Raw genomic sequence first — 142,493 nt, 5'->3', positions numbered from 1 at the left:
TGTGCATGAGCTAATAGAAAACCCACGAAACAATTTCAAACCAGGACATAAATACATGCTCAACTTAAATTTACTTCATAAAGTATTAAAATTATTACTGCGGGCCTTACCAACAAGCCAAACGGTTCCCAGATAACATAAGAAATTTACACAACTGCTGCACGACAAACACAGAAGAAAGAAACATTAGACTTTCTAAATTATGGCAATTGGTCTCCTGCAACTGGTCCGCTACTGGTGCAATTGGTGTTAAAAGAAAAGATGATTCAACACAGGGACTGTGTTCAGTCATCTTTTCTGTCCTTGTGAACTTCTCTGTGCTGCTTTGATCAAATTCAAATTAGGGTTAAATGCTCATTTCATTCTGTTTTGTTTTGGGGTTTTTTTTTTCTCTATTTAGGGTTACTTTTTCACAACTTTTTTAGAAACATTTCCAACACTATCCAAAGTTGAATCAGTTTATTTACATGGACACCCTTCAATACAAAAATGATGTACACTCAGGTCTGTGCCGCTAAACTGCCTCTCTGTTAGAGTTAAACTAGCTGTTGCTACCATACAGCTTTTACTATAGCCCAATGCAATGCTAATACAAAATAAATACAAATTAAAAATAAAATATTCGGAGTGCAATCTGTAATTCATAAATAATAAACACAAGCTGTAATCATTTATATTGTGATTGTTAAATGTTTAAACTGATAAAAATGTTAAAACTGTGGTTTTGTCTCATCTTTATTTGACGCATTTTCCTCTCAAATGTTAAAAATTACACCAGATTTGGTAATCACAAGCAAACATAACACATTTTTCAAACAAAGCCTCAAACTCTCAAGGACTCTGCATTTCCCAAAGCTTGCATCATATCACCCAACCCACTGGAGTTTTACCCAAGGACAATTGTTCACATGTTGACATCTGTCAAGGCAGCTGAGAACAGGGCAGGCAGTCAGATCTCGTGGGCTTTTCCAGCATTTATACCTCCTCAGACAACACCATTTCACACAAGCAAAGGTGTCCATGAGTAATAATGATGCGGTGGTTTATACCTTTCCCTGTGAATATTTCACAACATAACTTTTTCTAATGAGCATTTATAGTTCCTTTGATCATGACCCAGGGTTTTCTGTTCATTACTTGCCAGCCATACAACACCTAATTAAAATGTTTCCATGGCGGCTTCAGCACATCGTGGGAGCTCTGCGGGGTGCCAGGTGGTTCTTGGGCAACTGTGGTCCCGTCATTGGTTCGTGCTGGGGTGGCCAGCCCCTGGCAGGGTTGGCTGTCCGTTGCCTCTGGTTCTCTGGGGCTCTTGCTCTTTGGCTGTGGCCGTTCTGCCTAGGACTTCCCTCTTCTTTCTGTGGCGGTGGGCACAAGGTTGTCGTTGGAATGAGTGACCTCAGGTCTTCAGTGCTCCTGAGAAGCTGCTGACAGCTTAATTTCAGTTAGTCAGTCACCTCTGGGTCTTTCTCTGCCTGCCGATGGCTTCCGGGGGGCGTTGTTGCAGCTTCTCACCCTCATTATCAAGTATGTTTCATGACAAACATATATACAGGCAGTCCTGCTCTCACACACACATACACACACACAAAACACACCTTTGTGCATCTGCTTCTGGTTTTTTTTCTTTCGGGTTTGTTTTCTGAGTGTGTGTTTTGTTACAGATGCAGCAGCTGATGATCCAGTGTGTTTTACTTGTGCTCTTTCTTCTACTTTTATCTTTTCCCCCATTTTTGCTTTTTTTCCTCTCTTTCTGTCCCTTTTTTCTTTTCTCCTCCTTCTTCTCATTTTCTCTTTTTTTTTGCTAAACTGCTCCTCACGCCTGTCAGCTCCAGCATTGTGTAACCACACAGATGCTACTGCAAATAATAAAAGAAATAAAAGAAAAAGACTAACAAGAGGGGCCTATAGAGAGTCTATTGAGCTCTTCTTGGCAAAGCAAATGTGTTTGGCACAACAGAGAATTCAGACCATGATTCTGTTTGCTAAGGCTGCAGGACATGACAGGTAACCTTCTTTCATGGGTTTAAATCACCAGCTTAGAGGGTTACTACAGTGTGGAACAGCAGGATGAAGTTCATGAAGTTGGAAAAATTATTAATTATTATTAATGGTTGAGACCTAGTATTTTGTGATTAATTTTTGCTAATACATCTACACATATGTAATATTGTCACTATTTACATACAAAATCAATGATTGTTCAAGATGCAATACTGTATGTTAAAACAGGGCTTTTGTTTAATAGTTATTTTATCTTTATTCATTTGAATACAGATATTAAAGGAAATCCTTCAAAGGCACAATCAGTGAACTTCATGCGAGCAAATCACCTAAGCACAAACATTAAAATCTAAGCAATCAATGATCTGTTTACTACAGACTCTATATAAACCTCCTCTGCAGGAGCACATTGGCATTTGCTTCTTTTCACCCACAAAACCCCACCAAGTCTGAGCTGTATAAGCTGTGATCCATATTTCTCAGCTGAAAAAGTAACAACTAATATGACTTACCTGGAGTCAAGGATGACCTTGTCTTCCACCCACAGCCTTGACTGGCGTAGTTGGGATCTGCCTTCAGCACTGATGTCCCTCCAACGTGTTGTACTAATGAACACGTCCCTCAGTCTGGCAGGAATCTCAGTGATAGAATGAATGTGTAGATCACTGATGAACATAGAGTGCTTATTTCAGTCTTTTCCATCCTTGCTCCCCCGAAGAAGTCTGTGAAATGTGAGCATAATTGGGTACGCTTGCTTCCTTCAACAAGCCTTAAACATCTTGCTTGTCTTAGCCCTTAGGATCATTGGGCATATTTTGCTAAGTCTAGCTTTGTTTATTGAACTGTTTGCTGCAGTGTTTACCAGTAGCCTTGGGTAAATCTTATGAATTCCATCAGTTTTGCAAAAGTGTTTTAATTACACTACTGCACTACACAGACAGTTGAATCAAAGATAAGAGGGGGCACTCGTGTAGTCATCAAAATTTCAATCCATGTTAGCACAGATTAATGTTAAGTGGTTATGTCAGTCATCGCTTACATGAAATGCTAATGGATTCATTGATATTTCTTACTGTCAGCTATACATTTCAGACTCTTTCAGACTCTTCAGAATATATTCTGATGTTTGACATCTATACAGGCAAACCCTATTCTTCTGCCCTTATTCTTCTAGTACCATCATCTCTCATTACAGAATGGCTGATTGTATCAACTAAGTAATAAGCTATTAGCTGATGACTGTGTTCTCAACACTCCTTTTGTTACAGTAAGTGTATTAATTATTGCAGATGTAATTATCAGAATATTATTCCCCTGTAATTAGGCCGTCAGTAATGAATTTTAAGAACTTTGCCCCATCCGAACCTAATTGATTCCTCTGTCTCTCACTAACCTCTTTAACTGAAAACTTTGCAATTGCCACGGCAACAAACTCTGTCTCTGTATCCCATCTGCTCAGCGACAACAGCCATTTGGTTATGAGCTCAGCTCTCACATTCAGTGACCCAGAAATCTTGCCAGGCAGCAACAGCCTGATAGAGCGCTTTGTTTAAGCTGGCCTTGCAGCTTATCGTCTTCACCTAGGAAGTTAATGAAGGATGTTCATGCTCATTCAAAGCACGCATAAACAGCAATGTCAGGAACATCACTCTATTTAAGATTATGAAGGGTTCCTTTAAGTAATTATCACTGGTTTGCACTAATCTGCCATGTAATTTCTCTAAAAGATTCTCACTTGGATTCTATGACTTTATAAATGGAGGTGAGCGGTGATGCAGATTTTACAGTCTGCTACATACTCAAGTTCTTTAACTGGCTGTTTCCGCGTTTCTATGAGGGCTTAAGCTTCAGTGGAGTCTCTCTGGATGAGCATAGTTCTTGTTAATGAGTCTGGCTGTGGCCAGTTAGGGAAATGAAGCAGATGCTTAATTTTCTCTTTCTCCTCTCCTCTGTGAATTGGCTGACTTTGGGATATTACACCCAAATTAGCACTGTGAAGTGACAGTTTTTTTTTCTCTCTCTCTCTTTAGCACAGTATCAAGTGTGAATCGAAGCCTCTGCAAAACCCCCTCTGATTCAGAAATACCCTATTACACACACACATGACTTTAGGCTTGTGGTGTAATTTATTTTCTGGAGTCATTTTATGCACAAACCACTGTGTGCATAGAGTGAGTGTGAGGCAACAGTGTTCCTAAAGGGCCATGGCTCAAATATCCTTGTCATGTAACACCTAAAGACAGTCAAAGGTCAGGTAGGGAAGGAACAGAAGGGCCACAGATGGAGCTGCACCGTCTGGCCCTGCTCTGCCCCAGCGCTGTCATATCACCCCGCACCTAGCCCAAACCATCCCACAAGCTCACTCCCTGGGGGGCAAGATGAGTGTATTCACCCACATGCAAGGACACACAGGACCGTGCATGCGCTCACATGTAAATGCACACACACTCTGAGTGGATTATTTGACTCTGATTCCAAGGAGTTTAAGTACAGGTCTTCTAAGTGTGTCCATAGTGACCCCCCAGGCAGGATGTGAGAGAGCAGGTGCTTAGGAGTCTTGATAGCCTGGCATCTCCCTCCTTCATACTGTCAAGCCCCTGGCTTTCTGCCAGTGTTAAATGCATGGTCCATTTCTACACCTGTCCTAGGTACATTTTACTGTGACCAAGAGAAGAATTATATTGAAAATGATTTGACCAACAACTTACAGAGCTATGCCATCAACTGGACAAGTGCAATGTATTCAGAATAAATATTTCAGGTTTATCAAACAGCAACAGATGTGAAAGATTACATTTTCTGCTGTTTGAATATTTGTCAGTGAGTGATTTGTCAGCTGTTGAATTGGTGACCACTCCAAGCAGCTCTGAGAACATGCCTCTCGTGCACACAAGGTCCAGGATGTAAAAATACGACACATTAGTGACGGCTGACTAACTGAAACGGGGCATGTCCCACACTGGCTTTTTCATGTGGAGTCTGAACTTACATACGTCAAGTGCATTTATCATTAGCAGAGGGCTTAAGCTGTAAACATCATTACCAAGTCTAATTACATCTGGGTCCAAGGTCTCACTGCAGACAGACACGGGCACTTGGCACAAGGGCACACTAACAAACACATACACAGAGTTATCCGGTGCAAGAAATGGGGAGGGAAAAGAAAGTACAAGAGTTGACTACACAAGAATAATGGCTAAAAAGTAAAGGCCATTTTAAAAAGGTTTTAAACAGCCTTAGCAGTGACAGTGCGGCTGCAAAAAAAATGCCTTTTGCTTGGACTACTCAATCTTATAGTAAGCAAGTAGAGGTGTATCAAGTTAGGCACGGGAGTGCAGCAATATGAAGTCAGTCAGTGTAACTGCTGAACACCTCAGCGTGATGCGCCCAGTGGCAGTGCTGAATCTCTCGGCAGTAGCTATGATCTACAGTTCAAGCAGGTAACTCCAACACGACTGCCGGCGGGGTTGACAGGACTTCACTGTATTATACCTCGGACTTCATCAGCATGGAAGGTCTTAATAATGATCTGATGTACTATGATCATCAGCACACTGCGCTGATTAGCTTTGACAGCTTGATGAAAAGGGTGCGGTGACAGAAAAAGATGTGTTGAGAGATGTGTGAAAGGAAGACGGGAAAAGTGTGTAGAATACACTAAGAGTGATGAAAAAAGGAGAAAAGGAGGGGGGAAATTAATGTAACGAGTAATAAGCGTTGGACAAAAGTCAAACAAGGGAGAATCTTAGTCAGTAGGAAAAAGTGTGGGTTAGAGTGACTGGGAGAGAAGTTTAAATAGCCTACAAACATCCGTTAAAGCAGAAAATATAATCAATGTGCCCTTTTAAAGAGCCAGCTAGCAAACGTGGAGACATTCCTCGGTATTTGATAATGCCACCAAAATTATTTTCCCCTTCCATCTCCTTCTTTTTTTTTAGCCCCACTCCTCCTTTTCCCATCTTATACGCCCTTGCAATGACAATATGTCATGCAATGGATATAATTGCAATAATGCAATTTGGTTTGGAGGCGGATTGAGAGAATAATTGGACTCAACCCCAACGAAGTGACAGGCTAATGATTTAGCATGGCCACTGGCTATTGTGAGAAGCGAGCGCTTTCAACGCTACTGAGCTAATTTCCTCTGATGATGGTCTTAGCGCGTTGTCTTTGTTTCAGCACTGAGGAGTGCATGGCCATGAGGCGGACAGTTAGATGATGTAACCCACCCACCCAATGCCAAACAAACACATGTCTCTTGTCTCGGAGAAGCCACCCACTGTTCTCAGTTACTTCATGCATAAAACGGGCTTTATTAGAACTAAAGATAAAGCAAATCCTGGAGCAAGACAAAGTCCAAAAAGTCCTCATTTCTACAACCTTTCCCATGACATATGGGCTTCAGAGGAAAGCTAAGACAATTGCCAAGAGGAGGGAAAGCATTAGCATAGCTATAATAGCTAATTGCATAGACTTTCGGTAAGACTTCAAGACCAAGGACTTGAAATTACCACAGCAACTGCAGTCATCTCAGTATAAAGGAAAATGTGAATGTGTTGGACTTTGAAGTATGAATTATTCCGATGCTGTAGTGTGCAATATTCTGATGGATTCTGATAAAAGTAAGCAATATGGAGTCAAAGCAGCTGATGGTACAGCTGTGCAACTTTGTTCAAAGACAAATTTGCATTTGAAGAGTGAGTGCCCATCACTTACACAACAATAACAAAGCAGAAGCTTTTTTTTTTTTTTTTTTTCAAGCAGTGACCGGTGTTATGAAATGCCACATCTTGATACCTATCCTGTTTGATGAGACAAGAATAAGACTTCAAGACATTTTCTCTTGCTTCTGCAAAGTAGAGCTCGTGTGAAACAACCACAGATAAGCTTGTTTCTCAGTCTGTGGACATGATGTGAATGTGAAGCGTGTAAAGTCAAAAGAGGCTGTGTGTGGCTTGTGTGTGCTTCTGTCTGTGTTCGTATCTGCACATTTTGCGTTGTGCATCCCTGCGTGTTTGTGGTTGCTGGCACGCTAAGAGCAGAGCTTGAAACCAAGCTGGTGAATTTATTTATATCAGTTCTTTTTATTAGCCCTGCAGCTGGTGAGATGAAGGGGTTACCTCAGTATGTGGTGCATGTTGGTGTGTAAAATCTAATTATTAAGGATTTTCATCCAGGTTAAATCTCCCACACTTATAGTTTTTACCATTTTGTACATTCCCTCTACCTCTTTGCCGGCTCTCTCATTTTTGCTCCTCTCTCCTTCTCCATCTTCCTCCTGTTCTCTCCATTTGTTTCCCTCTCACTTTTGTAATTCCTCCTGCATCCCTCTTATTCTATCATTTCTTTCTATTCGTTCATTCTCACTCTTGCTCTCTGCAGCCATCTGCTCTTTTGTTTGTTTCTGGCTATGCTGTTGTCGGGCACTGGCATGAGGGCCTACCCACTATTTCATACAGAAAAGCTTTACAAAGAGACAGAAGCAGACAAGAAAAACTATACCTGGCAAGCACAGAGGTGGGGTCTAAGGCAAAGAGAGAAGCATTTATAAAGGTTGGCACCAGGAAAGCCTTTCACTTTCTCCCCTGCTCTCTCCCTCTCAGCTAGAATCAATGCTCCAAAATCCCCCAAAGCCAGATCCTCTTACGTGCTATCAATTATTCAACCTGCCTCTTTTGTACAACCACTCCTGTTTACAAGGACTGCCTGGCCAATTGTAAATGTTTGTGTGCCCGCTGAGCCCCCATCACCTCCCAGCCACACACGTTGATTACACAGTGATTTAGCTCTATTCTGCCATCCTCCACCACTTCCACACCACTCACATCTGCTCTGACGGGGCATCTGTCAGGCTGGCACAGAGGCAGCCGTAGCGGCGGAAAGCCCTGAGCTATGAGGGTGAACAGGGTAGAACGCGATGAGAGACGCCAATCACTGCTTGTGGAGCTTGTCATCTGGGCTGAGGTCTGGCTGAGGGCACAGCATCTGGCTGCCAGTCCCAGCAGATGTGCAGCCACGCTCAGAGGGCTCTGAAAATATGTGTCTAAAAATCATGCCGCTGTACAGCAGCAGAACACCAGGATAGCTGGTGGACAGAAAACACAAGCATTGTTTCTCAGTGCAATTTATTATATGAAGAGACAAAAAAAAAAAAACCTCCTCTAGCAAGCCTACAGCTCCTATATGTCAGTGAATTGTCTTAAAGTGGATTTTTTCATCTGTCTTTGTGAAGGTTTTCTCTGTATAGTCTTTACATGATGAAGTAGCATCTACTGCTATACTGCAGTGTAAAATTAGAGCACTTGTTGCTTTCAAAGCTCACCTATTTTTCGCCTGTGCACTAAAGCCAACTTTATATTAAAGAGTTACAAATTCCAAAGCAGATTGCACTTGATATTAAATTAGCAATGACATCATATGTTTTTTATTGTTTTTATCTACCACTCTTATCTGGGCAAATTAAGAGAAAATAGTAATGAAGGTATATTTTTATTTAGATCATTCCATTGTTTAGGTGGCGAAGTGATTAGCACTGTTGCCTCACAGCAAGAAGGTCCTGGGTTTGAATCCACCTTGGCCGGGACCTGTGTGGAGTTTGAATGTTCTCTCTGTGTTTGTGTGGGTTTTCCTCGGGTACTCTGGTTTCCTCCCACAGTCCAAAGACATGCTCTTGGTTGGGGGTTAGGTTAATTGGTGATTCTAAATTGCCCATAGGTGTAAATGGCAGTCTGTCTCTGTGTTAGCTGTGGAACAGACTGCGACCAGCAGATCCTGCAGCTTCGAGTGATATTCCTGCTTAGATAAGGTGAGCGCAACACCAGCCTCACTTTAACATGCTGTTGGAGCTGTAGTTTCTAAAAGCTGACAATGGCTACATGACAAGTATTGGTTCAAGCCTGGTCTAAAATGACAGGAGAAGACATCCATTTAATTTAAAATTTGGGCACAAAATCACTGTTACATAATTCAGTGATGCATAAAGATGAATGAAGGAAAAATGTACTGAGTTACAAATGGTTGCAGAACAAAAACTAGCTAGCAGATGGGGAATGAGCTTGACTCCATATTATGTTACAAGTACCACAGCATGGTAGAACTTGCAAGGTCTCTGCATGGAATGACTTAACAGTTGTAAAAATCAGCACCAAGTCAGTGGAACTAATGGTTTTCTTTGTATTTGATCCTCCCTTGTTCTGTCTCATCACTCTCTCCATACCCCACCTGCCAGGGAAATTTATGAGGATGCTGTTTCTCCACCCAAAGTACCAGACAGGAGACATTTCTCAAGAAAACAAACCATTAATTTGGTAAATAAGGAAGGAGTAGCACACTTGGATAATTAATTATGAATAATGCTTGCATATTTTGCTTTTGTTGTCATTGGTGCAAACGCTCCAGCAGTAGCAGTCCATTTCTCTACTTAACAGAAATGCTGGCTGTTTATCAGAGAGTAAAATGCATATTTATGTGCTGTCTAAATGTGGACTGTGTTGTTATATGGTCGGGAGCTCATTGCATGGCTGGCAGTCATACAGTGTGACAGTAAAGTAAATGCAATATTTACAAAATAGAAGTGGCCTTTAAATAGCATTGTTACCATACCATATTCCCCAACTAAGTGCATCGTCTCTATTGTTATATGCTCATCCAAGAGAGCAAGAAATGCTTTAACTCAGCAGGCACTGCATCTTATCATATTGTCAGGTGCATATCTGTGGAATTTTAGAGTGTCAGTAAGCAGAATTAAATCTGTCACTTCTGCTGCATGTATGCGCCTCACGCCACCAAATACAATGGAGATATTGTGTATCAGAAAGTATATTGTTGGAGTTTGATATCTGCTGTGTACATTACCAGTGTCACTGTGCTTTCAGCTTTTCAATATTTGTGAATGCATCATAGCATTTGTGTAGAGAAAATTATATTTACTCAGATATGAGATGCTTACTTTGACTGTTCTCCCCCTCCTTATGTAAACAGGACTAAAGCACATGTGTATATAGCATATACACATTTAGTATATATATATGGTAGGTATTCAGTACAAGTGCCACAATTGTTAATGGCCAGTTAATATGTTAATAATAGCTCCTTAATTCTCCCAAGCGTGTGCACATACACACACACATACACTAATGCACACTGCAGGGCCCCTCTTTATCAGTGCTGCTCACACTGGCAACGACACATGCGTTGCCAAGACTGCCAGGCTACGGCCATGCTAATGTAACCCGTTAGTCTAACAAAGACTCAGGTCAATGGAGCCTCCAGTGGCTAATTGCTTCAGAGAGATAAGTGAGTTTGACGACGCAGCAAGAGACGGCTCAGGAAAAGGAAGCAGTGAGGGAGAAGATGTTAATGTATCCCCCGTTCACTCCACCGTCAATATCGGCCGGTCGCAGGCCTGCCACAAAATGAATATTAAAGACGCTTTTGATTGTTTGTCCTCTTTTTTCTTGCTTTCACAGAATTTTAATGGGCTATGTTAGGGTGTTTTGTCACATTTTCTATGCTGGGTAAGAGACTGGAGCTAATGCAATTAATCCCCATACCATTACCTGACAGCCAACCAGCTGCGATAGCCAATGAAACCACGTGACCGTGTTGCTGTTGTACTATTCTAACATCCTGCCCCATAATTCAAAATGAAGGGAAATTACTACATTGTGTCCTGAAGTGAGCTAAGTGATAATAAAAAGGCCTGAAGTAATTAGATGTGGTGTGAATAATATGGTTTTGGGCTAAAATGATTTGCTCTCTTGAAGGAAACATTTTGGCCTGAGTTGATTTGTTCCCTCTGAAGTGACAGTGACGAGACCAGTGAGTGCCATCCGGCAACAATAAAACCAATCAGATATTCTTCATCAGCTAATCTGCCTCTGACTTATATTAAATCAGTGTCACTTTCAGACAGCAAGGGTTCTAGCCTCTCCCATCTGCAACAGCGACCTTCTCTTTTCCAGGAAGCTGACACACATCCCTCTGCCTCTGACAGACTCACTTCATCTGAAGATTACCATTCTCACATAAAATGAATCCTGAACCCACATTTGTCAGATATGGCTGGAGGCTAGTACAAATTGGACTTGACAAAATATGATAAATAAGACAAAAGCTTTTTATCCCTTTATTTCTCCCACTCTAGATAATGAGTGTGTGAATTGCCAACAAGTGTGATGATGGACTCTTGGAGGCGTTTGGTTTGAAGATGCAAGTGTCCTCAAGGGAGCCAACCAGGCTTAGTACATAAACAAAAACATACTTAAAACACTCCTCGCACTCTCCTCTACTCTAAAACACTACACCTCTTTATCTCTTCTAGGTATCCTGTCATTTTTCTGTTTTCCATTTTTACTCCAGCCATCTATCCTCTCATTAGTAATGATGTTCTGCAGTCTTTTCTTCCATGCTGCTTGTTTGCTTCTGTGGATCCTACCCTCTGGGTCCCACCAGTTGCTAACCCATGGAGATGAAAGCTTCCAGTCTCAATGGGACGTTTGAGGTTAGACCCCCACTGACACACTAAGACACATCCCCTTCCAGTTAAAAACAAGATTATTTTTCACACTAGATAAGGTGACATAAGCACAGTTTATACATGGAATACACCTCTTTCATCATTTTTTAAAGCTAGCTAGCAACAAAGGGTTTGGAAGCAGGGCTTGAGCTTTTTTAATACACAGAATGGATAATGTATATAGCCTTGGATAGGCACTGATGTCTGCTAAATTTGCATTCAGTGTAACATCATTAAAGGTGAAAATGGTAATATAAATTCCTTCAAGATACCTCAAGGGTTCTTAGCAAGTTTTTTAGACTTTCTTCTTATAAACTAGCACAAGTGGAGTATTGTGTGGAGTGGTGTGTGACTTCTCTGCTGCAGAGCTGGCAGGCCAGCGCTGCAATAGTAAAAGTACATACGGCGCACTCTGCTGATTTTCTCGTTAAATACTGGTGACCTGGGACGAGGTGTGAATCTGTCCCTGGCAGGTCTTTTCTGTCTTTCTAAACACAGTTGAAACTGAAGGTGGAGCTGGAGCGTCAAACCCCATCCACCAGGGAGCAGCGTAAATAGTCCTCAAATATTGATTCTGCTGCAGAGGGCCATGTAGGACGGAGGGAGCAAGGCGCCAGGCTCATCTACAGAACATGAAATCTCTGAGGGAGAGAGAGTGGGAAGGAGGGGAGAATAGGAAACAGATCCTCCATATAGTTTGATGTTGCACAGATCTAGAGGCCTTTGCTTTGGCTTATGGTTGCTGTAATTAAGGCTCGTCACTTTCTCTGTGGATTCCAGTTCTCCCACGTCCATGTGTCCATGTGTGCATGTGTGTGTGTGTGTGTGAGATGGAACAAAGTTTAAAAGGATGAGCTCATGTAAACGTAGGTGTTTTTGCTTGTGTGCGAATGCGGTTGCAGAATGTCATCAGACTCCTCTCTCCAAATGGACTATTGTTGCTGATTCGCTGCTCAAGGAAAGAGGGCAGTTTGGTGTGACTGGCCTAACTGCAGTGCTGCACCGTAAGCCTAAAAATATTCCATGTCAGTGTTCCCGAGAGAAGCCCAGTGCTATCCAGGCCTCTCAGTAATGAGAGAGTGGAGCTGCCTGCCACTGGTAGCCCTGCTGTCCCCAAGCTCCCTCTGGCTCAGAGCTCGGCATTGGAGCCAGAGAGTTAGCTACTCAGCTCCCACAAATTTATCATAGCTCACAAGGCAGCATGTCTGAAAACAGAGGCTCTCATTCACAGAGGAACAGCCCCCACCAGGCTCACCCTTGGGCACACTAACCTAAGACGTTCACAACTCAGAGAGGCAGAATGATACAGTTTGAGAAATACTTTCTTTCGGATGTATGTCCACAAGAGAAAAAAAAAATGATTTGGAAAGCATGAGCACAAAAAGTGGCAAACTAGTTCAAACAGCTGAGAAATTAAGATACAGTGTCCGGGGTAGATTGTGTGAAAACTATTTTATCTGTGCCATCTTTTGTTTCAAAGACATGGTGGAGAAGAGAGGGAGAGGGCACAAGAAAGGGACAGAAAGATTCAAAGAAAAGGGGAGGGTAAGGGGGAGAATGGACAGAGATAATGGAGAGATTTATGATGTTTGCACAGGGCGCTACGCGATTGCATTCAGTGCAGTAATGAGCGAGCCCTGTAGGAAAAAAAACAACATGTTTGCAAAATGTTGAACTGCCATTATCTGTGGCAATTATTTCAGTACATCTCAATGAAGCATCGATATGGAGGGTAATTCTGGAGAAAATGAATAGGCAATGTGTGCACACAAACTTACATCTCTAATAAAAGAAGGTAAAAAGAATCCTTTTCATACAATAGTTTTGTATTTGCAGGGCTTTTAAAGATTAAGAATCTGAATATTTAGAGAATGTAAAGGGTAAAACATTTCCATCCATCCATCCATCATCCATTTTCTTCCGCTCATCCAACTGAAAACATTTCCAATAAAAAGAACTAACATTAGAGCAGGTCATCCTTCTTATTTGAACATTTATGGGCTCTTTTCAGCAGTCAAAACAAGAGATGTCGCAGTCTGAATAAAACAGATCAATGATATATAACTCTGAAGGCCGAGCTTGGAAATTTCCCTGGGCAAAAATGAGACGGATGAATCACACTTTAATAGTCCATATTGTACCAAGCCGTACGTAAGCGAAGCTCAACAGTCTGAGCCATTTTTAACAAATAACTACTCAGAATTAGTGGGGTGTAATATACATATTTATCTACTTCAAGTGTCAGACATTTTACAAAATGTTCACCTTCAGTTTCATGTGACATCCACAACAAAAAGATGGGCGATATCTAGAAAAACAAAACATTCCCAAACGGCTTCGACTAGTGCAAATATCTTACATGAATTTTTAATATGTTGTTATGATCCTACTGCAATTCCTAATTAGAACTGCAAAATGACTCCTGCAAAACAGTCTTCGCGGTAGTGACTTGACCCCAAAGAGATTTGATTCTAATTTGCTATTTGCTAGTTATAAGCTGCTATCACTTTCGATGACCTCCTCTGCTTGCAGTTCAAGAGGTCTGGATTCTGTCCAGCAACACTCACAGCATCACCTTTAGTTAACATCTTACACTCATCCCAGAAAGCTTTGTTGAAATATATACTTTGAAATGCTTAGTGTTTGAAATCCAGTGTTTTTGATTAATCCAAACAGTTCATTACTGAAAATAAGAGTCACTTTGTTGTCCACTGGTACCCTGATTGTAGTCCACTGGTCTCAACAACCAGCATATTATATATGCTGGACGAGTGGCTCCATATTGCCAAGTGAACACAGTTTGTGATGAGTACATTTTATCCCATTGTTTAGTGATGGACATCTTGACAGCAGTCCTTTTCTTGATATTGTCTCCATCTTACAGTAAATACAATATGTGTAAGTCATCCATCCTTTCCACATAGAAAGATTCATGTTTCCTCATGGCTCGGTGGCTCTCTTGCTATCGAGTGACCTAAAAAAAAAAAAAAAACAATAAGCGATAAGAGAAGAGAATCAGTGTCACAGAGACATCTAATTACACGAAGTGCTTCACAGTGACTGAACAAATGTTTCCATTTGAAAGAGACAATCGGATGTCAGAGGTGAATATTTAAAGTCAAACAATTTCCTCTCTATTTCTGCCTCTCTGTGTCCTTTTCATTGGATTGAAAGAGCTTGTTGGCAGTCTGGCCGGTCGACTGATTGCGAGAGCCAACAGTGTCTCAACTGGTTAAGCTGTATTTCACGTCTTGGAGCTGCAATGGTTTGTTTACACTTGGACAGTTGAGTTGAAGACATATAATTGTGGATGTAAAGAACTTGTTTTCTATCAGCAAACCCAGTCCTGTGTGCATTCACACTGACCAGATATGGTCATGCATAAAAAATGAATGTCTCCCATTCCACTTCTGCAAATAAAGTTATGGATAAGAAATGAACATTTGGATCCCATGGTGTGGTGTTTTTGCTGTTTCTTGTTAAATGATGTCTCAGTCAGGCAATCTATGCATCTTTCTACAACACACCTACACTGTGTGGGAGTGAAGAAAGATTGACACATACTGATCATCATGGTGAATAATATGCTGAGGTGGTGAAAGGAGGTCATAGGAAGAAAGAGAGACCGAGAATAAAGAACAGCGATGCAGAGAAAGTAAGTGAGCATGGCCATGTGAGCAGTTGCCAAGGAATCGATGTCTCATTGCAACTATCTACAGTGGCATCTGCCACCAAGTCTCCAAGTAACTGCTCGCCAGTCCCGAAGCACCTTGCAAATTCACAATTAACGTCCACTGATGCAGTTAGCTTAAAGGGCTCATCAGACAAGGTAGGAGGGACAAAACGGAGAGGAAGGGAGTGAAGAAGAGAGATGGCAACGTGCAACAAAATAGGGATAATTGCACCTATCAGTCCCAGAGTTGGTGTTAGGCCCAGGGTCATTAATTCCACTGCCTGTGACTGAGCTCAGCAGTGCCTCTGTTCCTCAGTCTACCCCACTCACCAATTTAATTATGACTCTTAATTGTGAAGCCTCTGTGGAAGGCCCCAGCCATAATGCATTCTAATGAATGCGACAGATGTTGTTCTGTTATGCCATCTCTTGAGCAATTACTCTTATGGTGCCTGCTCTGCTTTCCCGTCCAACTGTTTCTCTTTTTATATTTCACCTGTAAATAAACACCTGCTCTATCCCACGACATGCACTCTGGCACATATATACACACACACACCCCAGTCATCAGACCCACAAATTAACTTTCACACTTCAGCAGATTACAAAGGGCCATGAAGGACCCTCATTTAAATCAATTTATCTCATATGAATTAGCGTCAGTTTACTCGACATCACATGGTGGTTGTGTGGGGTAGAGTTTACAGAGGTCTTGTGTTTACTGTGACACTTGTTTGTTTTTTCATCTTACCTGAGGAGCTATAGTTACAGCAGCTTCACAAATAACGCTCACCTGGGGGCTTGCCTGTTGATTAGTGCTGTACCTTCTTTGTAATTTATAACAATCTCTGAAATAAGTGATTAAATTAGACTGCACTCTTTTGTGGGTATCTTGAAGATCCAAACAATCTCTGTTTACAAGATCATCTTTAATTTGCTTGGTAAGCCCTTCTGAGTTCTTTCTTTTCATATACAGTCATATACAATGTGAAAACTATCAAGAGTCATCAAGTTGAAAGTTTGTTTACCCAACACTAATTAAGGAGAGATGTTTTGCAGACAAAAAAATCAATTGAATTGAAGATCAAGGTCATTTCTATCTACATCAAATGTTAGTCAGGCTGGTAATACATTCCTTTATTTCTTTTGGACATCATATGTTTCTCATGGGACTTTTTGATGTGAACATTGATAAGTTTACATGCTTTGTTGTTGTACACAGATAAAAAAGATATGAAAGACCATGCTATCATTGCAATCACAGTGCACAAACACAGGTAATAAATCCATGAAAAAGAGAAATGTGTGAGGTGATGTATGCCTTGATCAAAAAGAGCATGCACATGCATGTGCAGACAAACACAGAAATGTATTCTTCTTACTTTGGTGGTTTTGACTTTGTTGCCAGTGCTGCAAGACCAACCAGTCAGGTCAGGCAGGACCTTACACTCCTCCCCGTCCATACATGGCTGCATGTGGCACCACCACTTCTGGGCTACAATGGATGCTGGAGCAGTGAGAAGATGTTCAAAGGAAAATTAAGACAGGTTAGTGAATGATTATATCACATGAAGAGCAAAAGGCTGGAATAAGGCAGTATTGGCAACAGCGACATGACTAGAACATCACAGAGCAACTAACACTGATTACTGGAAACCATCAGAACCATGGACAGCACTCTATCACCCACCCTGTGAATTCAAATAATTTTTTGTATATGTAGTATTACTTTTTAGATGAATGTAATCCCTCAGCAAGACATCTTAAAAACTGGAATGGGTATGGCTGGCATCTACAAATGAAAATAGAAAGAAAGAGGAACCATGGCACAAGATTTCACTGTCTAAGCCAAGTATCAAGGAAAAATGAGAGAAGTCCCTCCTGCAATGCTCCTGATGTTCACTTATGTGCAATTTTTCTCTTCTGCAGATGTGTGAATTTGCATGTGTAGCTGACAGTCACTTCCTGGAATTCAAATGAAATTCCTGCTTATCATTTAATTGCCTTTTGTTACATGCAAAATCAGCAAAACACAAAGCACATTAAGTGAATTGAACCAATGGGTATTATTCATACTGCATAATACCGAGGGAAAAACAGGATTATGATGAAGAAATGCTATCAATAAAGAAGGCTCGTCTCATTTATTTAAGACAGCGCACTGATGTTTGTGACCTACTGTATGATTATTGCAGGTACAAAAGAGCTCTTTGTAATAAAACAAAAAAATTAAAATGCTTCTTTAACTGATTGTGATAACTTTTCTTCAATTCAAATTAAGAAAAACTTGGACCCCAAGGTCCATTAAAAAAATAAAAACTCAAATCACTTGTGAAGATTTTGTATTTGTTATAATTTTATTTAACAAGCATCACCAAACTATTCAGGTTTTGTTTAATAGCAGCACGCATTCAAGGACATGTTTGTGCCAAATCTGATAACTCTTGTTATCCCAGAGTGATGAGACAATGTTCCAGAGAGCTGCTTGTCATGGCAAGGATGCTTGGCTTTCTCAGTCTTCAAGTGCACCCATAAAGCCTAAGCACTTGTTGGATTTTCTTTGGTTATCAAGTCATTCTTGCAAAGATTAATATCAACTTGGGCTTTTTATGCAGCCACAATAGAAATGATTCTCTATAATTAGAAAAGCACAGTGTAGTTACATGTACCCTTCTCTTAGGGCCACAAATCTCAGCTTCATAAGCAAATAGCAGAGAACCTACGAAAGCCTTTGGAGAGCACTGTTTGTCTTCTGAGAACACAACTAGACATTGCTGTTTTGACAGAACTTTTGTTGTTTGTAGCATTGGGTTCTTTGTTAGCAACTTCTAGATCAGTAACAAAGCTGACTTTCTATGTCTCAGTGAACAAACCTCAATGCACCCATCTTATAATAGTGTAATAAGCTGTGAAAACACTTTCCCACCTTCAACTTTAGCCATGATTTGACACTTTTTGTCTATAGTAATGATATGACATATGTTGCATACTAATGCAATGTTATCACAAGCAGGTGAACAATGGCTACACAAGGAATTAGAAGAGCAAGCCTGAAGAACACACCTGAGTGTAGAAAGGAGGTAACATGGTCAGTGCAACACATTTGTTTATATTTGACTGCACATTTACATACAGTGCAGAATCAGTGTTTTTGTGAATGTTATTAGTATTATTATTATTTTTACATATCCTCACACATATGTGGAACCTGGTCTGAGCTATAGTTTATCTGCTATTAAAAGCTAAAGTTTTCTTTGTTAAAGCAGCTGACACTCAAATCTCACAGATCATTTGGCCCACTGTCTAGACAAGAGACAGTTTGACAGCTGAGAATAACTCAGTCCCCACTCTTCATCAGCGCATCATCTGTCCATCCTTCTGTCTCAAAGGTGAGTGGAGAAAGGAAAAAAAAAAATCCCATCTCCCCAACTTCATTAAGTTGCTGGACTGATGGTGTTTAGAAAGAAATTTCTGATAGCTGTTGTTTCCAACAAAAGAATGAGATAAGGTGGTATTGTGAGGAAAATGGACTTTCAACTGCATAATGCAACATGGCCAAATTCTCTCAAGCATTCTGCGAGAAGAAAACAGTGCCACTAAGAGAAAGAGAGAGAAAGAGAGGGAGGGAAGGGAGACAAGACTAAATAATAGCTGTTCACCAAGGAAACATCTTTGTAGTGAGGAAATGAGCAGTGAGAGAAATGCAGGGAGGCAGAGAGAAGGGTGCAAAGGAAAGAGGCCTTTTGAGGGTGACTATCACTGAGTGGTGAAAGGAGCAGATTAAACAAAGAAAAAACAGAGAAAGCAGAGTAAAAAACTGAAGCAGGGTGGGAAAAGGCGAGAAACAGAAAGCTAACTTCAAGTTGCCCAGTCAACACATGAAAACCTCTCACTGCTATGATGAGGCATAATGTTGAACACACTGTTATGATACATGAGCTCAGTGGCAGGAAGCGGTTCTAAAAACCAATGGCTGTGTAATGATTGTTAATGTGGCCATTACAGTGTCAACGACAGTGCTTTGTACTGCTAGAGTGTTATATAGAGCTACTAGGCATGGCCTTTGAGTGCTATTATGGAGTTAGTGTTTATTGCACCTTATCTCATACTATTACTAGGAGGGTGGGGCGTGACACGTAAGAACCTGCCTGTCAAGTGAGAAAAAAGGACAGTACTTTGTACCTGGCCTGTGATGTCATGGATAATTCAAATACTGGATGGTGCTCAGAAAGAAGTCTCAACAGGTCAGTGGTAAAATGATTACAGAGATGCTGTGCACCGGTTAATTCTGAGATCACCTCCAACGGGGCCATATTTTTCCTTGCCCTACTGACGGAGGATGTGTACAGGCCAGCAGGAAGCTTTCAACGTGTGCAACAGTTTGAATGGCTGAGAAATTCAATATTTACATTTAGAGGATTTTGCTTCCTCACATGAGCCTCTTGAATTGTACTTGAATAGTAATCTTGAATAGTTCACTAATTTTCCTGTACTGACACTACTGACACTCTTGTGTCTGTACCATAAATATGAAACCACAGCCATCCACCAACTGGCTTAACTTAGCACAAAGACCAGAAACAGGCTGAAACACCGACCAGTCCAAAAGTAATCAATTCCACCCACCATCACCATCAAATCTCTTTAAGTGACATGTTGTATTTGTTACAGCCTTGTCTTATTTGTACAAGCATACAACCAACACATAATAGATTTATGGAAGACTGTGTTCTAGATTATGTATTAGGCCTCAGTCACACAGGCCTAAAGACCTGTCAGGAACCATTTGGTAACCACCCATTGCGAGGGGAAATTGCTAAAGCCTCATGCAGGCCTAGAGACTGATCAATGGCCCTCTGGTAACCACTGGTCACTAGAGAAAAGTGTGTATCCACGGCTGGTTGGCAAGTGGTTGTTGGAGGTTACTGACAGCTGCTAGTGTGGAATTGGTCACAAAGAGGTATATGGTGCTGTTCTGAAAAGATTGCTTTGGTCTCTAACAGTTTGCCACAGTCGCCAATAGTTTGCCTGGAAGACACTTGTCTGCAGACACAAACTACGCAATAAGCAATGAAGAAACTGTGAAAAGTGTCACACAAACTGGAAATGGAGAACATTTAAGATAAGATAAGATAAGATAGTGTTTATTTGTCACATGCACAGTTATACACAGTACAATGCACAGTGAAATGTATTTTGTACCTGCAACCTTTGCAACATTTGCCTTCAAAGTTAAAGTTACACCTTTTGATATGTGTTGGTTGCAGTGGACAAAGTTAAAATTGAACAGCTTTCACTTTGAAGACAAATGTTTTCAGTTTCTGTTGAACTTTTCCCACTTTCTACAGCTTGAAGAGTGAATGGCAAGAGTTTGCAGATAAGTCAGTGTCCTCCATGCAAACTACATGCGACTGCAGCAATTTGCTAGCGAACAAAGCAAATACGACAGGCTTTTCAGTGCAGCACCATATACCTTATACGCCATGCAAATTTCACACTAGCACCGACCAGCAACCTCCAGAGACTACATGCCAAATGGCCATGGAATACATACTTTTCCCTAGCAACCAGTGGTTACCAAGGGAGTCACTGGCAGGTCTATAGGCCTGCATGAGGCTTTAGCAATCAGTTTCCCAGCAACTACCAGAAACCTTCAGCAACTACACAACCAGTTGAGGAACATACATTTTTCCCTTGCAATCAGTGGTTGCCAAATGGTCGTCGACATTTCTCTTGGCCTGTGTGACTGAGGCCTAAGGCACAGGACACAGGACACACGACTCGTGCAAAAGTTGTTCTTTGGTCTTGGTTAACTGCTCTCTTACAAAACAAAACAAAGTTGAAAAACAAACATCAGCTCAGTTGCTTTTAAAATTATTAACCTAACGTGACGACTTTTCATTCCATCTCCACAGTCTTGCCTGTAATGTTTTCACAGTATCATTCAACAAGTAAATGTGAGAATGAATCACTGCCAAGTTCATCAAATAGAACGACTTTTTTCAGGAAAAATGTGTATAACACATGCGCTTCCCTTGGCCTACCTACTCTAATTGCATCAGTCTCATTAAGAGTCTACATTTATATTCACAAAAGGTGTCTATGCTAATTAAAAAGGTTTGCAGCTCAGGCATACATTTCATCACAGTTACTCGCAGTCGTTATAAAAGCTGCGCTCAAAATACCTTTTAAGTTCTCGTGCAAACTTTCAGCATGAGGGCAAACGTCTAGACAGAGCTTTGTTTAAGGTGCAGGTGATTAGGCAACAGAAGGGACTGGGGCTATGCTATTCCCCTGGCTCTCGCAGAGTCTCTTGGGTTGTCTAAATAAGGTCTGCGGAGGTTTCATGCTATGAGGGTGCCTACAGCTTTTGCTCACCTGCTACTCATCACAACATGTCAATCTAGCACACACCTGGTAAATGTCACTCAGTATTCTGCCAGCTGTAGCTTCAGTTTTTCATTTTTGTGTGTGCAAACAAACATATCTGCTGTATGAGCATTCATCCCAGTGCTGCCTCTGTTTGTCTTCCTCTACCACTGCTTGCATTGATATTGTAATGTTTGTGACATCAAGTGGACAAAGTTGAAATTGCAGGTCTCCTTATCTGCCGCATAAAAACAAAATCAATGATTTGTTCATATTCCTGTGGCCAAATATTGCTCAGTTATTGTATGCAATACCTTGATTTTTGCCAATTAACATTTAAAGAATACATGCTGTGCTCCAGCTTAACAGGTAAATTAACGAGTGCCGACTGACAAGCAGGCCGCCTGCACATCAGTTCACCTCCATGCCAAGAATACACCCCTGATTCATAGCACCACTTTAATTTCTGATTTTTACCAGGTCAACACAGTCAAACTCTCAAAAGACAATAAAAAGAAAAAACAAGCATACATAATCTAAATAATTTCTCTTTCTCTCCCCAGTCACCTCTTCCAGCTCTTCTGGCGGGAGACATAATCTCTCCAGCATATCCTGGGTCTACCCTGGAGCCTCCTCACAGTCCATGTCCAAAACCAAGAGGCACCCAGTAGGTTTTGCTGGTAAGATGTCCAAACCACCTCAACTGGCTCCTTTCATTGTGGAGAAGCAGCAGCTCTACTCATGGCCCCACCCAAATTACCGGTCTCCTGACCCTGTCTCTGAAGATGAGCCTTTAGAGATATGTTAAAGAATACAATCTACTGTATTGTACAGTCTAGCTATATTGTAGTATATTTATTCTATTTCACATTATTAATTATTCTCATGAAGTTTCTTTTTATGATACACCAAGGTAGAAAATGAACATTTCCATCCATCCAGTGTTCGCAGTGCAGGATTATGGGGAAACACCCGGGGTAGATCATCAGTCCTTCAGTGAATGAGAAAATGTGACATCTACAAAATCTATTTTATGTAATGAAAGTGAAAAAGTCAGCAAATTCAAAGGGACTGCCCTCACTTCTAACCTTTTTGTCTAAAGTAACCAATCAGCCTTTGAAATAACAAAACTAATTTAATGACTATCTATCCAATTGTGTAACTCCAGTGTAGCCTGTTTGATGCAGGGCATACTAATACAATGTGCACACTCGAGCATGTGTCTGTGCGAGTGTATCCCCATTAATACTTTACAAAGGCACTGCTTGAACTCACACAATGGAGCTGCTGAATATATGCACTACAGTGGGAAGTGTTTCTTTGTGTCTCTGTGTGGGTGCCCATGCATTTATATGTGCACACATGCCTGTTGAGCACTATAGATGTAATGTGGTTTTCATGTGTCTATGTATGCAGTCCCCAATGTGCAGTGAGGGTAAGGTATAATGCACAATTAGAAGGAGTCCCACACCCTTGCTCCGAGGTCATTACTATTTAAAGGGAATATGATGTACCTCCATGTACGCAAACACATACACACCCATAGAAAGCTTGGAGGTGGACCCAGACATATGAATGCCCTCAGGCTTTGTAACTGTTCCACTCAGTGATCCTAGAGTGCAGAAGCAGTTGGAGAGCGGCATCCATCTCTTTCTACAATGATTTAGTAACACACTTTATCTCCATTGCCCCAGCTCACACATCCATGCCAGCACACCCAGGTACGTAGACAAAAAAGAAAAAAAAAAAGAAGCAAAAAGGCAAAAAGTACATTGGTATAACCGTCATGATGTTAAGGGGCAGATATTATTGTAAACAACAGCTGGTTGATGTGAGCTGAAACACTTAACTAAATTTCTTGGCCCAGCAATGAAACACAGTGTCTGTCACCTCGGCACACACCGAGCAAAATTCACTCATCCACTGTTTTTATCAGGTCGCTGTACTCTCCTTCATTCTCCTCCGCCACTTTAATGACAGTGACTGTGAAAAGATTTAAAGTCACTTTGTCTGGTACCAAAAAAATAAATAAATAAAAAATCCCAGTAACAAACAGGCAGTTTACTTTCTGAGTCACTTTCTACTTTTACAGCAGTACCTTATTAACTAAATATCAGATGAATGCAGGTACTTTTACTCCGATGATACGAGTGCAGAGGTTCATTTATTGTGACATATTGTTAAAAAATGTATCAGCTGCAGCATTAAAATGCTGCTTACTTCAATAATTTCACATTCTGTGAGGGGTATTTTTTTCACAACTGGGATCTTTGCACCCAGTATGTTCTTCTCTCATTTTTAACAAAGTGTATGATATTTGTTGACATTTACATAAGAAGGCTATTAATTTAAATGCTACTGCACACATTTTCTCAACTTTGACCTTTTTCTTTTTTTCAGAGGTCGTCCCTAACTACGAAATGTATATAATTCAGACAGAAGTGGATCTGGGCCATTTCTCCTACAGAGTTTGCCCAAAATCAGCTTCACCGCTTGACTTCTGTTAACAATTCTACATCTGCAAACTCTTCACGCACAGATTTAGACGTTTCCAAATGACCTTACTATTTGCAGGACAAACCTTTATTCACAAACACCACCACCACTAACTCCAACAGAGAAGGAACAGAAAAGAAGAAAATACAGAATTGGGTTTCAGGGTTATTGTGATGAATAGAGTTCACTTGAAAAAGCGTATCCCACTATGCAGTGCAGCAACCCAGTAATGGGACCTCTCGCCATTAACTCCTCTTTCAGCCAGCATCAATAATGTAACTCCATTTACACTATGGCTTTTCTACAAAGGCTACCTACTGAGAGGGGTTTGTCTCTTTCCATCAGTGCTCAAGCCAAAAAAAGAGGAGAGAGTAGTATGTGTGGATGTGTGTGCACCGATGTGTGTGTGTGTTTGTGTGTGTAAGAAAACATTTGGATGAGGTGAGATCTTCTGTAACTGTGAACTCAGAGGTCAGGCCAGACTCTCGAGATAAGTGCTGCTGAGCACTGGATTTGGAAGTGAGAGGTGGTGAGACTCTGAGGTGAGATCTGAATAGAAAATTAGAAAGCCTCATGACCAGCGTGACTGCAGAACTGTGTCGTGTGTGTGTGTGTGTGTGTGTGTGTGTGTGTGTGTGTGTGTGTGTGTGTGTGTGTGTGTGTGTGTGTGTGTGTGTGTGTGTGTGTGTGTGTGTGTGTGTGAGAGAGAGAGAGAGAGAGAGAGAGTGTCTGGGGGGAGTAGTAAAAACCGATTAAGACCATCAAAAAGAATTCATCACTAACCCTCAATCACACGCTGAGTGTATTAGCTTCTCATTAGTGTCATTCTTCCTTTCAGCAAACTATTCCACATCTTTGAAGCAAACAAATACAAGCAAGGCATCAGCGCAGCGCTTGTTCTGAAGGGTTAGCAAAGTTTCACACGATTCCTTGTTTATCCTGGCTTTCATTACAAACCCAATCATCTTTGTTATGGTTGCCTGGTTTTATCATTATCAAGCGATAGTTCCCATCTTGGAACTCATCAAAGAGGTTAAAAAACAAATCTACTTTTTTATTGGGTGAAAATAGTGCTGAAATGAACCAGCAGGTATGTTTGTTGCTAAGTTATTTCAATGGGGAAAGCACCGTCTACTGGTCACATGTAGCAATAGCAACTCAGTGACTGAAGGTCAGTAAAGATTGGCACTATATGGACAGCTGTAATTAGTAAAGGTGGAAGGTGCTTGGGCATTTACAGTACATAATGCAGCACAGAATGTCAGAAATAACAAAGACTCAAATGAAAGTGGGAAACATAGATAAATATCAGTTATATTAAAGCTAACGTTATGTAGCAAAGTTGTCATTATTAAAGTAGACATAGTGGGAGGATCAGTCACGATCAGGAACTAAGTGTCAAAAATGATGTGTTAATAAGAAGCTGTTATTTACAGAGATAAATGAGTGTAAGTATCTCTCGTTAGTGTGCCACATTGTCTGTCAATAGACGTCAACAAACAGTGAGCCAGAGTGAATGAGATTTGTTTTGGCTCGTTTTTTACCCTTCTTGATAATTACCATATCATTCATTTGCTGCATTAGGGTGATAATGGGCTAATACACTATTTTTCATGGAAAATAAACCAAACACTGAAAATCTGATCTAGTTCCAAGTATGAGAAAAAAAAACATCACTTCAAGTTTGTCCACAGAACTCACATCAAAGGCTCTATTTGTGTGGATTTATTCCTTATTTGTGTGCGAGTGTGGAATCAGCTTCCACCCCTCAGCTGACCCTAACAGTTTGAATAACCCTCATGCTTTGGAGAGGCAGTGTCTCCACTCACGTATTAAACAACTGTGTATTTTCTTCTCGTAGGGGGCTAATACAGTGCGATTGGATCAGGTTGGCCGACACAGTGTGTGTGTTTGTGTGTGTGTGTGTGTGTGTGTGTGTGTGTGTGTGTGTGTGTGTGTGTGTGTGTGTGTGTGTGTGTGTGTGTGTGTGTGTGTGTGTGTGTGTCTGATCTCAGTGGAGCGTCTGCGGATGATAGGGGTCAGTGACACTGCTTGTTTCTCGCTGGGCAGCAGCTCTCGGAGCAGACAAACGGGTGTAACAAAGGTCTATGAAAACGACCCACGGCTTTCATCTGCCTATCATCTCTACACACACACACACAGCACGTATAACAAACACAGACAGATTTGTGCATGTGAGCAGAATTCTGCGGATAATTAATTAGCTTGATTTTTTCAAATACAACATTTTCATTTAACTGTTGACTCAAAATCATAACCAACATAAGGCTTTCATGTCATGGTTTTACTTTTTTTTTAAAGAAAAACTTTCCTCTTGCTAATCACCCAAATGTTCTATCTGAACCCAAAAAAACATCAGAAGAAAATCCTTTCTCTATCACCATCTGTCAAATACTCATGTGGCCTGACTGGATATGAAATGGTATGCTGTCCCATATAAAATCAGGCCTTTAAAAAAGCGCAGTTTAAATTTCCAATCTGGTGTCGTATTTTTTGCCTCTCCTTTCATATGGCATACAGGAATTAGGAAGGCAAGGAGAAACAGTGCCTGCATTAGTGGCTTTAACTTTTCATGCTGTATTATCTCCTTGGGAATCCCAAACCATTGGTGGAAGAAAGCAGAGATATAGCCAGCTTTGCTTTAGTACTATTATGCATTAAACAACCTATTATTTAAGACCCTTTTAAAGGTGCCTTACATCAATTTTCTAGTAAACATCCAATCACAGGTCAAAAAAATACAACGGTGAGAATTCATTCTCGGTCTCACTCCTTGTATTACAGGAAGAAAGACTGAAATACAAAATAGCTTTTCATGTTTTGCAGGTTTTTTTTAAAGCTCTGTTTGTGGAAGAAGAAAAAGAGCACTGTCTCAAAACAGCAGCAGTGTGCCATAAAAAAGTAATTTTCACACAGACTCCAACCTGGCAGCAAATTTAAACTCATTTATTTATGTTACTAATATCTCCATATGAATCTAGTAATGATTTGTTTTAGGTGAGAAGTTTCATGTAGCAACTTTAATGAAGCAAGATGATTAAAAACATTTTTAGCCTCTGTGACCCTACCGGATTCAGCAGTGCGTCAGTTATTACAAAAACATGTTGTGCAGCGAAGCACTGTCCAAACCTGCAAAATCTTCATTTTGAATTCCAGTCACGCTCCCAAGGTTTCCAACAGATACCAAAAAGATCCGGCAGAAATGGAGAGGCTCTACTGCAGTGTTGTGGGGTGATGTCTACAATATGATGCACAAAACTTAGAAACCCTGAAGAAGACTAGACTTGTTTTTATGTTTCATGAAGCAAAAATCCTCCATAAATTCAGGGCTGATTTTAGCCTAAACCCCCACTCAGGCTGTTGGTCAGTCTGCAGCTCCGCTAGACTCCCTAATTGATCCAATTCTTTTTAAGAAATTGTTACCTCAGGGTTTGTGTATATAAATGAGGAACCACTGGAAATTATGCTAGGTCTGATACACACTCAAAGAAGCACTCACACATATTTTGGGGGTTTTTACCTTCCACACAGGAGGGTCTGGCTCTGGTCGTGCCAGCGACCTGCCCTGGGAAACAGGAACACTTGACGGTTTGAGAGCGCTCCTCAATCTTATTCTTATTACAGCAGCGATGCACCGCCACCACCTCACATGTCCCCTGCTTCACTTGGTATGATGCTGTGAGAAAGAAAGAGAGGGAGAAAGAGAGAGAGCGAGAAGGAGAAGGAGGGGATTATTTGTTTGAAATTCATAGACTGTAAGGGATACTTTATTGGTGTTTTGACGTTTGCTGTTGAAAATAATCGAGTTGAAATTCAAATGCATTTGTGCTGCAAATAATAATCAAATACACACCAGCTTTTCTGAGGATTAAACATTTCTGCTGAATAATTTACTTTTGTTTAAACTACTCGATTTATTCTGGTCTCAGTCTTTGATTCATAAGTAAACACTTTTTAGTGATATTTTGCTTTTGTTCTCAGCCCAGCGCCCTCATTAACTTTGTCACAGAGGCGACTCTGTTCTCATGACTGTGTGCAGGGAGTGGGGGCAAAAAAATGAGAGCACAAAATGTTGAAAAAATAATCATTTCTTTTGACTCCTTTCAGGCAAAGCACTTGATCTAAGCAGAGACGTGCACATTTTATTTCGTTATGAGTTCAGGCCGGAGCCAATCACTGTCATGTTTGTATCTGCATTTTTGTTTTTTTGTGTATTGATTTATGTGCATTTGTGCTTATTTCTTAAATGCATGATATATACGAGTATAATTGTTTTTACCCGACTCCTCCAACAAACCAACAACTTCTAATGTCTCTTATTAGCTTCCCACTTCCCAGGAGACCTGGATCTGGTTAATTATAACATTCTCCTGACAGCAAGAGGACAGGAATGGATGCTGCACAACTTCAAGTAAAATTAAACCCAAAGCTTTTTGCACAGTGGCAAAATGTGTTATTACGGGCGCCCAGGTGGCTTAGTGGTGAAGCCGGCACCCACATAAATATGCCACGTTATGGGGCAGGCGGCACAGGCTCGAGTCCCGGCCTGTCGCCAGCTTGCCTGCGTGTCTTTCCATTTCCACTCTCTCCCCACTACAGATAAAAGCTGCTGTGGCCAAAAATGGAAAAAAAAAAGTGTTATTATGTGTGTCTTTTTTGTGTGTGTGTCTTTTCAGGCTAAAACATGAGAATATCTTTGAAAGAGCTCACAAGAGCGGCCATGCACGTATTACTCTTATACTTTATCTGCCACATGTACAAGGCAGGGAGGATGATTTGTAAATTATGTTGTGTGGTAATGCTTAGAAGTGTGTAATGCGTACTGTCTATGTTAATGTCACATTCCCCCTGAGCATTAAACCCATGAATCCCTTAGGAGAAGGGGGGGTTTTGTGCCTACCTAAAGGAAAATGCACCAAACTGCGACCAAAACTGTTGGGTACAATGTTTAGTGAATCTAAGCTTTGCTTATGGCTTGTGAATGGATTCCAGCTGCCTTATCTTCCCTCTCAAAGCTTGTTGTGCAGTGTTGAGAGTCTCTGGCACCATTTCCTGAGCACAGCAAACCCTGCTAGCGACATAACTACCTATAAGCCTCTTTACAGCCCTGGAAAAACCTTGGTTATACTGTACCATAAGCCCAGATTTCATTTATGTACGTGACTATACCTAGACTCCAAAACTTTTCATGGTAAGCTGAATGGGCTTTGCAGGGAGACACAAAAGTGTGCACAAACACACACTCATACAGCGCACACACTCAGTAGAGGGTTCCATTTCTGCAGGCCATGGCCCCTCTCATCCTTTCTGATTTAAAGTTTGTTTGTTCTCTTCTCCAGAGAGCCCCATCAATGATCCCTGGCTCTCTGAGGGCGCCCCTCCGCTATCATCCCTCCACTTTCATTTCCCTCACTCCTCTGTCTCGGGCTCTCCTGAGGCTGGAGCAGCTGCCGGATTACAGCCACGCACGGCACATGCACTCACACACACAAATGCATTCATAGGCTCTGTGTAATGATAAAAATCAAGGAAAAATTAAACACAACATAGCTCAACTGGACAAGAATTATTCATGAAGTCATAATTACAACAGTAAGAATCACAATTAAAGCACAAAGTAACTGTTAAAGAAGAAAATCGAATTCAAGAGCACTGAAATTTAGTTTTTTTTTTTAATCCCTTATTGCACAGCCTGTACAAAACATTAATTCCGCTGCTATTGCAGAGCTGTAACTGAGTAAGACTGCTCAATCTGTTGGCCCCATCTCAGAAAAAGGCAGCTTGTTAGCGCGAGAGAAAGAAAGAGAGTGAGAGAGTCAAGCAGGAGGAGGAAAAGCAGTGTCACAGGCAGCAGGGAGAACAAAGAGCAGCTCGCCTTCCGCTGGCATAATGAGGTCAGAAGGTGCACTGGTCTTCTCTCTTTATTGCCTATATCAGGTCTGGGCAGAGGATGTTTATGTTTGAAAACTTTAAAGCTTTGAGGGTGTGTTTGAGCAGTGGATGATAAACGCATCCGAGCTTCATTTATGCGCTTCGTGTGTCTGACCGTGGCGTGTACCCTAATTAAAATCTTTACAAAGTGTAAATTAATGCAAAGCAGGTAAATTCAGGCTGATGTGAGGTATGAGAACGGCCCACGTCGTTCTCTTAATGTGATTTCCGTTATTTAAAGAAGACAGGAGACAGAGCGCCTCTACTGGGTTTCCTTACAGTATACATATGCAGTTTAATGAAGGAAAAAAAGAGTCTAAGGTGCTCTTCAAGTAAATACTTGAAGAAAGAAATCAGCTCCACATCACCCACTCTTGTTGCCCAGAAACAGGAGGTGTAAAGGTTTTACTTGGCATCATAGCAAACACTCTCATTTTCACTCTCTCATAGTGTAATGCTAAACATACAGCATGCACATAGATTGTTTGCAGTAAGATAAACAAATGAGAACAGAGTATTTTGCTTTCAATGCCAGAAGATTGTTCATGAGTGTGTGCGTGCAGCATGCTGGTGTGTGTTTATGTGCTGATTTAGATTCATTTTGGTAGGATGTGGGTAAAAATGAATTATTGCTATTTATAGACATTAATGCAGTTTTCATGCAAAATGGGTCTAATCCAACCAATGGACAAAAATTTTCAGACAGCAGAAAGACATCAAAAGAAGCCAAATTCCACCAGAAAACCACAGGCCTGGTAACCCTGATGGCAGTTTATGAGTTTATGAGTCTACACATACGGTCTCTGGGTCTGAAAAGTGAAGCTAGTACTGGTGCTTAAATATTGGCTTATTTATGATGGTTCAGCGGGGGCTACTCCGACACTGGCAAACACTGACTGTATATAAATGATGGATGTAGCCCCCATCATGTCACCCCCCCCCCCCCCCCCCCCCCCCCCCCCGATTCAAGATTCTGCATTTTGAAGCCTCAATATTAGCGTTTTGTTTTAACCATATTTAGACCAGAGGGTGAAATGTGAAGTCAGCATGGTTCAGTTGTTATGTAGGGGGAAAATATCCATGGAAGCCAAAACAGATATTTGATTTTGTGCTTTTGAATTCTATAAGCTTTGGCCTTTTAACATGGAACTCTATGGGGATTAATTCGCTTTCAGAGCCACTCTCAGATGGCCAATTTAGGAACTGAAATTTTGGGAAATTCTGCATTGGTTTAATTTTTTTTTCCCTGAAGAATAGCACAGAATACTATTGAAAAATGAACCCACTGACAACGTGATGCTTGAGTTCCAGGACACATTTATGCTCTCAAATGCTGTTTGTCCCATTAAAAGTAAAATAGCTATCAAAGAATAGCATGCTTTAAGGCATGGGTAGCAATTCAGTTTCACATTAGGGGCGAGGCATATGTAATTTAATAACGTGCTTTAATTTGATTGGAAATGTATGTCACATTTGGCCATTTCATGTAGATTTTGGGCCACATAAAGCTCTCAACCAGTCACCAAAAAATCCTATTACTATATTTAGTTAAGAAATACTGCATTCTGATTGGACTTCAACAAGCAGCCAACCATACAGCCTGTTTTCACAAGACTGCATCTGACTGCCAGTCATTATGAAAAAATACTGTACATCCTGATGCAGAAGCAAAATAATTCATCTTTAATTGTTTAATTGTTCTGTTTCACAGGCCTGAAAATTGCAAAAGTTGTGTAGGAAGTTGTGTAGTTCACCTGCACCATGCAGCCGAGCCTTCTGCTATGAAACTAACTGCACAACGAAAAGTTATCTTACCTTTAAAGCTTCATCACTTTGAGACTGGGTTAAAAAACATACTGTGCTGATGCATGTTGCAAGCATCTGTTCCTTGTCTATTGTTCCATATCTTTGGTGGCATATGGATTCAAACATTAAAATGACAATGAAAACAAAATGGATATGTACGCAAATGGATCTTTGCACTCGCTAAACACATACTCAGTCTCCCACTTCACTTGAAATGATCTGCCTTCAGTATCAATAAACTTTTTTGGTGCTATCTTGTGTTGGCTAGCTTGTTAGCTTGGAAGTGCTTGTTCTGGGAGTTATGCCACTAAAAGGTAAATTTTCAGAGGATATCCATAATTTCAGAAGTAACAAAATAAAGTTAGACCAAAACCAATAAGTCTGAACATCGACTGTGATCCTTCATAGTTCCCCCTTTCAGCCTCTGTTCAGAGCTCTGCTGCTTCGTATCTGCTTAAGATTCATGTGGTGAACAGGCAGCTTCCAGCTATATACATATAATAACAGTGTATCTAATGTCTCAATGTTGCCTTTAAATCATTCTGTTATGGCCATCTTGGTTAAATAGAGCCCAACGCACGGTGAGATGAAAAGACTTGGCACGGCTAAATGCTTCTATTCCTGCGGCAGGCAAAGGGGACGTGGGTGATGGAGGGTGGCAACAAGAGCTGGGCGGCAGACAAACTGAGCTACCTTGAACTGACGGGTTAGCCAGGCGATTGATGTATTCTGACAGACACCAGCAAGCAGGAGCATTGTACAATTTATCAAAAAGCTGTGTCTTTCCCCTGTCAATACCTGACAAGCATGCCCATTGCTATAAAAGGCCGGGTATCTAGCAAATCTGTCAGAGGCAGCCACTCTAGTGTAGTGATGACATACCGTACAACTTGAAACTTAACACACTGGTTACATTTCAAGTTTCAACAGAGCAAGATTAGAATACAAGGTCTCAAAGATCCTCTCACACCCTCTCTTATATAAAATCTCATAACCTTTTATTTCCATCTCCTCCTCTTTTTCACTTTTGTTTGACCTCTTCAAGCCCACTCTTTACCCTTCGTTACCCATCTCCTCTTTCCCCTGGTCCTTCACCACCCATCAATCCTTCTGACATTATCAGTGTTTCACGAGTCCACATCAGGCCTCACCCAGATTTATGTTAATTATCACAACAGATGCTGTTGAGTGCTGCTGTGGAACAAAGTTATCTCCAATGAAACCTGCTCCCTTGTCCTTGCCTGCTATGCTTTTTGAGGCAGGAAACAGCCTAACAGGAAGGCAAACACAGGCAGTAATTTCAAATAGATGGACACACAGAAGTGGCACAAGCTTTGTCTAAGTGTAACAGAGACACTTTAAAGATAAAAGGTGGTTCCTCACATGAACAGGGTGGGCGCAGAAGCTCCATTAACACTCCATAAATTGATTTATGACGGGGAACCAGATTAGCAATTGTTCCAAGAGAACAAAATGTTTGGTTTGCCAACCACACACTAATCTCTGTAAACAGATCTCTGCATATCAGGCAATAGCTGATGGGTTCCCAGATTAAGCATGCTATAACAAGCTGTGATAAGAGTGTATGGAAATATATCCGTTCTGGAAGGCAGTGATTGAATTTAATCTCAAATAATCTAATTTCAAGCATTCAAAAAAGAACAAGAAAAGAAAAGAGAATTTCAGCTATTTCTGTAGGAGCACAGTCGATGACTTTGCCTCTGAGAAAGTGTGATATTTCAACAATACATGACACTGGTGTGTGTTAGATTACCTTTACAGCTCCTGAAATGCAGCTTATGAACTGCTCTGTGTGCCTGTTGTGAAAAAAAAGGTGTCTTACTAAAGGAGTAACATTCAAAAATGGAAACAAGTTGAAGTATGTGTTTCTACACAGCTTTGTTCTGCTCATGAGAGGGCAAGCTGTGAAATGAGCAGAAGCGGCAAGACTTACATTAGCTGAGATTTCTCACGTGCTCAGTGTTTCTTGCAGGTGTGGAAAGGAGACGGCTACTACCCGTGCCAAATTAATGATCTGAACTCTGTGCCGTTAACTTCAGGAAAGGAAATGAAGCTCTGGGGATTCATTTTGCTTGTCTCCAAAAACTGTTAGTCATGCTACGTCTGCTCAATTGGTTGCAATTCATGCCACTTCCTGCTAAGACTTACTTTCCAGGTGAGACTTTTTAAAAATACTGATTGCCTGAGAGCCAGCACTGAGTAAATGAGCTTCAGATTTTTGGACCTATAGAGCCACCATGTGGAAGCAAATGGTACATCGCCAACAACAGGGATCAAACAAACATCTTCAATGATCAGCCAGCAAAACAGCAGCAAAACTGCCTCTGAAGAATCCTCGGAAAATCTACACAGCCATCATAACAGGCATCCAATTATTTTTTCAGCCTCAGCATTATGTGTGCCATATTGTATTGACAACTGAAAAGTCCTAAACTTCCACCAATTAGAGTAAACCTTCAAATAAAAAGCACGAGTCAGTTTCAGAGCAAGACATCTTGTTTCACTGAGAGTGAAACTAAGAAGTGGGCAGGCACCGATGCTGACCTTCACAATACACAAGACCTGCAATTATTAGTGTCCCTGCCGTAAGCAGGCAGCCTCCTCTCTGTCAAAAGGAAACTAATGCCATCAGTCACTGAACAGACTGTATGCTGGTAGCATTTTCTGTGGCATATAAAGGTCACCTTGCAAAACACGAACAGTGATAGTGAAGAAACTGAGATAATTAAAGAAATTGTCATAATTAAGAGCGAGGAAGAGGTGACATGGGAGGCTGCCGCCAACAAGTTGTAGCACAAGATGCTGTGACTCAGCACAACTGTCCCTGTTGTCAGCCTCAATGAAATATTAATAAGACTGTGTTGGTCATTTTTTTGGCTGGGGGTGGCTTGTCTCCATGACTTATGGAAATTAAACCTAGAGTAGAGATGTAGCTCGCAGGCCTGAATTAAGTCGGTGCTTGCTATGGTTTCTATCTTTTTCTTCTGAGGAATAAGTTAAGCGGGGGCTGCAGAGCTGCGCATATTAATGTAAGCACTGACAATTATAAGCCTGAGGATTAGAAGTCATGAGCCGATGGGCCTCTTCTGCATGAGGCATACACCCTATTTTATGGCAATGTGAACACTAAACCACTAAGAGGCCTCTTGAGAACCACAACACTGGCCCCGAATTGCTGCATGTCTGCACTCTGAATAGATCAGATCTCACCCACACTGATCTATTTGTGTTGACAGCTCCTGACAGCTTAAGTGCCATTTGTATCTGTATGGGCTGGATCACTCAAACAGAGATGTATTTGCATCCAAGACTAAAAGGAGGTCTTGTCTAGATTACATTCTGTCATAGTGGGGAACGGAGCAAATTGTCCCCGCTCGGCGCCCTTCCCCCCAGGAAGTGGATGGCTCAGTCAGCAACAGGCTCAGGGAACATGTGTTACACCTCTGAAGTGACAGTGTAATTAACCTCTGGTGGTGTTGGAAGGGGAGCTTGGATCGAGACCTGGTGTACCTGTCGGTCCCCGATGGTTACGGTTGCCAGCAGACACTGGGTCAACGTAGAGCATCACCAAGGCAACAAGGAAGGCCACCTGCCAAGGCCAAGCTGACCTCCCCCTCAGTTTCATCCTGAGAGAGAGAAGGGCAAAAATAGGAGCAAATGGAAGAGAGGAGGAAGAAAAGGTCAATACGAGAGGATAGAAACCGTACCCCCCCACACACACCCCACCCCACCCCCAAAAAAACAGGAGGCAACAGCAGAGCACAGAAAAAATATTGGTTTTTCCAAGTAGCAGAAACAGTGTGAGAGGTAACTGCCAAAGGTCAAAGGAAGAGATGAGAAGCTTGAGAACAGACTAGACCTGCAGAAAACTTCTTTCCTACATACCATAGGAAGCCTTGGATATAGAAACTGCAGTATCTCTGTGCTACAAGCATCCTGTTAGTATTAGGATAAAGTTTCCACATTTTGTTCCTGCAGCTGCAAATTACAAAAAGGGCTGACTTTACAAGGCATAATGGGTTAGAGTAACAGAAGCACATCTCCACCCAGAAGCAGTAATACATGGTAAGAGATCATTTCACATTAATTTTTCTGCTGATTCTTTTCTTGATTAACCGGTTAATGCTGTTAATGTCAATAAACAGTGAAAAACATGCACTGCAAAGAACCAAAGGTGATATGTTTACAATTCAACAGCCCAAACCTAAACAATGTTCTTTTAACTTTCTATATGACAAAGAAAAGAAGCGGGTTTTCACATAATTTTGTGCACTACCTATAGTTTAAGGAAATGTTAATATTTATTTATACGCAGTTCAATTCAGCCGTCTCAAGGTGCTTTATATTGTAACATAAAAACCATACAATAATTACAGAGAAAACCCTACAGTCAGAACAACCCCCTATGAGCAAGCCCTTGGCAGCAGTGGGAAGGGAAAAAATCCCTTTTAACAGGAAGAAACTTCCAGCAGAACCAGGCTCAGGGAGGGGAAATCATCTGCTGCTGGATTATATGAATCTAAAAACTGCCATTTTTTAAATTGTCTCACCATGTCACATTGACTTTTAGGAACTCAACATCTTCTATAATTACACCATTTTACTGATGAAACAATGACTTAAACAATGGCCAAACAGTCATTTGTTGCAGCGCTATATGCTTTTTACTTTCCACTACGTGGCACAGGATGGTATCTCACCTGTTGGTCGTCTCTGTCTCCTTTGATCTCTCTTCCACTGTGCAGCTTCTTTATGAACAGGGGCTACAGGCCATGGTCACATTCACTCACACCACCTCAAATCACCTCCTCCTTTTCTTCTTCCTCCTGCTTCCTCCTTTTTCCTCACCTCAAACAGGAGAAGGCTCTGGAGAAAGGAGGTACAAAGACACTCTGTCAGAGAGGCCAGGCTGCCCTGGAGTTCCTCAGTGGCCTCGGATGGCCCTGTATGAAGGGCTGCACACACAAACAAGCATACACACACGCACACACACAGGGGGTGGAGATGTGAAGGCCCAGATTCTGTCAGATCCATTGTTTACAATAGGTTCACCTACCCCCAGGCTGAATGTGATCCCCACTCTAGACATCACACGTCTCTCCCCTTCTCCCTCACAAACCCTCACACTCTGTCATGTACATAAATACACCAATGGAAAACAGTGCGTGTAACAAAATAAAAATTAAGCCGAGTCAAAAATAGGTGTGCATACGAGAAACATGCAGAATAAAACATTCTAAAACATTTGCTTGCAACAAATCAGATGATCAAATAAGTTATGAACACAACATGTTTCTCTACACACAGACACACACACACACACAGAGAGAGAGAGGGGGGGGGGCACATTTGCAGTGTTTGCAAAGTAAATTCAAAGCCTAAGGACAGCGAGAGAGAGACCCCTCTAATTACAGTTGAGTGACAGCTACTGATGTATGTTGCTGTCTACACACTCGCATACCCACACACTGAGTAAATTACCATCCCGCAATATAAGAGTGTGTCAACACACCTCTCTTTACAAAAGGACGAACTCTGCAATGTAAATGAAAGACAACACATTCACATTAATAACAAAATGTTCTCCCCCTCCTCGAACCTTCATTATTCATCATAACTCATTGATATGCAGCTCAGTCCGCTAATATGCTGAAAAACTTCCTGGGAAGATATGAGCTCCCACTAAACCTGATAGCGGCTCTCCTCAGCCATCTGCGTAGTGCCACTGCCCCCTAGTGGGGAAGAAGTAAAAAGCAAAATCTGTCAAAGACTGAGACAGCTCGGGAACAGGAGCTTGGTTTGGCAAGAGTAAGAAACTAGCTGGGCAATGAAAGTGAACAAAACTTAATGTGACCGACTTAATTACAGATAAATTATCATTCAAAGCAGCAGCAACACAGGTTCGAGAGAATACAGATTGAAAAAAAGGGGGAAATATAAAGTGGATGAAAAGAAAGACTTTGGAAAATACAATTTTTACAAGCAGTTAGGATATAAATATATAATCACATAACCTTGTCTTGGATTATATATTATTTTAGCAGATGCTTGCTGCAGTATGAGGCATGCTTGAATGTCTGAAGGCATCTCACCATCTCATGCTTCTGCACTGAAAGTTGAATACAAATGTACCAACACAGTTGTGCCCAGGCAGTGATTTAGTGTTCCAAACGAACTGATATTGTTTGTGTATTTTAAATTTATAATTTTAGAACAGTATTTATGAATTTGTTTGTCTGTGTGTGTATTTGTGTGTGTGTGTTTTCCAGCACAGTATCCAAGGTGTAGGTGCTGTGTGGAGGGATTAGGCATGCTGCATGCCTGCACGCAAGTCTATTTCATATTCCCTTTTTAAAGGCTGGGTTATGGTACGCATTTTTATCAGCTTTGTTCTCTGATACGCTCATTAAAAGAGCACAGTTGTGCATATGTGTGTGTGCATATGTGTGTGCATGTGCGTGTGTGTGTGTGTTTGTGTGTGTGTGGTCTCCAGATGCAGCCTTCTGGGACGCAGTAAAATGTGCCATCGGTAACAGCAATATTGTCACCTTTACTTTGTCTCACACAGACCAGAGATTGTGGCCGTGTGCGTGTGACTCTGCTGGTCATCATCACTGTGAGGGGTCACTTGGATTTGGCAGCAGGAAGGACACGCACACATCAGCAAATAGTGCAACGACATGCTCAAGATTATCTGAGAACATCAAGTCTTGCTCTTTCTAAAACAATCGTTGCTTCCACCTCATCCCTTCCACCTCCTCTCTCACCAGGCGCCTGTAAGGTCTGGAGGCCCGTGCTGTGTCATTCCTTGCAGAAAACACACAGGATTGACACGGGGGCTCATTGACATGCAATGAGACGATCTTACCTCTGCCACAAATATATCTGTGTGCCCTGCATCTGAACAGCATCATCTGCCAGCACTCTACGAGCATGCGTGTGCAATCACAAACATGCGCCCATGAATTTGCAAAATTATACTTGTATTTATTATACTGCATGCAGTCTCTGACCTCATCAGGAAATATGTTTGCCATGCATCAGAAATAAAAAGCCAAGACACTTCCTCCAGGAAGGGCTTGCCGGGACACCGCGCTGTTTGTCACTCACAGATTATATCATTTGTCAGGGCAGCACAGGAGGTTCCTGCTCAATAGAACTGCAAAGAATAGACACTATATCATTACTGGATAACCTCAGCATTGCCTGTTTTGTATGTAATAGTGTTCATAGCCAGGCTTTGTGACTATTTCTATAATATTAAATCATATCTTTAAAAGAGAATGAGAAACAAGAATGAGATTTGTATCTGTAGAAGTCTGTCTCAGATTGATTGACAGGATAGTTTAGCCATCAAACTGACTGGCAGGCTGATTTTTGCCTCACCAGCAGTCACCAAAGTATGACGGCAATCCATTAAACACCGTGTTTTAGAGCAGGAAATTCTTAGCAACTAACAACAGCTTGCCATCTGAGCGTTCTTATCGTTGAACACATTTCACTAACACATAAAGTAAGACAATCAAAATAAGCAGGATGAAATTAACATAAAAATTTTAATGAGCATAGGCTCACATTATGAACTGCACTTTAAATTTTTTTCCCAGGCCTTTTCTTCTGACACGACCCCGAGTTTGAAGCTCCTGCCTGTCTGCCTGACACTATGCTGCAGCGTGCAGTGATAGTCCTTTAGCTTTGGTTGTTGCTTTTATCTGCACAATCAGCCTATAGAACAGATATGTTTTTGTTTTGTTTGTTGTTTTTAAGAACTGTATGCGGGTTTTAAATGCATTTATAAAATATATCGATTCTGTATGTTTCTTGGATTAACTAAATAAAGACTAAACTTGAACATGCAGCACTCCAAGACAAGTGATATGGAGACAGTGATATATCCTCACCCTTGCTTTCATTTCTTTAGCATTCAGAAATAACTTTTGCAATAAATGTATTTAAGTTGAATGTAAAATTCAAACAAAACAGAAAAGTAAAGCTGCCAGATCCAGGAATATGGTCTCTGGATGAACGCCAATGAATGTGCCAAAAAAAAAAACTAAAAACAAAACACACAATAAGATTGCAGACCACACAAGCATCATACCAGCATCTCAGTGTGCTCGTTTTCTCTATTCAGACAAAGACCAAGCAGACAAAAAGCATATCAGTGTAAAACAAAGTGCATCTCCCTAAGGCGGAAAGATATTGAAAATGAAACGGGCAAAAGCACAAAGCCCAATGGAATCTTATGTGAAGCGTTTCAGATTTCTGCCGATATGCACAGTATTATCATTCAGTTAGGATGTGTAATGTTCTGCTTCTATATATTTGTCTGCTTTCAGCTCTAAAACCAATACGGCATGTTGCTCCTTGCCATTTCTTCTGGGTCGCTGGGCAGATAGAGCGGGTGTGTGCCCACACACAAATGCTCTTTATTACACACAGTGGGACACAGTGTACAAACTTAAATTAACACTGCAGTGTGTATTCATATGGCATAGCCCCTCGCATTTGTCAGTCCTCCTTTGCTCAGCTCACTTCCTGCTTCTTGTTTGTTGCTCCTTGTGTGTCGCACTCATGCATATGTGCGTGTGCGTGTATTCATGTCTTTCTGTTTCTCTTCTCACCTTCATTCACCAGTGTGCAGATACACAATACACCCCACCCCCCCCAACTGCAAATTCTAATGACACCCCACCAATCTCTCTGCTGCAACTTATAAATGAAGAAAACATCTTAAAATGTCAGACATTATGCATGTGAGTCAGACACATGAGAGGCATGCATAAAACCCAAACCACACTGTAGAATATCTTCAAAATTGGGGCATGTTTTGTTTTTTACTCTAACCACAATGTATACAGAAATTTTAATTGATGCCTAAATTCATAAATTACTCTGCTTTTGTGTATTTTATGAACAGATGTTTAGGTAGATTCAGTATGACAGTGTGCATAATTGCATAATAAAATCTGCAAATGAGCATTAATAGTATTTCATGACACATGATTCTTTTTTTTGGGGGGGGGGGGGGGGGGGGGGGGGGGGGGGAGCCACTTGAAAGATACATAATAACACTGGATCTGTTTACTGTCATCCATCTGCACCATCACACCTTCTCCACTGTATTTCTTCCTCCAGTAACTCAGCAAGGACTTAAGTGGAAGACCCCATGTTTGCTGAAATGGCCAGGTGAGGAGAAAGAGAGGAGAGAGTTTTGAGCAAAAGTCTGAGTTCGAGACCATTACCTGGCACTGGTATCGACTGCAGAGTTCAGAGAATGGCCTTGGCACTAAGGTACCATTATGGCTCAATTGATCAGCCTGCACTTAAGTCTAAATCCCACCTTGTTTCACAAGCTATCATCTCAGAATCCGGTGACCAAGAAATATATGTGTATTTAGGGCGGTATGTGCAGCAGGCTAGAGAATTAATCTATTTTTGTTGTCTCTATTCTTTGGCGTGTTTTCCAAGGTTGCTCTTTGGCTCAGCTCTCATTCTCTCTCTGCCAACTTCCACATCCCCCTTTTCAGCACTTATCTTACTTCCTCTCCCTCACTCTTTTCCACTCCCTCACTTACATAGATAAAAGTCAGAAATGATCAGAGTCCCAATATGCATTTCATGTGCTTCAGCAGGCGACCAGTCACGCCAGGGAGTCGGGACGCAGCTCATACGCTGGTATACACATGCCAACATTATATCAGACTCTAATCACAAACACACATATGGTTTTGAGAATACACACACCTATGTAGATCACACCTGTTGTACAGCTTAATAAACTGAGCAGAAGTACTTTTAAGGTTGCTGAATGTCCCTGCCACTTTCCCACTTTGCTAACAAGTCTCATTAAAGTGTTTTAGCATCCTCTTCCATTGAATCAGGCCATGGGGAGTAGGAGTAAGCTGTTACTTGTTTTATAAAAGGGCACTAACAGGCTAATAAACATTAGCTCACTAACACAAGAGGTCTGTGGCCAAGGCCCAGTCCCTGGTTTCCTCTTTACAAGTTTGTCATTTAAAACCTAGACAGCCAGCTTGAGCCGACAGATCAGAGAAATCCTCCTCAGAGCTGCTGACAGACAGAGGCACAGTCCGGCAGTAAATCTGCCGCACCCTAATAAAGCAATAAAAGGCCATTAAAAGTCAGTGTCCCTCAGCAGTGGAAGATGGATGGAAAGGCAGAAAGAAAAAGAGACACTTTCTGATGATTGTACACACCCACGCCCATTTTGGCAGTTTTTCCTCTCCCTCTCCACTCGAGACAAACTAGGTATCTGCAGTATTGATGCTTCTCTCCTGTTGTTACTCCTCTTTTATTCTTGCCATAGCTTGCTTTTGCGATAAAGAAAAAAAACAAGTAGAGACTGTGATTTAGGGTGGTGACGCGCAATCTTTATGTACTGTTCTGCTCGCTCAGTAAGCCCTCCATCTCCGCTACTGATCTGCCTTCGTGCTAGAATGATTTCATAGCAGCCTTTCACATTTTATTCATCCTGTCATGCACAGAAACAAATATAAAGTAGCTTTTCACAGTCTGGTTTTATTCAGTGCCAAACTGCTAATCGTACACTTAGTGTATCTGCTTGTTTGGAAAATAAAGGACACTTTTCATTTAAGTGGAAAGCAACGCTTTTTTCTTGCCTGCTTTGTCTTCCCTTTCTTTATGCTTTCATTTTAAGCATATGTTATTTTCCAGTTCTTCTTGCTTTCCCAATTCATAGAAGACATGTATAGAGAAGAGAACTGGTTAACCACAGCAGGGCAGCAAGGACACAGCGTGTCCTAGCCTAGTAATAAAATGCTGTTTCTACACACTAAGCAACTGATCCTGCCACCTTCCTGTACAAAGAATAAGAAAATGAAAGAGTCAAGACTAAAGTGTGCATGTGTGTGTGTTAGTGCTTGCTGCAGTGCATTGTCAACTCAGACTGGACCCTTCTTCTGCGGCTGCTGGTATTGAATGGCGGCCTGGAGCCAAACAAAAGCAGACCCAGGTCCTGACAGAGTCCCCTGAGAGCAGCAGCCATTCATTTTGTTTTGCGCCCAAATTATGATTAATGGAAAATAAACTACCTTAATGTGGAGCCAGCTTTGATTTTCCATGAGCGTTTGGCCTCTAGTTGTAGCTGCTGCTTTGACTCAGAGAAAAGCACTGGACAAAGAGTCTCTGAAGCCCAGCTCAAGGCGGCATGATTCCTTCACACAACTGTTTTAATTAAATGCACACACACAGGTAAAGAAGCACATTCACTGCAGCTAGCACGTCCTTTTCTCTCACACACACGTGCTCACACACACACACATTCTGTCTCTCTGGCTGTCTGTGCACATCCCAACTGAAACTCAGATATGCAGACAACTGACATCTTGATTATTTCAGTCCCCACTCCTGTTAATGACCAGCTTGTGTGTAATTATATTAATTACCATACGTGCCACGGCTGTCAATTGGCCAGTCAAATGAAAAGGAGAGGTTGATATGTTTAGGAAAGAGAGAGAGGGAGTGAAAGGAGGGGAAAGGAAGCGACTTACAGATAAAAGAGTTGAAGACAGTGGAAATAGCAGAGGGGAAGGCATGAAATGAGAAAAAGAAGTCAAAAAAATAGAGAGAGGCCGAGAGTAGAGAGAGAGAGAGAGAGAGGAAGCCTGATCAATTGTTCATTTTACAAAGTCACTGAGACGTGTCAGCAGTGTCAATAAGTGAATTAATTTGTCTGCGAGTCTCCAGGGCATGACACCATATCACTGTGCTCCCCAGAGACAAGCAGGGCCTCTAACCTTCTCACACACTCTTACAAAGCAATTCCATATGAGGATCATACACAGATATCAGAAACAGGTCTACTGACACAGAAACATTTTAATAAAATTATACCAGTACCTATCCCTCCATATGGATGCGCTGACTCACCACACACAAAAACCTTTAGGAGGATTTTAGATTATGAAAATGTATTGGTTTCCCTTGTGGGTAGGTTAGCTCTGTGTGTGTCCCCAAAATGCATTTGAGGGAACACATTTTTAAGTGAATCCATGGAGCTATTTTTTTTTTTTTTTGCCTAGATTTGATGGAAACAGAATATATTGCTTGATGTAGGGGAATATGGGCAACAGATATTAAGCTTGTGCAATAGATTTGCAGAATTCTACTTCATGCATGATTTACAGCAAATTACAGTTAAGTTGAATTGATTTGGGGTATGTATCCTCTCTCACATGCACACACACACACACACACACACACACACACACACACACACACACACACACACACACACACACACACACAGGGGTGCACCAATCATTCATCCTTATCAGCATCCATCCCTGAGAGAGGCTATTGTCTGCCAGTGACTGACATCAGTCAACCACCAGGAGGAGGGACACTCAACCGCTGGATGCCTGCTGTTTTCATTACGAAGCCATTACTCCCTGCACACAGACACACAAACTGTGTGAACAGACAATAACTCCTCTGACCGTCCTCACTATCATACTCTTATCATTCTCTTATACAGTCATTCATTTCAGCACTCCATTCAGCTCTCGCATTAGGCCCTTTCTCTCACTTTCTCTCTTGCAACTCTGTGTTTTTTTTATCTCTTTCTCTCCTTCACAACTTCTCCTCTTTTAAGCTCCAATCCCGCAGGGTAACCCCCCCCCCTCATGAGCCGCTGCGTTGTTTGAGGGCTGCTGTGATGACCGCCCCAGGCTCTGCCACTGCCACACGGCTTCCTCGCAGCGGCTTCACAGTGGACCCGGGCAGCACAGCACAGTGGGAGCTTTTCATAATCCCACAAACACACTCACACTGTCGCTCACAGTTAACAGCACATCTGCCAGCTGCCAGAGGGGCACGAACAGGGACACACGGTCTCTCAAAGAGACACACACCACAGATGGATGCAAAAAATACAAGCACACACCCACACACACACACAAGTGCAAGCAGCATATTGCATCCAAGGTGATAGATAGAGCACTGTGGTTTGCAACTGGGCCTGTTCAATTACAATCATTACTATCACTTAGGGAGATTTGTCATGGTCAAAGTGAGTCGGAGCTACAGAGAAAATCACCTTGAGGGCTGTAAGGTGGAGTTATTTTCAGTGTTTGTAAAGTGATGACGACATCCCTGAAACTCCCAATTGAAAATGACTCAAATTAAAACATAAATGAATTATTCCAAAATTCCAAACAGATGTTTAAAAAATAATCCCTCAGTAGTACATGACTGATCCTTTAAAAGCTCCTGACACAAAATGAACAGTAATCCAATAACCCTTTGTCAAATTACTGCTTTGAAGATAAGGGAGCAGTAAGTTTAAAATTCACTGCTCTGCCTTTCACTGTCTCCTCTGAGCTGGACAGGAGGAGGCCATGTGGCAGTGTGAGCTGTCGATGAAAGCAAGACCTGTTAGACTTAGTCAGAGCGCTGATGTTATGGCACCACACAGAAAACCAAGGCCTTGCTGTCACTGACGGACAGAGGAGAGAATGAAGGGCAAGGAACAGCCACGGAGCTCCAGCATGAGAACTTCACTGCTGGGACCAGCTGGAGCCTACTATGAGAAAATAACTGCTGTATAAAAGGAAAGGTTAAAAAATTAGATCCTTTAAAATGCTTTCATAATCCAATTAACTGTTGTTTGGGTCATTCTTATTAGAATGTACAGTGATGCATGTGAATGTTTGGTGCATCATCCCTGCCTATGCTGTTTTGATGGTGGGACTGATAAACAGAGGGTGATATACCATTTATTTTCAGAGGCATGCACTCAGGATATCATAATACTCTAGGCACTTTTCACAGTTAATAATGTCTCAAATGTTATCCCTCTGGCCTGTAAGCAACAGCTGAACTTTACCCTTTTTCTACCACAGGTCATGACTTGTGTTCGCTTGTGGTTTTGTGGTTAAGACAAAAGCGAGATGCATACCAAGCTCATACGCACTGACCTAATATCACTCCTTCCTCTTTTAGAGTAATGGATCTCATGTTTTGAGAAGACACAATAGTCCTCCTAGAGTTGGCTTCCTCTGAGTCTGGTTTCATGAAGATGAGTGACAGCGTTATTTTCCACTGCTATTACATGACACCTATTCATGCTTTCTGACTCAATACAGCCAGAAGCTGCCTGAAATGAAAAGCTGTCCAGGATACTGTCATTTACAAATGAGAGTCCTTTCCCCATCTCTCTCCCAGTGACATGGAAAAAATGCCTTTCTACTCTGGTCCTTTTTTTTTTCCTCCACTACTTGTCCTATTCCTTTTCTTAGTCAGGAAGTATCCACTCATCACAGTCAATCTGCTAATGCCTGTGTGTGCGCGCACGTGTGTGTGTGTGTGTGTGTGTGTGTGTGTGTGTGTGTGTGTGTGTGTGTGTGTGTGTGTGTGTGTGTGTGTGTGTGTGTGTGTGTGTGTGTGTGTGTGTGTAGGTGATCGCCAATCTGTCATGCTGCTGTCACCTCATCAGTCCTACAGGTCTAATTCCTGCTTATTCATACATCACTCACACCTTTTCCACACATGCACACATTATCATCATCTCACATATTCAGTGTTTTTTTCCCCCCTCCGCCGCATATAAACAAGTACACAGATTCACAAGATGCCATTGTGCAGAGTTCTTGCTATTACAGACACACGTCATTTCACATATAGGCTTTCTATTTTTCCCCTTCGCACATACACGTCTTTCCTTCACATCATTCTTTTTGTCTCTCTAGCTCATTTCTCTCACCTTCCCTGCTCTCCCTTTCCTCCTTGCTGCCATCCGTGGCCTCTCTGCTTGGATGTGTCCTCATACACAATCACAAATGCACACAATCCGTCCCCCCACCCCCTTTCCACCTACCCACAGACACACACATCATTCCCAGCCAGTCATCCCGAACAGCTCTCTGTGGGGTAAGTAGATAGGAGGTTGTTGAGACATGTAGAGCAGAATAGTCTTCAGAGGGTACCTGCTGTCCCATCACTGAGACCTGCTACAGGAGGAAGGGGGGAGAAAAAGAAAAGTGCAGAGGGGGGGTGAGGGGTGGAAAAGGTTGACAAAGACAGAGTAGAAGCCATCCACTGCGGACAGGCACACAGATATCAGGGTGCCACCCTCTTACAGGTGTTTGTCACAGTGTGTGAGTGGATGAGCGCCTGGAGGACGGGTAGGTGACAGGGAGTCAGGTTGGAGAGAGTAATCTCCACAGGATTAAGAGTGCTGCTCCTGTGTTAATGTGACTGTCAATGAGAATTAAGTCTCTGGACCAATCCCCTCCACTGGGCCCTTCTCTCCCTCTCCTGTCGGCACTGTCACACTAATGACACCACTTTCTGTGGCGTGCCATTGCCACGCGCTCAAAACAATGGGGAAATAATTACACAATACAGTACAAATTGCAGAGCCGAGCTACGGGACGGGCAGAGATACAAGCGAAGGGAGGGAGGGGGGAGGAGAGGGGGATGGGAGAGGGAGGGTGGAGACAAGGATGACTAACAATTACAACGCGATAGGGGTTGGGTCTCATTACTGCGCCCATTAACATGCACCAAGTAATTTTCCCCACTCAGTGTGTGTGTGTGTGTGTGTGTGTGTGTGTGTGTGTGTGTGTGTGTGTGTGTGTGTGTGTGTGTGTGTGTGTGTGTACGACACAGAGAGAGGGAGAGAGAGAGAAAGGCTTCTGTGCGTGTACGCCCAATAGAGTGTGGCCATTAGGTTCCGTAACACACCTCCTTGCCTCTGTGCGCAATCTGCCCGGAGAACCTGGCGGCACTTCATTCCTCTCCTGTACGTCTGAGCTGCGCGCGCCCTCCTATTCCCAGCCGATCTCAATCCATGCAAAGAGATTAGAAGGCGAGTGAAAAGAGTCTGGTCAGCGGATCAGCCTCGCGGATCACTCAATAGGTGCTAAGCAGAGCCGAGCTCCAACCGATCGCTTATTTAACCTCACAGTGATGAAACACTGCATCAATCTCACCTCAATTTTCCGTGATCTTTCTAAAGACACGCGCTACACAAGATCAGTGCAACGGACGGCCGTTTGAATGGGCTCATCATGTGGTCAATTTTTACGCAAAGCAGTGTCAGTCGGGGGAGAGGAGTAATTACGAGATCAGCGAGATTTTCTTTGGAAATTCCGCTGTTTCTAAGACAAGCAAAATGTGTCAGCAGCGCTCTGAGCCAACAACAGCAAAGTTGCTTTCAGTTTGCCCATCATTTAGCGAGTCAGTCTGCCAGTCAGTCACCACCCCTTCTCTCCCTGCTCGATGTGGAAAAATGTTCTACATATCTACAAAGTCCTCCTCTGACCCCATCCTCTTATGCGTTAGCGCGCGTCATAAAAAGACAAAGAGAGTTGAAACGTCAATCATACTAATTTAATCTAAAGAAAAAAAAAAACCTTACCCAAATCTACAATCTCGATGGCATCATCTTTAATAGCTGTACAGGATCCAGGTGAGGTGATAATAGAGCTTTGACACTTTCTGTTTCAACTCCAAGGGGTTTTGTTTTCCAGACCAAATGGGGCAATCCTTGTAAGTCTTCTGTCCGGGTCCCGGAGCCCACGCACAAACACGCTAAAGAAGGAGTGAGGAGATATGCTGCCACTCCGCAGAGCCAACCCTCCGAAACCGGGTGAGAAAACAGGGTTCGCGCAATAAGGACGTGCTCCAACTTGCCATGATCTCGTTGAGTCCCATCTCAGAATCAGACTGAGGAGAAAGTCATCAGAAGTGCCTAATTCCCCTAAAACGACAACGGGTTGATGCTTTTGGCCGACACTCCATACAAGTCAATCTCTTTACGGGAGTCTGTCACACAGAGGCGTTATAGCCGCTGGAGAGATGCTGATGAGAGTGATGGTATAGTGATAGTTGCTCTCCCGTCGCTCCTCCCGAGCAGGGATCGATTGGACCTGAGAAATGCGATGCGAGCCCGTCTTCCCCATTCAGAACACGTGCAACAGCGCCCGCCCAGTTCACCAGCTCCCTAGTACACCCCTTCTTCCTCACTGATGTCATGTAGTTTACAAGTACAGGTCCAAGGAGATAAGAGACACACGACAGTTGTTTTTTGGACTACCAGTAGTTAGTCTTAGCAAGGTGTTCAGTCGCACCTTTGATTTTCAATTTTTAAATGTGAGCTACATGACACAAGTTGCAAAGGGGATGGATAAATCACATTTTAAATGAAAAATTAGAGATGTAGATCTAAAAGATTTTCATTTGGGGAGTTTTTTGGTTTTTTTTTTTTAAGCCTATCAGTAGTTTCAGTGTCTGTAGGGGTACAAAGTATAGGATCAGGGACTGTAGATCAATATGAACATCACTGATTCTTATGAGTTTCCCTAGTAGTGATCACAAACTGAAAATCATAGAAGACACTTCAGTTATCGCCACTTCATTATTCGTTTAGACTTCTGCCTACGCGTATGTCTTGAGTAGGTGGTCTGCTTTTGTTCCTGAGTGACTGACGGGTGCACGACTGTGCATGAGTCAGTGACCGGTACTTGTCAAATAATAGTCAACCTAGCCTCAACACTTCGGTCATGTTACAAACGGCATATTGACATCAATACTTGGGTTCCTTGCGCGGATATACACGCGAATGATGTAAAACTACCCACCATCGCTACCTCCCCTTAACCCACCAAGATGTTAAACGGAATTTAATCACCGCAGCCTCTCCGTTACGCACCAGGAGACAGCCTATCAATTATTCCATCCCTAGAATATTCTAGTGTGTTGATGGCGATTGATTGCTTTGCGCTGCGTTTGCAGTCGTTAAGACTTAGGGGAGGTCGATGCCTGCTAACGACCCAAAGTAAGGGGTATCCGACAGACTCAGATGTCTTCCTTGTCTTTTTGTTGCCAGCACTGCTGCGCGACAAGATGGACCCAGTGTTAGCTGAAGAGTTTTTGGACGTGGGGACGTGGGGGGGAGTTTATGGCTCTCTTTTTTTTTTTTTTTTTTTTTTTCTTGCTAAAGAAAAGAAAAGAAAAGAACCATGCACCGTGAAAGGGACATCATCATGAAGCATAGGTAATTTCAAGCATCCTAATCTGACACTGCCCCCAGCACCTTTGGACCATTTTTGCCACCTATGTGTAGAGTGAGAAAGTCCAGTATGTTGCTTTGAAGCGATTAATCTTTGCTTGAATCTTTTACAAATCGATCTGTCTGGCTTTGAACTGAGAACAGATTAGACATTGATGTAGGTTTGCCGGGAGTGAGGTACATGCAGCACTTTACTCGCAGGACCCAGATAAAAAACATTAAACAGAAGCAAGTATCATGGTTTCAGCACCACGGACAGCGCCAGACGCGCTGCATACAAATTCCGTGAGTTGGACAGCTCCAGACTGTTCTGTCACTGCGCTCTTCTGTGCGTTTATTTTGCTGTCAAGCAGCTAATCCACTTTGCAGATAAGTGGTTTAACGGTGTAAATGGTAAGTAAAGCGGGAGGGGTGAAAAGTTGATACTATATCCTGTTTGCAGCGGCAAGTGATTGTATCTACAGTCCTGAACCTGTGTGTCCCAGTAGGGATCGGAGGCCTTTTATCTTAAAGTGAGGCAGCTAATGGATGCAACAGCCCGTAGCACTTATCTCATCTACCGTTCGTCAGAGGGGTCAGATAGTATAAGAGGAAACTACATCTGGACAGCACTAAATGATGTGAAATTTAATTTACTTGCGTTTTACCTCATATTGCATTTAGAGTTTTAAAAGTTGCCAGATTTCTTAAAAAAAAAAAAAATCCCACTCCTTTCAGCGTTTAGCAGAAATGACACGTTAAAGGTCGTAGAATTGTCCTTCTACGTTGCGATAATGTGGAAAAAGTAAGAGTATATGCTGAAGGCCTCTTGGCATGTCATATAAGAGAGACCAGAGTTATAGGATATCATTTGGAATTATTCCCCCAATAACCGTCACACCGGGGAGACAAACATTAGGGAAATGTCTGTTCATGACTTGAGGAATATTTCTTACTGCTAGATCGATATTCCTGCATTAATCCTGCTGAAAGACACTGCTTTTTTTTTTTTTTCCTGATGTGGGCAGGCCTGGAAAAGTGGCCATGGTAAGATGAGCGGGCTGTAATTGATTTGTCTGGGTTCAGCGTGAGAAATGTTTGTCTTTTGAGATATATTAGATTATGCTAATGACTGTGTTGTAAATTTCAACAAGAAATGGCTGCATGAAAGAATGCGGGAATGAGACGTGATCCAGTCAGTCTGGTTGGAGTTCCAACCACCAGTGATTAAACCTCAGTCTTCGTTTGAAATCGCTCTTGCTGTCCTGATGCTGTTGCTCGTTCTCATTGGAGAAAAAGTCCACATTTCTAGATGTGTAAACATAATTTTTTGACGGATTAAACGACGGCTACAAAAGCAGCTCTTTTGCAAAACTGTAATGGCACCCCAGTAGCCTGCGTCTGGAACATACCCTGAACCCTGGTGGCAAACGAAGCAAATACTGTAGTGCGCGCACAAGTGTCAACACACAGGGAAAGTTTTAGGCACTGCTAACTTTCTACAGTTTACCTCATGCTCGACTGATCGGGTACGCCTTGTCTTCCACTCAGACGATCCATTTTGAATGCGCTATAGTCGGTTTTGCGCTAAAAAAGAACGACTTAGTTATCGATTCCCAGCGGTCACGAAGGTTAATGAAAACAGACATCCTGGTTCCTCTGTTTTTGATCCCCCCCTGCACTGAGATTCTTCATTTCTTTACGAGGTCACTGGCAGTAACCTGAGCAGGGCCATAAATAGTGTCCATCCCAGACAGGCCCGGTGTCTGTCAATACTCTGAAAGTTCAGACACAACATCCGAAAAGAACACGCAGGAGCACGACTGCTGACAGCAAACCTGGGATATTGAAGCAAACGCTTTTGAACAAATATTGTCTCCTTGTGACCCACTGGGTATGTTTGTGAATAAATTATTCTCAGTGTCTACACCGTTGAACCAAGTCTGTCAGGAACGATCACACAGCGCGGGGCTGACGATTTGGCCTCATGTGTGGTGTTGTACTGCCCCCATGTGGCCACGATGCGTCACCCGGATAACTCGGGTAGTTTTTGAGGTCATCCAGATTTATTACTGTGACAGTAAAAACTGAACAAGTGCCCTTTTGCGAAGAGCCCTTTCCCTCCTTAGACCTGAACTCACTAAAATAATGAAACCCACAGCAAAGAGCTGTCTGGCATCAGCAAGAACTGGCAAGGCTTCAGTCCCCCCCCCCCCAAGGTCAGACTTCAAAAGGTGATTGATTAAATTAAGATGAATTAAATCTCTGATGCCTAATATGGCCTGGATAGACACAAAGACATGCTTCAGAATTTTTTTTTTTAGAATTATTTATTTCAAAGTATTACACGGCTCTTGAATATGAAATCGTCTACAAGTCTAGGAAAGCCCCGACCAAAGGTGTATGACGGAGTCTAACACAGTCTTATCAATAAATAAAACATCACGCTCACAGAGAGGCCAAGAAATATGAAAATTATCTTCTGATCACTCAAAATACTCCTGTGCATAGCACCAGGCTGCATGCAAATTGTGAATATTTCCTTTCAGACAATTTTATTGTAAAATATAAAACTAACAGCATTCAGAAGTCTCTGGAAAAGGTGACAGATAATAGCAGCAGTCTCATTATTTGCCCATAATGATACTGACATTTCCTTTGATAAAATGCAAAGGAATTTATAATAAAACAGGCATCGGCATCAAACGGTATTCCATCAATCCAGCACAACATATTTTTAAATAATAAATTTGACAAATATTAAAGAACCAGCGCATATTTAAATAAAGATCCAACAGCAAAAAATAGATCCACAAAGCCAGTTAAATATTTTTGCTTTTCAGCCAAGAACAGATACAATCCATATCATTAAGTTGGAGTGTTAAGCTTTAGATACACATACATGAATGTAGCATGTACTATTACTGTGCTAAAAGTTTCCTGTATTTAAAAATATGAACATTAATACTGATATAACAGAAAGTACATCATGGCAGGAGGACTGACTCACATACTGTCTCTTATCATTTAGACTTAGTGACTGTGATTGTGGTGCGAGCGTAACTTAAAACCACATGATTTAAAAAAAAATCAGGATACTAACTGGATGTGTGAATCCAGCATGTGAGCACTGCTCAGCATATTAGACTGGTTTATGCTGGATGTGCTCAGAAACTCTAGTGTGATTGTCAACAACTCTAGAGGCTCCCATCAATGTGACACTGATCAAATGGGACAAGACGTCGTATGTGAAGGAATGTCGTAACAGCTGCTCATTTGCTAACTTTGGCGACGTGGAATGAAGCAGACGCAGGGAGGTAATGAAGAAGCATAGGACACATCTTATTGCTTTCCAGATGGTTCCACTACACACGCTTAGTCCTTTAACTGATTTGACACTAATAGAGGCAGGGAAAGCCATTCAAATTCGAGCTGTCCGCCATACTGTTTTCATTCATCCAGACCTGTCAATGCAGCAGACAGGACGTGACAAAAAACCTTGCCGCACCACTGTGATTCACTGGTAAATGAGGTAACTTTTCAAGATACCTTAACAAATACTCTGCCATTGTGAAGAGGTTTTTTTTTCCCATCACAGAAAAACGGCAGGTTAAAGTTTAAAGTTCTTCAGCAGACAGACGTCTGGGTGCCCCCCTCACTCCACTCACAGACACTCTAGAGTTCATCATGAAGGACATGGCGCTTCCATTTAGGATGGTGCATGACATAATCGGCTGCCTCCAGCACAAGGCGCATGAACTCCTCCACATCAAAGGAGTAGTTGGTAAACTTCGGATGATCCCCAAGGGTGGGATGGTGACCCTGAGAGAAGCATTAGAGAAGATCTGTGAGAAACACAAAATAAGAGCATATTGGGCTGTCCTCGCTGTTAGACATAATAAGAAAGGAAAGAAGTCTTTACACTTGTCCTGTTGCACCAATAACTGCACATAATTCATTGTGCACATGTGAGGTTAAATGTGTGTGTATACTTATGTGACACAGGTGAGATGAATTAAGAAAGCTGTTGCTGAGGTGCTGGGAAGCTAATGGTGTATACAGGACTTTCCCCTACCTTGTCCTGTGGGAGCACTTTGTCCATTTTCTGCCAAGTCACGTATCGAATGCCCCGCAGCCGAGCCAAATCTCGATAGCAGCTCTCATCCTGACAGTTATATCTAGGAGGGAAGGATGCAGACACTTTATCTCTTGCTCTCCTCGATCTGCCTCTCTTTCCCTCGTTCTAGCTCAATTTTTATCTCTCTCGCTCTCTCTTTCTCTCTCAGTGCACACAGTGGTTCTTCCTTTGTGTCACCCTCCAAAATCTACACCAAACACTCCCTCTGTTTCTCCACACAGGCAAACACACACATATTTCAAGCAGCTCCTTCGCTGAGGATTGCCAGGTGTGATGAGAGTCTGGTTAATTAGGCAGTATTTCACAGTCATACACCAAGTGGCTGAGGGATACTTTGGACAGAGCACGCTGCCAAACAAATTGCTCTCCCTGCGCCTGTGCTCCACCTGGGTTTTACTCACACACACACACACACACACACACACACACACACGCGCGTATAGTTGACACACACACGGACAATGTCACTCACAGCTCAAAGATGACAGCCCAGTCAGGGAGAAAGAGAAGGTGGGTGAGACCAGCCCCGTGCATTCCTATAAAGATGTCAGAGTTGTGGGTGATCCTCAGCTGCTCCAGGAAGGGAACATCCCTGAAAGACAGACAGTGAGTTACACATCAGTCACTGTGACAATGTAAACAATTTCTTTATTCTCATACACAACTGTATTAGAATGTGTGGTGACCAATGCTAAGCAGCAGTGAAAGGTTTCTGAAGTCATGTAGCGACCGCTTTATAACTCACTTGTATTTGTAGTCTACCACATTGACCTCCAGTAAAGGCACAGTCTTGAGGGCATTTACCAGCTGTAACAACAACAAAGGAACAGGTTCTGTGATCAGTGAGACAGCAAAAAGAATATAGACAGTGACAATCTAAATCACAAGCCTTTTTTACTCATACTGTTTATAACAAATAAGATTTTAAATAGGCACTTAACGGAGGTGGACAGTAAATCGATGGCGGAAGGAGGAGGAGGTGTGAGGGAGTTGTATAAAGTAAAGAAAGAAATACAAAAGACAGAGAAGACAAAGAGAAAGGAAAAGGAGGACAGGTGGTAGAGAACAGGAGACTTCTGTGCCACCTGTCCTGCAGAGTGAAGAACAGGCACAAGGAAGCAAAGAGGCAGAAAGAGAGAGGGATGGTGGTGCTGGACTCACCTCCACTTGGTTTAGTATCCTTCTGTATTCTGTGCTGCGTGCAAGCAGGGTGACACGAACACGCCCCTCCTGGAAACAGCAATGCATCCAATAAACAATCAGCCAAGGACAAACAAAAGATAGGCAGCTGGGAAAACATGGTGCTCATACAAATTAATGTACATACTGCACAGTGGTTAATCTAAACTGTCTAAAATCACATTTAGAGTCCCTTTTTTTAATGTGACAATTAGATTTTTTTTTATTCTGACATAATCTTATTAGTTTAAATAGTCAGCCAAGATATTTTCTTTCCTAGTCTCCTACTGCCATCTTGTGTTCAGAAATAGTATATAGACTTTTGGAGGGGTCACCAACTGTAACATATTAAATTAAGCAGTAAGGATCAAACCTTCACTATCTTTAAATCAAAATAATTGCAGGAACTTCAAACCAATGAAATTATCTAAATACAATAAACCAAACTACTACACCAAAGCGCTAATTTTATATGCAGTGTAATTATAGGCCCGATTTCTCTTCAAATATATTTCAAAGAGTATTAGGAAAAAACACCATTCTGACCAGAAGACAGCAAATTATGATGAGGTGAGATAGAAGGAGTGGGATGGTGGTAGACAATTAATAGGACACAATAAAGGAGAGCAGCATGAGTTTCTGGCTGATGTCATTAATCTAGTGATGAAAGGAAGAGCTGGGAAGAGGGTCAGGGCCGGGAAGACCTCTCATTCAGTTTCCAGCCTGCTATCGCCCACAGCCCCGTGTCTCACTGAAAAGCCTCTTAGCATATTTCCAGTGAAGAATATGAATACCCAATGAGCTGCTTCACAGGAAGGAAGAAGTTATCGGGCCTTGCTGGTCATAAAGATACAGTCAATCACTTGAAGCATGGCACCATAAAGCACTTACGGAGGAGGTCTGGAGAGTTACAGATGAAGGAGGTGAATAAGGAGGTGAGTGCACGGCACTGCCAGTATACAGTTATGCATGTACTCTTTCAGAAAGCAGTGTATCAGGTTGGGCTGAGGTGGGAGTTGAGATGGGGGTAGGGTCATTGATGCCCTCAAACTGATATCCAATAACCAATCGACTACTGTATAAGTCAATGCCCTGGTCACGTTACGCTGTAGATGATAAATGATGGAGGACAGTCAGTGTAAAAGCAGAGGTGCCATCATGGTCTACATGTTTAAGGCATCAATCATGGACTTCTGTAGAGTCTGGTCCAGATGTTTCTGAATGTTACTTTCTGAATATTTAAGAATATGGTTCTTTTCTTTATTCCTAAAGATTTCCTATTAGAGTGCATAGTGCACATCCACAACATAGGCGTGAAACTCAACTGACAACATTTAGGCTTCCATGAGTGTAATACGCTTCCACAAACTAGAGGTATGGTTGAATAGACAGTTTTGCTAAGGGAATTAAATCCAGGCCATGGCAGTGAGAGCACCAAATCTTAACCACTAGACTATCAGGAAGACTATGGCTGCAGAAGATTAACGACACATCCAGCAGAGGGCTATTTGCTGACACACATTCCCGTTTACTGTAAAAACAGAAAGCTACAGGTTACTCGTTAAAAATATGTGCAACAACTTTTGTGCTTTTGTTAGTCTTTTGGCTTGCTATTTCAGCAGAGAAGACAAAAGTCCCACCATCCCTCTCTTTGAGTAGCAAGAGACAAAGACTAAACAAACAGACACAATCCTAACCTGGGGCAATAAATCCCTCACAAGGAGGCCATCCTTTACCCAAAATGTTTTATCTGCTCTTACAGCCTGAACAACCACACACCCACACCATCAGACATGCTGTATCCTCCTGTAACTACTTTACAGAAAATTAAAAACCTTAATATACAGTAGTTCAATTTAGGGTGGAAAGAGAAGAAATAACCAAAACCAAGACACGGCAATGAGCGAACCAAATTTTACCTACTGGACCACCAAGGAGCTCAGTCACGATTTATTGTCACAGAAAAAAATGCAGGCAGGCCACCGCTCTCCCTAAAAGTCTGCTCTGAGTGGTCAGCTCACTCCGGGCTGGCTCAAGAAACAATACCTTTATTGTTAATGCAAATAGTAAGTCCACAAATGTGGTAGCACACAAGCTTTTGAGTGGCAGAAAAAAAATATTCCTAGCTGGTTTCAGTTGCAGTGTGATCTGTGCGCAAGAAACATCTGAATGCTTTCATAGGAACTCAATATCAGAATCAGGAAGCCTTTTCTGCCATCAAAACTCGGGTGCTTGGTGAATCTGTGACAGCTGCTGCTGCTCAGTGTGTTTCAATAGTTCAGTGTCACCATGCTGTCATCTATTATAAGAGGTTAGATGGTGAGCAGTCAAGTTGAATTTTTTTGCTTATTTCTGTTGGGAATATCACCTATTACAGAAAAAAAAGCAAAATTAGTAATTAAAATAATAGTTTGGGGGATTTATTAAAGAGTCCAGTCATACCAGTCAAAAGTTTGGACACACTCACCTGAGTGTGTCCAAACTTTTGACTGGTCTCAGTTCCCATAGGAACACAGCCATTTTCTGGGTTCCTGGGATGTAACATAACCTCTGTGACAACATCTGAAAAATACTTTCAGGGAAAGCTTATCACAGACTGAATTTATTACTACCTTTATTACTCTATTACAACTATATTGGATTATAAAGGTGTTAAATTCTGCATCCATCTCATACAAATATGATTCAAAGTAACTGATGTGTTTCCTTAAAGATGTTCTTCCTACCTTTGGCTCGTCTTGTGGGATGTTGAGTCGATGCAGGACATGCTGGGAAAATGCCCTAAACATTCCTTCACTGTAGCAGTCTGAGATCTGCCATCAATACAGTATATAAAGAGTCAATTTCACTAATATTTGCATTCTATATTGTTAACTGTTCAATATCAAATATTGTACTAGAATGTGAATGCAGTCATGCATTTAAAATAAAAACCTATTCTGTGATTTGAAATGAATTAAAGGTAATTGAATCTGGCCATACCATCACACTACTGCGCTGAACTATGATAAAAATAAAAAATAAAAAAACTGACAACTGTATGCATGTTTCCTAATCTCCCTGGAATGAATATCGTATTATTTCTCAGGTTTTAGAATATCGCACATCTGTACACTGCTACACTGCAGCTGTAAATGTGAGCACATGAAATAAACATGATGTGAAGCAGGGGCAATCTAAAGCAGCTTGAGGCTGACCTATCAATATTTCACACCTCAAGGCTGGAACCACAGGACAACACATATTTATGTGGGATCCTCTTTGTAGTAATCTCCTTGGAATTATCATTTAAATAACATAAGCACTTGCTGAGCCTTTGAATACATTACATAAATATTTGACCTAAACTGCATGTTTATGACTAGACCAGATATCACTGTGCTAGAAGTTAGGACAGAACATATATATATATATATATGTGTATATATATATATATATATATATATATATATATATATACATAGTTTTGAAAACGTGACACTGCAATTTTCTTAAAGCGAATACATATATGAAAAACATTTCAGTGGTTACACACACACACACACACACACACACACACACACACACACACACGCACGCACACACATTAACATAACTTACAAGAGGAGTGTTGTAAAAAAGGCCATATCTCATTCTTGGGAGAAGGGAGAAGAAGGCATCTTTGAAACAGACCTATATACAAACGGGAACAGATCACAAGCAGATACAATTACATCTACATGCATGCATGCATTCTTAAGGGGGTCTGTAACAACACTATCCTGAACTACCATGTCAGAAAAACCTAATCAACCACCCCAGATTTTCAGCTCTTTTAGGACATTTTTTTGTGACATGACAATGTTATTAAAGCATGACCAATATAGGATTTTTATGAATGATACATTACTATATTTTGTGATTTAAAAATGGGATATTCCAATATTGGAGATGTCTTCTTTTCTTTTCAGATACAAGAAACAAAAATAACAGTTTCTAACATTTGTCCTCTAGGATTGAAGCACCTCCTTGTACCATAATTTAGCAACTGCATCTCACAAGTTAATTCTCCTCTGAAAAAAAACAAAATACAAAATGTGAAACACGGTCCCTTTAGATTAAAAAAAAAAATCACATCATTTCATGACCCGTTTGAAATACTTGTAATTATGAATTCTTGAGTTATTGACCAAAAGGTCAGATGAGGTCACACTCAATCCTTTAAAATATTTGAGTACATCCCACTCAGATGTCTTATCCATTGCACCACTGGCTCCCACTACAGCTGACCAAAAGGTCAAGTGAGGTCACAATGTGATCTCTAGCTACATTTTAAGGAGATGTTTCTGAGAACTTCATTGTCAACATAGTGACCACATGCTCCAAGCCAGCCAATGGTCAAACCTAGAATCTACTGATCTGTAGTCAGATGTGCTATCCATTGCACCACTGGCTTCCACCACAGCTGACCAAAAGGTCAAGTGAGGTCACACTGGGATGTCTGGCTACATTTAAAAGAGCTGTTTCAAAAGAACGTCATTGTCAGCAGAGTGATTACATGGTCAGAGGCTGCCTGGAGTCAAACCTAGAATCTTCTGACCTATAGTCAGATGTGTTATCCGTTGCACTGAGATGCTGTGAATGTTTGACTGAAGATAAGGCTAAATGATTTTAAGACTTGAAAACTGAACTAAATATATTTACAGATTTAAATGTTGTCAACATTTTGAAAGTTATGGTGTCTAAATTCAGAGTATGAATCTCGACATGTTTTCCACTGAAAATCACTGAAAATTGGTGATCAACGTATCAACAAACCGTGCCCAAGTCCACTTGCACAGCAGGAGGATCCAAATGGATCACAATCACGGGTTCAGACCTGATAAGGCCCATATCCAGTTTAGGCTTCAGTCACTTCCTAACTCATCCTGTCCGGATCTGTTCATAATGACTTATTTTTTCCCGACACGATCTGCATTCTTGAATTAAAATGGCTAATCCTCCCAAAACTGCAGTGACATATTTTAAGTGTATAAAGCTGAGACATTTCTTATAACATGTTTGCCATTATTGGTAAAACTTTACATACATTACAGACTTGGAAAGGTGCCCTGCATGTTTTCAGCTAAATATGACTAACCTCTAACCTTTAACAGTAACTGCTGTGGCTGTCAGAGAGCCGTCATCTATCAATGAAGCTGAGCTTAGATCAGATTAGAAACGGTTAAACTGGGAAACATTAAAACAGTTTTTGTCTAAATCGCATTACTCATTTTTATCCCTGGTATCCATATTTAATGGCAGAAATAATGAAATTCTCCATTAAAAAATATATATAAAGTGAGGTTGCTATTCCATCAATAGATTAAACTATTACCTAATAATTATTTAAACAATTAAATGGTCATGTCTCTGTCCTTATAGCCTATTGACGAGTGAACAAAAGTGCTCATGTTACATACAAAAAATAAACAAATGTCTAACTGGGATTTCAGTGCTTGTAAAAGCATAAACGTCTGCAAATCGCTCTGACAGCAACTTTATGAATGAGGAAATGAATCAGCGTATCAGACAGATGGTTCCGGTGAAGCAGGAGGGGAGAAGTCAAAGAGTTTTTTGGATTAAACCTGCAAGCCACCAGGTTAGGTTCACAGAGTCTCTTACCCCAGTATCTGACTTGGTTTAAGTTAGTTCGCTTTCTGGAAAAGTGTCCCTCATTTTAGGGTTAACAAACCCAGAGTTTTTAGCTAAACCTGTTTTCTGGAATAGGGTCCTGATGCATGCTCCATCATTCAAGTAAAGAAATTCAAGAAATATTTGGTGACTTAACAATTCAATATTCCAATGTCAAGGATTTTTTTCTTTTCAGACACATGAAACATAATCAGATTTCCCAAACATTTGTTGAGTGTTGTGATTTATTTACTTGTTTACACTTTACCTGACTCTACATGGATCAACTGGTTGTTGTGTTTGTAGCATTCCAAACACAACTTCCCTGTTACCAACAGGGAAGTTGCAACACTTTTGTTGCCAACAGGGAAGTTGCAGCGTGCCCTCTCGTGGGCAAACTATGCAACATCAAAACTCTTAATATGGCTGAAGAGTGTTTTTCCCATCTCGTCTTTGCTCTATTGATTTTCATTTATTGGCCGTTATTAATGCCAATAGATCAGAACATAGTGAATATTGGCCAACAATATCAGCCTGCTGATAAATTGGTCTAACTCCAAATTATATCCATCCATCCATCTTGTTTTCCAGAACTTGTAAAACATGTATGGTTTCCTAGAGAAGAGATTATACCTACTCTTTTTGAGTCATAGGTCTTCAGATGGATGATGTCATACTCTGAGAAGGCCTTCCACGTTTCACTGAACAAATCTCCATAACCATAAAAACTCTGGGAGAGACATATTAAAAAGAAAACAAATGTTGATTCAATCAAAGTCACAACAAAAATAAAAAACAAAGCAATAAAATCCAAATTAAGCATACATTAAGCCTCTAGCACCACCAGAGGCAGTCATCTGTTTTTCTTTTGAAGTTTTGCTTTTATACAAAAATTTATTACCACACTATTATGTGGCAGCCTGCAGCACTGTGCAATTTGTGATGAAAGGTCATTGTTTTCCTTCTCCCTGCCAGTTTTTTTTTAACTCTATAAGAGGCATTTACAAATTTATGGGAAAAAATACAACAGGAAAATCTAGCCTGGTATTTCATTCTGACAAACAAATATGAGAGTGGCATAAATATCTAAGACATTATCTTCTTTTGCTTTAATCTCTGAAGGTGGTAAAAAAAAAAAAAGGTGCAGCAAGACAAACATTTAGAATCTGATTAACATGTTTATGTTTCATTAATTGTACAATATTGTGGCGGCCAAGAGGCAGGTGCCACCAGAGCAAAGACTCGTGGGACTGTTCATGCTGATGTTCCTGTGTTGAGTTCCAGTGTTATATCAGTTATTCCAGCTATGTTGTGTTGGTCTTGCACTGTTTTCATTAGTTTGTAATGTGAATTGAACATGTTTGTCTGGTATTGAGGGTGGCTAGTAATGGGCCACCATGACTGAGAGAGCTGTGGCAGCTAATGGCCTTGGGCAACTGTTCCTATTTGTGGGTGTATCTTTGTTTCATCTTAATAAAGCTGCATTTCTGTAGTTAGACAGTACAGAAACTGCAAAGTTAGACTAAGATCTGTCTCCTTCATCCGCTTGAGCTTGCCACAATATGTTAGCTTAAATAAAAAGAATGAATTAACATCTTTGTATGTTACTGTAGATTAAAACCACCACTGAAAAAGCAGCAGTAGGAATTGGGTACCCACCGTGTCCCACATGACAATGTTGATATCTGAGTTGAAGGAGTTGTTAATATGCTGGGAGACATAGAGATTGACAAAGTCACAGAAATGGTGGTACATGTTCACCCCTGTTAGAAAAAAAATTATATATTATTATATTTACATGCTGTTACACTTTCAAACAGTTGTTTATGCTCAGATCTCTATAATGTCATAGAGAAAGGATAGCCCTAATATGGTCATCTAAAGTATACAGCTGTGGCTATGAGCACAAAAGCCCCACCTATCTACTGGTCAATTCTTCTGTTTGCGAGAGGCAGCCAGAAAGATGCCTGTCAATACATTATGGCAGCATTCAATTGTTTTTTTTGATAAGCACCAGTTTCAGTGGAATTCTACTTTGGGTATATCAATAGTTAAATAATTCCAGCTTTCTGCTTTTACTGCAGGGCTTTAAAGTGAATCCAGACCAGCAGATCTTTGTTACTCACCAGCATCGAGCTTCATGAAAACAGTGGGTTTTTCAACAACTATGTCACAGTAACCATTCTCTATGGGCTGAAAGTCCAGCTTGGTGTATGTCTGCAGCTCAGCATACCTACAACAACATCAAAGTACTTTTGTAAACAGAACAGTAAAAATTAAATATTTAAGTGGAAAAGTGACACACCATGCAAACAACATGCATTACAAGTTTAGCACAAAATGTTCTTGTTTAATAGTAAGTGCAGGCGTTCCCATGTTAGTGTTGCAGACTGATCTAAATCACAAATCAAACACAGAATCTTCTGAGCTGTTGTCACATGTGTTATCAGTTGAGTACCTGGACTAAATCCTGGTCTGTGATGTACTGAGCTCATTTGGAGAGGGCTCACATAACAGATTATGAGCATTTCTGAAAAGGTTAACAGTCAATTGAAATTAATACTTCACCAAGAACTGCAACCATGAAGTTGTGCGTCCATCAATAAGACCTCGAGGAAACAGACCACGAACTCAGAAAAATAAAATTACACAAATCACCACAAAATATTCTCCTCTGAAAAAATAAAATCATGAATTCTTGAATTATGACCAAAAGGTCAGATGAGGTCTCACTCAAACTTCTTCAAAATATTCAAGAGAACATCCCTTTCAACATGAAAAATGTGCCATAACAACAAACCTGGAGCTGAACCAAGAAACCTTTGAGCTGTAGTCACGTGTTTTCCATTATACCACTGACCTTTTCGAGAACCATTGAAAAGGTCAGCTGAGGGCACACTGTGATCTCTGACTAAATTTGAAGTTAATCCTCCAAAACATTCAAGACAGAAAAATGTCTTCATGCATGCTCAAGTAATCCAGGTAATAAATTATAGAAAATGGGTTCTGTTTTTCTGGACGTAGTGTTTTCAGTGCTTCCAGAAACAGCTTTCTGGGATTTCCTTACCTGGATGACTGAGCATCTTCTTTCATAGATCTTTATTGGGGTTGGTGGATGGGCTGGAGCCGTTGGACTATGAGCAAGGAAACTGGAGCACGCAGAGAAGAGCAAATAACCTCCACATAGAAAGGGCTTGGCCAAGGGGCATGTAAACCCAGGGCTGCCTTGCTATGAGACAACAATGCTAAGGACTGCACCAATGTGGTATATTAAGAGATGTTTCAAAATATTAAAAGAACATCACTCTCACTGCAAATAAGCCGGGAGTCAAACCTAGAATCTTCTGCTGAATTTAAGAGATGTGGTGGTACAAGCAGAGTCTCGAGACGAGGGTGACGACTCGACCATCACTGGGCGGGAGGTCACTGAGGTGGTTAAACAACTCCTTGGTGGCAGGGCCAGTGGGGTGGATGAGATTCGCCCTGAGTTCCTGAGGACTCTGGACACATGGGGATCTGGGGAGGTGCCACTGGATTGGCAGACTGGGGTGGTGGTCCCCATCTTTAGGAGGGTGTGATACAACTATCAGGGGATAGCTGGACTACGCTGGAGAAATTATGTCTCCAGTGTGAGAACGCCTTGGGGTTCCACCAGATGAGCTGGAGGAGGTGGCTCGGGACAGGGAGGCCAATCCCAGCCTGTTTGTCTTTGGTGACTCTCTCAAGCTCCTCCAGATTTCATGGTCTTCTGGCATGACCCTTGGTCTTCAGTTTACCACACAGCTGTTCAATGATATTCAAGTCAGAGCTTTGTGCAGGCCACTCAATAACTTTCAGTTTGGTCTTCTGGAGGTAGCTCTTCACCAGGGGCAACATTCTGCAGAAGCGGAGCTTTTCTTGGTCTGCAACCTTGCAGTCCATTCCTGTGCAGAGTTCTCATGTATGTCTTCTGTGAGACTACAATTCCCAACTTGGTAAATTTATTCAGTAGTGTCTTGGCAGTTGTTCTGTGGTCTTTAAACACATTTCTCACTAGTTTTCATTCCAGATTCTTTGAAATCTTTCGCTTCCAGCCTCAGCCGGGCTTATTCTGAACCATGTACTTAACAGAGATGTTTCAAACTTTTCAAGAGAACCTCACTGTCAATGCCAAAAACCACACACTACGAGCCAGCCAGGAGTCGAACCTAGAATCTTCTGATCCGTAGTCAGATGCGTTATCCATTGCGCCACTGGCCCCGTATGCAGATAGCCTCAAGGTCAAGTCAGTTCAAACCTTGATCGCTGGCTCAAATTAAAAGAGATGTGGTGGTAGAAGCAGAGTCTCGGGACGAGGGTGACGACTCGACCATCACTGGGTGGGAGGTCACTGAGGTGGTTAAATAACTCCTTGGTGGCAGGGCCAGTGGGGTGGATGAGATTCGCCCTGAGTTCCTGAGGACTCTGGACACATGGGGATCTGGGGAGGTGCCACAAGATTGGCAGACTGGGTTGGTGGTCCCCATCTTTAGGAGGGTGTGATACAACTATCAGGGGAAAGCTGGACTACGCTGGAGAAATTATGTCTCCAGCGTGAGAACGCCTTGGGGTTCCACCAGATGAGCTGGAGGAGGTGGCTCGGGACAGGGAGGCCAATCCCAGCCTGTTTGTCTTTGGTGACTCTCTCAAGCTCCTCCAGATTTCATGGTCTTCTGGCATGACCCTTGGTCTTCAGTTTACCACACAGGTGTTCAATGATATTCAAGTCAGAGCTTTGTGCAGGCCACTCAATAACTTTCAGTTTGGTCTTCTGGAGGTAGCTCTTCACCAGGGGCAACATTCTGCAGAAGCGGAGCTTTTCTTGGTCTGCAACCTTGCAGTCCATTCCTGTGCAGAGTTCTCATGTATGTCTTCTGTGAGACTACAATTCCCAACTTGGTAAATTTATTCAGTAGTGTCTTGGCAGTTGTTCTGTGGTCTTTAAACACATTTCTCACTAGTTTTCATTCCAGATTCTTTGAAATCTTTCGCTTCCAGCCTCAGCCGGGCTTATTCTGAACCATGTACTTAACAGAGATGTTTCAAACTTTTCAAGAGAACCTCACTGTCAATGCCAAAAAACACACACTACGAGCCAGCCAGGAGTCGAACCTAGAATCTTCTGATCCGTAGTCAGATGCGTTATCCATTGCGCCACTGGCCCCGTATGCAGATGGCCTCAAGGTCAAGTCAGTTCAAACCTTGATCGCTGGCTCAAATTAAAAGAGATGTGGTGGTAGAAGCAGAGTCTCGGGACGAGGGTGACGACTCGACCATCACTGGGTGGGAGGTCACTGAGGTGGTTAAATAACTCCTTGGTGGCAGGGCCAGTGGGGTGGATGAGATTCGCCCTGAGTTCCTGAGGACTCTGGACACATGGGGATCTGGGGAGGTGCCACAAGATTGGCAGACTGGGTTGGTGGTCCCCATCTTTAGGAGGGTGTGATACAACTATCAGGGGATAGCTGGACTACGCTGGAGAAATTATGTCTCCAGCGTCAGAAGGCCTTGGGGTTCCACCAGATGAGCTGGAGGAGGTGGCTCGGGACAGGGAGGCCAATCCCAGCCTGTTTGTCTTTGGTGACTCTCTCAAGCTCCTCCAGATTTCATGGTCTTCTGGCATGACCCTTGGTCTTCAGTTTACCACACAGGTGTTCAATGATATTCAAGTCAGAGCTTTGTGCAGGCCACTCAATAACTTTCAGTTTGGTCTTCTGGAGGTAGCTCTTCACCAGGGGCAACATTCTGCAGAAGCGGAGCTTTTCTTGGTCTGCAACCTTGCAGTCCATTCCTGCGCAGAGTTCTCATGTATGTCTTCTGTGAGACTACAATTCCCAACTTGGTAAATTTATTCAGTAGTGTCTTGGCAGTTGTTCTGTGGTCTTTAAACACATTTCTCACTAGTTTTCATTCCAGATTCTTTGAAATCTTTCGCTTCCAGCCTCAGCCGGGCTTATTCTGAACCATGTACTTAACAGAGATGTTTCAAACTTTTCAAGAGAACCTCACTGTCAATGCCAAAAAACACACACTACGAGCCAGCCAGGAGTCGAACCTAGAATCTTCTGATCCGTAGTCAGATGCTTTATCCATTGCGCCACTGGCCCCGTATGCAGATGGCCTCAAGGTCAAGTCAGTTCAAACCTTGATCGCTGGCTCAAATTAAAAGAGATGTGGTGGTAGAAGCAGAGTCTCGGGACGAGGGTGACGACTCGACCATCACTGGGCGGGAGGTCACTGAGGTGGTTAACCCTTAGATGCATAAGTGGCGTCAAAAATGACCCCGGGGGTTGTTATTCTTCAAAATCTCTGAAATTAAAAGTTTTTAAACTTCAATATTCCAGGTATTCCTCATAAAACATGTTTGTGACTTGAGGCCATTTGAATTTTTAAAATGTTTTTATACATTTTAAGAAATTGCAGTTTTTGTGTCACTACCCCAGTTTTTCATAAGCGGGGTCAAAAATGACCCCAAGCATTTTCTACAGAATCTCAAGGGTTTGCTTTGGGAACCTTTGATTCTTACCAACTGTGACAGCAGTCTCACCACCAGGAATTCAGTTTGACACAGCAGCATACAAGTATTATCTTCATTTATCAACTCCATGACTTTGACACAACCCAATGTACAAGGCCACAATGTCAGTTGGATGTTTCGAAGATGTTCACCGTTTGCTGTGCTTTGATGACAAGAGAAGCAGAGCCTCCCGACTGGAAACAGACCACATGACAGCCTTTCTGCTACATATAGGACCTTTTCCTGCCAAGCACGGCATAAAGATATTGTGGGTTTGTGATGCACGCACCCCTTATGCAACTGATGGAATTGTGTACACAGGGAGACAACCAGGGGAAGAAGTCCAGAAGAATCTTGGGGAAAACACAGTTGTGCAGCGGAATCAGACACACAGGTCGCAACATCACCACAGGCAACTTCTTCATCAGTGTGCCTCTTGCAAAGCATCTCCTGGAGAAGGGTCTGACTATTATGGGAATGTTGCGACAGAACAAGCCAGACATCCCTCCAATGATGAAGGCTTCCAAGTCGAGGGAGGTCCACAGCACTGAATTTGGGTTCAGTGGCAGCATGACCATGATCAGCTATGTCAGAAAAAAGGGAAAGGATGTTCTGCTTCTCAGCACAATGCACCACAGCAAGATGGTGGATGAAAACAGCCAAAAGAAAAAAACAGAAGTAATCCTCTTCTATCAGACCGAAGGGGGTGTAGATACCGTTGACAGATGGTTGGCAACTACACCTGCAAGCTCCAGACACAGAGGTGGCCCATGGTACACCTGTACAACAAAATTGATATAGCCACTCTAAACTCCTACTCATTTTTCAGGGCCCTGAATTTTCTACAGGTATCACCAACACATGGCGGCATTCCCTCACAGAGCTCTCAAAGGAGCTGTGACTCCTCACATGAAAGGTCAACTGGAAGGTACCTCGAACCTACCAACCTACATCACTGAAGCAATGGGAAGGTGTGGACTGACAAAAGCTGCAAACCAGCAACAGGAGAGAGGCACAAAGGGCCAAAAGAAGAGAAATACATGCCAGATGTGTCCAAGAAACAAAGATTGCAAAGCCACCAATTGGTGTTGGAAATGCATTGACCCACTGTGCAATGGTCACAGCCAAAAGCAAATAGTTTGTCACAACTGCATACAGTGAATAGAGAACAGATGTTTGTGTGGGCACATGTGGGTGGACAGTGTTATCTATGTATGTATGTATGTATGTTATGTGGTCTTATGTATGTTCATTCTCTTTTTTGACCTCCAGACAGATAGATAAACAATAATTTTTGAAGATTTTCGATGTTATTTCTTGTGAAAAAATGTTATAAAAAGTTATAAATAAGCATGTTAAATGTAAAACCAGTCTTTTGTTGACCCAGATATAATAAATATAATCACCTTTAACCAAAAATAAAGAAATTTTTTCAAATTCATTGCAAAAACACATTGATTCTAATTGGGGTCATTTTTGACCCCACTCATGGAAGAGTGAAGGTATTGGTCGTCCATGCATCCAAGGGTTAAATAACTCCTTGGTGGCAGGGCCAGTGGGGTGGATGAGATTCGCCCTGAGTTCCTGAGGACTCTGGACACATGGGGATCTGGGGAGGTGCCACAAGATTGGCAGACTGGGTTGGTGGTCCCCATCTTTAGGAGGGTGTGATACAACTATCAGGGGATAGCTGGACCACGCTGGAGAAATTATGTCTCCAGCGTGAGAACGCCTTGGGGTTCCACCAGATGAGCTGGAGGAGGTGGCTCGGGACAGGGAGGCCAATCCCAGCCTGTTTGTCTTTGGTGACTCTCTCAAGCTCCTCCAGATTTCATGGTCTTCTGGCATGACCCTTGGTCTTCAGTTTACCACACAGGTGTTCAATGATATTCAAGTCAGAGCTTTGTGCAGGCCACTCAATAACTTTCAGTTTGGTCTTCTGGAGGTAGCTCTTCACCAGGGGCAACATTCTGCAGAAGCGGAGCTTTTCTTGCTCTGCAACCTTGCAGTCCATTCCTGCGCAGAGTTCTCATGTATGTCTTCTGTGAGACTACAATTCCCAACTTGGTAAATTTATTCAGTAGTGTCTTGGCAGTTGTTCTGTGGTCTTTAAACACATTTCTCACTAGTTTTCATTCCAGATTCTTTGAAATCTTTCGCTTCCAGCCTCAGCCGGGCTTATTCTGAACCATGTACTTAACAGAGATGTTTCAAACTTTTCAAGAGAACCTCACTGTCAATGCCAAAAAACACACACTACGAGCCAGCCAGGAGTCGAACCTAGAATCTTCTGATCCGTAGTCAGATGCGTTATCCATTGCGCCACTGGCCCCGTATGCAGATAGCCTCAAGGTCAAGTCAGTTCAAACCTTGATCGCTGGCTCAAATTAAAAGAGATGTGGTGGTAGAAGCAGAGTCTCGGGACGAGGGTGACGACTCGACCATCACTGGGTGGGAGGTCACTGAGGTGGTTAAATAACTCCTTGGTGGCAGGGCCAGTGGGGTGGATGAGATTCGCCCTGAGTTCCTGAGGACTCTGGACACATGGGGATCTGGGGAGGTGCCACAAGATTGGCAGACTGGGTTGGTGGTCCCCATCTTTAGGAGGGTGTGATACAACTATCAGGGGATAGCTGGACCACGCTGGAGAAATTATGTCTCCAGCGTGAGAACGCCTTGGGGTTCCACCAGATGAGCTGGAGGAGGTGGCTCGGGACAGGGAGGCCAATCCCAGCCTGTTTGTCTTTGGTGACTCTCTCAAGCTCCTCCAGATTTCATGGTCTTCTGGCATGACCCTTGGTCTTCAGTTTACCACACAGGTGTTCAATGATATTCAAGTCAGAGCTTTGTGCAGGCCACTCAATAACTTTCAGTTTGGTCTTCTGGAGGTAGCTCTTCACCAGGGGCAACATTCTGCAGAAGCGGAGCTTTTCTTGGTCTGCAACCTTGCAGTCCATTCCTGTGCAGAGTTCTCATGTATGTCTTCTGTGAGACTACAATTCCCAACTTGGTAAATTTATTCAGTAGTGTCTTGGCAGTTGTTCTGTGGTCTTTAAACACATTTCTCACTAGTTTTCATTCCAGATTCTTTGAAATCTTTCGCTTCCAGCCTCAGCCGGGCTTATTCTGAACCATGTACTTAACAGAGATGTTTCAAACTTTTCAAGAGAACCTCACTGTCAGTGCCAAAAAACACACACTACGAGCCAGCCAGGAGTCGAACCTAGAATCTTCTGATCCGTAGTCAGATGCGTTATCCATTGCGCCACTGGCCCCGTGTGCAGATGGCCTCAAGGTCAAGTCAGTTCAAACCTTGATCGCTGGCTCAAATTAAAAGAGATGTGGTGGTAGAAGCAGAGTCTCGAGACGAGGGTGACGACTCGACCATCACTGGGCGGGAGGTCACTGAGGTGGTTAAATACCTCCTTGGTGGCAGGGCCATTGGGGTGGATGAGATTCGCCCTGAGTTCCTGAGGACTCTGGACACATGGGGATCTGGGGAGGTGCCACAAGATTGGCAGACTGGGTTGGTGGTCCCCATCTTTAGGAGGGTGTGATACAACTATCAGGGGATAGCTGGACCACGCTGGAGAAATTATGTCTCCAGCGTGAGAACGCCTTGGGGTTCCACCAGATGAGCTGGAGGAGGTGGCTCGGGACAGGGAGGCCAATCCCAGCCTGTTTGTCTTTGGTGACTCTCTCAAGCTCCTCCAGATTTCATGGTCTTCTGGCATGACCCTTGGTCTTCAGTTTACCACACAGGTGTTCAATGATATTCAAGTCAGAGCTTTGTGCAGGCCACTCAATAACTTTCAGTTTGGTCTTCTGGAGGTAGCTCTTCACCAGGGGCAACATTCTGCAGAAGCGGAGCTTTTCTTGCTCTGCAACCTTGCAGTCCATTCCTGCACAGAGTTCTCATGTATGTCTTCTGTGAGACTACAATTCCCAACTTGGTAAATTTATTCAGTAGTGTCTTGGCAGTTGTTCTGTGGTCTTTAAACACATTTCTCACTAGTTTTCATTCCAGATTCTTTGAAATCTTTCGCTTCCAGCCTCAGCCGGGCTTATTCTGAACCATGTACTTAACAGAGATGTTTCAAACTTTTCAAGAGAACCTCACTGTCAATGCCAAAAAACACACACTACGAGCCAGCCAGGAGTCGAACCTAGAATCTTCTGATCCGTAGTCAGATGCGTTATCCATTGCGCCACTGGCCCCGTATGCAGATAGCCTCAAGGTCAAGTCAGTTCAAACCTTGATCGCTGGCTCAAATTAAAAGAGATGTGGTGGTAGAAGCAGAGTCTCGGGACGAGGGTGACGACTCGACCATAACTGGGCGGGAGGTCACTGAGGTGGTTAACCCTTAGATGCATAAGTGGCGTCAAAAATGACCCCGGGGGTTGTTATTCTTCAAAATCTCTGAAATTAAAAGTTTTTAAACTTCAATATTCCAGGTATTCCTCATAAAACATGTTTGTGACTTGAGGCCATTTGAATTTTTAAAATGTTTTTATACATTTTAAGAAATTGCAGTTTTTGTGTCACTACCCCAGTTTTTCATAAGCGGGGTCAAAAATGACCCCAAGCATTTTCTACAGAATCTCAAGGGTTTGCTTTGGGAACCTTTGATTCTTACCAACTGTGACAGCAGTCTCACCACCAGGAATTCAGTTTGACACAGCAGCATACAAGTATTATCTTCATTTATCAACTCCATGACTTTGACACAACCCAATGTACAAGGCCACAATGTCAGTTGGATGTTTCGAAGATGTTCACCGTTTGCTGTGCTTTGATGACAAGAGAAGCAGAGCCTCCCGACTGGAAACAGACCACATGACAGCCTTTCTGCTACATATAGGACCTTTTCCTGCCAAGCACGGCATAAAGATATTGTGGGTTTGTGATGCACGCACCCCTTATGCAACTGATGGAATTGTGTACACAGGGAGACAACTAGGGGAAGAAGTCCAGAAGAATCTTGGGGAAAACACAGTTGTGCAGCGGAATCAGACACACAGGTCGCAACATCACCACAGGCAACTTCTTCATCAGTGTGCCTCTTGCAAAGCATCTCCTGGAGAAGGGTCTGACTATTATGGGAATGTTGCGACAGAACAAGCCAGACATCCCTCCAATGATGAAGGCTTCCAAGTCGAGGGAGGTCCACAGCACTGAATTTGGGTTCAGTGGCAGCATGACCATGATCAGCTATGTCAGAAAAAAGGGAAAGGATGTTCTGCTTCTCAGCACAATGCACCACAGCAAGATGGTGGATGAAAACAGCCAAAAGAAAAAAACAGAAGTAATCCTCTTCTATCAGACCGAAGGGGGTGTAGATACCGTTGACAGATGGTTGGCAACTACACCTGCAAGCTCCAGACACAGAGGTGGCCCATGGTACACCTGTACAACAAAATTGATATAGCCACTCTAAACTCCTACTCATTTTTCAGGGCCCTGAATTTTCCACAGGTATCACCAACACATGGCAGCATTCCCTCACAGAGCTCTCAAAGGAGCTGTGACTCCTCACATGAAAGGTCAACTGGAAGGTACCTCGAACCTACCAACCTACATCACTGAAGCAATGGGAAGGTGTGGAGTGACAAAAGCTGCAAACCAGCAACAGGAGAGAGGCACAAAGGGCCAAAAGAAGAGAAATACATGCCAGATGTGTCCAAGAAACAAAGATTGCAAAGCCACCAATTGGTGTTGGAAATGCATTGACCCACTGTGCAATGGTCACAGCCAAAAGCAAATAGTTTGTCACAACTGCATACAGTGAATAGAGAACAGATGTTTGTGTGGGCACATGTGGGTGGACAGTGTTATCTATGTATGTATGTATGTATGTTATGTGGTCTTATGTATGTTCATTCTCTTTTTTGACCTCCAGACAGATAGATAAACAATAATTTTTGAAGATTTTCGATGTTATTTCTTGTGAAAAAATGTTATAAAAAGTTATAAATAAGCATGTTAAATGTAAAACCAGTCTTTTGTTGACCCAGATATAATAAATATAATCACCTTTAACCAAAAATAAAGAAATTTTTTCAAATTCATTGCAAAACCACATTGATTCTAATTGGGGTCATTTTTGACCCCACTCATGGAAGAGTGAAGGTATTGGTCGTCCATTCATCCAAGGGTTAAATAACTCCTTGGTGGCAGGGCCAGTGGGGTGGATGAGATTCGCCCTGAGTTCCTGAGGACTCTGGACACATGGGGATCTGGGGAGGTGCCACAAGATTGGCAGACTGGGTTGGTGGTCCCCATCTTTAGGAGGGTGTGATACAACTATCAGGGGATAGCTGGACCACGCTGGAGAAATTATGTCTCCAGCGTGAGAACGCCTTGGGGTTCCACCAGATGAGCTGGAGGAGGTGGCTCGGGACAGGGAGGCCAATCCCAGCCTGTTTGTCTTTGGTGACTCTCTCAAGCTCCTCCAGATTTCATGGTCTTCTGGCATGACCCTTGGTCTTCAGTTTACCACACAGCTGTTCAATGATATTCAAGTCAGAGCTTTGTGCAGGCCACTCAATAACTTTCAGTTTGGTCTTCTGGAGGTAGCTCTTCACCAGGGGCAACATTCTGCAGAAGCGGAGCTTTTCTTGGTCTGCAACCTTGCAGTCCATTCCTGCGCAGAGTTCTCATGTATGTCTTCTGTGAGACTACAATTCCCAACTTGGTAAATTTATTCAGTAGTGTCTTGGCAGTTGTTCTGTGGTCTTTAAACACATTTCTCACTAGTTTTCATTCCAGATTCTTTGAAATCTTTCGCTTCAGGCCTCAGCCGGGCTTATTCTGAACCATGTACTTAACAGAGATGTTTCAAACTTTTCAAGAGAACCTCACTGTCAATGCCAAAAAACACACACTACGAGCCAGCCAGGAGTCGAACCTAGAATCTTCTGATCCGTAGTCAGATGCGTTATCCATTGCGCCACTGGCCCCGTATGCAGATAGCCTCAAGGTCAAGTCAGTTCAAACCTTGATCGCTGGCTCAAATTAAAAGAGATGTGGTGGTAGAAGCAGAGTCTCGGGACGAGGGTGACGACTCGACCATCACTGGGTGGGAGGTCACTGAGGTGGTTAAATAACTCCTTGGTGGCAGGGCCAGTGGGGTGGATGAGATTCGCCCTGAGTTCCTGAGGACTCTGGACACATGGGGATCTGGGGAGGTGCCACAAGATTGGCAGACTGGGTTGGTGGTCCCCATCTTTAGGAGGGTGTGATACAACTATCAGGGGATAGCTGGACTACGCTGGAGAAATTATGTCTCCAGCGTGAGAACGCCTTGGAGTTCCACCAGATGAGCTGGAGGAGGTGGCTCGGGACAGGGAGGCCAATCCCAGCCTGTTTGTCTTTGGTGACTCTCTCAAGCTCCTCCAGATTTCATGGTCTTCTGGCATGACCCTTGGTCTTCAGTTTACCACACAGGTGTTCAATGATATTCAAGTCAGAGCTTTGTGCAGGCCACTCAATAACTTTCAGTTTGGTCTTCTGGAGGTAGCTCTTCACCAGGGGCAACATTCTGCAGAAGCGGAGCTTTTCTTGGTCTGCAACCTTGCAGTCCATTCCTGCGCAGAGTTCTCATGTATGTCTTCTGTGAGACTACAATTCCCAACTTGGTAAATTTATTCAGTAGTGTCTTGGCAGTTGTTCTGTGGTCTTTAAACACATTTCTCACTAGTTTTCATTCCAGATTCTTTGAAATCTTTCGCTTCCAGCCTCAGCCGGGCTTATTCTGAACCATGTACTTAACAGAGATGTTTCAAACTTTTCAAGAGAACCTCACTGTCAGTGCCAAAAAACACACACTACGAGCCAGCCAGGAGTCGAACCTAGAATCTTCTGATCCGTAGTCAGATGCGTTATCCATTGCGCCACTGGCCCCGTATGCAGATAGCCTCAAGGTCAAGTCAGTTCAAACCTTGATCGCTGGCTCAAATTAAAAGAGATGTGGTGGTAGAAGCAGAGTCTCGGGACGAGGGTGACGACTCGACCATCACTGGGTGGGAGGTCACTGAGGTGGTTAAATAACTCCTTGGTGGCAGGGCCAGTGGGGTGGATGAGATTCGCCCTGAGTTCCTGAGGACTCTGGACACATGGGGATCTGGGGAGGTGCCACAAGATTGGCAGACTGGGTTGGTGGTCCCCATCTTTAGGAGGGTGTGATACAACGATCAGGGGATAGCTGGACCACGCTGGAGAAATTATGTCTCCAGCGTGAGAACGCCTTGGGGTTCCACCAGATGAGCTGGAGGAGGTGGCTCGGGACAGGGAGGCCAATCCCAGCCTGTTTGTCTTTGGTGACTCTCTCAAGCTCCTCCAGATTTCATGGTCTTCTGGCATGACCCTTGGTCTTCAGTTTACCACACAGCTGTTCAATGATATTCAAGTCAGAGCTTTGTGCAGGCCACTCAATAACTTTCAGTTTGGTCTTCTGGAGGTAGCTCTTCACCAGGGGCAACATTCTGCAGAAGCGGAGCTTTTCTTGGTCTGCAACCTTGCAGTCCATTCCTGCGCAGAATTCTCATGTATGTCTTCTGTGAGACTACAATTCCCAACTTGGTAAATTTATTCAGTAGTGTCTTGGCAGTTGTTCTGTGGTCTTTAAACACATTTCTCACTAGTTTTCATTCCAGATTCTTTGAAATCTTTCGCTTCCAGCCTCAGCCGGGCTTATTCTGAACCATGTACTTAACAGAGATGTTTCAAACTTTTCAAAAGAACCTCACTGTCAGTGCCAAAAAACACACACTACGAGCCAGCCAGGAGTCAAACCTAGAATCTTCTGATCCGTAGTCAGATGCGTTATCCATTGCGCCACTGGCCCCGTATGCAGATAGCCTCAAGGTCAAGTCAGTTCAAACCTTGATCGCTGGCTCAAATTAAAAGAGATGTGGTGGTAGAAGCAGAGTCTCGGGACGAGGGTGACGACTCGACCATCACTGGGTGGGAGGTCACTGAGGTGGTTAAATACCTCCTTGGTGGCAGGGCCAGTGGGGTGGATGAGATTCGCCCTGAGTTCCTGAGGACTCTGGACACATGGGGATCTGGGGAGGTGCCACAAGATTGGCAGACTGGGTTGGTGGTCCCCATCTTTAGGAGGGTGTGATACAACGATCAGGGGATAGCTGGACCACGCTGGAGAAATTATGTCTCCAGCGTGAGAACGCCTTGGGGTTCCACCAGATGAGCTGGAGGAGGTGGCTCGGGACAGGGAGGCCAATCCCAGCCTGTTTGTCTTTGGTGACTCTCTCAAGCTCCTCCAGATTTCATGGTCTTCTGGCATGACCCTTGGTCTTCAGTTTACCACACAGCTGTTCAATGATATTCAAGTCAGAGCTTTGTGCAGGCCACTCAATAACTTTCAGTTTGGTCTTCTGGAGGTAGCTCTTCACCAGGGGCAACATTCTGCAGAAGCGGAGCTTTTCTTGCTCTGCAACCTTGCAGTCCATTCCTGCGCAGAGTTCTCATGTATGTCTTCTGTGAGACTACAATTCCCAACTTGGTAAATTTATTCAGTAGTGTCTTGGCAGTTGTTCTGTGGTCTTTAAACACATTTCTCACTAGTTTTCATTCCAGATTCTTTGAAATCTTTCGCTTCAGCCTCAGCCGGGCTTATTCTGAACCATGTACTTAACAGAGATGTTTCAAACTTTTCAAGAGAACCTCACTGTCAATGCCAAAAAACACACACTACGAGCCAGCCAGGAGTCGAACCTAGAATCTTCTGATCCGTAGTCAGATGCGTTATCCATTGCGCCACTGGCCCCGTATGCAGATAGCCTCAAGGTCAAGTCAGTTCAAACCTTGATCGCTGGCTCAAATTAAAAGAGATGTGGTGGTAGAAGCAGAGTCTCGGGACGAGGGTGACGACTCGACCATCACTGGGTGGGAGGTCACTGAGGTGGTTAAATAACTCCTTGGTGGCAGGGCCAGTGGGGTGGATGAGATTCGCCCTGAGTTCCTGAGGACTCTGGACACATGGGGATCTGGGGAGGTGCCACAAGATTGGCAGACTGGGTTGGTGGTCCCCATCTTTAGGAGGGTGTGATACAACTATCAGGGGATAGCTGGACTACGCTGGAGAAATTATGTCTCCAGCGTGAGAACGCCTTGGGGTTCCACCAGATGAGCTGGAGGAGGTGGCTCGGGACAGGGAGGCCAATCCCAGCCTGTTTGTCTTTGGTGACTCTCTCAAGCTCCTCCAGATTTCATGGTCTTCTGGCATGACCCTTGGTCTTCAGTTTACCACACAGCTGTTCAATGATATTCAAGTCAGAGCTTTGTGCAGGCCACTCAATAACTTTCAGTTTGGTCTTCTGGAGGTAGCTCTTCACCAGGGGCAACATTCTGCAGAAGCGGAGCTTTTCTTGGTCTGCAACCTTGCAGTCCATTCCTGCGCAGAGTTCTCATGTATGTCTTCTGTGAGACTACAATTCCCAACTTGGTAAATTTATTCAGTAGTGTCTTGGCAGTTGTTCTGTGGTCTTTAAACACATTTCTCACTAGTTTTCATTCCAGATTCTTTGAAATCTTTCGCTTCCAGCCTCAGCCGGGCTTATTCTGAACCATGTACTTAACAGAGATGTTTCAAACTTTTCAAGAGAACCTCACTGTCAGTGCCAAAAAACACACACTACGAGCCAGCCAGGAGTCGAACCTAGAATCTTCTGATCCGTAGTCAGATGCGTTATCCATTGCGCCACTGGCCCCGTATGCAGATAGCCTCAAGGTCAAGTCAGTTCAAACCTTGATCGCTGGCTCAAATTAAAAGAGATGTGGTGGTAGAAGCAGAGTCTCGGGACGAGGGTGACGACTCGACCATCACTGGGTGGGAGGTCACTGAGGTGGTTAAATAACTCCTTGGTGGCAGGGCCAGTGGGGTGGATGAGATTCGCCCTGAGTTCCTGAGGACTCTGGACACATGGGGATCTGGGGAGGTGCCACAAGATTGGCAGACTGGGTTGGTGGTCCCCATCTTTAGGAGGGTGTGATACAACGATCAGGGGATAGCTGGACCACGCTGGAGAAATTATGTCTCCAGCGTGAGAACGCCTTGGGGTTCCACCAGATGAGCTGGAGGAGGTGGCTCGGGACAGGGAGGCCAATCCCAGCCTGTTTGTCTTTGGTGCCTCTCTCAAGCTCCTCCAGATTTCATGGTCTTCTGGCATGACCCTTGGTCTTCAGTTTACCACACAGGTGTTCAATGATATTCAAGTCAGAGCTTTGTGCAGGCCACTCAATAACTTTCAGTTTGGTCTTCTGGAGGTAGCTCTTCACCAGGGGCAACATTCTGCAGAAGCGGAGCTTTTCTTGCTCTGCAACCTTGCAGTCCATTCCTGCGCAGAGTTCTCATGTATGTCTTCTGTGAGACTACAATTCCCAACTTGGTAAATTTATTCAGTAGTGTCTTGGCAGTTGTTCTGTGGTCTTTAAACACATTTCTCACTAGTTTTCATTCCAGATTCTTTGAAATCTTTCGCTTCCAGCCTCAGCCGGGCTTATTCTGAACCATGTACTTAACAGAGATGTTTCAAACTTTTCAAGAGAACCTCACTGTCAGTGCCAAAAAACACACACTACGAGCCAGCCAGGAGTCGAACCTAGAATCTTCTGATCCGTAGTCAGATGCGTTATCCATTGCGCCACTGGCCCCGTATGCAGATAGTCTCAAGGTCAAGTCAGTTCAAACCTTGATCGCTGGCTCAAATTAAAAGAGATGTGGTGGTAGAAGCAGAGTCTCGGGACGAGGGTGACGACTCGACCATCACTGGGTGGGAGGTCACTGAGGTGGTTAAATAACTCCTTGGTGGCAGGGCCAGTGGGGTGGATGAGATTCGCCCTGAGTTCCTGAGGACTCTGGACACATGGGGATCTGGGGAGGTGCCACAAGATTGGCAGACTGGGTTGGTGGTCCCCATCTTTAGGAGGGTGTGATACAACTATCAGGGGATAGCTGGACCACGCTGGAGAAATTATGTCTCCAGCGTGAGAACGCCTTGGGGTTCCACCAGATGAGCTGGAGGAGGTGGCTCGGGACAGGGAGGCCAATCCCAGCCTGTTTGTCTTTGGTGACTCTCTCAAGCTCCTCCAGATTTCATGGTCTTCTGGCATGACCCTTGGTCTTCAGTTTACCACACAGCTGTTCAATGATATTCAAGTCAGAGCTTTGTGCAGGCCACTCAATAACTTTCAGTTTGGTCTTCTGGAGGTAGCTCTTCACCAGGGGCAACATTCTGCAGAAGCGGAGCTTTTCTTGGTCTGCAACCTTGCAGTCCATTCCTGCGCAGAGTTCTCATGTATGTCTTCTGTGAGACTACAATTCCCAACTTGGTAAATTTATTCAGTAGTGTCTTGGCAGTTGTTCTGTGGTCTTTAAACACATTTCTCACTAGTTTTCATTCCAGATTCTTTGAAATCTTTCGCTTCCAGCCTCAGCCGGGCTTATTCTGAACCATGTACTTAACAGAGATGTTTCAAACTTTTCAAGAGAACCTCACTGTCAGTGCCAAAAAACACACACTACGAGCCAGCCAGGAGTCGAACCTAGAATCTTCTGATCCGTAGTCAGATGCGTTATCCATTGCGCCACTGGCCCCGTGTGCAGATAGCCTCAAGGTCAAGTCAGTTCAAACCTTGATCGCTGGCTCAAATTAAAAGAGATGTGGTGGTAGAAGCAGAGTCTCGGGACGAGGGTGACGACTCGACCATCACTGGGTGGGAGGTCACTGAGGTGGTTAAATAACTCCTTGGTGGCAGGGCCAGTGGGGTGGATGAGATTCGCCCTGAGTTCCTGAGGACTCTGGACACATGGGGATCTGGGGAGGTGCCACAAGATTGGCAGACTGGGTTGGTGGTCCCCATCTTTAGGAGGGTGTGATACAACTATCAGGGGATAGCTGGACTACGCTGGAGAAATTATGTCTCCAGCGTGAGAACGCCTTGGGGTTCCACCAGATGAGCTGGAGGAGGTGGCTCGGGACAGGGAGGCCAATCCCAGCCTGTTTGTCTTTGGTGACTCTCTCAAGCTCCTCCAGATTTCATGGTCTTCTGGCATGACCCTTGGTCTTCAGTTTACCACACAGCTGTTCAATGATATTCAAGTCAGAGCTTTGTGCAGGCCACTCAATAACTTTCAGTTTGGTCTTCTGGAGGTAGCTCTTCACCAGGGGCAACATTCTGCAGAAGCGGAGCTTTTCTTGGTCTGCAACCTTGCAGTCCATTCCTGCGCAGAGTTCTCATGTATGTCTTCTGTGAGACTACAATTCCCAACTTGGTAAATTTATTCAGTAGTGTCTTGGCAGTTGTTCTGTGGTCTTTAAACACATTTCTCACTAGTTTTCATTCCAGATTCTTTGAAATCTTTCGCTTCCAGCCTCAGCCGGGCTTATTCTGAACCATGTACTTAACAGAGATATTTCAAACTTTTCAAGAGAACCTCACTGTCAATGCCAAAAAACACACACTACGAGCCAGCCAGGAGTCGAACCTAGAATCTTCTGATCCGTAGTCAGATGCGTTATCCATTGCGCCACTGGCCCCGTATGCAGATAGGCTCAAGGTCAAGTCAGTTCAAACCTTGATCGCTGGCTCAAATTAAAAGAGATGTGGTGGTAGAAGCAGAGTCTCGAGACGAGGGTGACGACTCGACCATCACTGGGTGGGAGGTCACTGAGGTGGTTAAATAACTCCTTGGTGGCAGGGCCAGTGGGGTGGATGAGATTCGCCCTGAGTTCCTGAGGACTCTGGACACATGGGGATCTGGGGAGGTGCCACAAGATTGGCAGACTGGGTTGGTGGTCCCCATCTTTAGGAGGGTGTGATACAACGATCAGGGGATAGCTGGACTACGCTGGAGAAATTATGTCTCCAGCGTGAGAACGCCTTGGGGTTCCACCAGATGAGCTGGAGGAGGTGGCTCGGGACAGGGAGGCCAATCCCAGCCTGTTTGTCTTTGGTGACTCTCTCAAGCTCCTCCAGATTTCATGGTCTTCTGGCATGACCCTTGGTCTTCAGTTTACCACACAGCTGTTCAATGATATTCAAGTCAGAGCTTTGTGCAGGCCACTCAATAACTTTCAGTTTGGTCTTCTGGAGGTAGCTCTTCACCAGGGGCAACATTCTGCAGAAGCGGAGCTTTTCTTGGTCTGCAACCTTGCAGTCCATTCCTGCGCAGAGTTCTCATGTATGTCTTCTGTGAGACTACAATTCCCAACTTGGTAAATTTATTCAGTAGTGTCTTGGCAGTTGTTCTGTGGTCTTTAAACACATTTCTCACTAGTTTTCATTCCAGATTCTTTGAAATCTTTCGCTTCCAGCCTCAGCCGGGCTTATTCTGAACCATGTACTTAACAGAGATGTTTCAAACTTTTCAAGAGAACCTCACTGTCAGTGCCAAAAAACACACACTACGAGCCAGCCAGGAGTCGAACCTAGAATCTTCTGATCCGTAGTCAGATGCGTTATCCATTGCGCCACTGGCCCCGTGTGCAGATGGTCTCAAGGTCAAGTCAGTTCAAACCTTGATCGCTGGCTCAAATTAAAAGAGATGTGGTGGTAGAAGCAGAGTCTCGAGACGAGGGTGACGACTCGACCATCACTGGGCGGGAGGTCACTGAGGTGGTTAAATACCTCCTTGGTGGCAGGGCCATTGGGGTGGATGAGATTCGCCCTGAGTTCCTGAGGACTCTGGACACATGGGGATCTGGGGAGGTGCCACAAGATTGGCAGACTGGGTTGGTGGTCCCCATCTTTAGGAGGGTGTGATACAACGATCAGGGGATAGCTGGACCACGCTGGAGAAATTATGTCTCCAGCGTGAGAACGCCTTGGGGTTCCACCAGATGAGCTGGAGGAGGTGGCTCGGGACAGGGAGGCCAATCCCAGCCTGTTTGTCTTTGGTGACTCTCTCAAGCTCCTCCAGATTTCATGGTCTTCTGGCATGACCCTTGGTCTTCAGTTTACCACACAGCTGTTCAATGATATTCAAGTCAGAGCTTTGTGCAGGCCACTCAATAACTTTCAGTTTGGTCTTCTGGAGGTAGCTCTTCACCAGGGGCAACATTCTGCAGAAGCGGAGCTTTTCTTGGTCTGCAACCTTGCAGTCCATTCCTGCGCAGAGTTCTCATGTATGTCTTCTGTGAGACTACAATTCCCAACTTGGTAAATTTATTCAGTAGTGTCTTGGCAGTTGTTCTGTGGTCTTTAAACACATTTCTCACTAGTTTTCATTCCAGATTCTTTGAAATCTTTCGCTTCCAGCCTCAGCCGGGCTTATTCTGAACCATGTACTTAACAGAGATGTTTCAAACTTTTCAAGAGAACCTCACTGTCAATGCCAAAAAACACACACTACGAGCCAGCCAGGAGTCGAACCTAGAATCTTCTGATCCGTAGTCAGATGCGTTATCCATTGCGCCACTGGCCCCGTGTGCAGATGGCCTCAAGGTCAAGTCAGTTCAAACCTTGATCGCTGGCTCAAATTAAAAGAGATGTGGTGGTAGAAGCAGAGTCTCGAGACGAGGGTGACGACTCGACCATCACTGGGTGGGAGGTCACTGAGGTGGTTAAATAACTCCTTGGTGGCAGGGCCAGTGGGGTGGATGAGATTCGCCCTGAGTTCCTGAGGACTCTGGACACATGGGGATCTGGGGAGGTGCCACAAGATTGGCAGACTGGGTTGGTGGTCCCCATCTTTAGGAGGGTGTGATACAACGATCAGGGGATAGCTGGACCACGCTGGAGAAATTATGTCTCCAGCGTGAGAACGCCTTGGGGTTCCACCAGATGAGCTGGAGGAGGTGGCTCGGGACAGGGAGGCCAATCCCAGCCTGTTTGTCTTTGGTGACTCTCTCAAGCTCCTCCAGATTTCATGGTCTTCTGGCATGACCCTTGGTCTTCAGTTTACCACACAGGTGTTCAATGATATTCAAGTCAGAGCTTTGTGCAGGCCACTCAATAACTTTCAGTTTGGTCTTCTGGAGGTAGCTCTTCACCAGGGGCAACATTCTGCAGAAGCGGAGCTTTTCTTGGTCTGCAACCTTGCAGTCCATTCCTGCGCAGAGTTCTCATGTATGTCTTCTGTGAGACTACAATTCCCAACTTGGTAAATTTATTCAGTAGTGTCTTGGCAGTTGTTCTGTGGTCTTTAAACACATTTCTCACTAGTTTTCATTCCAGATTCTTTGAAATCTTTCGCTTCCAGCCTCAGCCGGGCTTATTCTGAACCATGTACTTAACAGAGATGTTTCAAACTTTTCAAGAGAACCTCACTGTCAATGCCAAAAACACACACTACGAGCCAGCCAGGAGTCGAACCTAGAATCTTCTGATCCGTAGTCAGATGCGTTATCCATTGCGCCACTGGCCCCGTGTGCAGATGGCCTCAAGGTCAAGTCAGTTCAAACATTGATCGCTGGCTCAAATTAAAAGAGATGTGGTGGTAGAAGCAGAGTCTCGAGACGAGGGTGACGACTCGACCATCACTGGGCGGGAGGTCACTGAGGTGGTTAAATACCTCCTTGGTGGCAGGGCCAGTGGGGTGGATGAGATTTGCCCTGAGTTCCTGAGGACTCTGGACACATGGGGATCTGGGGAGGTGCCACAAGATTGGCAGACTGGGTTGGTGGTCCCCATCTTTAGGAGGGTGTGATACAACGATCAGGGGATAGCTGGACCACGCTGGAGAAATTATGTCTCCAGCGTGAGAACGCCTTGGGGTTCCACCAGATGAGCTGGAGGAGGTGGCTCGGGACAGGGAGGCCAATCCCAGCCTGTTTGTCTTTGGTGACTCTCTCAAGCTCCTCCAGATTTCATGGTCTTCTGGCATGACCCTTGGTCTTCAGTTTACCACACAGGTGTTCAATGATATTCAAGTCAGAGCTTTGTGCAGGCCACTCAATAACTTTCAGTTTGGTCTTCTGGAGGTAGCTCTTCACCAGGGGCAACATTCTGCAGAAGCGGAGCTTTTCTTGGTCTGCAACCTTGCAGTCCATTTCTGCGCAGAGTTCTCATGTATGTCTTCTGTGAGACTACAATTCCCAACTTGGTAAATTTATTCAGTAGTGTCTTGGCAGTTGTTCTGTGGTCTTTAAACACATTTCTCACTAGTTTTCATTCCAGATTCTTTGAAATCTTTCGCTTCCAGCCTCAGCCGGGCTTATTCTGAACCATGTACTTAACAGAGATGTTTCAAACTTTTCAAGAGAACCTCACTGTCAATGCCAAAAAACACACACTACGAGCCAGCCAGGAGTCGAACCTAGAATCTTCTGATCCGTAGTCAGATGCGTTATCCATTGCGCCACTGGCCCCGTGTGCAGATGGCCTGAAAGTCAAGTCAGTTCAAACCTTGATCGCTGGCTCAAATTAAAAGAGATGTGGTGGTAGAAGCAGAGTCTCGGGACGAGGGTGACGACTCGACCATAACTGGGCGGGAGGTCACTGAGGTGGTTAACCCTTAGATGCATAAATGGCGTCAAAAATGACCCCGGGGGTTGTTATTCTTCAAAATCTCTGAAATTAAAAGTTTTTAAACTTCAATATTCCAGGTATTCCTCATAAAACATGTTTGTGACTTGAGGCCATTTGAATTTTTTAAAATGTTTTTATACATTTTAAGAAATTGCAGTTTTTGTGTCACTACCCCAGTTTTTCATAAGCGGGGTCAAAAATGACCCCAAGCATTTTCTACAGAATCTCAAGGGTTTGCTTTGGGAACCTTTGATTCTTACCAACTGTGACAGCAGTCTCACCACCAGGAATTCAGTTTGACACAGCAGCATACAAGTATTATCTTCATCATCTGTGCGCCGCCTGCAGGTAGTCCAGAATGCGGCAGCTCGTCTTTTAACCGGTTTAAAAAAGCATGAACACATTACCCCAGTCCTGTCATCCCTTCACTGGCTCCCTGTCCGTTTTAGAATCGATTTTAAGATTTTATTGCTTACTTTTAAAGCCTTAAACGGACTGGCACCTTTGTATCTCTCTGAGCTGCTTCACTGTCACACCCCTGTAAGAGCTCTGAGGTCATCGAACCAGCTGCTCTTACAGAGGCCTAAAACCAGACTAAAACAGAGAGGTGATCGAGCTTTTGCAGCAGCAGCACCAAAGCTATGGAACGATCTACCTCTCCATATCCGCACAGCTCAGACGATACACACATTTAAATCTCTATTAAAAACACATTTCTTTTCCTTGGTATTTGGCTGCAGTGCTACCTCCTTTTAGATGATTGTTTTATGGTATTTTATGGTACTTGTTTTAAACGTTTTAATTTTTAATTTTCTTATGTTATTTATTGTTCTTAATGTTTTTATTTATTTATTTTTATTTTATTATTTTATTTATTTATTTATATATTTTTATTTTTATTTAGTATAGTCCTTGGGGTTACAGATCTTGTACAGCACTTTGGTCAACGTCGTTGTTTTAAATGTGCTTTATAAATAAACTTGACTTGACTTGACTTGACTTGACTTCATTTATCAACTCCATGACTTTGACACAACCCAATGTACAAGGCCACAATGTCAGTTGGATGTTTCGAAGATGTTCACCGTTTGCTGTGCTTTGATGACAAGAGAAGCAGAGCCTCCCGACTGGAAACAGACCACATGACAGCCTTTCTGCTACATATAGGACCTTTTCCTGCCAAGCACGGCATAAAGATATTGTGGGTTTGTGATGCACGCACCCCTTATGCAACTGATGGAATTGTGTACACAGGGAGACAACCAGGGGAAGAAGTCCAGAAGAATCTTGGGGAAAACACAGTTGTGCAGCGGAATCAGACACACAGGTCGCAACATCACCACAGGCAACTTCTTCATCAGTGTGCCTCTTGCAAAGCATCTCCTGGAGAAGGGTCTGACTATTGTGGGAATGTTGCGACAGAACAAGCCAGACATCCCTCCAATGATGAAGGCTTCCAAGTCGAGGGAGGTCCACAGCACTGAATTTGGGTTCAGTGGCAGCATGACCATGATCAGCTATGTCAGAAAAAAGGGAAAGGATGTTCTGCTTCTCAGCACAATGCACCACAGCAAGATGGTGGATGAAAACAGCCAAAAGAAAAAAACAGAAGTAATCCTCTTCTATCAGACCAAAGGGGGTGTAGATACCGTTGACAGATGGTTGGCAACTACACCTGCAAGCTCCAGACACAGAGGTGGCCCATGGTACACCTGTACAACAAAATTGATATAGCCACTCTAAACTCCTACTCATTTTTCAGGGCCCTGAATTTTCTACAGGTATCACCAACACATGGCAGGCATTCCCTCACAGAGCTCTCAAAGGAGCTGTGACTCCTCACATGAAAGGTCAACTGGAAGGTACCTCGAACCTACCAACCTACATCACTGAAGCAATGGGAAGGTGTGGACTGACAAAAGCTGCAAACCAGCAACAGGAGAGAGGCACAAAGGGCCAAAAGAAGAGAAATACATGCCAGATGTGTCCAAGAAACAAAGATTGCAAAGCCACCAATTGGTGTTGGAAATGCATTGACCCACTGTGCAATGGTCACAGCCAAAAGCAAATAGTTTGTCACAACTGCATACAGTGAATAGAGAACAGATGTTTGTGTGGGCACATGTGGGTGGACAGTGTTATCTATGTATGTATGTATGTATGTTATGTGGTCTTATGTATGTTCATTCTCTTTTTTGACCTCCAGACAGATAGATAAACAATAATTTTTGAAGATTTTCGATGTTATTTCTTGTGAAAAAATGTTATAAAAAGTTATAAATAAGCATGTTAAATGTAAAACCAGTCTTTTGTTGACCCAGATATAATAAATATAATCACCTTTAACCAAAAATAAAGAAATTTTTTCAAATTCATTGCAAAAACACATTGATTCTAATTGGGGTCATTTTTGACCCCACTCATGGAAGAGTGAAGGTATTGGTCGTCCATGCATCCAAGGGTTAAATAACTCCTTGGTGGCAGGGCCAGTGGGGTGGATGAGATTCGCCCTGAGTTCCTGAGGACTCTGGACACATGGGGATCTGGGGAGGTGCCACAGGATTGGCAGACTGGGTTGGTGGTCCCCATCTTTAGGAGGGTGTGATACAACGATCAGGGGATAGCTGGACCACGCTGGAGAAATTATGTCTCCAGCGTGAGAACGCCTTGGGGTTCCACCAGATGAGCTGGAGGAGGTGGCTCGGGACAGGGAGGCCAATCCCAGCCTGTTTGTCTTTGGTGACTCTCTCAAGCTCCTCCAGATTTCATGGTCTTCTGGCATGACCCTTGGTCTTCAGTTTACCACACAGGTGTTCAATGATATTCAAGTCAGAGCTTTGTGCAGGCCACTCAATAACTTTCAGTTTGGTCTTCTGGAGGTAGCTCTTCACCAGGGGCAACATTCTGCAGAAGCGGAGCTTTTCTTGGTCTGCAACCTTGCAGTCCATTCCTGCGCAGAGTTCTCATGTATGTCTTCTGTGAGACTACAATTCCCAACTTGGTAAATTTATTCAGTAGTGTCTTGGCAGTTGTTCTGTGGTCTTTAAACACATTTCTCACTAGTTTTCAGACAGCTTTTCATGGTCTGTCTTCCCCTGTATCTTTTCCCCAGTTCCTGTCTCTCTCCACTGCCGATAAAAGCTGCTGTGTCAAAACACAAAAAAATCTAGAAAGTCTAAAATGTGTCACCCCTATTTTGTAAAGCCTTTACCATAGAGTATTTGTGGCAGGTTTTAGAAAATGTCAATACAAATGACCAAGAAGTACTAAATTTAGCAAAAAGTTAAGTGTTCTCTTTATCTTCTAAATTTGTAAAAAAAAAAAAAATAAATTTTAATTAAAAGATTTGTCTTAATCATTTTGTAGAACTTTGCACACTGAATACTCATACCAAGTTTCAAAGTCAGCTTAGGAATAAGGAATTAGTAGAAATTAAAGGTAAACATCAGCATACAGTCTTTCTTGAAGATTTTGAAAATTCATTAAAAAAAAGTCAACAATAAAAAATCTAAAATCCATCTTCCTTATTTTGTAGAGCTTTGCCAAAAGAGTATTTGTGCCAAGTTTCAGATTTCACACATAAATGACCGAGGAGTAGCGAATTTAGCAAAAAGTTGACAGACAACGGACGATGGATGGACAGCTCGGTATCAGATAAGCTCTGCCGACTGTTGTCTGTTGTTGACAAAAAAAAACAGTCTAGTAATAGTCTGCGTACAAATTTTCCACACACAAACCAGTGATTTATCAATATTTTTGTACCTGAATTTGTCTGTGTTTTAGAAACAAATTTGGAAGTGCCTCTGACCATGCATACGAACCAATGAAGGCCTGGCTATCTTAGAAAATGTAAATACAAGTCACTACTACTATTTACTATTACCATCATCACTTACACTTTTCATATCAACTTTAAAGATAAAGCTTGTTTTTTTTGTTTTTTTTTCCCCTGAGACACTCACTGTGGCTCAGGGGAAACTACATTCAGAAACTCCATTATATTATCCCAAGCACTGCATTTCATTTATGTACTTTTTTTTTTTTTTTTAGACAGTTGTCACTACCATGGAAACATTTTGAAAAGCTGCCCCTTTTCTGACTTCCTCATTGATCCACTATTATTTAATTTTATTCAGGTGGACTTTCTCCGTTTTTTTTTTTGTTTTTTTTTTTTTGCTTCAGCAGTGCCGGTTTCTCTTAGAACGCTCTCATCACTCTATTGAGAGACACAAACAAAAGCAACGAGCCAGCCAGGAGTCGAACCTAGAATCTTCTGATCCGTAGTCAGACACGTTATCCATTGCGCCACTGGCCCTTCACAACACTTCTAGTTAACTCTGCTTCACATTTCCCTTTGAGCATGACTTTAAGAAGCAGCTATGCGTTGTTCACTGCCTTTGGAAATACCATTACAGGAGCAAATGTGCCTTGAAATGCAATAATAGCACAAATAAAGCCACTTCCTTTAATTGTTTGAATACAGTTTTCCTTTGTCAACTGTGGCTCCACAATATTATTAACACAAGTCCAAGTTTTCAACAGAAATTCAGTAACTAAGTGTTCAAATGTGTGTGAGTGCATGTGTCCTGCCTCACCAAGATTGTAAAGGGCTCTTGTGGTCCCCCTCAGCAGCAAGTCCTTGCTTGTTCAGTTTGCAGTGTCCACCAATTTCTCCTGCCTGAATGAAGTCCTCTTTGTACCTACAGCACAAACACAGTTGAGTCTCAAGACACACTCATCAATTTCAGGGTCACGTTTAAAAAGAACAAAAGAAAAAAATGTCAATTTCAACTGCACTGACCTCTCATGACTTCTGCGTGGCTTCCTTAAGTCTAGGTAAAGATTTGTTGCCTTGCAGAATCTAGTGTGGCTACAGCACTTTAATGAGGAGTCCCCCTAGAAAAATGTACATTTAGTAATATTTAGTACTCAGATGACCAGCAAAGTTTTGACCTTAAATGCTGTGAGAGTGGTCTCTTTACTATATTCTCATTATACCACTGCTTTTGAAATGGAAATTATTTTGGGCTCATTGTCTATGGACTCTTGTTGAATACTGGCTCTATTTCTACCTTTTGTTTCTTCCTGTTGACTCAGAAGGCCCGTGGGAACTAAGGAAATGGGTAGACTTACCGGCCGAGTAGCCTTGCAGAGTGTTCTAAGCTCAGAGAGGCGCTCTTTGACGTAGCCAAAATCAGCCTGCTTCCAAAAAAGCTCCTGGGCTGCATCCAGTGAACGGGCCCTGACAGATCAGAAATTTAGGCAAATCAGCAAAAGCACAACCATTACAGCATCAATGACGCACACTTTGTATGAAACCACTTTTACTGTGGGAAAATTACAGACACTGCAGCTCAGTAAATCCAGCATTTCTTAGTTAAAGAAATCTTGACAATAAGACTAGCAAAGTGAGTGAATATGATGTGAGGAACAGTACCATCCAGAGTCAGCTTTGGTGCAGACAGGATAGCTAAAGCGTTTCCCTGGATCACAGTTCTTCTCATAACCCCAACAGACAGACAGATCCTGTAGTGCATCCTGTAGTGTAAAAATGTGAATATAAGCATCTGTGTGTGTGACAAGGTGAGAAAAACGTTACATTGAATCTTATCTCTTTTTAGAAAATCCATTAAATACAGAAAGTAACATGCAATGTGAGAGACACAGCAACACATTATCTGCTAATCAATTTAATGAGCTAATTAAGCTGATGCAAAGAAGCAACACCCCCAGCCACTTATTTGGGCAGTTATTTTGACGCATTAATGAAATTAAGTTCAATTTCAGTGGTCGTCAAGCCCTAAAATGGCATATGAGGAACAACCAGTTAATTCTGATAAAAGCCACATTGAAAGTTTGCAGACTGTCTGTACTAACAGGTTCAACACTCACAGGTAAAACAATTAAATAAAAATTTTCATGTGAGTCATAAGTTAAAAAGGTTACCAGTTAAGATTATTTTATGCTCAAAGAACAGCAGAAAAAGGAACGAACATGTTAGCACTCCAACAGACTCCATGTCTTACTTTAAAAGGGCAGAGTGGGTCCAGGCGGCATTTTTTGGCGACCCTCTTGTTGTTGTACAGGAAACAGGGTACGTGCTCTGGTGGCAAGGAGATCCTGCTGTAGTTGAAAAGTGGTGCCGGTGGTTTGTGGTATGGGTTCTCAGGCTTCTCGGCGGTGACCACAATGGGTGAAAAAACTATGCTCAGTGCTACCAAGAGCAGCATAGTCAGAATTACACAGACATGTGAAATAGATGCCTCTCTTCACAGCACACTGTGAAAAGGCAAAAGGCAGAGAAACAGACTCAGACTTGCACTGGGTAAAACCATAAAAGCATGTGGGCACAAGCAAGTGTATGGAAACATAGCTCCGGGCTGATCTGAGCACCACAAAAGGAAATGTCTTTTTTTTTTCCCCAGAAATCTTAGTGACCTTTTAACAATTGTTCTCTGAGCAATCACAGCTGAGGCTGCAGGGGTAAATGAGAGCTGCTGGCTGATAATAATATGACCTAATATGCATGTGGCCAGTGCAGTACTGTAACTGGTATTTACACAACAGCCACATTTCCATGATCCAAGCCATGTTGTTTAAAGTCTCAACCATGCATGCGCTTACATAGCCTGGAGCCAATTATATTCTTCCTCCCAATATCAATGACTGATTAGTGAGCATTACAGTGTGACCTTTCTTAAAGCATATAACACATTGTGCTGCATAACAAATGGCTGCCAAACAGTATCACGTTGAAAGGAAGGAAGGGAAAAGAGGAAACTGTCTTTATACTGCAGATTTGGTAACAATAGGTGGTGAGAGTTCAAGTCACCAGTTATTAATTACATATTCTCGCGGTGTTACCGTTAAGATGATTAAGTAAAAATTAAATCTATGTGGCGGTAAGACTATGTGGTGTGCATGTAATGGGAGGCGTGAAATTAGAGCGCTAGATTAAAGCAAAAGCTCTGCGCATGTTATCAAACACAACTATGTTTGCACTTTACCTATTTTGATGCGATTAGCTGCAGCTAATTTACGGTTAGGTTTATTTTAACTGATTAAAAGCAGTATTTTTAACAAGCCCTTGGCAAATCTGTCCCCTGGCTTCGTTTCATTGAGTCTTTGTCGTACAGGGGCTCTCTGAGCACAAGAAAAACTTCGCTTCAGAGCGCTTAATTAATTCAGAACTTTTAGCTAGCTTCCGGTCAATTAGCCAGTTAAATAAAGTTTACGTTAACGTCGCGACCCGCAATACCGACCTAACGGGCAAGTGAGATGAGACTGAGGAGCTGATGAGATTATAACGCATTACTTACCCTTTGCTTCGTCGGCAGAAAAAAAAAAAAAAGAAAAAAGAATTAAAAACTCTAATGGAGGCTAACTGGTGTCTGAAGTGTACTATGCGGAGGCTAACATCTAGCCTAGAAGTTCTTGACAAAGACGTGAGACTCCTTAACGTTAATTTTAGCCTACACTGAAGAGGCAGCACAAGAAAAAGGGAAGAAAAAATCTTTTACACTTTACATTTCCGCGGTACAAAACCGTTAAAAGGAACCAGACCCGCATCAGCGATTGCCTACAGAAGATTGCTATGAGTTTATATGAGAGCCGGTTTACCTGAACGCACAGTCTGCTTCCCCAAGATTGAAGCGATGTAGTTGCCGGTGGTCGCCATAACACCGGAAACCTTATACCGGTATGTAATACGGGCCTTCAGTCACAGGGTGGCGCTGTCTACCACAGTCTTCTGAAAATAAACTGCCCTCTGCTGTAGGAGAGCACCTCACTTTACCACATACATCCTTAAATTTAATAGCACTCCAAAGAACAATGTGTCGCCTGCTCAAAGTATGTTCATGTATATGACAGTAAATTTTTTTACAGTAAATAATTGTTCAATTGGTATGGCGTAAAACTGACTGTTTTATAAGCGTATTTCATTCAACAGTGATAAAGATATCTGACAGGAAATATAGAGATGAGACAGCTGAGAGATTAATGAATGATGGAAAGATTGATGACAGTGATTAAACCAGTATAAGAGGAGGTAGGGTTAAGGTTCTTGTGCTCTACAGTTGTACTCTTCAATACATATCTACCCTCCAAGTTTGAAGTCAATATGTTGCAATACTAAATACTAATTTTACTAATTATTGAAATTAGTATTTCACTAATTACGCTTTCAGTAATTAGTGAAATACTGAAAGCCTGATACAATACAAAGACACTAATTTAAATGTAAAATTGTTACTGCACTTTGTGTTTCACAGAATACTACTCAAATGTAATTAAAACTTGTCGATTCAGTTTTGGAATATCATCATGTTATATACAGTCATGGCCGAAAATGTTGGCACCCCTGAAAATTTTCCAGAAAATGAAGTATTTCTCCGAGAAAATTATTGCAGTCACACATGTTTTGTTATGCACATGTTCCTTTCCTTTGTGTGTATTAGAAAAACACACACACAAAAAAGGAAAAAAAGCCAAAATCCATATAATTTCATGCTAAACTCCAAAAATGGACCAGACAGAATTGTTGGCACCTTTTCAAAATTGTGGGTAAAAAACTTTGTTTCAAGCATTTGATGCTCGTTTAAACTCACCTGTGGCAAATAACAGGTGCAGGCAATATAAAAATCACACCTGAAACCAGATAAAAAAAAGAAAGAAGCTGGCTCAGTCTTTGCATTGTGTGTCTGTGTGTGCCACACTAAACATGGAGAACAGAAAGAGGAGAAGAGGAATGTCTGAGGACTTGAGAACCAATATTGTGGAAAAAATATCAACAATCTCAAGGTTACAAGTCCATCTCCAGAGATCTTGATGTTCTTTTGTCCACAGTGCGCAACGTAATCAAGAAGCGTACAGCCCACAGCACTGTAGCTAATCTCCCTGGACGTGGACGGAAGAGAAAAACTGATGAAAGGTTGTAACGCAGGATAGTCCGGATGGTGGATAAGCAGCCCCAATCAAGTGCTAAAGAAATTCAAGCTGTCCTGCAGGCTCAAGGTGTATCAGTGTCAGCCAGGGTTATAATAGTTTTGGATTTTACATTATAGTTTAGTTTTAGTTAGTTTTTACTTTTTTTTCTCTAATTCAGTTAGTTTTAATTAGTTTTCAGAGTGGATTTTCTCGTTTTTATTAGTTTTTATTTTTGGTTTCATGCTTAGTTTTAGTTAGTTTCAGTATTAGTTTTAGTATTTTCATACCTGATCAGGTGCAAGATTCAAGGCGCAAAAGTGACTATTGTGTAATGAAAACTTGACAAAAGATACAGTTTAAAGAAATATATTCAACAACCAACTGTTCACAAGACATGCTAAATGTGTGTAATATTAAGGACACACATGAACATCAACAGGGAGAAACAAAGAAAAACATGAACTCCCAAACTCAATAAATTCTACAATAAACTCCACAATAAAGTTCAGCATCAGTGCAGCAGATTAATAACGCCTACATGTGGTGTTTGACAAAAACAAACTCTTTGAAGGAGTCAAAGCTCAAATCCATCTGCATCCTGATGTTCTCACCACCTGAAGCTGCTTCTGTTTTGGAGCTAGCTTGGTTAGATGCTCGCTAATTAAACCTGCAGGGTCTTTGCGGCCTCTGTACACAACCTACGGAAGTTGCCGACCTCATGTCCGCATTTATGCTTGTGTAGCTGGATTGTGAGTTAATTACCTTGTGGTCGTGTGCAGGTGTTTGTACTCAAAGAACCTCCATACGGGACTCTGCCGCTTTCTCTGCAGACCGCAGCCATTACTTTGCGGACCAGCGCGGTGAGCGCACGCACACAGTTGTCCTGTGGCGCTCCCAGCTTAAACTCGGAGAGGGGAAACAATGATTTTATATCAATCCACAAGGCTTAAAAAAAAAAAACAAGTAAATGAAAGTCAGTTTATCGATAATTTCAGTTAGTTTTAGTTAGTTTTGTAAACTCACAATTCAGTTTTAATTAGTTATCGTTTTTTCCTTTTAATTATAGTTTTTATTTATTTCAGTTAACGACAATGTTTTTTCAATTTCAGTTTTCGTTATTTCGTTCGTTTTCGTTAACTATAATAACCCTGGTGTCAGCACGAAGTATCCGTCGACATTTGAATGAAAGGAAACGCTATGGCAGGAGACCCAGGAGGACCCCACTGCTGACAAAGAGACATAAAAAAGCTAGACTGCAGTTTGCCAAAAATGTACGCGAGTAAGCCAAAATCCTTCTGGGACAATGTCTTGTGGACAGATGAGACCAAGATAGAGCTTTTTGGTAAAGCACATCATTCTACTGTTTACCGAAAACAGAACGAGGGCTACAAAGAAAAGAACACAGTACCTACAGTCAAATATGGTGGAGGTTCAAAGATGTTTTGCTGCCTCTGGCACTGGGTTCCTTGACTGTGTGCAAGGCATCATGAAATCTGAAGATTACCAAAGGATTTTGGGTCGCAATGTAGGGCCCAGTGTCAGAAAGCTGGGTTTGCATCCAAGGTCATGGGTCCTCCAGCAGGACAATGACCCCAAACATACTTCAAAAAGCACAAAGAAATGGATGAAAACATCCACAATCCAAACATCGTTCTGAAGTGGCCAGCAAGGAGTCCAGATCTAAATCCCATTGAACACCTGTGGAAAGATCTTAAAATTGCTGTTGGGAGAAGGAACCCTTCAAATATAAGAGACCTGGAGCAGTTTGCAAAAGAAGAGTGGCCCAAAGTTCCAGCTGAGAGGTGTAAGAAGCTTGTTGATGGTTATAGGAAGTGGTTCAGTTATTTTGTCCAAAGGGTGTGCAACCAAATATTGAGTTGAGGGTGCCAGTAATTTTGCCTGGCCCATTTTTGGAGTTTCGCATAGACTTATATGAATTTTGGCTTTTTTTTTTTCTGTTTTTTGTGTTGTTCCAGTACACACAAAGGAAATAAACATGTGCATAACAAAAGATGTGTAATTGCAATATTTTTCTGGGAGAAGCACTTCATTTTCTGTAAAAATTTCAGGGGTGCCAACATTTTTGGCCATGACTGTACTGTTATTTAACATTAATCTGTATTTTTTTTTTTTTTTGAGCTTGTCTTGCAACAAAAAAAAAAGAGAGACATACTGTTCAGAACAGATTTATTTGAATTTTTGTGTAGTATTGAGATGTAGTGTTTTGTGTGACTGCAATGAAAATTAAGTCTTTTAAGGTGTGATTTAATTTAAATTAAGAATGGCCTTAATTTTTTACCACCTTAATAAATGCATATTAATTTACATATGTATAGTTTGAAATCCTATCTTCGGGATTTCACTCAAAGACTACTAAGGTCTATACCACACTGTGTGATTTGTTAACAATACATACATTTTTATTGTACAATGCATTTTATATATTTCTTAAACCCTTCTGATTATGAAGAAATATTGGATGAATTCATATAGTGCAAAACCCTTCACCACCTCATAGTTACTATACAATACTATGTCAAATGTTCAATCATCAGAAATTTCTAAACCAAAGTCCCAAAGATTTAAAATAAACGAGTGAAATCAGTGTTGATTTTTCTTCATACTGATTCTATATTCATTTTATGCTTTACACAATCCTAGTATTGACACTTAAATAGAGTATATGATAATTGATTAAAACAAAATAACATAAATATGAATGAATTTCCTTCTTACACAGTGATTTAACTTAAATTTTCTGCTTCACCATTTCTTGTGAATGGACTCATTGTTAAGATGGTCAGATGATTTATGCCCCAGAAGTAACGCAGGGAAGTAAACAAAGTTTATTTCTGGTTCTGCAGCAATTCGTCAATCTGGGTTTTGTACATATTCTTTACATCTTCGAGGTCTAGTCTCAGTTCCTCTGCTTCTTCAGCCTTTTCTCCATACATCTGCAGAATGGTGTTGTGCCTCTGCTCCAGATCCTGCAATGCAGATCCACATCAATCAGAAGAAACTCTGTAAATCTACCACCCTCTAAAGAGGAAATCTGAAGCAGAACTTAATATTTACAATTCACATTCTTGTGTCAAAGAAAATTCCCTGTACTGTGCAGCCTTGTACCTTCAGCTGAATTTTCAGCTTGGGGATGTCCTTCACCTTCTCCTCCATCTCATCGTTTTGATTTGTGAGTCGAACCAGCTCCTGTGCCACTACAGATCGGCTCCTCTCCAGATTAGCAATCTCAAGCTAGGAAGTGAAGAAAGGGGGAAGGAAAAAAAAAAAAAAAAGAGTCCATACTTCAATGGATTTGCTGACATGGAGCAGAAGTAACAGCCTAATCACTAACATTTAATTTTGACAGTACCTGCAGCTGTGCTATCTCTCCTTCTCGCAGTTTGAGCTGAGACTGGAGGTTTTCTATGATGCTGGAGCCTCCAGACAGTCTGGCAGCCTCATACAGGTTGGTCCCACTCATCGACACAGACATTGTCATAGTGCCCAGTGAGTGGTCTAAAGAGTCATCCTGTGGGAGAAGAGAAAAGTAGTATAAAAGGAGATCCAAGCATATAGAAACTATTATTAATTATTACTACCACTCTGTGAAAAAGAGGGTGCACCTGGGAAAGAAGAGAGGTGTGCAGCCCATTGTCTGCCCCGCTGATGGAGCTGGAGCGGGACAGGGAGGGTGTAGATGATGCTGGGGGCTCTCCAACTGAATGTGCCATGGCCTTCCGCTCCTGATAGGACACAATTGAAATAATAAAAGTCATTACTGAATGCACCAAACTCATAAAAACATTTTAATACAAGAGATTCTAAAATTCTCAGACCTTTTCCTTGAGAGCTTCCTGGGCCAAGTAGCATTTCTTCTTCTCTTGCTCCACCTTCATCTTCTCCATCTCTAGCTGATTAGTCAATAGCAACTGGTAGAAGGAGCAAAAAGATACACATGAGAAAGTTTTTTCATACAGGAAAATATCATGAGTAGCAAATAGTTTTACGGTACCTTTTCTTTCTTAGCTTCCTCTACCATTCGGTTGTGTTCTCCTCGCAGGTTTTCCAAGTCAACACGATCCCTACATTGTGATAACAAGCAAAAAGTCACCAAAGAAAATCAACTGCATTAAAACAGTCGACTACATCTGTGAAACACTACAAATGAAAGCCTAACAGTGACATCCAGTATTACTTTTCTACTCAAGGATGAGTTTTATGGTTCCCCAAGCAGTAAAAAGATTTATAGCTTATTTATTCTCTCTTCTTTACATACATTTATACATTTTACTTATTTTGTTTTTATCACTGTTGTATATGTATAGTTTTGCACTCTGTGCCACTTCTACTTGCACTTGTTATTTATTGTAGATTGTACTATTTTCTTGCTGCTGTATTTTCTTGATCCTTTACGGGATCAATAAAGTATCTATCAATTTATATTTTCAACTATGTGTTTCTTGCTCTGTGTAGATGAGACCAAAAGGAGCCGAGCCAGCCAGGAGTCGAACCTAGAATCTTCTGATCCGTAGTCAGACGCGTTATCCATTGCGCCACTGGCCCTACTACTCACTGTGCTGTTCTCACCAAAGAAAACCTTTTGTCACTGAAACCGCATGTTCATGCATGACTGCTACTCTGAGGGGCCTCAGCTTCACAGCCACAAATGGGTTCGTTGTAAGACAAAAGGACTCCAGGAAGCATTAGCATTACAAGCGAGGCTACTGTGACTCAGTTTTCCTGTTTTGTCTCACTCAGAAAAACCTCAGCTACTCATTTCTTTCCACATACAACAGCATGTAACAACAAAACCATATTGGAGTCTAAAACCAAAGCCTGAAAAACTATAAGAGGATTTTCACCGTTAGCCCTGACAGTGAAAATTTTTCTACTGGCATAACACAAAACACAACCACAGAGATTTCATTTCATTCAGAGCAACATAATGCAATAAACACAGCACTTCATTACACTGCAGTGCACAAAAACTGCAGTGAAAATAAATTAAATTCTGTCAGGTTCTAAATTCCACTCAAAGTCTCTATGACAATATGGAGAAAAATCCCATTTCTAACAATTGCTCCAACACCTTTTTTGCAAGGCAAAAAGAAAAGCCACTAGCAACAAAACTGCATAAATGAGTAACTAACCAACAAACTAACTATACACAGGTTTACTAACTCCACACATATTCTACCATCAACCAAATGCAATATATGTGATGATGTCTAATTGATGGAGGGGATGTACACGACCACTAACCCAGCAGACTTGAGTTTTAAGTTGAGTTTAAGTAATTACCTGCTGCTCTCATCTTCCAGTTTCTCCCTCTTGTTTTTCTCAGCATCCAGCTGTGCCAAGAGTCTGGCTTTCTCCTGGCGGAGCAAGGAATTCTGGGATTCCAGAGAGACCAACTGGGACTTAATGGATAACAATTCTTCTGCTGCTGATCGCTCTTTCTCCACAGCAATGGCCAGCTGTGCCTGGGCATCCGCTGTTGAAAGGGAGTGCAAAAAAACAACAAGCTTTTTTTTGCCTGCTTTCCACAACACTGTAATTTGCTGATTGTTTTACACAGATATAGTATACAAGGTTAACTCTAATTCTCACCAAGCCTGTCAGAGATATTCTTCTCAAGCTTTTCCCAGGAGGCTGTTTGACCACCCAGTGAGGCCTGTAGGTTCTCGATTTGTCGCAGTAAGGGTCGCGTGGCCGAGGTAACACTCTGGCTGAGCTCCTGGTTCCTAGTTTCTGCATCCTGAAGTCTCTGACAGAAGACAAAAAAATGATGGCATGCGTTAAAAAAAAAAAAAAAATTCTGTGCCTATAAAAATTGTTTTTTTTTTCCTTCTATTAAAAGTGAGATAATTTGGTTGAAATATTGTGTTACCTGTTGAAGTTCACTGATCTCCTCTCTCAAATAATCTTCTTTCCTGGCCTGCTGTTGCTCTGCTCTCTGCAAAGCCACCCTCAGGTCAGCCACCTATGCACAGAATAAAAAAGACATAGGTGAGCGAATAAATGGAAAATGCAGATGAAAAAATAGAAAGTGTAAAAAAAAACAAAAAAACACAACTAACAATTCTGGGTTCCTTTAATCAATGTGTAATAAAAACAATTAAATGTTTCTGCCATGAGCACACTGGCCAAATAAAAAATTTAAGCTGCACCACTGTCTCAGATTTGAGATTTATGAAGTGTGCTATGTAGTTACATAGTATTTTTCTAACAAGCACTCTAACTACTTTTTACTACAAATGCCACACACATTCATGTAGTTCTTTTTTTAAATATAAGCCTTTACGCACTGGCACCTTCATAGTTTAGCGGTTAATGCATTTGCCTGCCATGCTACAGATCACAAAGTTCAAATCAGAATGAGACACAAATCCCTGGGAGGGTTATGTCAGGAACCCCCTCAGGGATTTGTGTTAAAAAAAAAAAAAAATCTGTGCCAAATCAAATATCGCATCCATCTGCTGCAGCAACCCCTTAAGAATCAGGGAGCTTTTAGCACTTTCTAACTATCACACTCTCAGTTCACTTGTAAGCAAAGCATAAGCCAATGTTACCTGGTTAGCCAGGACCTCCTGTTGTATCCTGGCCTCCTCCTGAGTCTTTTCCAGAGCCAGACTCAGCTGCTCTCTGGCCTGTGTTTCCCTGCTCAGAGCTGCCTCTTCAGCCTCACTGGCTCTGCTGGCATTCACCTTGTGTAGTTCTGCCAGCTCCCTAACAGCAGAAGATCATCATCATGACTTTTTATAGTGCTATCAACATATGTAAAATTGGTAAACCCTGCGTTGTGTTGCTCTGTACATCTGTGTAATGGATTGCAAATAAAAAAAAATATACCGTATTTTTCGGACTATAAGCCGCTACTTTTTTCCCACGTTTTGAACCATGCGGCTTATAGCCCGGTGCGGCGTTTCTGTGGATTTTTCTTTAACCACCAGGGGGCTCTTTAGCAGGATATGAATCATGGGACGTCAAAGTTGGAAATCAAAGAAGAAAGCGCCAACAAGTGCTAGCAGCAGGCACAAAAGAGATTTTTTTCAAACTCCCTCATCATGGAAACCACAAAAAGAACTTCCTATGATGCCGCTTTTAAGTTGAGGGCTATCGACCTGGCACTACAGGAGGGAAATAGAGCCGCTGCACGTAAGCTCGGCGTGAACGAATCAATGGTGAATTGACTTGTTATAACTCAAATTTGGGGTTGTCTGTCCCCCTCTGCTGAGTGCCGAGTAATTGTGGAAAACCGAGAGCGGCGGAGATACCAGCGGCTTATAGCCCGGTGCGGCTTATATATGTACGTTTCCAGTTTTTTCCAAAAAATTTGTAGGTGCGGCTTATAGTATGGTGCGCTCTATAGTCCGGAAAATACGGTATCTTTAGAGTATTTATACATAGCCTTACATTTTTTCAAACTTTTCCAAGACTATGGCCATGAATTGTCCCTTTAAGTGAAAGGCATATGAAAAACTCCACATGGTTCGTTCTGTATACAAATAATAAAGTTCAACTCAAGGTTGTAAAATGTTTTGTCGGCCCGACTCAGACAAATCACATTTTGGCTTTTGTCCAAAGTTTGTGTCTTTTAAGTATAAATATCACAACAAGAAAATATTATCAGGGGAAAGAAAAAGAGAAAATTTTGCTCCAAAACAAAAATATGTTCATGCCCAACTACACTGGATGACTGCACTCTCTTATTAGCTTTGGTTTAAATCTGAACAAGATTTTAAACAGTACAGCGACTATTTAGTAGTGAGTGTCAATATCAGTGTGTGTCTATGTTTACTTATAAGAGTTGTCCAGAGCAGCCTCGAGGCTCCTGTTTTTCTCCTGCAGTTCCTCATAGTCTGACTGCAGCCTGCTCAGCTCCTTCTCCTGGCGTTCCACCACGCCATTCAGCTTCTTGATGTTCTCCCTGTGCTGCTTCTCCACCTCCTCCTTTCCATCTAGAACCTGCACATAAAACAGGAAACCATGATCATTTTAAATATAGCTGAGGGACATTTCAATCATTTTCTACACGGAAAGGTACCTGAGATATGTTTGAGAAAAAAAAAAATTTGGAAAGTAACATTTTTATTTTCCACAGTCTCAAGAGTATGGTTCAAGTGGCTTTTTCATTTAAAAGAGGGCAGAGGAGGTGACAACTATCGAGAATGTGTGGAATCACTTTCATTTTTAACTCAAGCCATCTAGCACCATTACTGTAAGGACGTCCCAAAACACAGACTAAAAGTCAACCCTTCCTGTAACAAAACCAAATGAATTCCCCTAAGTTGAGGGCTGAAGACTCAAAATGCTGCCAACCAACGCAATCAAGAATAAGTTCAGTTTAAATACAAACTATTTAACAACTACTTTTCAATTCCCATCTAGTTTTCAAACTTAAGTGCTTTCATCAACAGCAGTGTATAAATGTTTACATCTGCAATATTGAACATGTCCTAAATTCCAACCTGCTGGAGATGTCTGAGTTCTTCCTCTTGCTCCTTAATTTTTTTTTGTTGTTTGATGATCTTTGTGTCACTCTCCTTCTCCTTCACACGCAGTTTCTTGATGATGTTTGTGTGCTGCAGCTGCTGCTTGGACAACTTTTCACCTACAAGTGAAAGAAATAAATGACTACTCAGACACTTTAACAAAGCTGTCAAGTGACACTCAGTAGTAACTTTGTTTTGCATTTAACCGTAAAACTTTTTTTAGTCCATCTATTAGCCTTTATGTATATGATAACATAATCAGGTAACACAGGACGTTAGTGTTCGCCTAAGGTCAAGGCTCTTGAACATGCTGACTCATCATTTAGTGCTTTTTGAATACAACAGGGGTTCCCAAAGTTAAGAGTGCTGCGGCCCACATAAAAACCAGAAAATCCCCCTAATTCACTTTTTATATAATACATTTATATAAATATGTAACTACGCATACTTGTGAGTAATTTCACACTGAATTTCTGTTATTACTGTGCAGTACTTTTGAGGCCCACCAGAGGGAAGTGGCCCACACTTTGGGAATTACTGGAGTACAACATCTCAAATGCTAAGAGACAAAATATTCTGAAGCTATAAATAACAAAAGCAGCTGTAATAATCAAGTGCTAGTATAGAACCTAGTGGTGATTATGCCATCTGTTAGTTGCATTGAAGAAAAATGTGCTACATAAATGAGTCTTACCCTCTTCCAGCAGACCTCTGATCTGTTCCTCCTTGTCCTTGATGATCTCCATTGTGTTGCTGGAGTTTAGTCTTGTAGAAAGCTCGTCTCGCAAGCCTTTTATCTCCTGTAGCAGAGAAAAACAATCTTTGCCACAAAAACTCTGGACATGTAAAATTTCTAATGTCTAGCTACACAAAGTAAGATTTGGTAGGAAAAATAAATTAAGGGCCCAGAAAGCCCTTAGAGAACTTATCTGACTAATGAAATAATTAAAAAAGTTACAGACTAAGATCACTTATATCAGAGTTACCTTCTTAGCAATGTCTCTCTCTTTGCAGGCCAGCTGAGCCTTCCTTTCTGCATCTGCTATGCGCTGGGTAAACTCTTCCTTCAGGGACTGAACAGTGGAGCTCTCCTCCTTCAAACCTATCACTTCACTGGAAGATTAACTGACTCATTAGTTTAAAAGCTCATTGTCAAAAGCTATACAACCTCAAGACCAAGATAACTTTTAAAAATCCACACAAGTAGATAAGTGACTGAATATCCATTGCTAAATAAAAAAGGATTTGAAATTCTTAGCATAGTTTTTACAGCACACTGTCATGACAATTTAGAAATCATGTTAACTAAATCATTTCATTCTCCTCCCTATTGAAAGCTTGTGCTGATGTCTGCATAGTGGTATTATGTTGGTGACATTTTGTCTCACCTACATATCAGGGAGAGAAGCTCTCCTGTCAAGATTGTTTACAGTGCCATTGTGAGCCAGGTGTGTGCCACATACTCACTCTTTCAGATTGTCACACTCCTCCTCCAGCATGGCCTTGTCTTTGCTAACTGCCAGCAGCTGAGACTCTCTCTTCTCAAGGCGCCCTGACAGTTCATCAATAACCTGCAACATGTCCACAACATGTTCTGTATTTACAGAAAAGTTTTAAAACACCACAAATTCTTAAAAATTAGAAATTCTTAATGCTTTCTTAATACAGAATAGCAGATTCTTTGACTTATGGGTTAAATATAGACTTCTAACTAAATAAAAAATTATTTAAGTTATAAGAGCTGCTTTTAGTTACTAAATGTATAATGTCTAAATGTACAAATGACAGTTTACTTTTCAGTTAAACATGAAAACCTACACTACTTCTTAGAGCAACAGTTCTCCATGTTATAGTCAATGGGATGCTTGAACTATATCTGGCAGTATATGCATGTGCAATAAAAAAAATATTGTCAACTGACAGGACCAGGTGCAGGTAGGATTTTGTTACCTTTTGAAGCTCCAGTATCTGGACAGTTGAGGCACTTTTCATTTCTGCAGTGATTGGTGGACTGATGTTTTCTTCACCTGTAGCGGTGGCATCAGACAGTGTGACATTAGCCTCAGATTCCTGCTCTGTCAAGTCTTCAGGCTGCTCGCTATTCACAGGTGTCGCACTCCGTCCGCTCTCCTCCATCTCATCCAGCGACTGCTCCCTCATTGTTTCGCTGAATCCCTCTTCCTCATCCACTTCCTTTTCACCTACCTTTGCTGCCTCTCCATCTTCCTGCTTCTGACATGCAGATTGTGACACTGTTAAAGAAGCAGGACCTGCAGTGACAGATGCTAGAGTCCGACTGCCAGGGATCTCATCATCTGAGTTGACTTCACTGACGCTCCGGCTATCCAGTGACTGCACGCTAAATGAATCAATACGCTCAAATGCATCTGAGGAGGATCCGCAGCTCTCTGTGAGTTTTGGGTAGTCTTCTAGTCGAGGAAAATCTCCACATGTGGAGGCAGTGAGAAGCTGAAAGGAGCCCTGCATTAGGTGAAGGCCCGCCTTGCCTTCACCAGTTTCTTGTCTGGAGCTGGCTGAGCTTTCACTCAACACACTCTCATGGTCAAGAACTTCAATGTCACTAGTGGTAGAGGTTCCTGAGGAGAAAGCGCTAACTGGAGGAGAGGGTGTATCACTTTGACGATCCTCCGTCTTTGAGTCTTTATGCTCTAGGAGTACTTCCTTAGTGGATATGGGAGGTGATGGATCAGAAGACACAGCACTCTTAGGTTGAGGGGAATCTGTAGTATCCTTCTCTGTTTGGTGTTCTGTTGAAGGGTGTGACTGCTCTGCTTTTGATTCAACAGAAACTACTGAGTCAACATCTGTTTTCACATTGCTCACTTCACTGTCAGAGTCACAAGGAAGATCACTGGAAAATAAAGCAGGAGAAACTGGCTGCAGGAGGACAGTGTCTGCTGGTGAGGGCTTGGTCTCCACCACCTGGCTCTCAGCAACTTTCTGACTCTCATGACTCTTCTCAGCAGGTCCAGATTTTCGACTCTCCACATCTTTTTGAACAACAGCCTCTTCGCTTTGCTTTTCTTTCTCTTGAAGCCGCCTTTGAGACTTGGTAGGGGGTACAGACACAACCTCAGTTTTGGTGACAGCTTGTGAATCTCCAGGTGACAAAAAGGCACTGAAAAAGTTTTCGGATTCATCCACAACAGTACGAGTGACGGGAGTAGTGATGGCTTCGGATGAAGGAGGTGGTGTGATGGTCTTTTCCTCCGCCAGTGCTTCCCACTGTGCAAGCCCCCATCCTCCACTTAATGAAAGTTTTCCAGGTAATGTAACATCTGGTGAAAAACATTTTATAGTCATCTCCACAGTAGCTTTAGCTGCTCACGTTATATTTACATAAACATTAGGTGTTACCACTCTGTATTACATTACTTACCGTCGTAGGGCATTACAGTTGAATCACCCCACTGGCCCTCCTCTTTGATGTCCAGGACGCGGTCTATTGACTTCTGAGCTGTTGTTAAAGCTTGTTTAGCGAAGCTAGACAGGTGAGATGCGTTGAACCAACTCATTTTGATTATAAGGCGAGATAGCTAGCAGACTCCAAATTCAGGATGTTTAACACGGATGTCAGCCTCACCACAAATACCATCACTTTTTCCGTCTCTGCATTTTTTTTTTTAAATCAACGCCAACCTTGCGCGAATAATTGTCAGAGTCAAAAATGTGTCTGTCGAGAAAAGCTTTGTTGATAGCAAGTTATCTAACAGCTGGTTTTAGCAACACTGCACGTTAAAGCTAGCCAATGCATACCTCTGATGTACACAGACCGCATCGACGTCCGACAGTTTCAGCTCGAAAACTGACTAAACTGGCCCTCAAAATCGCATTCACACCAAAGGTCATTCAGGTACGAATCCAGTTATCGCCAGGACTCTGCAAGTCAGCTCATTCCCGCGGTTAATCCGAGATTTCACGGCTGCTTTCCTTGGTCGTCATCGTTTGTTTTGGTCGCTCTCAACTTGTAGCAATGTAGCATTAGCATGATCGCTGCTTCCTTTTCCACGTAGCACAGTGACGTCATGATCCGGTCTGGGCCGCAACGCAACGAGGAAGTCCCCGCTCTCCTCTTTTCTTCCCCCTCAAATATAATTTAGACGACATTGTGCGCCCAACAGACAGCTGTGCTCAGGCAAGAAACCACATTTTTGGTTATTACACCGTCCCTTTTAATTTATTGTTTATTATGTTTAATGACACAGGACACGTGGCTTTAGTAAAATGAGGAGTAGAAGGGGGTCTGACCTTGAAACTGTCATTTGTTTTATCAGTGTCTGTTAAAAATAATATAGCAGAGGCCAAATATAGCAGGCCAAATGGGACCCCCCCATCTCTGTAGTTTAGTAAAATTACTGACTTCAGCTGCACAGACAGCAGACTAAAAGAACATCATGACGTACAAACATGGACAGTTTTTTTTTTTAATGTTTTTAATAATTTTTTTTAACCAGGCTTTAACAATGGGAATGTTCACTCACAATATACTTGTGACTAAACACATCCACACTTTGTAAAGATTTTGACTGTAACATCACACTGACTGTGGTCACAGTGTCACACCTCCTGCCAGCAGTGATGTTTTCAATTAACTCTTTCCATGAGCTTTCCTTTCCTTGCTCTATAGTTTTCAACCTTATCTACATTTTTAAATGACCTTTTCCTAACCCCTCTTCTAAGCCAAACAGTAAAGGACAGATTGACTTTTAAAGCCTGTTTTGAAATAATAAGAACAATGAAAATAGTTCCTGCTGTTACTGACTACAGAAACGTTTTTTTCTTAATACAGTTTCAAAATAAGTGATGGGATACAATACTCAGGACTCAGGGCTCAACTTTGGTGTGTTTAGTAGAGATAAATCAGTCAAGCTTTGAGGAGAATCTGAATGTGCCTGATGTAAAAATAAATAAATAAAATAAGATCTTAAATTGAGGATTCTTCCCCATTGCCTCATTTAGTGTCATTACAGCACATTTTGGATGGAAAAACTGGCATGTGAGAGAGATAGATACATAGGTTCAAGTGTCATCATGATGGACACTTCATTGCATCAGAAAAACAGCACAGGAGAAAATATAAATAGAAACAAAACACCTATTATTAGTGGCTTCTTTTTGTTCAACTTTTCATTTTTGAAGTATTTCATTGTTCTTGAAAAACAAAAACAAAAACCGGAGGTTCTGCTACTCCAAAACACTGATAAACCATGTTACATTCAGACCTGGACAAACAGAAGGAAATGTGAAATGCCAAATGGCACTCATGCAAATAAATATTTGTGATAAGAGACAAAATATGAAGGTTTTGTTCTGGCCTTGAAAAATACATTTCAAATTATATTATTAGTAAAATGAAATGGTTACAATCTGCCATCACTTAGAAACAAAAAAAAATGCACAGCAGTCATCAGTTCAGTTTTTGGTTTCAGTGTATTTTATTGTGCTTGGAACTTTAGGTTCAAATAGTATTTATATTAAATTTATATCGGATCAAGTTAAATTCAAATCATGTTGATCTAAATGAATATAAATGAATTTCTATTACTATAAATTCAACTTTATTAATTTTTTTTATATAGCCAAAATTCATAGTAAAAAAGAAAAAAAAAACAACAATCAAATGATCCCCTATGAGGAAGCACTTGGAGACAGTGGGAAGGAAAAACTCCCTTTTAACAGGAAGAAATCTCCAGCAGAACCAGGCTCAGGGAGGGGCAGTCATCTGCTGCGACCGGTTGGGGGTTTAAGAGAAAGACAAAAGAGAAAGCAGAGAATAGAGGGACAGGACAAACCACACGCTATGGGAAATAGAAGACAATGGTTATTTACATGCAGGAGTTTAAATACTGTACATTAAAAATTAAAAGATGGGAGTGGAGGAGTGAGCAGTGGATCAGGTCATCCAGGATCCAGCCTATAGCAGCATAATTATGGTCATGTAATCAAGTTCTAACTATAATCTTTAGTAATAAAGGAAAGTTTTAGGCCTAATCATAAAATGAGGAGGGAGGAAGATAGGGAGGTAGTGGGGAAGACAGGGAGGTGGGGAGGAGGGAAAAAGAAAGGAAGACATGGAGTGAGTGGAGGAAGATAGGGACATAGAGAGGGAGAAAGTAGAATGGAATGAAAAAAAGGAGAAAACAAGAGGGATTATAGGGAGAAAGATAAGGACTGAAAGAGGGGGAGAGAGAGGAGGAGAGGAAGAGAGACAAGAGGGGAAGGAGTTAGGGAAGACTATATGGAAGAAGGGAGATAGGGTGGAAGAGAGGAAAAGGGGGGAGACAGTCTGGAACAAGGGGCCAGGGTCATGTGATGATGCAGAGGGACAGAGGGGGGAGGGACATGGGGAGAAAGAAATGGAGGGAGGGGGTATGATGGGAAAGAGGGAGGGAGGGAACAAGGGAGGGAAGAGCAGGAATGTGGGAGGGAAAATAGGGAGGAAGGAAGACAGAGAGGGAGCGACTGAGGAAGGAAGATGGGAGGAAGGAGGATGGGAGGGAATGAAACAGGGAGGAAGACTGGGACATAGGGAGGGAGGAAGACAAAGAACCTGGGGGATAAAGAAAGGCAGAAAGATAAGACAGACAGGGAGGAAGACATGCAGAAAGATAGGGAGAAATTGGGTAAGATTGGCAGAGAGGAAGTTGGAAGGAAATAAGAAGGAAAATAGGGAGGGAAATAAGAATAAAAACAGGGAAAAGATGGGGATGAATATAAGGAGATAGAGAGGAAAAAAGAAGAGGAAGGGAGTGAGGAAAATTGGTAAGGAGGAAGAGAAGGTGGGTGGGAGGGCAGAGGATAGGGAGGGAACAAAAAAAATAGGGAGTGAGGGAATGAGATTGGGAGCAAGGAAGGGAGAAAGGGAAAAATAGAGAAGGAGGAAGATAGAGGGGAAGAAAAATAGAAAGATAGGGAAGAAGGGAGGAAGACTAGGAGGGAGGAGAGAGGAAGACAGGGAGAAAGATAGAGATGGAGGTATGATGGGAAAGCAGGAGGGAGAAAGATAAATAGGAAGGAACTGAGTGAGGGAGGAAGATGGGGAGAAATAGAGGAAGGCAGCAAGAGAGATAGGAAAGATAACAGGAAAAGACTGGAAGAAAGACATGTCTTTTCCCCATAGGGAAAGGGATAAGGAGGGAGGAAGGAAGCTTACAAGGAAGCTAGGGAGGGAGGAAGATAGGGAGGGAGGAATAAAGGGACAGAGAAAGGGAGTGAGGATAGTAAGATAGTAAGGAAGGTAGGGAGCGAGGAAGGTAGTGAGTGAGGGAAGGAGATTGCGAGAAAGCAAGGGAAGAACAGGGATAAAAATAGGAAGGGAGGAAGATAGGGACGGAGGAAGATAATGAGTGTAGGAGATAAGGAAGATATGGAGGAAAATAAGAATAAAAACAGGGAGGAAGATAGGAAAAAGGAGGGAGGTATAACGGGAAAGAAGGAGGGAGGGAGGAAAATAGACAAGACAATAGGGAGAAAGGTAGGGAGGGAATGGCAAAGATTGGGGAGGAAGATATGGAGATCATGAGGGGAGAGGACGATATGGAGATCAGGAGGGGGAGGACAACATGGAGATCAGGGGGAAGAAGACAGAGAGAGGGAGGAAGGAAAGAGACTGGGAGGGAGGAAAAGATATAGAGAGAAAAATAGTGAAGGAGGGAGGGCAATGAAGGAGGAGGAATGAAGGGTGGAAGATGGGGAAGAGGGAAAGAGACTGGGCCTTGAAGAAGGGAGATAGGGAGAAAAAGAGGGAAGGAGGAAGAGAGAGAGAGATAACGGAAGATAGGGAGGAGATGGAAAGGGAGATAGGGAGAAAGACAAAGTATGGGGAAAAGACATGAAAGATCGGAAGGGAGGGAGAGAAGATGGGAAGATAGGAAGAGAAGGAAGATTGGAAGAGACAAAGGGATGGGGAGAGGGAGATAGGGAGCAAACTAGAGAGAGAGAGAGGGAGAAAGGAATGAAGGGTGGAAGATGGGGAGGAAGGAAGGAGAGTGGGAGTGAGGAAGGGAGAAATGTGGAAAAATAGGGAAGAAGGGAGGGAGATAGGGAGGGATGAATAAAGGGAGAGATGAAGGAATGGAGGAAGATAGGGATGGAAGATGTGGAGGAGGGATGAGAATAGGGCAGAAGACTAGAAGACAGAAAGGGAGATAAGGAAAACGACAAAGAAAGTATGGGGACAAGACAGGGAAGATGGGAATGGAGGCAGGGAAGGGAGGGATAAAGATGATGAGGGAGGGAGTGAGGGCAGAAGACAGGGAGTGAGGGAAGGAGAATGGGAGTGAGGAAGGGAGATAGGGCCAAAAGAAAGGGAGGGATGGAGGAATGAAGGTTGGAAGATGGGGAGGAAGGAAGGAAACTAGGACTGAGGACGGGAGATAAGGGGAGAAAAACAGGGAGGGATGGAGATTGGGAGTGAACTAAGGAGATAGGGAGAAAAAGGGAGGGAGGGGGAGAGATTGGGAGTGAACTAGGGAGATAAATAGGGAGGGAAGAAGATAAGGAGGGAGGGGGGAAGATACGGAGAGAGAGAGATGGAAGAAAGAAGGGTGGAAGATGGGGAGGAGGGAAGGAAATAGGGAGGAAGACTGGAAGACAAAATATGGAGATAGGGAAGACGAAAGAAAGTATGGGGAAAAGACAGGGAAGATGGGAAGGGAGGGAGAGAGGAAGAGAGGGAGATTGGGAGTGAACTAGGGAGAAAAATATGGAAGGAGGCAGGGGAGGAATAAATAAAGGGAGACATGAAAATAGGGAGGGAGGGAGGGAAGGTTGGAGGAAGATGGGGAGGAAGATTGTAGGAAGACAGGGAGGTATTTTCTTAGATAGGGAGATCGACGCTGAGGAAGATAGGGGGTGGTATGAAGGGAAAGAGAGACAGAAGGAATGAGCAAGGGAGGAAGATAGGGAGGGAGGACAAAAGGGGGAGTGAGGAATATAGGGGAAAGCAAGAGAGGGAGGAAGCTAGACAAAGAAAGGGGGAGGGAGGGAACAAGAGAGGTAAGAAGAAGGGAAAGGTAGAAAATAGCAAGGGATTGAGGAAGATTAGAATGGAGGAAGACAGCGAGGGAGGGACAAAGGAACATATGGAGAAGGGGGAGAAGGAAAAGAATGGAGGGGGGAGATAGGGAGTGAGGGAAGAAGATAGGGACAGAGGAAGGGAGATAGGGGAAAAGGGAAGGGAGGAGGAGAGGGAGGGAAGGGACATAGGTTAATATTTTCACTGTATAAAACGCTGCTGCAAGTCCATAGATTGGATTTGGAAGTCCTGATCAGAATCCAGTAAGAGGACGTTCTTAATGAGACACGGGGGATTAAAACTGTCCACATGCAAAACTGTGTCACGGTCAGTCATTTTTCTGAAGCTGTAAGTGTGCAAGTATTCTTAATCACCTTTGAGATCTTCTTCTGTGCCTGAACAAAAACACAAACACATCATCAATCTACTCACTCCAGCACACAATTTTGGGTTTTTATTTGAAAAATGTGTGGTTCCTCTCACAGTGCTAAAAACAGGTTTACATCATTTGGTCTAAAACATGCACTTATTGCTTTGACCTTTTCCTATCTGAGTTGCACAATGAAGTGGGCATAAAGTCCACAGGCCTGGACCCCAAATAGTGCCATCATGTGCAATATTGCTGTACAGTAAAATTCAGTAGCCACTAAACGTATATGCCCTAATGGAGAAGCTAATCCAATTGCTAACAGGAAAAGGAAATGGGATTGAAAAACAGTGGAATCACCCTTTTAAATGTCAGCAAGTCAGTTTTCCTGACGGGAGTTTGAAAAAACATTGAAAATTATTTTCATTTTGATTTTGAAAATGTTTAGGGTTTAATAGTTCATTTAGAAATATTTATAATTGCTTTTAACTGTCCATTAAATTATCAAATAAATTATTAATGTCTAAAGAGAGGATATTAATTTGTAAATGAACTTAATTTTACTAACTACTTAAATTCTTCTTAAATCACTTTTTTTTTTTGTACAATTTATAAATCAAGAAATGCTTTCTTTCCATCTGCGTGACTCTCCTGGTCCTCTATAAAGAACACAAAAAATTTGTTTAAAAAATTATTTTATTCCAGTTCACATATAATCATCAGCGTGTTTTACCACTTTGTGGCTAAACATTTAAAAAAAAAATCAGTTGAAATAAATAAATATTCATAATTAAAATGAGTACAATGTAATCTTAAAACAGTAACCTTTTCTTGTGTCATTGCACAGAACACACTATAGGCTCTAGCAGACACATTAATGCAGAGAGCTGCTGCCAATGTATCACCAAAACATGACAAAGTGTGAACTAAGATTTGACTTTTCAGTGGAAAACATCAACTTTAGTCAGTAAGTGTACTGGAACAGTTCCATTGGTTATAATGGTTGACATTATGACTGAATAAGCAGTGAGCTGTTCTAGCTTTTAGATAAGTTGTGGAGGTGCTTGAGTTTGTCTTATGAGGTAAAGCAGAGTCTGAGCAACATCGTCTGAGGTGTGGTGACATCAGCCACAGCCAGCTCTTGTCCATCAGCCAGCCCCAGCTCTGGAAAACATGTTCATAGCATAAGTGAGTAAGCATATTCTCAGAGTACTCATCTGACCAACAGAGAAACATTTCCAGTAAATAGAGCACCTCACCCTTCAGGGTTTTGGCCAAATTTGGCCGTGTCCTCTGTTCAATGGAAGCAACCGACTGTAAAACAAAATACTTCAGCTAAAACCAAAACTTGTATGACTGCCGAATTTCTTCAGAACACACCTCACACTATTGTGAGACTGAAATTACATGCAAAACTGTACTAAATGTGAGGTTAATTACCTGTAAATATAAAGTTTTATTCTTTCCATCCACTGTTGTTGTTATAGCAGGTGATTTCATTTGTCTGAAAAAAAAAGAAAAAAAAAACACATTGTATTTGGTTGCTAAAAACACTACAACATAAAGTAAATTAAATATGGCCACCAGTAACTAATATTAGGTCAATAAGGCAGGTGAACGTACAGGGAGGCACTCTCAGTCAGGTAGTCCAACACCTCCTGGAGTTTGGAAGATGGAGAAAAGTGCAGGTCCAAAGGTATTTGGCTGCAAGCTGAACAGTTTTCCTGAAATAACAGTAACAACATACATGCATCATCCAAACAGGCAACTCAGTCATGAACTAACAGATGCAAGTCAGGCACAAACCTTCCGTTCTGCTTCAAAGGTGTGGGTGTACATGCCGTCAACATCATTGAAGACCATATAGTTATTTAGAGGTAAGTATGCACTGCATAAATGAGAGGTAAAAGTAACATCATTAGAAACAGTGAACTCAGTGAATTTGAATTGTTGGCTGCCCTCTCCCCTCCCTGATGGACATCTACACCTCCCGCTGAATCAGCAGAGCCAGGAACATCATCAAGGACAGCTCACACCCTGGCTTTGACCTGTTTGACCTGCTGCCCTCTGGCAGGCGCTACAGGAGCATCAAAGCCAGAACAAACAGACTCAAGAACAGTTTCTTCGCCAGAGCAATCACCACCCTGAACTCACACACTCACCTACCGTAACTGTGCAACACCCACATCTCTGTGCAATATTGGATTATTCATACTGAACAATATCTAACATTCCTATATTGGTAATATCCAGTATTCATTCACTAGTGCAATATTCATCATCTTCATTTTTATATGTATGCACTTATTTACTTTTCTTACAATGTACAGATGCACCAATGTATGTATATATTTTTATACATTCTATTTTTTGTATATTTTATACATTGTTTATTTTCTGTATATTTCTTGATTATACTAGACTATAATATTTTTATTTTTTATTTTAGAGAATTTGATTTTCTATTGCATGGCACTGAAAAGGAGTGGCCCTCCTATCTCATTGTACATCCTGTATGACAATAAAAGGCATTCTATTCTATTCTATTCAGTTTTTAAACTTGGTAAACAGAGCCTGCAAACTCACCTTGATGCCATTTTGAAAACCTCAGTGGCACAAGCAGCTGCATCAAATAAAGCAGAAAAATTATATTGTTTACACAGCACTATAAGGAAATGATTAACTTTTATACTCTTTCATAGAGCAATGGGGTACAGAGGTCTACACCATCACATTTATACAGTCTTGGCTACTTACCAGCAATGACAGCATTTGTGGACGCTACAGCTGGGATTATCCTCTTAACAACACCTGAAACATTTAAAGCCAAAGAGTTATTCATATTTCTTTTTTTTTTCTCTTTTCCTTTTTTCCCTTTTTCCTTTTTGGCCACAGCGGCTTTTTGTGACAGTGGAGAGAGACAGGAAATGAGGGGAAAGACACAGAGGAAGACACGCGGGCAAACCGGCGCCAGGCCAGGACGCGAACCCAGGCCGCCCGCACCGCAACGCGGTGCGTGCACACGGTCGCCGGCCCCACCACCAAGCCACCCAGGCGCCCTGAGTTATTCATATTTCTAATCAAATTTACAGAAAACAGAGAGGGAAAAGCTGTTGGGGCAAAAGACAGAAAGGCTGCACAAATCTGATCAGAATGAACTTCAAGAAGACATGTTTTTACAGTTTTACTGCACAGACTAAGATAAGAGGCTCCACATGAGGTCAGACAGCAACTAGAAAGGTAACGGTTTAATCATGGCCACAGAAATGCTACTGTATGCAAGCTCACCCTGTGTTAGTCTATAGGTGACTCCTGTTATGTTGAACTCTGCTGCCCTCTCCAGAGATTTCTGGTACACCCACTGGATGTGTTCTGGGTCATCGCCATCCAGAGCCACATCATCTATTCCACATTAACACAAAAAAACCAAACTGAAATATACTTTCTGTTCACAGGTTTGATAACATAATCATTCTAAACATAATTAAAATTGTGGTGTGATTTCCTACCTCCAAATGGCATCTCTTTGGGCCACAGCAATATTCGCACATACTCAATGCAATGTTCTGGCAGACGAGGCATTGAAGCTATTGTACACATGGGGAAGTTGATCTACAAAGACAGACTGGTTTTAGCACTAACAAACTGACTGGGAACTGGTTCTGCAAGATAATTAACTCATAGTTATGATCATTTTCTTATACATGCTACCTTACCTGGGGAGGGTAAAACTCAAGGGTGCAGTCAATGCAGGCTGTCATGCCAGGGAGAATGACTCTGGCACTGCCTTTAAAGCCTTCAGTCCCACCATCAATGAGAGGGATGACAGACCCTGGATCTAAGACACCATCCTCATAAACCAGCAAAGATAACTACATAGAAATACAGAGTGTTTGCATGTAAAATGTGTTCAATTTAGCCACTGTTAAACAGCCTTACAGAGCAAAACAGATCATGTTAAAAATTACAATAAAGAGATTTCACTCACCAGCATACCATTCATCCACCTCCTTGCCACAATAGAGTCCAATCCACACACAATTATATGGAACTCTATGTGAAGACAGAAAGAGCAACAAAGTTGAATCAAATGTTCTATTTTTCATTCAAATTTTGTCAGAAATTAAGTCATAACAGCAGAGGTGTATTAAACTCTGAGAATGCACAAACATAATTGTATATAGAGATGGAACATCCAGTCATGTGAAAAAGAAAGTTTTTCACATGACTTAATGCAGTCCTGCAAAAAACTTTCTGCACCCCATGATTTAATAATTTGTAGAACCACCTACAGCAGCCATGACTTGAAGGAATCATTTTCTTCATGACTATCAGTCTCTCACATCATTGTAGAAGAACTTTAGCCCACTCTTCTTCACAATGTTGCTTCAGTTCATTGAGGTTTGCAGACATTTGGTTTAAGTCTGCACTTTGACTGGGCTATTGCAAACACCTTGAATGGTTCCTTTTTCAGCCATTCTGATGTCGATTTGCTGCTGTACTCGGGATCACTGACCCAGTTTGGCCAAGCTTTAGCTGTCAGACAGATGTAACCACATTTGACTCTAGAATACTATAGAGTTCATGGTCAACTCGATGACTGCAGGGTGCCCAGGTTCGATGGTTGCAAAGCGATCATCACCCCTGCAGCACTGTGCTTGACAGTTGGTATGAGGTGTTTGTGCTGACATGCTGTGCTTGGTTTTCACCAAACATGGTGCTATACATTTTGACCAAACATCTCCACTTTGGACTTGGGCCCCATTTACTAACATCTGGGTGGAAATGTTCTTACATGAGTTTGCGTGCAAAGTTACCAGCTTTATGAAATGTGTTCATCGGCCAATTCTGTTCTCACCACTGTGCGTAAGAATCATTCTGAACCAACAGCCTATTTCCATAAAATTTGTATACTATCTGCATACTGCCCCATTCCCATTTCTCTACATAAGAGATCATGTTCACCTCCAAGAAAAGCAGAGAAACTGGTGATGTTGTAAGAGAGAAGCCTGCACCTCTAAGGCAAAAAATAAGGAGAAAGTCTGACTGTAGAAAATTAAAGTGTCTGAGGTCTAAGGAGGAAGTCAGAAGAGGCGCAGCTGTGTGCTGCCATGGTCTTTTTAAGAGAGAAGAGGCTTTCTCCTGGCAACTCTTCCAAACAAGCCATACTCATTCAGTCTTTTTCTAATTGTACTGTCATGAATTTTAACATTTAACATGCTGAGGCCTGTAATGTCTGAGATGTAGCTCTTGAGTTTTTTTTTTTTTTTTTTTTTTTTTGGGGGGGGGGGGGGGCAATTTCTTTGAGCATTTTCACAGGACTGCATTATTTTTCATATAACTGCAGTTATGTAAATTGTTAATTACACAGTTACTTGGTTACTTTGTTTTAATGAAAAGAACAGCAATGAGATATTTAATGTGCACCAAAATTAATCTCAAGTGAGTGAATCTATCCAGACACTAGAAAAGTCAGGAATGAACGGCCCTGTTGATACTTACGTCTGTAAAATGTTTCATTTAAGTCTTGAATCTTCGTAAAATGGCTGCATAAAACATTTAGGAAAAGTTTGGGTTTTAGCATAATATTCACTATTCACACTGTTAGCTGCTTCAAAATTTAGCATGGCATCTTTGCATTTTTAAACTGTAATATGTAACATGGAGGTTCACTCATAACATTTTTTCCACATGGATTGTGGTTTGAAATTTGAACTGAGTGCAGGTGATCAAGCACCTGAACTGCGTGATCATTAAAAGGATACGGGACAACACAGCAACCAGGTACACGGCTGTTGATAAAGTCAGCAGCAACATCCGCCTTGGGCCGACCTACATCTTTGGCTCTAGTGACAATTATACACATGAAAATCAAATATAAAGTATAACACACTAAGGGTCAGGTTGTACACAGTTGACATGAGGTTTAAAATTCTACTTACCTGAAGAGGAACTGTCGATTCAGGTTGGAAACATCAATGGTGTCCATGTCAACAACATGAATGTTGCGAAAGCCTGATAAGGCCTGAACCACAAGAAAAGCAAAAAGATTAAAATTAAACACTGCCTATTCATTGCAACTGAAATTATATCTTTCAAATAATAATAATATTAGTGATTATACCAGGTCTTTCAGCAGCTCACATCCTAGACCACCAGCACCAATGACCAGGATTTTGCAGGTTTCTAACATAAACTGCAAGGACTACAACAAGAAAATATATTACATATCACAGAAATCCAACAAGGCACAGCACAAAAAAAAAGAAAGAAAAAAAAAAGACATATTTGCATCACAAGCCTCACTGCAAATGTTACCTCTGTGCTGGGTTCAAAGTCAGGATGCGTGAATGGCCCCGATCTTTCCAAAAACTTCTTGATATGGTTCCAACGGTCTTCCCAGTCACAGGTGCTTCTACCGTCTCCATCCACCACCATCCTGAGGATGACATGCATGTTTAGGGGGCATTATCAGCAGCATCTCTGACAAAAATGTTAAATAGTGCATGCATGGCAGTGTATGGCCTTATAATACACAAAACTTTTGTCTCTATTGGGATCAAGCAGAAATGAAACCAAGTCCTAGTCTAACTGCTCTTTCAAATAGTGATATTTAAAAATTCAATAACTTTCAGGAAACTAAGTAGAAGTGCTGTGTACACATTCAGTTATGCTTTAATGTCTACTCTATATCAACCTCTGTTCTCTCACATATGTAGCTCTTTCAAAGGGAAGCTGTTCTGCTCTTCCACTGTTGTTACAACCGTGGATGCTCATATTAAACATGGCCAAAGTTTCACATAATGAGGTCAGCATATTTAAAAGCCAAAAACTCTGGCTCCATACTGCTCTAAACTCTTGGTCATCTCAGGCATACATCTCTGGCCGAGAGCACAAAAGCCCCACGGACCTCGTGTTAAAACTTTCTGTTTGTGAAGAGCAGCCAATCAGAAGACAGCTGCCTTAAAGTGCGGGGAGCTGACCTGAGAGGCTGCATCAAGGTCCAGCATAAGACGAAAAAATATTAACTACTTGAGAAGAATCCAAGACTAAAAACATGAAGTTGGACATGAGCATAATTGGTCCCCCATAAAGAACCCAGTAAACCTGGCTGTCTCACAGATGGGCGTTTCTGACCTTCTGAATTTTGGGTAACATCTCCTGCCCAGACAGCTCCCGGCCGGCCGGCAGCTAGGCTAGGTGAATAGCAAACATGTCAACAGCGGGGAGGTACAACAGACCTCCGACTTCGCACAGAGATAAAGAACACCACTGCTTATGCACTGTACAGACGTGTTAGTCATTTGCGGCCAGCTAGTCAGGAAATTTCTGTCAACTAGCTACTTATAAATTTCATTTACAACCAGCATTAGCTTAGCTTTTCTAGCTAATGTTAACCTTCCTCCTGTCTAGTAACCTCAAACCTTCCGCCAGTTCTACCAATTGATCACTAACTTCTCAGTCAGCTCCACTACTCTCCCTCTTTTCTTCTCCCTAAAAAGAGAGAATAAAAGAAGGTTGATTCATGCTGTGCCTTCGCAGATTAAGGAGACTTGAAAGCATCTTTCGGGGTTTCTTGCTTGTTTCTTCGGCAGCTACTTACGGCTCATCCGTCTCCGCCATGTTTGAGTAACTTCAAATGCCGAAGTTAGCAGTAGTAAACAAGAAGCCTATCAGCTAACGATATCAGTGGGGTCAGATAAAAGTCTCTTTTGAGCATGTTCTAGTTGACAGTTAACAGAGTTGATGTGTGGCGCAACTACTGGCTGTAACACATATAAGCTAAATTAGTTGTGGTTTTATTACTTAAGTGGCCTTTGAATATTCCCATTGTCATAAAGGCAACATTGCCAACAGTCCTCTGTAAAGGCGGAAATTACGCCGCAGAACCAACAGATGGTGGTATTTACCTGCTGTGTCTGTAGGACTCAGTAGCTGTGAAGTAAAGGGATGGGACCCTTACACCTCACTGAAGCGGTGCTCTGTTCTGCCTGAAAAGTGTTGAAAGTAAAGTATTTGCGCTAAGCAGCAGCGTACAGTCGGTTGGACATGCAAGGCAGCAAAACAGCTGTGAAAGGAGATTCAATGTTGCTGAGGGTATACCACAGATATGGTGTGAAATGTTATATTTCAGGCAGTTTATGGCATTCACCTGCTATCGCAGGTGTCTTTGATCTAATGTTATTTAGGCTATTTTAAATTTAGGAAATACTCACTGAGTTGCTTGTGCTGTTGTGTTCACCACAGTGAACAGAGGCAAGAAACAAAATAAGAGAAAAGTAAGAAAATAATTGCCATGCATGGTCTTGGTAAAGGCTACAATTTTTTTTCTCCTAACATCTGATCTCTCTGTGACATGGAAGTTTATGGGACCAAATTTAAACTCCTTAGATGTGGCTGTAGCCTAATTGACGGGAAAAAAAAAATGAACCAACAAAAATCTCAAAACACACACCACTTGACCTCCAAGATCAAAACAGTCTGACTGTACACCCCTTTCTGAATGTACAAGGAAAAGCCCACTTTTGAAAGTGAGACATTACAAAAACTTCACTTTTCTAAAATGCTTGTTGAGCAACCACAAGGACAGAACAGAAGAAACAAAAAGTAAGAGGGATCATGTTCACAGAAGAGAAAATTAAGCTTTTAAAGAAACCAACACTCTGTGTTCCGTGATATATGAGGCGGCTCACTTGTCCCATGGGGTTGCTTTTGCTGCGTGTGCCATGGGGCGTCTTGTATCGTTGCAGTGTTGAATAAAATTAGAAGATAATAGAGACATTTCTGGGGCTCTATCTTTTAATGAGATGGATTATGATTCGAAGCATTCAAAAGAGTGGACCTCTGTAAAGTATCTGGTATGAGGGTCCCAATATTTTTGTTCATGTTGTTTTCATTCATTCATAAAATATGTTGCACTGGAAATGAAATGTAATGTGTGTGTTCCATTATACATGAATATTCACCTTTGTGCATGCTTTCTTTAGACTGTATTTACTGTATATAACTAAAATAAATTTTCAAAGACTGTATTTACCACAGCTGTCCAAATGCTAATAGTTTTCATGCAATCTTAGTGTAACCTTTCTAAATCACCGTGGGGCACTGGAGTTTAACAGTGGCAGTGAGAGTTAAATAAAGGACTATAGTAGTAATTACCTGATAATTGCTCTGCTTTATGTGCTTCGGCCCGTAACTAGCAATCATCTATAAAACCAGTTAATGGGCATTAAAGAGCGAAATGGCCTGTTTGAGTGGAATAAAATTACCTGAAGAATTAATCTTATTGTCCATAGCAGATGCAAACTAAAGTATACAGCAGCCTTTCTTCTGCTATTTTAATATTATTGTATTGTTAACATAAAAAAAAAACAAAAAACAAATCCACTGCATAAAAAGAAATTGATATGTTGCTTTGAGTTGTTTTACACTTGGCAATGAAATTTTGAACTTGGTATCATGTTACTTAAGAGATTTAAGGGCTTCTCCCTTAAGTGTCTGATTTAATGTGTCCAAACTGTGTTAATTAATCTCTATGTTTAATCTGTTATTGTACAATGATTAATAAACCCTGGATGGGCTTCTTTGCATTTTAAGAGGTATGCCTGTGGGTTCGTGGACATAATTAATCCATCTGTCCACACCCCTTCTAATATTAAAGGAAATGTGGAATAGGTATCTCCTGCAGGTCACCAGAAGTCTGCTAATGTATGCATTGAAAACTGACAGCCTTATGAGTGCAAACTATTTGATGCTGGGATACCGCATGTGTGCATATGAGCACAGGACAAGAGCCTCGGAGTTTGTTCGATTTTAATGCGGTGTTATTTTTTTTTTCTTCTGATTTTTAATGAGATGTTCCGAATGACAGGCTTTGAAAACTGATAACTAAAAATAACTGCTGTGGCCATGTCCTTCATAGCTGACTGCCTGCCATCTCAGCCCTTCTCTCTCTCTCCGCCTCGTCCTCTTTCATTTAACCTCGGACATGTGCTCATGTTAAACAGCAGAATGATGTGATAAAATTTCTTCCACAAAAAAAAAAAAAAATGGAAAATGGATTCCCGGAAGACACTTGAAAACTAGTTAGTATGATTGAGACCCACAGCAATGGGTCTCAATCATACTCTTGCTCCTGGGCACTTCATTAGGTATTAGGTATGCTCCAGACTGCAGCAGTGTCAGCTCTGTTGGTTTTTTTCCTCTATTATTATTTTGCAGGGTCCTTAAAGCTGTTGAATGTACACCGGTTGAAAAGTAGGGCAAAGTCAAAATCTTTTAGTGCTGACACATTTTTATAGATTCAATTGAAATGCCATCTGTCATTCCCCTACCTTAAGCTGGGACATTTTGAATGTCACTAACTGTGCTTTTGAGGTAACCCAGCTCTTGGCCATCCATCACAGATAACTGCAGTTAAGGTTCATGGAAAGACTGAAGAAATCAGAATTAAGCAGGGCTTCACTAAATCATGGCAGGCTATCAAAACAATGACACCTTGCTCGGAAGAAGAACCTCAGAGAAACTGCTTGCACTCCCCAGAAAACAAGGAGAGAGAATTTTGTTTTCTCCTCTACATGCAGTGACATGGGAATCAGAGTTTGTCAGCTTTATGGCTCCATATATCTCATATCCATTTGCCATCTGATTGCTTTCTGTCAGGACATCCAAAGTAGAGTTGATTGTGCTAATGATAATGTGTCACAGCGATATGGCCCTAGTTAGGCGCAAAGCAGGGCTGCCAGCCAGAAGACAAGGAGAGGCTTCAGGCTGATGTTGTGTTGCGCTGTTGTAGGTGATTGATGACTCTCTCAGTTGTAGTGCTTTGATTAAGACTCCAGTGATTTATCGCTACTGCTCACAATGTAATTAGACTCTAAATACACTCAACAAAACAGTGTTGTCCTGCTATACTGTAAGATGCCAGTATGTGTGGGTGTATTTTTGCGCCTGTGGGTGCAAGGCGTTATCTTCATAGCCATACATACATTGCATTATATTGTGCTGATGTACATCTAAATTGTTGTCAAGTCTCAATACATTCACATTAAAGCACATTCACCCTGAACACTTTTCGGTTTTAAAGTAGGAAATGCAACCAGGAAATGTGCTGCGCATGATATAAGAATTATTTAGTGTGTGATGGATTGCCTTTGACTGAAACTGTCTGGGGTGTTTTCACTTGGCTATTACCAAGAAGCACTATCAGTACATATTTGCTGTGAAAATGAACCCTGCTGTTTTTATGGTTGGATTGATGAATTTAGGTTTTTTGAGATCTCCTTAGAGTAGCAGAAGAAGTGGAAAGGCAGATACCAGAACAGAAGAGACCATTTAAAATTAATTTCACTGTAAAATGGGCAAAAAAGAAAATATTTATTTGGTATTTCCCAATTTAGAAAATGTAAAACCCATGAAATCTATTTGTTTTATGTATTTGCACATCTTTAAATCTATGGAAACTGCATGTACAGAAACTGCACTAAACTTTAGGATAGCAGTGTTGTCACCATCATCCCAAAGCGAAGTAGAAAGTTCAGGGTGGTTGCAACACTGCTAAGGTGTTCAATAAAAACAATCCATCTTCCTACAGTGTGAGGGGTGTGGCATCATTGCTGGTTTGCACTTTGTTCTTCCTGTTGCTGATGGGCAGCGCCCACAGACAATTTGTGCTTGGCACTTCCTGTCTACGTGGGAGGGGGACTTACTCTGACCTTGCAGCACATGGTTTTTTGTTGTTGCTGTATGTGTGTTTTTTCTCTTTTCATTTAACCTCACAGTTCTGATATCTTAGAGTAATTTCTGCACTGGGCAAGTTAAACTTTGGGAGCTATAACTATATGGTGACTTTAAAGCAAATGGGATACCACTGTGGTCAGTGATATGTAACTCAAATCATTAAATGCAGCAGCTCCAGTGGTTAGAATGCATTAACCACCTATCTTATAGAGTTCACCATCAGTTGATGTCATTATCACTATCTAACTTGCTGTAGTTTTGTTTAATTTTAAAGGTACCAGTACCTTTCATTATATATACAGTCGTATAGCACTCTCATGTCTGTACAGTAATTCCAAAGCTTCAGTCAGGGAATGGTTAGTTTCACTATCTTAGTTTTCATAGAGAACTGGAAGTGGACAGGAAATGGGCCACATGAAATGTTATAAAGTACTGAGTTTTTGAGGTTCTTATAAGATGAAAATTTTGCATTTGAACAAGTCAGGTTTACTGTTTCACCAGCTTGTCTTACGCTAAGAGAGTAACACTGTACAAACAGGAGAGAAATGTTTGTCTTCCTCTGCAACCCTTTTACTTTCTTTTCAATTCATAATTGCTTGAGGTTTTGACAACTATATATTTATGAAATTTGTTCATGTATCCACTAGCTTGCAGGTAAAGGCACCCACAGTTCCTGATGTTAGAACAAGTAGCGATAGGCTACTTGTTCTAACATCAAGAAATTCATCATTCATTTTTGCTGAAGTGCATCTGTGTAGTGTTGATAGCAATGCTGATATATTCCTTTTATCAGATCTTTGGGAGAGGCTAGTTCTATGTGTCCTTCAAGGACTCCAGAGGAATTACGGGAATCCTTAAGACCATGGAACGGAAATTTCCCTCTGACTACTTTGACTGCTTTTATTCCTGCTTGTACTTCCTATTTCCTGTCCTCCTCAGAATGCTTCCTGCTCTGCCATCTCCACTGCTCCTCCATCACTGTTGTTCCCTGCATGCCTGAAGGAGAGGTTGTGTATAGCAGGAACAACATCCAGTCCTTCAGCAGTTACAATTTCCTCACAGCAGTGAATTAAGTGGCAAACAACTCATACTAAAAGTTCATGATATTCATCAAAGAAGAATGCAGAACAGAGAACATACAAATCATGCAGGACTTGTCCTTTTTTCCAAAATCTATGGACTAGTGGACCATAAACTATAAAGAAGATTTGCACTTCACCAGCAGCACTTTCTACTCATCGCATGTTGCTCTGATGTCACCATAGTGCAGAAAATATATCATAACCCTGAAGAAGTCTCATTGATTTCCCATTCAAATCCCGTCAAGGGATGTCTGTGATACAGGGAATGTAATTCTCTTTCTCTTTCTCAATCCTCCCATTATTCCAGTAAGTTTTAGACATGACGAGGTAAAGCCCTGAGTCACTGCAGAACTCATTAGGTCAGCAAATGAAAACTGCTTCAGTTATTTCCTCTGACCTTTTTATTTGTGGCAGGCTTTGTTTGAACTTTGAACCCTCTGAGGTCCAAGTCATCATATGTGAAGATCCCAACCCTAAAACTAACACTATTCAATCCAAATACGATTTAAAAAAAAAAATTGTTCTCCTAAGTCTTGGCAACAAGAGAACAAGAAAATAATCATTCTAAATGACACATCAAAAACTATTTACCCCCCCCCCCCCCCCCCAAAAAAGTACTTTTTGCCTTTCTCCAAAAGAGAGGGTTAGGGTCAGGTTAGCTCCCACCCTAAGGTTTAACTAATAGTTCTTTGGCCCTTCATTTTATTTTCTCCCTCTTCCTCTGCAGAGCATGGGCCAGGGTGGAGCTTTAGGAAGTGGGGTATATCCTTCCTCTCCAATGAGAACATGACTGAGGGGAGAGGCTCTAGGTTTGGATGGAGACCCGGCACCACTGGCGAGAATTCAGAAACCACAAGCAACTGCAAGTTTTTCTCTTCCATTAGTGAATGGAGATCTTTTCAGGTAATATTCACATAAAGCAGTCACAGAAGATCCTGAATTCTTAATACTGAAATACACAGCAGCCACGCTACCAGCGAGGTGTAAATGCTAGTGAAAATGCTAATGAGATTCTCATTGTAAAAGTGACACCTGCAAGAAAACATGCTCTTCTATGATACCAGCTTTATTGCAGCAATGTATAGTAAAAGACATTTAGCCTTTTAATATCTTAGTTCTGTCTGGTCATATCAGTGGTATTTAGTTGCTTAATTCACTGAAGCAATAATTGATTTTTAAATGCACTCATAACGACTGACTATATCACCTAATGAAAAGAGTAGTAACATTGTATTCCATTTTCATTTTGATTTACTATAAGTGGTGGGCTATAATCATGAGACTGCTTGCTGCACAGTATGCACAGTAAGTTCACATATCAAACATTACAAATATACTTATTCGTTTAAGGGTTGTAAAATATAAAGACTCACAATTTAATCCACAGATACACTTTGCTAAATGTCCCTACCGAACATTTGCTTTGTAATCACACTGAAAAGAGAATTGCCTTAATTTATGGTCCTAATACTGTGTAACTACACAGTAACCAGAGAGAAAAAAAGGGTGAAAAAGGCATTTCATTTTACAGCCCACATAAAATGTAAATGATGTCTACATGAGGTGAGCTATGCAAAGAATATAACCCATAATTACAATAAATGAGCAGTGAACTTGCAGCATGCACAGCACTTAGAGAATCACTCATGGGGGGAACAGTGTAAAAGAAGATGAATTAACCTAACACGGTAAGCACAAAGTTTTTTTCACCATCCTTTCAGCTGTTGAAACTTTTATACCTGTACGTACGACTCACTTGTTCAGCTGTGATCACATAAATGTACAAGCAGAATGCCAGCTGGAGTGGAGTTAACGTTCTTCTTTCCCACCATAATGAATATGCAACTAAAATGAGATGCTGATTAAAGCAATTTGGAAACTAACTTATTTATTAGGATGGTGAGCAAACAGTGTTATGTGCTGCTGTGGGCCACTCAGTGAAGTAATAGCTGTCACTTTATGCATTGCTGAATGTATCTTACAATACACAGAAACACAAGGACACCCACACGTTTTTATATTTAACATCTACAAGTGTACATTGCACACATCCCCTTTCTCAATCCAGGGCAGCTGTGGCTTCATCATGCCAAACAAAGGATTACTCTCTCTCTCTCTCTCTCTCTCTCTCTCTCTCTCTCTCTCTCTCTCTCTCTCTCTCTCTCTCTCTCTCTCTCTCTCTCTCTCTCTCTCTCTCTCTCTCTGTGTCTCTCAGTATGTCACTGTCTCCCAGCATCACCCTGAGTGATTGCCAGTCATGACACCCGCCTGCTTGTACTGCAAACCCACCCAAATGCCCAGGAAATTAAATGCTTTACCAAGGTAATAAAGAGAGTAAATCCTGCTCGTATTCTCTGCCCATGGCCAGGGCATTGTGGGGGCAGGTATTACCATATTAAGCTCAGACAGAGGGGATCACAGCCCAGCACTCCCTCATTACACCTCATCTAGTGGGGATTTACAGCTTTTCCAAAAACAGCATGCCTACAGCTGTAGTCTTAGCCTGTGGGTGGGAGCGGTGTGCCAGGCAGTTTGATCTCAAATTATCCATTATAATTATATTTTCATGCACACTGTAACTGTATGAATTTGTTGGAAGACCTGCTACGCTGCTAGATTAACCCGCAACACAGCATGTTTGTGCATATGGAAAAAGACTTAGCAACTGCTTATTGCAGTTCATCTGAATCATGTGTTACCATTTCTTTCAGAGGCTCTTTGACTTTGAGACCTAAAGCATATGTTTAGATTTCTTTTTGCTTCATGATAATGAGATATTTTTCACAATAGATATCATACCTCTGTTTGTTCAGTGTTAGCTAGTGAGCCGCGATGAACACCTTGCACTGTGACTGCAACAAACATGATAAAGCCATTCATTTTGAACAGATTCCCCCTCCTGAAAACAGCTGCCAAGGAACAGATTAATAATGAAGTAGAAAATTAGATTATGCTGACTCATTAAGTTTATGTCTCTCTGTAGAAGTAGATAATGGTTCTGCCAGTGATCATAGTAGTCGGCACAAAGTCAGCAGAATGCTTGATTATAAATGAAGTCCTTGAAATCTTCTGCCACTGGGGGGTTGGATAACTTTTTTTTATTGAAAACCTAGTTTATGAGTTGCCAACAGTTGTTTGTCTCTTGAAAAGACAAAGTAATAAACAACGGGCATAAAACATAAAGACAGGAGAAGGTAACTAAGTGCCACCCTAAAGAAAAGACAATGACATACACAAAATTTATAGTTTAAAAATGTCATCCTACATTTGTTTTTGTTCCTAAAATGTACTGGTAGATGTATTTCTGGAACATCCACTATTGCAAACCACCACTACATGAAGTGCATGTTTAAGCTCACTGAGTCAGATACTAGGAAAAGACTCCTGCTGGGAGTCTAACTCATTTACACAACAAACAGCTTGTGCACACAGGTATGCAGAGGAAAATTGGCAATTGACACAAGTGCATAGATACCACTGCAAACACTCCATGAACAGCCTAGGGCAGGCCCCTTAGTGTTTGGTGTATCTGTTTGCCTTTTATATTTATTTTGTCTCTCTACAGTTAATTTACCAGTTTTCAAAGTGAAGCAATCAATTAGGACAGCAGGGGACAGATGGTTGTCGTTAATACCGTGCTATATTTTGGAGACCGTAACATGCATTTAGGAATGCAAACTAGTTTGATAAGCACTAGCAACCCAAAATGAAAGCTTTTCATTGAAATACCAATCTGAAGAAGTATTAACACTGAAACAAACTGATGCATTTTCTTTAATAACTTCACTCCAAAATGTAACTGAACATTACCAACTTTAACATTTAACAAACACATGACAGTAGTTGCACATACAGGGAGGATGGATTTGAATCAATCAGTAACAAATCACAGAAATTCTTCTTCTACCAATGTCAGGCATGCAGTAGCAGTCAGAGTAGACTGAGACAACAGAAGCACATTTGCTCTGTCATGCAACCTTCTCTCAGCCACTAAGACCCGGACGGAAGACCGACTGCAAATGCAGAAGAGCTGCAGTCAATTTGTACTTCCAACATAGATTTCTTCATGAACTGTCACAGTCAACCCACAGGCAAATATCTGTAAAGTGTTCAATCAAAGCTGTCAAGATGAGGATTTAACATGTGGGATGTTGATGGAGGATCAATACAGCTCCATCAAGACCAACCCATTCTCTCAATTCCAAGAAACACAAACCATCCACCACTTGAGCTGTTCTTGAGCAAGCAAATCCAAGACATGCTGACCATCCTGTGAGATTAGTCAATTCTGTTCTCTTCGGATGTAGTCACACACATTACATATTGTATATTGTATACGCACATGTTGTATTTTTTTTCTGTGCAATCTGCCCCAAAATATGTACAGCATTTGAAGTCTTGCTTCCAGCTGTTATCAGCTCCATATCACTGCCTTGAAGGCAATGAATGCATAGCTAAAGGGAGCTCTACTGTTGTATGAGAAGAACACATTGTACATCCCTTTATGTGAATGATGACAAATCTAACAAGATCAGTTGTTCCAGTATCATATTTTTCAGGAGACAATGCAGTGGGGATAGGTCTTTGCTGAAATACAGAGACTGATAAGAGCTATATGTGTCTTGGTTATCTCCCATGACAGTATTGAGGTTGAAGTGTCACACCATGCACTATGAGGAAAGTGACAGAAACATAAAAGTGGCTAAAGTAAAAAGATTATTGTTTATTGTGGTTTTGGAATTTTCAATAACGTGACACCAGTAAGATAAACAGAAGCGTCCCTCAAGATATTTAGGGTGCTTTATATGAAACGTATATATAAAAAGTCCTCCTAGATGACAGTCCTGCCCATTGGTGTAGCTTCAGGTAGAATAGCACAAGATAGGATTTGTCACTAGATTCAAAGCCTACAGCTACATACTATCACAGCGTTGCTGTAGTCCCGCAAATAGCAGCTCTTTCTCTTATTATTTCCTACCCAAAAGCCAGAAGAGACAGTGGTGACAGACTAAAATACTGTAGCAATTAAAAAAGAAAGGGGGTGCAAAGAGAAAGTTGCTAATGGGTGGAGATCATAAATCAAAGCCACATTTTTTTTTTTTTTAAAGAAAGGGAAGGGAAGGGATGGGAGGGGGGTGTGAAAAGGAGAGAGCACCATCTGTCTCTGTGGACAAAGTACTGAACACTTGCATTCAAGCATATGTTCGACTGATCGCACAGATCACCAAGCGTATGTGCTGAGGTGGTGATGTTCCTGTGAAAAAATACTGGTGGCTCAAAGAGGGTTTACACCCAGTGTAGGTAACTGCTGCTGTGCTGAACAGTGGAAAATCCAATCAGGAGGATGTCATGCAGAGAAAGCATTTTAATAGGCTTCAAATCCTCACACTGGACTCAGATAAGCCCAGAAATTAGGATAAGTTTCTTGTGTGCAAGACATTTTTTTTTATATTACACTATAGTGGCATGCTCCAGTGATGGTAATTTCTGCTGTTGGATGATGTCCTCATTCATGTCCTCATTTGAGTGGACTGCAAACTCTTTGCACATTCCCTAACCTTTAGTAGCATCATCAAGGATTCTTTGGTTTCTCACCATCCATCCATCCATCCGTCCAACCTCCAAAATGAGCCTTGGCTGTATTTTGTGTTCTGAAAATGTTAAAATGTTTTATCACACTAAACAAAGAAGATAAATCTCCGTCTTCTACAGCAGATCATCTCCCTCAATCTCACACTATGCCTTGCATCGTCTTTTGTCACACCAACCCTCTGCAGGCCCACCTTCACTTTTCCTCTTTTCGTCCTGCCTGGCAGCTCCATCTTCAACTAAATTTCTTTGTCCAATGTCCCTCCTCTGTACATGTCCACACCACCTCATTCTTGCCTCTCTAACTTTGTTTCCAAACCACTCAAACTGAGCTGTCCCCCTTTAGCATTTATCTCAAAGGTTGGCCGTGCACGCAACTTCACAGGGCTGCTAGCATGACAGTTTCCAGGGCTGGATTTATAAAACCAATGCTAAAGTGGCAAAAACTGCAGTTGCTTGGTCACGTGAGACTGGCGCCAAATGTAAGTAAGTCCTCAGAGATTCCCATGTTAAAATGTCCTAGCTATCAATATTAAAGGCAAGTTTACAGTTTGGTACAAGAAAAAAAAATTTACCTCTGAGGGGTAGTTTCCTCCTTAATAACTGTACCGGAGGTGCTTACCATAAATAACTCATCCATTTGGATTTTGCTGAGGCTTAAAGTTAGGCTTTGATTAACCAGTGTGGTGACACAGGTAGCTGTAGCTGACAGCTGCATGCTAGGCCTCACTTCTGCTAATTCCATCATTGAACTGGACAAAAATGTGGAGTTCAGAAATCTGTAGGTGATGTCACGGTGGCTTATATTCATCTTTAATATGGTGAACTCTCACAGGGCTGCTAGCATGACTGAGGATTCAAGTTTATTTAGCCTATAGTTCTCCACTGTCATACTTCTTTCTGCCCTCACACCTTACACCAGGGGTAGGGAAATCCAGGCCTCGAGAGCCGGTGTCCTGCAGGTTTTAGATGTGTCCCTGATCCAGCACACCTGAATCAAATGACTGAATTACCTCCTCAGTCTGCAGTCAAGTTCTCCAGAGTCCTGCTAATGACTTCTATATGTGATTCAGGTGTGCTGGATCAGGGACACATCTAAAACCTGCAGGACACCGGCTCTCGAGGCCTGGAGTTCCCTACCCCTGCCTTACACAGTTTAAAGCATTTTTTTTTTTGTCAATTTTCCACATCATGCTAGAGGAAAATTGCACAGTTTGTCATCACAGCAGGAACCCCTTCGGTCAGTTAAATCTGAAATGCAACCAACCATTTTACATGCTGGAGACCTGAAAATTGTGATACTGGCTAATTACATTTGCTTACAAAGTGTAAATGTTGACATGATGTATCGTAGCCTGCCAAATTCCCCCACCTCCAACCACCTACACCACAGTGATTGAATAGCTTTAGCAGTATCAACAATATTCACCAATCACTTTTCTGCCAAGAGTGAAAGTCAATGACATTATGTCTACTTATGTGTTTTGATTAATTGTTAGGAATTGGCTTTTTCAGTGCCATCTCCCTAGCTGTTGGCAGTCATTACCATAATCATGTTAGTGTTTGACTCTGCCCTTGTAGCGTCTCTGTCCCATTATAATTCCACACAGTAATGGATGCACATCTGAGATGAGATTGTGACAGCCTTGTCCTCCGCAGGTTAGGACGGTGGTCACAGCTGCATATCAGGAACTGTTTTTTTTATAAATTTGCTTTAATCTCATCAAATTTTATATCTCAAATGTTCAAAGCACCTCTGTGATGAAAATTTCTGTTTGCCTGCCTGCTCCCCACGTAGCCTACGAGTGTAAATGTGTCGTCTTGTGATTTATGTTTTGCTCCGCCGACGGTCTCTGCAGGGATCTCAGCGGCTCTGCTGTTTGCTGTTATCTATCTGACTGAGACATCTCTTGCTCCATCTCAGCTGTCACCTAAAGCTTCATTTCCCTGCCTGTCGCCATTTGATTCGCTCACAGTCTGCCACAAAGATGTACATTTTTTATATATATATATATATATAAAAGCTACTCTGCCACATATTACATCTCATTTCACTGACAATACTTGTGCGCCCACGTTGTAAGACCTGACACACCTGACCCCCTGACCTCACCTTATGAGAGTAATGAAAAGTGCAGCTGTGGATAAATTGTAGGCTGCTTCCCCGCATGTACACACACACAGATACACATCCCAAAGGCAGCAGGGGGGAAAAAATGCTGAAAGGTGTTAAAGGGATCAGGGTTTGGTTTAGCACAATAAGCATGTGTCCATCCTGAGGAGAAGAGGAATCCAATAGAGAGGTTTGCCCCAAGGATGATATTGTGCTTTTAATGGCCTGTTTATGTCAGTGTTAGCACAAACTTTTTAATGGAGCTCATAAAATGTGCATACTGCTTGAAGACAGATTTTCTCACAGTGGGGACCTATGGCTGCTACAATGGAAAGAGCACTGATGCTTGTGCTTTTCTGAATGTTATCTTTTTTTTTATCACTTTCATTTTAATATAAAACAAAATTGACAGGTTATTTAAGTTTTTGAAAATAATAATCTTGCAGCTACATTTTTGAAATGATACAATAAGAAGATTCAAATATTATGTCTTACAACACTGACATCTTACCCAACTCACTCCAAGGCTGGATCACTTTAATGATCCACCCCTGAGGTCTTTATATTTTTCTAGAAAAATGGGAAATATATAAACCGATTATTGAAGCATGCAAATACACATTGAAATGCAGTATACAAGGCATAAACAGAGTTTATACAATTTTAACCAGCTTGAGAATCTTTGGGTGTTGGCTGCTTTTTGTTCCGTTCTCTGCTGAGATGATCCCACAATGCTTCAGTAAAGTTGACGTCCAGGGTCTGGGGAGGCCAATCCATGACTGATAGTGTTCTTTCTATGCAGGTATGCTTTTACTGCCCTGGGAGTGTGGGATCATTGTTATGCTGAAAAATGAAGCCGTTGCCAATCAGACTCTTACCATATAGTAGTGCGTTGTGGTGCTTTTGTGTGTTTATATTTCTATAAATATTGATAAGAGTGTTTTATAGATGCTTATTGTGCCTCTCTTCTGACCTTCTCTGTACATATTACATATAATTTGAACCAAAAATTTCAAATTCATCACTCCATAAGACCTTTTTCTACTGATTTTCAGTCCAGTTCTTGTTTAATTTGGCATACCTCAGCCTTTTCTCCCCATTTCCCTTCCTTAAGAATGGCTTCACTGCAGACCATGCCAAGACATGCCAGGACTTCAGCTAATAGCTCTTTGTGGCTCTTTGTTGGTGGTTTTTCTGTGGAACTGTGTTATCTTTGGCATTTTTCATAGATTCAGCTAATGAAATGGGGACAAATTATGTGTTATTGAAACAAGCTGTCTAAATATATAATTTAAAATTTTCTCTTGGCTAAGTTGTCTTTTATGTGTATACACAACACTAATTCATCCCTTGAGTTAGGTGTCTAAAGATCTTGAAAAAAAAAACATCTGGACTTCTTTAAGTTTTTTGAAGACATTTCAAATCTCATCCAAGAGATTTCTTCAGTTTTAGAAATAAAGAAGCCTCTTGGATTAGAGGTGAAACATCTTCTAAAACTTAAAGAAGTCCAGGTGTCTTTTCTCAAACTCTTAAGACTATCAAGTTAGGTGCTTTTTTTAATTCATAGGTAAGTGTTAAGTGGCTTAACAACAACAAAAACATTTCTCTGAATGTCATAGGAAGCTGTGTGGCAGGCGAAGTTGGACCCCAAGATGCAGGAGTCTCAGACAGAACTGAACTTAATGTGATTTATTTAGAAAATGACAGGAAACGATAACAATAAAACTGGGATGGGTGCCAGAACTAAACAAGAACTAAGGAGCAGGGTGACATACAGTGGGGTAACATAGACGGCGGCACGACAAAGAACTGACACAGACTGAGGACTTAAATACAGACACAGGATAACGAGAGGATCAGGAACAGGTGGAGACAGGCCTATAACCTATGATGAACTAAGAGTCAAAACCATATGAAAACTGTGACATAACAGAAGAATCTCAAATGCAAACAGAACCTAAAAAAACAAAGCACAATACGCTGGGCAAACGGTCGAGGACATGACACTGAAAATGGTCAGGTACAAGGACTGGGCTGAAAATGCCTGAAAAAGCAGCCAATGTCCAAAGAAAAACTTTGAAAGATGGCTAGAAGTCCTGGAGAATGATTGCTCAAGACCACTTTTAAAACTTAAAGAAAGTCTGACTCTCAGAAGCAATATTATAAAGAAATGAGGGGTGGTTCAAGACTTTTGCACAGTGCTGTATGTTTTGTCACTACTCAGTACTGTGTGCTGAATTTGGCTTTTTAAGGAACCAAAATCAATTGAATAAAAAATAAAATAATAAAATAAAGTAAATCAGTGCTCCAAATTATTTTGTCTGGCTGTGACCTCAGCTGTGCTCTACTTCCAGGTGCCACTTGACCTTATTAGAAGGCAATGAAATAATACACAAAGTATCTGTTTGCCTTCCCACACACAAAGACACATGAAATATAAACAGATATTTCAGCCTTTATGTTCTTGACACTTAGACACTTTCTTTACAGCGATACATCTTTATTACCTACTTAAGCCTAAAGTGGCTCCATCACCTGACATCTAAATCTTTGTTATTGCGCTGGCGCCACAGAGCTGAATTCATAGGGCGATACAACACAGCAGAGCTTAGACCACACTCAAGTGTGGGGGCATTACAGACAATGGCTACTGGGTCAATGAGGGGTGAGGAGAGAAGTGAGTCCCAGGAGAGCATGTGAGAAGGATTTTCATTGCTCCAAATAATGACAGCACAATATCACCCAGCCAATGTGTTGTGACGACAGTAATGATCGATTGTGGTTCTTTGTATCAAAGTTCACCCTTATGACCTCCACGTTGCTATGGAAACAGTATATTGAAGCAATAGTTGCTGACTGACACCTGTCACCTGGGCCCGATATCACTTATAGATGTTCTTTTAAGTGCCCTCTCCTTCTTCTGGTTGTCACAAATAGTCACCTTGTCACCTTCTTTAAAACTGTTTTCCCAATTATGTGTAGAAAGCAACATAGTCAATGGCTGGATTCTGGTCTGGGGTTCGATTTTGGAAAGCAAAAGTGTTTTGGGTAAAGGCTAATGCATGTGAAACGAGCTGCAAACTGTTTAGGATTAGTGCAAATAAACAAGTATCACAGGTCACTGTGGATGTTTTCAGAGTTAAGCCAAACCACAGTCTTTATGAATCATAAAAAGCTGCAGAATGCTGTGGTCTCACCAATTACTTACTGGACTTCAAGTTTGAAAATTTTGGCTGACAAAAATATTTTGTCAAAGAACATTATAATTATATATTCATTATTGATATATTTGCAACTTGTCAAATGCATAAATTGAGAATATTTTCTATTACAGTTTTAAAAAATGAAATAATCAAATTACAACAGTTACAGTAAAAGGATTTTTTTTTTATTTTGCAAATTAGTTAGAAACATAATTTGCAAGCCATTTTTCATTATCACTAGTTTAACCAGACTGCTGAGGCAATGTTGTGATCTGTGCTGTGCTGTTATGATTTTTAACATGATCATTTATACATGCTCCTGCATATTCTATACTTTACTGGTTTTGCGGTGTTCCATAATTGAAAATTGACTGTGCTTTGTTTGTGCTGATGTCGTCAAAAACCCTCCAGTTTGTATATGAAGCATCCTGCCCCCACCACCCCCTCCAACACACCCCTCATCCCCTGAGGCTCGCTGTGTGTGAGAATACACAAGAGCCCCAGCTGAAACCACCTCAGCAAAATCTTTGACCAGAGACAGGACAGCTAAACGGCTCATGCCCCTTGGGTGTGTGTCCGTGAGAAACAGATAAAATGGGGTAAAAAGAAAAACAACAGCACAAAAGAGGATGTTATTAGGAATGGAAGTTTTTTCAAATAACCATCTGCATAGCTAAAGGGCTTCAATGTACTCACCTTGTGTTTCTAAATAAATGTCAGCGCTCCAGGGAAGAGATGTCCTGCCAATGGAAGCATCACAATGATATGAAGTTGTGCGTCAGTTTGCACAGAAAAAAGAGCACAATAACCTACATGCAATGCTTTTACAGAGGAAAAAACATTTGCCTGGTGTGAACTAAGATGGGTGGACCTAGAGTAAATAAAATGTGTAAATAAATCTGATAAACGACATCTGTGATGATGGTTTTATCCTTTTTTCTGTTCTCTCATGAAAAGAAAAGAAAAGAAAAGAAAAGAAAAGAAAAGAAAAGAAAAGAAAAGAAAAGAAAAGAAAGTATTTTCTGTGAATATTAAGAGGAACGGTTTATTTGAAGAGTTTCACTCAGGTTTCAGAATTCATCGCAGTACAGAAACAGCATTAGTGAAAGTTACAAATGATCTTTTTATTGCCTCTGACAGTGGACTCATCTCTGTGCTTGCCCTTCTAGACCTTAGTACAGCTTTTGTTACTGTTGACCATAACATTTTATTACAGAGATTAGAGCATGCCATAGGTATTAAAGGTACCGCGCTGCAGTGCTTTGGATCATATTTATCTAATAGACTCCAATGTGTTCATTTAAATGGGGAGGCTTCTTCACACACTAAGGTTAATTATGGCGTTCCACAGGGTTCTGTGCTAGGACCAATTTTATTTACACTATACATGCTTCCCTTAGGCAGTATTATTAGCAAGCATTGCATACATTTTCATTGTTATGCAGATGATACCCAGCTTTATCTATCCATGAAGCCAGATGACACACATCAATTAGTTAAACTGCAGGAATGTCTTAAAGACATAAAGACCAGGATGAATTTCCTGCTTCTAAATTCAGATAAAACTGCAGTTCTTGTGCTCAGCCCCATAAACCTTCGAAACATGGTGTCTAACCAGATACTTACTCTGGATAGCATTACCTTGGCCTCCAGTAACACTGTGAGAAATCTTCTCCTTTAATGTGCATATTAAGCAAATATGTAGGTCTGCTTTTTTTTTTTTGCATTTGCACAATATCTCTAAAATTAGAAACACAGTGTCTGAGAGTGATGCTGAAAAACCAATTCATGCATTTATTACTTCTAGGCTGGACTAATGTAATTCATTACTATCAGACTGTCCTAAAAACTCCCTGAAAAGCCTTCAGCACTGAGTATTTCATTTCATTCACCTCTTTTCACTTTGTTTATACACCACTCCATATTTAATCATTAGTTATTATTAATCTCTGGCTCTCTTCCACAGCATGTCTTTTGTCCTGTCTCTCTCCCCTCAGCTCCAACTGGTCACGGCAGATGACTGCCTAACCCTAACCCTAACCCAGTAAGAATACAACATGGCCAGGTTTGGGAGGTTTTAAAATATTGACAGATAGACTAGTACACAACTGGTTTTGGATTTTTAAAATGAGTTATTAACATAATGAATTACAAAAAATAAATAAACTCTTTAAGCTTGATCTCCAGTCTAATGGTACATGGACACACAGAAAAAAAAAATCTTTATCAGCTGATGTTCAGTAAAGGACAGTAACTATGGCTCAGGAGGTAGAAGGAAGGCTTGATCACAGCACTTCCAGTTTTCATGTCAAAGTGTCCTTGGTCAAAATCCTGTACCACAAATTTCTCAGGATGTATCCACTGCAGTGCAAGTATGTGTCACATATATATAAAGTGGTTTAAGGGATAGAATAAAATGCTGTATGAATCTATGGGTGAATGTAAATAGTGCTATTTAGAGTAAAGTGTTATTTAAGTACCATTCCTTTTAAAGACCTACAAATTATAAAAGGAAAAGTGCAATGCAAAGCTTTCAGGTTGTCAAACCTGTACTTTGACTCTCAGTATGGCAGCGCGATGCACAATGAGAACATATCTAATGTCAGTGAAAGATACATGTACATATGACCAGATAGTTTAAATGGATCTGACATCATTACCAAAACCTAATCTTATTTTAATGTACTCTAGAACTCTCATATCCTGTCAGTCAGGGACCCATCGTGATTAGAAAGGACTTAATTATTCCAAAACAAAGGCCTACTGGAGACACAAAAGGAAGGTTGTGGCGCTGGCTGTTGATATTGTTCTATCAGACAGCTCGAAGGGAGGAAGTCCTCTGTCTGAGCTGCCAGGCCTCACTGTTTTTTGGGTGGAGGTTGGGGGGGGTCCTGGGGATAAGAGACCACCCTGTTATCTTTGTGTAAAAGGTCACACAGGTCTGGCGGAAGAAGCAAAAGCAACAGCCATCTGTGTTCTCCACACTCTCTAATGCAGCTATCTAGATAATGGAGGGCTGTGTGGACATGCGCATGCACACAGACATCACATCAGTCACTCATATCTGCATATGAAGACAATATCTTGAAAGGTGCATTGTCAGAAGAAGTTGGAAACCCCCCCAATATGTTGCTTGCTGTAATATGCATGCACGACTACCATTGTTTTTGCAACAAATAGTTCATGAACAGGCTCTTGCCTGGAATGAATACTGCTCATTTAAATTTATCAGAGATTTGACTGATGTTTTTGGTGCTGCCAGTGTGCAGGATGTGTCTCTTTATTTATGTGACAGCTTTAAGGAAAAAATTTTATTTGCAACTGTGATGCATCAAAAAAATCAAACTGTGTAGGTCTACAGTGGAGGCACTCTAGCTAATGACAGGCATTCTGATACTCTTCTGATTGGGTTAAATGAAACACATGTTGTTGCATAACTCATACAATGTGCTTGCACCTTCATCCAGACTTGCGTGAGACTATATAAAAGCTCTGCCAAAGACGTGTGTTTCACTAGCAGGAGTATCTGCATCCTCCCAGTCTCCTTTGGCTGAGAAATGTGAAAACACTCACAGGAAGAGTAAATTCTGGCTCGGGACTTTTTTCACGATCCTATTGTTTTCTCTCCAGTTCCTTTAGTGGCATACACAACCAGACTGGTCACGGTGGATCACACACAACTTGTGTGCTCATGTGTAGACATGTACAGCACATAATTGCATGAGCACACGTAGAACAGATCCTGTGCAGGGAATTCATGTTATAATTGCCACGTGGGACCTGAGTGTTCAAGTCTATTAAAGCGATAAACAAAACCATACTGCACAGATTAGGGAAATATATAATGCGGTAAAAAACCTGCAGAGATACAGACAATAACTCATCAGTCTGTCACAATGAAAAGCCTCTAAGGACATAAACACTCCTTTTTATAGAACTCCTTGAGTGGCGGACTGTTTTTGCAGTGCAGCTTGCTTGGTTGTCTCTACTGCAATATAGAAAAAGAATAACAAATTCATCTGTTATCAGGGTCTGGCCTAGTCTCTGGGCTTCAGGCTAATTAACGACAATGTGACAGCTATTGTTCAAGAGCCATGGCCTTTTACTACAGAGCAATAATACTTTGTTTTTTTTGGGAATGCAGCAGTGCTGCCACTTTATCTTTGAGTAGCCTAGACTTAACACAAACAGACCTTCTGAAAGATAGCATGACCTAACGCGCCACTGACACACCGCTCAGTCATCATTTGGAAAAGTTATGTGTCATTTTTACAAAGTGCTTACGAGAGCATGAAATCTACACTGTGGTGAGGACGGCACTGAAACAATAACAGAGCTTGAATATTCCTTAATTTGATATAATGTACAATGATACGGGCTAGTCTGATTGATGCGTTGTAGACTTCCAAAAGCCCTTTGGGGAATGAAACCTGCACTTGCTGCTTTTTGATAAAGTGCTGATGTCCAGGGTCTACCTGTTTACTGTACTTATATGTATACAGTTTATACATGTGTGTGTGTATGTGTGTGTGTGTGTGTGTGCAAGCAAAAAGAAGAAGGGAGTTTTCAGATGGATTCTGCATTGTTGGGAGAGTTGGAGTATATGCTGCTGACAATGTGAGTTTCTTTTCATTTTTTCATCCAGGTTGCAGAAAATGTTTCATTAGGCATAAAGACACCTGAGCTTCAAGAGAGGTTGATGTGGTTGTGTTTCATAATGAATAATGAATTTTTGTTGTCTTGCCATTGTTTTGTCTTTGAAAAACAAAAAAATAATCTCCTCTCACATTTTAATAAAGTCTGTTTTCCCGTCATATTCACCGCATTTGCTCTGAAGTCTCAAAATCAGAGTCTGTTCAAAAGTCTCAGAAGAGCTCTGTTGTCCTTACCGGTTCACAACTGGGGATCAATAAAACATGTCAATGATCGTTCGATCCACTGCAGGAGTCAAACGCTTTGCCTTCCAATTATAAAGGTGTTAGAGGTCGCTTTAGAGGGTGAAAGACCTCTGCCTGATTGTTCTCAAATACCACATCAATCAATAATGCACTTCAGTTTGGCTGCACAGCCACATAATTCACTGCTCTGTTTTCTTGGAAAATGATTCTGTGCAAAACTTTCTCTTTCGTTGACACACATTTCTGTGTCACGTGCTTTCCAGCAACCAGCTGCCTAAAACTGTGAGGTCTCATAGCTTTCTCAGAGGAACAAATGCACTCTGAAGATCCACCTAGTCTAGTCAGTTGTTGTTAAAGCAGGTGTTATGGATTGTCTCAGCTCTGGGAACAAGTTGCTGACCCCTTTCCCTGATCCCTTTCCTGTTTGGTGTTGTGTGTGCAGGCGAGTAGAGGAGAGATAGGGTCCGTTTGTTTCTCTGCTACTACAGCATGTTTTTCTTAATAATATTGCCATTCCCCCCCATTTCTCTTCCAGTCAAGCCCCGTTCCAGGTGGGGTGACAGAGCACAGTCCAGAGCTACAGGCTGTCCAGGAAATTCGTGTCCTCCGTCCAAAAACATGTTTTGACCGTCTGTGCCACATCTGGAGGGATATTTACTCTTCAAGCCATTCTTTTCTGCAAGAGCATGACACAATACTCTTGACAAGTTCTATTTGCACACCCCGCAAAAGCAAAACATATTTTGCTCAAACGAAAGCAAAAATAAAAAAGGTCATACAAACCAATTGTGAGTAGAATACTCTTGAGAGTGGCATATTGGCAATGCCAAAAGACCAGATTGGAGCTATCTTTAGTCCTGCAATTTAAAACAAAAGGTTACTTTGTGGCAGCTATAAATGTGCTACTACTGACATATTAAAAAAAATGTCTTGGCTTCAGCATTCCACAAAGGTTTTTACAGTATCACAATCTAACTGGAAGCAGAACAACTGAGTCACAGTGATCGAATTGTTTTGCTGTACCATATTGCAAAATACATTACTCAGCATCATACACAAATAAAGAGTTTAATTACTGCAGCAAGCACAATGGTAACATTTCCAACTGAAATGATCTCACATTTAACATCCTCTAAGGTGATAAAGTTAATAATTTAAGAATCCTATTATAGCAAACACTAAAAGATTAATTTCTTTTTAATGAGATGACCCACGGAAGAGCAAAGATAACATGAAGTGATTATGACATGAACACTCTCTTTGCACCTGCAGCAAAGCCTAGTCCCTTCTGCACCAAACCATCTGGAATGGGAATTTTGCTGCGCGTATAATGTATGGGTCTGTACGCCAGCGCAGCAGTGAGGACCAGAGCCCCGTGGCGATACACTAGATGATTCTTTCATTGTGCTTCTCCGCTCTATCACTATCCACTTCAACTCCGCTGTAGAAATCCCTGAGGTCTGCTGCTTTGTTTGACCTTCAAGTGTGTGGAAAAGAAGGAAGAAAGAGGTGAGCTACTCCTGTTCCAAATGTGGGCATTTAACCAGCATTGGGAGCTGTCAAATCAAAGACCCCTGGGTGGGCTACGATCCCAGCCTCCCCATGTTGCACAAGGTGTCCTTGGATTCCCACTATGACTTCCAGCTTTAAGCTGTTTGAAGTTTTTCTGTTCCTCGAACCATCATGCTCTGCAGAGCACCAGTCAATCATCTTTGTGAGAGGTTACCTAAGGGGTTAACATTACCAACCTTTCCCATCTGTTGCTAAGGAAGTGGCGCCTGTTGTGCAGGAAACTGGGAGAGCAGTTTCCTGTTATGAAGAGAGGTTTTTAAAGGGTTGCATTCATTCAATCATGCCACAGATGCCGGGCCAGGAAGCCCAGCCAATAGCAAAAGCTTTGGTGTCCTAGAGAAACTGTTTTTGGAAACTGCTTTTAGGAGCCTTTCTATGCACTGTTCTAGTTCAGGAAATGCTCCATGAGCAAAACACACTGGACAAAACTGTGAGAAGAATTCAGCAGATTCTGTCAAGCTCAAAACTCAATTAATATTGATAATCCAGTGATGATCCAGGCTTTCCAAGCAGGACAAGCATGCAACGACACAGCTGAACAGCTTATCTAAGTTTGTAGGTCTTTCAGCTGTAATCAGCTGTATGTCAATGAAAAGACAC

The 142,493-nt window shown here is 41.9% G+C and overlaps 4 protein-coding genes and 20 non-coding genes across 29 annotated transcripts; all 24 read right to left on the bottom strand.

The window, feature by feature from the left end:
* Positions 1-13,738: 13,738 nt before the first annotated feature.
* Positions 13,739-36,621, bottom strand: tafa4b (TAFA chemokine like family member 4b). Its single transcript, XM_030730089.1, has 5 exons — positions 36,539-36,621; positions 35,349-35,464; positions 27,601-27,756; positions 16,577-16,701; positions 13,739-14,495 (listed from the first exon to the last, which is right to left on the bottom strand). Exons 2-5 carry the CDS (start codon positions 35,461-35,463, stop codon positions 14,484-14,486), a joined length of 408 nt encoding a protein of 135 aa, XP_030585949.1. The 5' UTR covers position 35,464; positions 36,539-36,621; the 3' UTR covers positions 13,739-14,483.
* A 15,606-nt stretch (positions 36,622-52,227) lies between these two features.
* On the bottom strand, positions 52,228-92,560 carry eogt (EGF domain-specific O-linked N-acetylglucosamine (GlcNAc) transferase). 3 transcript variants are annotated; one of them, XM_030728556.1, is made up of 17 exons: positions 92,491-92,525; positions 92,190-92,195; positions 90,897-91,149; positions 90,308-90,408; positions 90,004-90,112; positions 89,672-89,766; positions 89,466-89,570; positions 62,971-63,077; positions 62,504-62,607; positions 61,482-61,574; positions 58,793-58,864; positions 57,919-58,005; positions 55,175-55,243; positions 54,759-54,820; positions 54,486-54,605; positions 53,951-54,053; positions 52,228-53,697 (listed from the first exon to the last, which is right to left on the bottom strand). In XM_030728556.1, exons 3-17 carry the CDS (start codon positions 91,098-91,100, stop codon positions 53,551-53,553), a joined length of 1,578 nt encoding a protein of 525 aa, XP_030584416.1. In that variant the 5' UTR covers positions 91,101-91,149; positions 92,190-92,195; positions 92,491-92,525; the 3' UTR covers positions 52,228-53,550. The 3 variants fall into 3 exon arrangements, with proteins under 3 accessions (XP_030584416.1, XP_030584415.1, XP_030584417.1); XM_030728555.1 differs by lacking the exon at positions 92,190-92,195 and having other exon boundaries at positions 92,491-92,560; XM_030728557.1 differs by lacking the exons at positions 89,672-89,766; positions 92,190-92,195; positions 92,491-92,525 and having other exon boundaries at positions 90,897-91,029.
* On the bottom strand, positions 65,011-65,083 carry trnar-acg (transfer RNA arginine (anticodon ACG)). The gene has a single exon. It is a non-coding gene; the product is annotated as a tRNA-Arg (tRNA).
* trnar-acg (transfer RNA arginine (anticodon ACG)) lies at positions 65,954-66,026 on the bottom strand. The gene has a single exon. It is a non-coding gene; the product is annotated as a tRNA-Arg (tRNA).
* trnar-acg (transfer RNA arginine (anticodon ACG)) lies at positions 66,897-66,969 on the bottom strand. Its single transcript has one exon. It is a non-coding gene; the product is annotated as a tRNA-Arg (tRNA).
* trnar-acg (transfer RNA arginine (anticodon ACG)) lies at positions 69,639-69,711 on the bottom strand. Its single transcript has one exon. It is a non-coding gene; the product is annotated as a tRNA-Arg (tRNA).
* On the bottom strand, positions 70,582-70,654 carry trnar-acg (transfer RNA arginine (anticodon ACG)). The gene has a single exon. It is a non-coding gene; the product is annotated as a tRNA-Arg (tRNA).
* trnar-acg (transfer RNA arginine (anticodon ACG)) lies at positions 71,525-71,597 on the bottom strand. The gene has a single exon. It is a non-coding gene; the product is annotated as a tRNA-Arg (tRNA).
* trnar-acg (transfer RNA arginine (anticodon ACG)) lies at positions 74,267-74,339 on the bottom strand. The gene has a single exon. It is a non-coding gene; the product is annotated as a tRNA-Arg (tRNA).
* On the bottom strand, positions 75,210-75,282 carry trnar-acg (transfer RNA arginine (anticodon ACG)). The gene has a single exon. It is a non-coding gene; the product is annotated as a tRNA-Arg (tRNA).
* Positions 76,153-76,225, bottom strand: trnar-acg (transfer RNA arginine (anticodon ACG)). Its single transcript has one exon. It is a non-coding gene; the product is annotated as a tRNA-Arg (tRNA).
* Positions 77,095-77,167, bottom strand: trnar-acg (transfer RNA arginine (anticodon ACG)). Its single transcript has one exon. It is a non-coding gene; the product is annotated as a tRNA-Arg (tRNA).
* Positions 78,038-78,110, bottom strand: trnar-acg (transfer RNA arginine (anticodon ACG)). Its single transcript has one exon. It is a non-coding gene; the product is annotated as a tRNA-Arg (tRNA).
* On the bottom strand, positions 78,981-79,053 carry trnar-acg (transfer RNA arginine (anticodon ACG)). Its single transcript has one exon. It is a non-coding gene; the product is annotated as a tRNA-Arg (tRNA).
* trnar-acg (transfer RNA arginine (anticodon ACG)) lies at positions 79,924-79,996 on the bottom strand. The gene has a single exon. It is a non-coding gene; the product is annotated as a tRNA-Arg (tRNA).
* On the bottom strand, positions 80,867-80,939 carry trnar-acg (transfer RNA arginine (anticodon ACG)). Its single transcript has one exon. It is a non-coding gene; the product is annotated as a tRNA-Arg (tRNA).
* trnar-acg (transfer RNA arginine (anticodon ACG)) lies at positions 81,810-81,882 on the bottom strand. The gene has a single exon. It is a non-coding gene; the product is annotated as a tRNA-Arg (tRNA).
* On the bottom strand, positions 82,753-82,825 carry trnar-acg (transfer RNA arginine (anticodon ACG)). Its single transcript has one exon. It is a non-coding gene; the product is annotated as a tRNA-Arg (tRNA).
* trnar-acg (transfer RNA arginine (anticodon ACG)) lies at positions 83,695-83,767 on the bottom strand. Its single transcript has one exon. It is a non-coding gene; the product is annotated as a tRNA-Arg (tRNA).
* Positions 84,638-84,710, bottom strand: trnar-acg (transfer RNA arginine (anticodon ACG)). The gene has a single exon. It is a non-coding gene; the product is annotated as a tRNA-Arg (tRNA).
* Positions 89,113-89,185, bottom strand: trnar-acg (transfer RNA arginine (anticodon ACG)). Its single transcript has one exon. It is a non-coding gene; the product is annotated as a tRNA-Arg (tRNA).
* A 3,426-nt stretch (positions 92,561-95,986) lies between the features above and the next one.
* On the bottom strand, positions 95,987-105,829 carry tmf1 (TATA element modulatory factor 1). Its single transcript, XM_030728554.1, has 17 exons — positions 105,694-105,829; positions 104,244-105,592; positions 103,761-103,864; positions 103,280-103,406; positions 102,988-103,093; positions 102,270-102,412; positions 101,600-101,766; positions 100,371-100,527; positions 99,689-99,781; positions 99,409-99,565; positions 99,100-99,292; positions 97,811-97,880; positions 97,635-97,727; positions 97,422-97,541; positions 97,169-97,327; positions 96,925-97,050; positions 95,987-96,785 (listed from the first exon to the last, which is right to left on the bottom strand). Exons 1-17 carry the CDS (start codon positions 105,827-105,829, stop codon positions 96,645-96,647), a joined length of 3,441 nt encoding a protein of 1,146 aa, XP_030584414.1. The 3' UTR covers positions 95,987-96,644.
* trnar-acg (transfer RNA arginine (anticodon ACG)) lies at positions 98,289-98,361 on the bottom strand. The gene has a single exon. It is a non-coding gene; the product is annotated as a tRNA-Arg (tRNA).
* Positions 105,830-112,375: 6,546 nt separating the features above from the next.
* On the bottom strand, positions 112,376-119,329 carry uba3 (ubiquitin-like modifier activating enzyme 3). Of its 4 annotated transcripts, XM_030729138.1 has the most exons (18): positions 119,301-119,326; positions 119,153-119,191; positions 118,016-118,136; positions 117,822-117,902; positions 117,640-117,722; positions 117,463-117,543; positions 117,200-117,243; positions 115,686-115,750; positions 115,414-115,569; positions 115,207-115,309; positions 114,986-115,099; positions 114,455-114,508; positions 114,284-114,320; positions 113,504-113,585; positions 113,321-113,421; positions 113,138-113,201; positions 112,957-113,011; positions 112,376-112,861 (listed from the first exon to the last, which is right to left on the bottom strand). In XM_030729138.1, the coding sequence occupies exons 1-18, from the start codon at positions 119,318-119,320 to the stop codon at positions 112,773-112,775; spliced, it is 1,389 nt and encodes a 462-aa protein (XP_030584998.1). In that variant the 5' UTR covers positions 119,321-119,326; the 3' UTR covers positions 112,376-112,772. The 4 variants fall into 4 exon arrangements, with proteins under 4 accessions (XP_030584998.1, XP_030584999.1, XP_030585001.1 ...); XM_030729139.1 differs by lacking the exon at positions 119,153-119,191 and having other exon boundaries at positions 119,301-119,329; XM_030729141.1 differs by lacking the exon at positions 119,153-119,191 and having other exon boundaries at positions 119,251-119,307.
* Between the last annotated feature and the right edge of the window lie 23,164 nt (positions 119,330-142,493).

The sequence above is a fragment of the Archocentrus centrarchus genome, chromosome 5 (assembly GCF_007364275.1).
Source record: "Archocentrus centrarchus isolate MPI-CPG fArcCen1 chromosome 5, fArcCen1, whole genome shotgun sequence".
Classification (NCBI taxonomy): Eukaryota; Metazoa; Chordata; class Actinopteri; order Cichliformes; family Cichlidae; genus Archocentrus; species Archocentrus centrarchus.
The sequence above is the reverse complement of the archived record's forward strand: the minus strand, read 5'-3'. Positions and strand labels throughout refer to the sequence as shown.

What these genes read in the sequence shown, in the direction of transcription:
- tafa4b (XM_030730089.1), bottom strand. Translation starts at nt 35,463, where the DNA reads ATGAAACTGAGGGGGAGGTCAGCTTGGCCTTGGCAGGTGGCCTTCCTT. An exon ending in TAACCATCGGGGACCGACAG is followed by an intron (nt 27,757 to 35,348) that starts GTACACCAGGTC and finishes TCTTTCTCACAG; the next exon opens with CATCATACCAAGTGAAGCAG. An exon ending in CAGACCCTCCTGTGTGGAAG is followed by an intron (nt 16,702 to 27,600) that starts GTAAAAACCCCC and finishes TCACTGCTCCAG; the next exon opens with CATCCATTGTAGCCCAGAAG.
- eogt (XM_030728555.1), bottom strand. Translation starts at nt 91,100, where the DNA reads ATGCTGCTCTTGGTAGCACTGAGCATAGTTTTTTCACCCATTGTGGTC. An exon ending in ACCCACTCTGCCCTTTTAAA is followed by an intron (nt 90,409 to 90,896) that starts GTAAGACATGGA and finishes TTTACACTACAG; the next exon opens with GATGCACTACAGGATCTGTC. An exon ending in AGACCTATGACTCAAAAAGA is followed by an intron (nt 58,865 to 61,481) that starts GTAGGTATAATC and finishes GTTTGTATATAG; the next exon opens with GTCTGTTTCAAAGATGCCTT.
- tmf1 (XM_030728554.1), bottom strand. Translation starts at nt 105,829, where the DNA reads ATGAGTTGGTTCAACGCATCTCACCTGTCTAGCTTCGCTAAACAAGCT. An exon ending in AGAGAGACATTGCTAAGAAG is followed by an intron (nt 103,094 to 103,279) that starts GTAACTCTGATA and finishes TCTCTGCTACAG; the next exon opens with GAGATAAAAGGCTTGCGAGA. An exon ending in GCTCTGGACAACTCTTATAA is followed by an intron (nt 100,528 to 101,599) that starts GTAAACATAGAC and finishes TTCTGCTGTTAG; the next exon opens with GGAGCTGGCAGAACTACACA.
- uba3 (XM_030729138.1), bottom strand. Translation starts at nt 119,320, where the DNA reads ATGGCGGAGACGGATGAGCC. An exon ending in AAATGAAACATTTTACAGAC is followed by an intron (nt 115,751 to 117,199) that starts GTAAGTATCAAC and finishes GTCTTCACATAG; the next exon opens with AGTTCCATATAATTGTGTGT. An exon ending in CAAAGAGATGCCATTTGGAG is followed by an intron (nt 115,100 to 115,206) that starts GTAGGAAATCAC and finishes AATGTGGAATAG; the next exon opens with ATGATGTGGCTCTGGATGGC.